Genomic DNA, 122,779 nt, shown 5'->3' with positions numbered 1-122,779 from the left:
CTACGACTTTTTGATGACATAAAATAAAGCGATAAAAGGATGATGCCTTCTTTGACAGTTGTGTTTTGCGCAAACACGTCCTCGACTGGTAAATATTAGTTACCTCCCTTAACTACAATATGATTTAAGCACTATTCATTAATTTATGAAATGAAATGAAAGAAAAATCAAACACTTTTACTTTCTCATTTAATAATTATTAAAATATAACGAACAATAATAAAATAAATACTGTTACAATTTAATTTTCCCGCAAATTAAATTAAAAAAGACCCACGTGAGAGGGGCAAAAGATATAAAACGAGGGAACCAGGGACAAGCTAGGAAGTTCACAACCATTTTTTTAAGCTTTTACGGGTGTCCCAAAAGGGGAGTCAAAGGGGGTTGATTTAGAATGCAGAAGGTGCTGGTGTGGTATCGTGGTCGACAAGGGCTGGCTGGAGCGACGATTCTTCAGGAATTCCAGACCGACGCGCGGACTGCGGAATAGCGGCCCCACCGCGTAAAGCTTGTTTGACACGATGCTAAATTTCGTAGTAAATTTGTTACAAATGAGAGAGACCCTCGACAGGACCAATGAACGATCAGGATCATAGTCTGTCTTTGTCAGATCCTGATCGTTCATTGGTCCTCTCTCATTTACTAGTAAATTTTCTCAAAAATTTAGTATCGTGTCAAACAAGCTTAAGATTCATCAGAACTGAATGCCGAAGAGCGGATCTACATCCACATCGGCGTCTGCTGACCGACGTCGTCGCCGAGGGTCTCCTGGAGGAACCTGGACTTCAGCCATCACCGATCCAGGTCCTGGAGGAACGGTGAAAGTCGATAACATATCATGAAGGGCCGTGGCTTCCAAATTCTTTCATTCCGTATTGTTCTAGTTTTTATTGACTAAGCGACGTTCAAAAAGTTTGAACTCATCGTCACCATCTTATTATTAAATTGCGCGGCTTCTGCCATATCGCTAATCATTGTTGCATCTCAGTTTTCCTTACCGAAAAGTCTCATAGTTTGTTTTATACGTTATTCTTTTATCACATTGTCATCGACCTTGCCTGAAAGTGAGCATCGGCGCTCACCAATTACTTTTTGTGCGAGGTTCTGCTCCGGGTCTCGTAGCGATTAGATTTTTTTTTTGACAGAAGTGAGGAACGAACCCGAGGACCTCCCCGCACATGTGGGGGGCGTAGCGATACTAGCGCCCATCGCGAGGATCCGTTGTCCTTCCTCCTTTCGCGGATTTTTTTTTCATTTTCTTTTACTTCTAATTTACCTTTTTTCGATCGCGGACTCGGAGAAGGACCCTTAATTTGTGTGTTATAGAATTTGTGTAACAATAAACGTAAAGCTTATCTCTGTTTGCAGATAAGTAAGACTGATATTGTTTTAATTAGGAGAAAAGTTAAATATTGTAATTTACGTTGAAGAACTACGTCATATATTTTGGGTTGAAATTTATTCAAAACACTACAACATATTTTACACAATATGTGCCTACTATTTTTTACAAAAAATTGTTTTGACTTAAAAGAAATAGAAATAGTAATATTAATTTATCCATTTACAAACGAGTAATTTTTAGCTATTTGCATCACGCGCTTCTTATGCTTAATGTAATTAATGACTTAATTTTGATACATTTTCTATTAGCTAAATAGCGATTTTCGAAAAGAGATTGAAAATGTAAGTAGTATTCATTAGAGTGAAGTTGCAATCTTGCAGCTGATAATAGTACCTAATCGTTAAAGGCAACATAAAAGTGCTATCTAGATAGCACTAGGTAAATTATACTTAAACACTTACTTTCAAAGTAAAATTTTTCTACTTGTGCACGATCCAGGTGTTAAGTTGGTATGTTTTAGTATGTATTTACCACGATTCCTGTAAACGTTAAAAAAAATGTTCATTAGTGTTAGGGAAAAAAATGAACATTTTTTTTAACGTTTACAGGAGTCGTGGTAAATACTAAAACATACCAACTTAACTCTTGGATCGTGCACAAATAGAAAAGTTGTACAGTGAAAATAAGCGTTTAAGCATCATTTTTACATGGACTTTAGGTGTTTCCGGTGAAAGTAAGGTACAGTGAAGGTGAACATGGCTCAAATACCGAAAAAAACAATTTTCCAAAATGCATCAGGGAGTGAAATTGGGTAGGTTTTAAAATTTTACTTATTATTTTAAACTAAATTAAACAAAGAGAATATTTATTACTACATATTTGGTATAGTGGCAAACAAACATTTTATGTAAAAATGTGATGTGTTAAAAATATGTTTTCTTACAATGTAGTTCTAGAACTAAAAACTAAAAATTATATTTTTCAAAAACGTAAACTGTTAGTTTCAATTCAATTCTGTTCTAACGGGTGATTTAAAATAATTGTGAATAAATATGGCAACTACATATGTATATACGAAAATTTATGTGGCAACTGTGTGGGTGGGATAGAGTTGACATTTGCATGATATTTCATATGCGTGCATTTGATTTTTTTTATACCATTGCAAATTGACTTGACTATTCCATTCACCTGTCATTTGTTAAAAATGGACCAATAAAAACACAATTTTACACATTTGTTACCATGGTTTCAAAAAATTGGACCGAATATTCCTACTCGTGGAAATCGTATCGGTAATACCACTAGTGATAATTTTTAACAAATGAATGCAGCCTTGAGAATTGCTTCCAAATGGACTCACGTGTCTTTTTTGTGTTCTTCCGATTTGCTGCCAAATTGCCAAAGTTGGTTCATGGAATAGTCCTCCGAGTACAACTCGTAGTCCAAATTATGTAGACTATTTTTCAAACTGGTTTCACTCATTCAATTGTGCTTGCGAATCTCACTCGTGCTAACGCACTCGTGGATTCATTCCCAAGCACAATTGATAATTCGTAACCAGTTTGAAAAATAATCGACATAATTTGGACTACTCGTGGTATTATACAGGGTCTATCAGAACTGGCGGACCCAAATAATACGGTGAATTCATCATCTTCTGGGAATAATAGGAAAAATGTTCAAAAAAATCTTAAATAGTGATTAGGAAAGAAGCAATTTAAACTGACCAGTCCTGTTGTTGATGTTAAGTTACCTATAAATTAGTTTTCCTGCTTAATTTGTAACTATGGATGCATTTCAAATGATGCATATGCATTGTTGGGTATCCGCATTGTTTGTGCAATGACGGACGTTTTTAGGTTATAGTATTTTTCAGGTTATAGTATTTCTGCTAGGATGTTCCCTATTGGGAAAACGAACTGCGTTCTCTTGAGTAGCAACCGTGGCACTCTCATCACACTGTCCGTATAAGACAAGCATATCAAAATATTCTGAAGAAGTAATAATTAAGCGTTTTCAATGACTTTTGCAACTGTCAGAAATAATTTATTATGACATAATATTCAATTATTAAGTCTTTGCAACAATCAAATTTATTTCGATAGTTACTATAGTGTGTTTTTTTTAAGAACGAAGTAGGTGGCAGCAGCTTCGGCCGCCCCATTTACACAATACAATTTTTAGAATTGTGTAAAATTGGTTGCCTATAGTAGAGAGGTAATTTTAAAAACGAAGAAAATTTCAATGTTATTTGTTTTTTGGCATTTTGTTATAAATTATTGTCTACAAATTCAATTAAGAACAAGAACAACATTTGATAAATCTTACGTTTACTTGAAAATAAAACAAGAACATAAAAAAGGACTCTTAAATTTTCTTTTGGAATACATAATAAACTAAACAACAACCTAATCCTTTGTTACAAATGCAGTGAAAACTTGCATTCATTAGAAGTGGTCGAAGATAATAATCCACAACTTATTAAGTGGAAAAATACATCAAGTTGAATTACCTACGTAATCAGTAAGGACATCGTTCTCGGTCGAAACATCTCCTGTTTCTAATTCCCACTCAAGATCATCTGATTCGTCACTCGAGCCTGTGTTGACGGTGAATTCCAATTCCATTTCTCCTGCAATATTATCTAATTGATACATCTCCTCTTCTTGACAAAGTATCTACATGACCTATCATGACCTATGCAATTTTGCCACTTTTGGACTGTTACCTACCTCTGCCAGACCTTCATCAAAAAGTATTTTGCGATTCCTTTTCCTTGGTGGCGATTTCACTGCATGAGTTTCTTCCATTTCCTTAATGGTTTGCCAAACTAATGTTAGACCAATTGCCGCTGCTTCAGACACCCTTTTTACCATTTCTGTTTTCGAGAGCGCTTCATACTGCTCTCTAAATTTCGCGTAGATATTATGTATCATTATTTTCTGACCACTACTAACTGGCTTTCCCCTCGATTTTTTTTTACAACAGAACCAGGTTGTTGTTCTGCCATTATGCTACACCAAAATGCTGAAATCGTGCACCAACAAACGACACTTTAACTTTGTGCACGAGAATTTGACGGTGACGCAAAAATTATGACATATTTCAAAAATAATGTCATAGAATAGATATTTTTAAAAATAATTTGGTAATTATAGTTCAATGTAAAAAAGGCTTGTCACGTGGTGCAAAGTAGAGTAATCTGATTTGTCAATTTTCGTCCCTATCTCCCGCAACGCTTCGTTCTTAAAAAAAATAAACTATAATCTGTTTCAAAATCAAAAATCCACCACCTGTTGAATTATGTTGGCACTAAAAAAGAAATCCCTAGAATAAGATTTTTTTTTTTTGGGTTGGCCTAACCTCAAGCCAAAATTTGACATTGAATTGTTGAGTTTATTTACGTAACACAAAATAATTATTATGTACAAAAAGGTGGTAGCTACCATATCATACCTTTTGAGTGAAATAATAAAATGAGAATAAAAAAAACACTATGAACTACGACCAAAACGATTGTCAACAATTTTCTTTCATAACCCCATTTTTTTCTGACACTTGCAGACACACTAAAAACAAAAGTTCGCGACGTTGTCGGTTGTATTTTCGAGGTAGATTGCAGTGTTGGTGGATTTTTGATTTTGAAACAGATTATATAAATTATAATTTTTAAGGTAATTTGATATCTACACGCGATTGGTCTTATTTTAAAATCTAATGAGGATTGATTTTTTTAAATATTTTTCCTATTATTCCCAGAAGATGATGATTTCACCGTATTATTTTGGTCCGCCAGTTCTGATAGATCCTGTATATGATAATTTTAATATTGGACGCCTATGAACTGTCAAAGAAACGTCAACTTTATCCTACCTACAAAGTTGCCACAACCATTTTTAATCACCCAATATTCCTAATCTACGCTTAAAGATGATTGTTATGATGATTGTTATGTTATTATTTTGTAAAGAAATCCAACAAAAAAATTACACGGCACATATTATTTTTTAATAGTTGGGAAAGCCCGGCCAAAATCGGATACCGGGATAATTTCGGAATTTCAGGAATTTATGTTTAAAAAATCATTTCTAATTAAATATTTGTTAGCCGGAAATTACAATGAATATAATCTTCACCAAAATACAGTGCGGAACAAAATGATTGTTATCTAATTAGCTTTGAAATTTGTACACATGTAAATTTTCCTGCACCGCTCTATTGTTTTCGAAGTACCTAATACCTATGTAGTTCTGTCAATAAGTGTCATCAGTCAAATTGACAATTGTTTCCAATTTACTAAATTAAATTAACAAACGATTGAAATGTATACGATGCAAGAAAACACTTTCGTTACTGAGGCTTATTTCCGATCTCGACGCGTAATAAATGGGGAATGGCAATATTCTGAATGCAAAGCACATTTTCCGAACAAAATTGCTGAAGAAACTGCATTGCTCGACATGTCGCCGTCATATGTCTGCTTAAACAAATGTATCCCACACCACCGTTAGAAGGATTTTGACCCGTCGGCGTCGTTCCACATGCATCTATACAAAGTGTCTGGAGTCCAAGAAATCTTTCCGAGAATTGCACCTTTTTAAAAAAAAAAATAAACGACGACGACGTTCTCGATCTAAGTTTCTTTACGGACGAATCTGATTTCCATTTAGGTGGTTATGTCTACAAACAAAATTACCGACAATGGTCTGTTGTCAATCCCCAATTTGCTTGAGGTTCCTTTACATCCTATGCAGATAGGAATATGCTTAGCTGTATCCCGCCGTAAAATCATAGGGCCAATATGCTTCCACGATACAATCAATGGTCAATGTTATAGGGAACAGTTGTTGGTCCCATTTTTAGACCAGGTGCATCCCGATGAATTTGAAAATGGTTACTTTCAGCAAGACGGAGCAACAGTTCATACTGGTCGAGAAAATTTGGGATTTCTTGAAGAGTTTTTCCCTAGTCGAGTTGTAAGCATGGAAACTTGGCCAGCAAGAACACCAGACCTCACCCCGTTAGACCTCTCCATATTTGGCTTTCTTAAAACTGAGGTCTTCAAAGTAAGGATCAACAATTTTCCAGAATTGATGCCACGTATCACACTGAAATGCAACGAGATAACACCGGATATATTGTAGTGCATTTTTACTAATATGAAATGTCGTGTAGTTTTATGTATGCAGCAAAATGGTGGCCACTTTCAACACTTGCTGTGACTTGCTTTTGTTGGCTTCCTTTTCAATTTGAATCTCAACTTTGCATTCATATCATCCCTTCGCAATAAATCACATTTGGAATTTTGATGTATATTTTCAGCTTAGGGTACTGCTTTTTTTCTGTAGAGCGGCACTTCGTATTTTTACAAGGATTATGCAAAGGTAACTAGATGAAAATTATTTTTTCCATTACTAGTTTCAGAAGGCTTCATTATTGACTCTCGAACTGACCCCAAAGTAGAATTTCTCTCTCAAAGTTTTCGTATCCCACCTCCACCCGGCGGCACGGCAATTTTGCCGGAGTACATACACTATTACGGATATTACTATCAAGTAATAGTGCAGTGCTTATCAACATAATTACCGGCGTCTCGCCTCCGTATTTTGACTTTGTTGTGTATTATGTTCTGTGTCAATGTTAAGGAACTTCCTCACGATGTGACATGAGTATAATAACATACCTTTTTGAATTTCAACTACCAATGTGTTATCTAAATCCAGAATTTTTAAATTTTTAAAAAGAGATTGCGGTACTATTCCCGTTGCTGAAATTACAAGTGGTAAAATCGAAATTTTTTCTAAACACCAAAGATTTCTCATAGCAACGGACAGCTCTAAATATTTATTAATTTTTGTGTTATATGTCTGTGTTATATTATGTGAATTTGGAACAGCTATATCTAAAAGATATACTTGCTTTTGTTGTTTATTTAAAATTATAATGTCTGGTCTGTTATGCTTAATATGAATGTCAGTTAAAATTGTTCTATCAAAATATAACTTGTAACTGTCATTTTCCAAACAACTTTCTGGTGTATAACTATAATGTGGTTGTGTATTCTTTAATAAATTGAATTTAACAGCTAAATTCATGTGTATAATTTTAGCGAATATATCATGACGTTTTTTATATTCGCTTTGAGCCAAAACGGTGCAAGAAGAAATGATATGTTCAATGGTTTCCCCTTCAGTTCCGCAAATCCTACATTTATCAATGATCGATTGTAAACCGCATATGTGTTTTTTATAATTTCTTGTATTTATAACACGATCTTGTATTGCAAATATAAAACCCTCCGTCTCAGGGTGAATATTTGATTTCTTAAGCCATGCATGAGAGGCCTGAATATTAACTTCTGGTTGTTCCAGTTCTTTAAAGTATCTCCCATGTAAAGACTTCTGTTTTATATTGGCTATTGTGTCAGGTATATTTGGCTTAACAATGTCTGAAATTATATTATCACTTAAATTTAAAGGTGTGCAGCCTTTATCGGCTGAAACCAAAGCATTGAAAAAGGTGTTATCACGAGCTCTATTGAGGAAATAATTTTTTAGTGAAGCAATTTGATTTTTTAGCAGTATTTCTAGATTTGAAAAACCCCTACCACCGTTTTCGCGTGGTAAATTAAATCTTTCAATAGCAGATTTAGGATGGTGTTTACTAATAATAATTTTCATTATTAACCTAGGTGAATAATCGCGCCTTAGAACCCTCGGCACGCCTCGTGCTCTAATCTTGCCGCTCTGGCTATAATCATGAACTTCTTCACCTTAGTGTATAATATACTATTGTTCCACCCTGTACTTAATTTCCAATTTTTTTCTTACTTTTTATTAATAATCATTCATTACCTTGGATTGATTCTTAGACACGAGGTATGCAAGTCCGGCGATTTTACGCTTACCTCAAAAATTTTTTCTTGATAAAACTACTTCTTCATTTTAAATTTAAATGTTTTCATTAGGATTAGGATTGTCCAACATGACATGACAAGCTGCAGATGTGCACATATTGTAAAAAATAAAAATTTTAATTATACAAATAACAATAAAAGAAGACATACATATCTGTTTCATCACTATTTATTTTTTCTTCATTCTAGTGGCAAAAGTTACCCAAAATGGATGTTTTGGAAAAAACGAAGATATGTCGTTGCCACTATAGCATTCTTTGGTTTCTTTAATGCTTATGCCCTTAGAGCTAACCTCAGCATTGCCATTGTAGCCATGACGGAAAATAAAACAGTTGTATTTGATAACTACACTGTTGTCTATGTGAGTTTTAACAATGTGATAGTTTTTAAATGCTAAATCGAGGTTTAGGGGCCAGAATTTGATTGGGATTCGAAAACCCAAGGCTACGTACTCAGCTCCTTTTTCTACGGATACATCACGACTCAACTCTTCGGGGGTTGGCTGTCGGCTAAAATCGGAGGCAAGAAAGTGTTTGGAGCAGGCGTTGGAGTCACTGCTCTGTTAACACTGATAACACCATGGTGTGCCAAAACAAACGTGTATCTCTTGTTGACAGTTCGAATAATCGAAGGAGTGTTTGAGGGTGTGACGTATCCTTGTATTTATGCGGTGTGGTCACGATGGGCACCACCATTAGAAAGGACGAAGTTGGCAACTTTGGCTTTCTCTGGAAGTTGTGTAGGCACAGTCGTGTCGATGCCAGCTAGTGCCTATCTAGCAACAGCGCTCGGATGGCCCAGTGTTTTTTATTTTTTCGGAGTGGTGGGTTTAATCTGGTTTGTGATTTGGTGGATTCTTGTGGCCGAATCTCCAGCAGAAGATCCAAGAATCTCAAAAGGAGAACTCGAATATATTCAAAAATGTTTGGCAAATGTTGACGCTAAAAGAAATATAACGCATCCTTGGAAGGAGATTTTTACCTCTTTGCCGGTATTGGCAAATGTAGTAACAACATTTACCGACAACTGGGGAGTCTTCACACTCTTGACTCAACTTCCCAAATTTATGAAAGGTTCGAGTAAATTTTATGTTTGCTGTTTTCACACAATTCTTTTTTACAGATATGTTTAACTTTGATTTGGGCAAAAGTGGTTTCCTCTCGGGTTTACCATATTTGGCAATGGCCATTATGATTCAGTTTTCGGGTCATGTAGCAGATTGGCTCCGAGAGAAAAAACATTTTTCAACAACAAAAGTCAGAAAAATGTTCACTTGTGGTGCCTTTGTACTCCGTGCTGCCTTTTTGATAGCGGCAGCATTCTCCACCTCCACTGTTGGATCAATTATTTTTCTAGTCTTAGCTGAAGGATTAGGAGTGTGTTCGTGGTCTGGTTTTGGGTACTAATCCTGCCGCTAATCGTTAAGCTTTAATGAAATCATGTTCCGAATTCTTTCAGAGTTAACTATTTGGATATAGCACCCCAACATGCCAGTGTTATCATGGGTATTAGTAACACTGTGGGCACTTTGGCGGGGATATTTAGCCCTATACTCACCGGCTATATTGTGACCACGCCGGTACATTGTACTGTGGCTTAAGATAAAATTTTTATTCGTTTGTTACTTTGTTGCAGACAGCTGAAGAATGGCGGATCGTTTTTTGTATAGCCAGCGGTATGTTCTTATTTGGTGCAGTTGTATATGGAATATTTGCATCCGGAGAGGTACAACTTTGGGCTGTTGGATGTGAACCGGTACCAACAAGTAATGAAAGTTGTTCTTACGAACCTGGTGTGTAGATTCATTTCTTTTTTATATGTATTATGACATAATTACTTATAAATCAGAAATTCAATAAGCAGATTTAATTGTAATGATGAGAAATTAATACATTTTTCTTGTTAATTTTTACTATTATTTTTAAACCATCTGTAAAAACATTTTTACTTCGATTTCTTGATAGCAATAAAAATGATAAACTCGATTTTGATAAATCCATTTAAAATGTGGTCCAATTTTATCGTCGGTACAACAAAAATTTACTTAATAATAATAATATGATTAATATTATGCAAGAATAGTTCCGCAATCTCTTTTTAAAAATTTAAAAATTCTGGATTTAGGGAACACATTGGTAGTTGAAATTCAAGAAGGTATATTATTATACTCATGTTATTTCGTGAGGAAATTCCTTAACATTGACACAGAACATAATACACAACAAAGTCAAAATGCGGAGGCGAGACGCCGGTAATTATGTTGATAAGCACTGCACTATTACTTCATAGTAATATCCGTAATAGTGTATGTACTCCGGCAAAATTGCCGTGCCGCCGAGTGACGGAGGGACAGTGCAAGATATTACTTTTTTGATGAGGCTTGGTTATATATTTTTTTTCTGGTTTCTTTTATTTCTCAAAATTATAAAATTTGGTCAGCAAGTAATTTTCACAAATTAAAATAATATTATTACAATACCATTGCATCCAATTAAAATTGGTAATTTGGATTGCAATCTCCAAAATCCGAATTACTGGCCCTATTTTCTTTAATGAAATACTCAAAGATACCGTTGACTCTTTCTTTAAACATTTTTAAATAGATTCGACTAGTGTTCACACGACACGACGAATTCAACTTTTTGTTGATTATTATTCATATTTTTGTAACTTTCCTTACACAAAATGTAAACTATAAAGATCTAAATGTGTCAGCAACTTCGACTTCAGCAAATGTATTTTACTCCAAAGAGTTAAACAGAGATATTGGGTTTTAAGAGTATACTTCTTTATTCAGATAAAGAGACTATTTACATCCACAAAACACATAAGTAAATTTGGTCCCTTACTCATTACCAATATCTTGATCGAAGAAGAAAAAACTCGCATTCTTTCTCTTCCAAACTGTCTTCAAAGCCGTCGACAACAGACAACGTGCAAATGACCGCTGAACTAACAAATGCTACCATCGAACAAAATGTCTTTAACTGATTTGCACTTGATCTTCAACGAGCGTTTTATTTCGACTCTCTCACACATCCACACTGCTGCATTAGAAAAATTAAAAAATATATTCAAAATTCCACAAGAATGGGACATCAATATGATGTCAGTTTTCGACACATTTCTTCGTAAAATGCATTTTGGAATATTTGGCCATATGGCACTCAATCGGGTCAGTATCTTCCAGTCTGGTTCCTCTTCTTATTGTTGAAGTCACTGACAAATTGGTAATCACAGTTGTAAACGTCCGGTATTTCCATCTGGACCAGTTCGTTGAAAATCATCCTGACAGTATTCAATCCGAAGAGTTTCTTCTCGTACTCGATGAGTTGCTTGAAAAATCCACAATTCGGCTTGATTTTTGACCTTCTTAATTTGACGTAGTTGTAAGCGTCTAGGAGAGTCAGTCCTTGGTATTTCATCAAGTAGGCCAAGCAGATGATGGCGGATCTACTAACTCCTGCGACGCAGTAGACCAAAGTCTTTCCTCCAGAGTTGGCAACCTGAAGCCAAAATAGAGCTTATTAAAAAGATCTGTATTTTTGGCCGTGCATTAGTCGTCAAAATATTAATATTTGTTTGTAGTAAAAGCTGAGGTTTAACAAGGCCCTTTAAAACATACAATTTGTAACAAGCGTTCACTTAGTCATCCGGTGGTTTGCTTGCCGGGTAGCCTCATACAGGCCTCAGGAACCGTGCCAGTTCGCTATTAAATCAGTGTCAGTTCCTGGAGCCGGTCCTGGCTTAACTTTTCGAAAATGCTTTACGATACAGGAAATTTTTAATTTAAGCGCCACGATGTTTATGCCGTGATCAATCAAAGATTTGAGATTTTTGTGTCGGCTGACTCGGAATTCGGACGGTTTTTGAAAATTCCTTCGAGGTCCGGAAATAGAAACTGAACGATATGAATCACGTTAGGTGTGCTTATGGACTATTTTTACAGTTGCAGCGACACGGGGATCATGTGAGGCCTACAACTTGCACACATCAAAACAAATATGCACTTAAAATTAATAATGGAAAAGTTAACGAGTTGGCAAGTATTTTTGTTTCTGTAGCGAGAAATTTCTTTGATGTTGCATAAACACGAATTTCAGGCCTGTCAATGGTGCTCTGGTATTTTGACGATTGTTTGATGTAAAACATGGGTTCTTAAAATAAAATCCAAAAATTTGGAAATTGCTTGCACAATGTGTGCCCCACTTTGGTTAAGTCCCAATCAACATTTTTCTTTCACAAAAAAAATAATTAAAATCCACAATACAAGACACTAACAGTGTTAGTGGTGTAAATTGTTTATTTACATAAAGGTAAACCAAAGTTAACAAAGGTTTGTTGTGAGACTCTTGAGGGAGTTCGAATTCATCGTATGATCATCATATGAATAATGATTGATTTGTCATTGTGTGCATTCCTTTTATAGCCTGGCTGGGGATGATGCGACTCGCTCCGACGGCGCGCAGCTGATGATGATGGTAGGGGTCCAGCGATTAGATTCTCGCTGGCGACGGCAGCGCTCCGAAAGGGTTAGTACGGGGCGGTCTGGTACTAAATCCGTGATTTATGCTACATCCTTCCCCTCAGGTCTAACAGAATCGGCCCGATTATTGGACCTGATTCTTTCGCGGTGTGCCGTGCTTCTTGATGGGGTGGATCGGTTTGGACGCGGCGTCCTCAGATTCTGGACGGGGTGAGTTGCGAGACGTGGTAGGTACCAAGTGGCTCTGCTGGTTTGTCTCGGGCGCCTAGGTCATAGCTCGTAGGGCCGTTCTGCTGGAGAACGATGTAGGGGCCGTCTCGGCGAGGGGCGATCTTGCTACTGAATCCACGTGCTGCTTTGCTCAGTGCATGGAGCTCGGCATACACGAGGTCACCGGGTTGGAACGGGGTGGTAGGCCGGCGTTTGAAGTCGGCGTACTGCTTACGGCGATCTTGTTCCTTTTCGTGGGTCTCTCGAGCTTCCTTCCAGCTTTCATGGAGTTGTAGAAGTCGGGGTGTGGCTTCAGCAACGAAATTTTCAGACAAGACCACACAGCGGAGGTCGTTGGTGACGTCGTCAATGGAACGAATTTCGCTCCCGAATAATAGAAAGGCAGGGGTCTTCCCGGTGCTTTGGGAACGGGCTGTGTTCATTGCAAATCGAATATGTACTTGATAGTTGTCGAGGCCAGTCGGAGTGGGGCTTGTCTCTGATTTGAATGGCCAATTGGGTCTTCAGATCCCGGTTTCGGCATTCGACTGGATTTGCCTCGGGATGATAGACCGGAGTAAAGGCTTGGGAGATCCCTAAACAGAAGCAGATTGTTTGCATAATGGCGCTTATAAACTGGGTGCCATTGTCCGAGATTAGTTTCCGGGGGATCCCGTAGCGGAGGCAAACCTCGTTGACGAAGGTCCAGGCGCAGCGGTCGGCGGTAGCGTCCACAAGGGTGAATAAATCGATCCAACGGGTGGCGTAGTCCTCAATTATGAGAATCCATCGTTCACCGGTGCTGGCGGGAGGCAGCAGTGGTCCGAACAAATCGATGGCGATGACCTTCATCCGTTGTTGGAGAACGGGTGTCTGTAACAGGTCTGCGGGTTTAAGATTGTGGGGTTTGTATCGCTGACATTTGTGACAAGTTTTGAGGTAGTCGACGATATATCTTTTCATCCCAGGCCAGTAGTAGCGTTGTTGGATACGATGAAGCGCGCGTTCTATGCCGTAATGCCCGGCCGTTGGCAAGTCGTGATATTGTTTCAGGACCCGTGTTCGCTCATGATCGAGAACGAGAAGTTGGGCGGCTTCTTCGTCGTTATCTTGGGAGTAGCGATACAACACATCTATGATCTTCTTCAGATCGGGGTCTTTTAATTACTCGGTGCGGATTTCCAGCTCGTTTCTACAGAGTAACTCGATCTCGAGAGAACGGAGGGCGCTGGATAATTCGACATTCTCTTCTGGCATGGCAGGGCAGGATAGCATGTCGGCCAATGCGTTGGCACGCCCTGGGGTATACTCTATAGAAAGATTGTAGGGCTGTAACTGAAAAGCCCATCGTGCGAGGCGGCCCGTGGGTGATTTCAGAGTCATTAACCAACGTAATGGCTGGTGGTCGGTGATGACGACAACGCTGGTCTCTTCGATGTAACCTCGGAATTTATTGATTCCCCATACAATGGCCAATGCTTCTCTTTTGGTGAGAAGACGACTAGCGTACTCGATGGGGCGCTCTTCGGACGCCTCCTCCTGGAGTAAGGCTGCGCCAAGAGCGTTGGCGCTAGTATCGGTACATAAGATAAATGGCTGGGTAAGATCCGGAGGACAAGGGTACTTGTGAGTTGCTTCTTTAACGTTTGGAAGGCTTCTTGTTGAGCGGGGCCCCAGGTCCAAGACTGGTCCTTCTTTAACAGTGTGCTTAGTGGTCGGGAGGTGGTGGCGAAACGCTCGAGGAATCGTCGGAACCAGGAGCAAGTCTGAAGAAAGGATTGGAGCTCCTTAGGATTCCTTGGGGCCGGCATCTGGGTTACAGCCAGCACCTTGTCGGGGTTGACGGCAATTCCGTTAGGGGTGATCCGATGTCCAAGGGACTTGACTTCTGTGCACCCGAATGCGCATTTGGCGCGGTTCATTCGTAATTGGAACTTGCGCATCTGCGCTAGAACAGAGTGTAGGTCTTCGAGGTGCTTGCTCGGATTCGGGGAGAACACGATGAGGTCATCTAAGTAGGCCAGTAGGATCACGTCGGGTAGTCCGGTCTTGAATCGGTCGATCAACCGTTGAAATGAGGCGGGCGCGTTCCGTAATCCGAAAGGCATACGTAGGGATCGGTACAATCCAAAAGGGCAGACCAGCGCTGTCTTGTCTCGATCTTCGGGTCGTATTTGAATCTGCCAATACCCAGCTTGGAGATCGAGAGTACTGATACAACCTATGGGACCGATGGCATTGAGCAGGTCATCCATTCGGGACAAGGGATACATGTCAGGCTTCGTGACTGCATTGAGCCGTCCGTAGTCTACGCATACTCGGGTGGATCCGTCCGGTTTGGGCACGAGGACAGCTGGTGAGGCCCATGCGCTTTCACACTCCTCGACAATACCGGCTTCCAACATGGCGTCGATTTCTGTGTGGAGAATTTGTCTCTTACCCGGAGTGAGTCCATACGGGGGAGACGCGATCGGAGTGCTGTCACCAGTATCGATTCGGTGCTCTGCGAAGGGGATTGGAGGTCCCGTTTTCGCAAATAACTCGACGTGCTGGTCCAACAGGGTGTTGAGTCGTTCTTTTTCGATCTCTGGGAACGAGGCCCCTTCCACAGGGCGAAGGTGCAAAATGGCTAGGTGGATTCTTATCGGGCTGTCGTACCCGGAACTAGATTCCACCTCGTAATCCATCAGAACGTCGGCTGCGTCCTGCATGGCGTTCTTCAATCGGGGACTGCGACCTTACAAAGGGACGGGCTATTGATGGGGAATGATGGCGTTAGCCTAAGATCGTGTGGACCGCGAGCAGTGCCTTTCAGTGCTTAGCTGTCGTCAGATTTCCGGACTTTCCGGTGGGTATCTTGGGATTGGTAGAGTAAGACCGGGTGGACCGTCTTCAGTGCCTTTCAGTGCTTAAACTCTGTTGGTGGGTCGTGGATTTTTGGTCCGGAGTTGGGTGTCACTTTTATGTGACGTGCCCCACGTTGGAGCGTTACTTTTATGTGGCGGGCCCCACGTTGGGCGCCACTTTTATGTGGCGGTTGTTTGTCACATAAATGTTTATTTGGGAATTTGGTAAATACAGTAAACAAAGGTTGTTGGTATTGTTTTGTTTTGAGACTCTTGTGAGAATTAAATCTTCTCCTGCCAGTCCTCGCTGGGTACATTTCTTTTATAGGCTTGCTGGGGATGATGCGGCTCAAATAGGAGATCGCTCCGATGGCGCGCAGCTGATGGTGATGGTGGGAACGCCTGCGGCTGGGCTCTCCCCCTATTTTTTTTCTTGATTCTGATCAATATCATATCGATCCTTTCGTCATTGGAGCACATTTTAATTAACAAAATTTCAGAATTGTACAAAAAAGAATTGTCAAGTGATTGTCAATAATGCCAGGAGTGTCCAGATTTCATAGTAAATAAAGGTATCAAGTTATCACTGAATAACGTATTACTGGCTGCATTTAACTTTCGTTAGGGTCGGAAAGTTATGCGAATCAGTCTGTATAACTAACGTTACTGTTATGTTAGGTAAGTATTCATTACGGTGAGGTTCAAGATAATGATAATCGTTACAACCAACACAAAAGTGCTATCTACCTAGGTTTAATCTTTTTTCCTAACATTAATAAACATTTTTTACTAAAACATTTGCAGGAGTCGCGGTAAATAGTCAAACATACCAACTTAAGTTTTAGATCGTGCACAAGTAGAAATGTTTTACTTATTATTTTTTTATTAACTTGTCATTTGTGCAGCTACTGCCGTTCGTCACAACTATACTTATATAAAAATAGAAAAAGCGTTTAAGAAGATTTTTTCATGGACTTTAGAAGTTTCCAGTTAAAGTGAGGTGCAGTAAACGTGAACATGGCTCAAATACCGGAAAACACAATTTTCCAAAATGCATCAACGAGTAAAGCCAGGTAGGTTTTTCAAATTTTACTCATATATACAGAGAGAATATTTATTACTACATATTTGGCATAGTAACAAACCAAAATTTTCTGTAAAAATGTGATGGGTACTTCCAACAACACGTCGAAACTAAAAATTATATTTTTCAAAAACGTAAATTGCTTGTTTCAGTTCTGTTAATCTATTACCTACTTAAAGAGGAACAAACTAAGACAATACTGTAGTTTCAATTTGGTTGTAGGTCGTAAAATTTTTACTTTAAGTTAAACATTTTACGGGGCTTATAAATCCTAGTTTACCACTAGCAGGTAATATTTTAAGCAGGGTTGTATTGTACATTTGGTATATTTGCATTGTACGGCAAACGGCACGCGCTGCTTCTCAACCTTTTCAAACCTAACCATTGTGCCCGTTAATCGCTCATAATATCCAATAAAATTTTACGACCTACAACCAAATTGAAACTACAATATTTACTTCGCGCATGACCTTTCCTATCAGTAGAGTAATATTTTAAAATGATGATTGACTACTAATCCAAGAATTTATTTTTTGGGAACCAGGTGTAATTTGAATAAAAAATGATGAAAAGTTATTTTTTTTTTTTTCTCTTATTTCATTATGATTACATGGACTTCATTTATGACGGTTTGCACCGCAGTGCTTAAATATTGGATAAAAATGTGATTCCAATACTTAAGCATTGCTTAACACGACGGTGCAAACGGGTATTAAAGAAATCAGAAAAATTATACGGTACCTAAAGTTACATAAGTTACATAAGTTTTCTAATAGTTAGGAAGACCCGGCCCAAATCGGATACCGGGATAATTTCAGAATCTCAGGAATTTATGTTTAAAAAAATGTATTCCTAATTAAAAACGTGTTATACAGGGTGGTCCACGAGTGATAATGAGTACGACCGAATTAAAAATTCAACCCACAATACATTTTCAAAAAAAGCCGCCTATTTTAATTTCGGTGGCCAGCTTTTTTCGGAAATGTAGTGTAGGTTGCATTTTCAATTCCGTTGGGCTCATTATCACTCGTGGACCACTTGTGAATAATAATAATCATTGGATTGATTTTTAAATACGAAATATGCAAGTTCGGCGATTTTATGCTTCCTTCAAAAATTCTATTGATGAAACTGTATCCTCATTTTAATTAACATGGCTTAAATTTCACATGACAAGCTACAAAAGTACACATATTTAATTATAAAAATAACAATAAAAGAAAACTTATTTTCTTCATCACAATTTATTTTTTCTTCACTTTAGTGGTAAAACTTATCCAAAATGGATGTTTTGGAAAAAACGAAGATATGTCGTTGCCACTATAGCATTCTTTGGTTTCTTCAATATCCATGCTCTTCGAGCAAATCTCAGCATTGCCATTGTAGCCATGACAGAAAATAAAACAGTTGTATTAGATGGCGACACTGTTGTTTATGTGAGTTTTGACAACTTGATAGTTTTTAAACACTAAAACGTGGTTTAGGGGCCTGAATTTGACTGGAATTCCAAAATCCAAGGCTACATACTCAGCTCCTTTTTTTACGGATACATTACGACTCAACTCTTCGGGGGTTGGCTGTCGGCTAAAATCGGAGGAAAGAAAATGTTTGGAATTGGAATTGGAGTCCCAGCTCTGTTAACACTGATAACACCGTGGTGTGCCAAAACAAACGTGTATCTCTTGATGACAGTTCGAATAATGGAAGGAGTTTTTGAGGGTGTGACGTATCCTTGTATTCACGCAGTGTGGTCAAGATGGGCGCCTCCATTTGAAAGAACGAAGTTGGCAACTTTGGCTTTCTCTGGAGGTTATGTAGGGACAGTCGTGTCGATGCCAGCTAGTGCTTATCTAGTAACAACGCTCGGATGGCCCAGTATTTTTTATTTTTTTGGGGTTTTGGGTTTGATCTGGTTTGTGATTTGGTGGATTCTTGTGGCCGAATCTCCAGCAGATGATTCAAGAATCTCAAAAGAAGAACTCGAATATATTCAAAAATGTTTGGGAAATGTTGACGCTAAAAGAAACATAACGAATCCTTGGAAAGAGATTTTTACCTCTTTGCCGGTGTTGGCAATTGTAGTAGCACATTTTGCGGAAAACTGGGGATTCTACACACTCCTGACGCAACTTCCCAAATTTATGAAAGGTTCAATTAAATTTAATTTTTACTCTTTTCCCGCAATTCTTTTTTGCAGATTTGCTTAACTTTGATTTGGGCAAAACAGGTTTTCTCTCAGGTTTACCATATTTGGCAATGGCCATTATGATCCAATTTTCGCGTCACGTAGCAGATTGGCTCCGAGAGAAAAAACATTTTACAACAACTAATGTCAGAAAAATGTTCACTTGTGGTGCCTCTGTAGTCCATGCTGCCTTTATGCTATCGGCAGCGTTCTCCACCTCCACTGTTGGAACAATCATTTACCTAGTCTTAGCTGTAGGACTAGGAGGATGTTCGTGGTCTGGGTTTGGGTATAAATCCAACCACTAACCGTTAAGTTTTAATGAAAATTTTCCGAATACTTTCAGAGTTAACTATTTGGATATAGCACCCCAACATGCTAGCGTTATTATGGGTGTTAGTAACACTGTAGCCACTTTGGCGGGGATGTTTAGTCCTATACTCACCGGATATATTGTGACTACGCCGGTAAATTGTACAGTGGCTTAAGATAGATTTTTTTTAATTCGTTTGTTACTTGTTGCAGACAGCTGAAGAGTGGCGGATCGTTTTTTGTATAGCCAGCGGTATATTCTTATTTGGTGCAGTTGTATATGGAATATTTGCATCCGGGGAGGTACAATTTTGGGCTGTTGGATGTGAACCCAAAAAGGATATTTCATCAGATGAACCGGTACCAACAAGTCATGAAAATAGATCTTACGAACCTAATGTGTAGATTCATTTATTTTTATTATAATGACATAATTTCGTATGAATCAGAAAATCAATAAACAGATTTAATTATTGTAATGATGAGAATATATAACTTTTTTTCAAAAATTAATTTTTACTAAGTACTCTTTATATACCACCTGTAAATACATTTGTACAACTAGTTATGAAAGTCATACTTTTGTGGAACTAACAAATGGTTGTTTGTAACAAAATTCGGCTACTGCTCACACGGCACGACGAATTCAACTTTTTGTTTAAATGATTATTATTCATATTTTTGTAACTTTTTCCTTACTCAAAATGTAAACATAAAGATCTAAATGTAGTCAGCAGCTTTGACTTCAGCAAATGTATTTTACGCCAAAGGACTAAACAGAGAGGTTTTACAAGTATACTTCTTTATTCAGATAAAGAGACTATCTACATCCACAAAACACATAAGTAAATTTGGTCCCTTACTCATTACCAATGTCTTGATCGAAAAAGAAAAAACTCAAATTCTTTCTCTTCCAAATTGTCTTCAAAGCCGTCGACAACAGACAACGTGCAAATGAGCGCTAAACTAACAAATGCTACCATCGAACAAAATGTCTTTAACTGATTTGCACTTGGTCTTCAATGAGCATTTTATTTCGACTCTCTCACACATCCACACTGCTGCATTAGAAAAATTAAAAAATATATTCAAAATTCCACAAGAATGGGACATCAATATGATGTCTGTTTTCGACACATTTCTTCGTAAAATGCATTTTGGAATATTTGGCCAGATGGCACTCAATCGAGTCAGTATCTTCCAGTCTGGTTCCTCTTCTTCTTGTTGAAGTGACTGACAAATTGGTAATCACAGTCGTAAACGTCCGGTATTTCCATCTGGACCAGTTCGTTGAAAATCATCCTGACAGTATTCGATCCGAAGAGTTTCTTCTCGTACTCGATGAGTTGCTTGAAAAATCCACAGTTCGGCTTGATTTTTGACCTTCTTAATTTAACGTAGTTGTAAGCGTCTAGGAGAGTCAGTCCTTGATGCTTCATCAAGTAGGCCAAGCAGATGCTAGCGGATCTGCTGACTCCTGCGACGCAGTAGACCAAAATCTTTCCTCCAGAGTTGGCAACCTGAAGCCAAAATAGAGCTTATTAAAAAGATCTGTATTTTTGGCCGTGCATTAGTCGTCAAAATATTAATATTTGTTTGTAGTAAAAGCTGACGTTTAACAAGGCCCCTTAAAATATACAATTTGTAACAAGCGTTCACTTAGTCATCCGGTCGTTTGACAAAAGATAAATTGCTTGCCGGGGTAGCCTCGTGCAGGTCTCAGGAACCGTGCCAGTTCGCTATTAAATCAGTGTCAGTTCCTGGAGCCGCTCCTGGATTAACTTTTCGAAAATGCTTTACGATACAGGAAATTTTTAATTTAAGCGCCACGATGTTTATGCCGTGATCAATCAAAGATTTGGGATTTTTGTGTCGGCTGACTCGGAATGCGAGACGGTTTTTGAAAATTCCTTCGAGGTCCGGAAATAGAAACTGAACGATATGAATCACGTTAGGTGTGCTTATGGACTATTTTTACAGTTGCAGCGACACGGGGATCATGTGAGGCCTACAACTTGCACACATCAAAACAAATATGCACTTAAAATTAATAATGGAAAAGTTAACGAGTTGGCAAGCATTTTTGTTTCTGTAGCGAGAAATTTCTTTGATGTTGCATAAACACGAATTTCAGGCCTGTCAATGGTGCCCTGGTATTTTGACGATTGTTTGATGTAAAACATGGGTTCTTAAAATAAAATCCAAAAATTTGGAAATTGCTTGCACAATGTGTGCCCCACTTTGATAAGGTCCCAATTACCATTTTTCTTTCACAAAAAAAAAATCTACAATACAAGACAAGAATTGTGTTAATTATTGTGTTAATCATTTCGTCAAACTACGTGTTTAAAGGTTTAGCATTTGAAACCTTAGGCCCTTGGTGCAAAGAAGCCATCGATTTCATTAATGTCATCGGAAACCGACTTATCGCGGAATCAGGCGATTCAAAATCAAAGAAATTCCTTTTCCCTTGCCATTCAACGTGGAAACGCTGCAAGCATTCGGGGCACTTTTCCAGATTCCGCAATATTATCGGAAATTTTTGTATTATAAAACAAAAATGTTATGTAATTATGTTATTAATATAAATTTCGTTTTTAATTATTATTCATCTGCATTTTTTTGATTTAACGTTGCTTACATTTGGAAGCTACCAGTCTCCAAAATATTTCTTGATTTTCCAAAAACCAAATTGTATCAGAAAATTTTAAAAACTGCAAAAACCTTCTTAGTAACCACTAGAGGAAATCTAAATAGGTACTTTGCTTCATCTTCATCAATACTTTTATTTATTGCGAATTTTGACAAATGATACAAAATAATGTTATTTTCTCGTATCCTCCTTATTGTGGATTTCATTACTTATTTCTAAGTGATATGTTTCCTAAATAGTTACATCTTCAGTAATTTTACTTTTAAACACAAAGTGGCCAACTCGTGGACCAGGTTTAAACCTGATTGACTACGTATGAGGGCGTTCGTAGTAACAATAAAGAACACTAAGTGAAATACAAAGGGAGTTGAGACTATTCTATTGCAGATGTTAAAGTGTGCTTTAATTTATTCAAATCAAAAGGTCAAGTAGCATTTTAACCGCAAGGGTAGATAAAGTGCTACTTTAACAGCAAGGGTAGATAAAGTAATTTTGTTAATTACCCTAACAACGCTCATACTCACGAGATTTTAAAACCTGGGACGATTAGTAATGAAAATGATTTAAAAAAAAATGTTTTACATATTAATAAAATACAAATGCTATAGAAAAAATTGAATATTATACACGACGATAAAATTTAATTATCTTCTCGAGCGTAATTAGCTCTCGGAAATAAAAGAGAATTTTATCGTCTTGTGTAATAAATAACTACATAATATTTTACTATCGTTTTTCATACTATTTTTTTTATTTGACATAGTGGCCAATATTTTGGAACAATTTTATCGAGACAAGGTTAATCACTATTTTTTTTTTGCCTAAAGTAAAACAATAATTTGAAGTCTACGATATTTTCGAAAAATTTATATATTTGCAAAAAATTCTTAATGAGGTATTACCGAATGATAACTCCGTATCAGATGTTCGAAAACGGTCAAGTTCATCACAACAATACAAGAGCCAAACTATTTCTATTTTTACCTTTTTTTGACATTTATTGCTGTTTAGCCCACACAAGATGAAGTGATCAAAGTAAGAAAACTGCGGAAATCATCTCCCGCTCTCGTCTATTACAAAATAAAAATTTCGTCAAATTTTTTTTTAGTTGGAATAATAAAGCCAGAAAGAAAATTGATGTCACAAATGTGAATTTTTGTAGAGTTTCCAGTAACAATTACATACATTTTTTTATTAGTCGAGCGAACACGTGTAGAGGTGTTTATTTTTTCCTTTACTTTTCCGCTATCTGTCATACCGGCCTTGAAAAATGTGTTTGTTGCTCATTCTATTGTTGAAACAACGTGTGTTGATAACAATAACTGTTAAAACGTGAAGATAGACATAAATTTTAACGGAAGATAAAAATAATCCAAAAAGTTTTATTGTAATTCGGGTTGATGCGAAACAAAATCTGTTGTTTGATAGTTTTGAGTTTCACTATTTTTTTATTAGGCAAATGTACATTGTACGAGTACATTTGTTTGTTGTCAGGCGGAGTAAGTGAATGCGTTAACAATTTGTAGTAAACAAACAAAATATCATAATTCTAACACTTTTAAATATTATTCAAGTTCAAATCAACATTTTTTCATTAGGTTATACATTTGCACTTTAATACTTTATTAATTACTCGGCGTCGCCTCGTGCCTGAAGCCTAATTTTCGCGTGAAAAATACCCCTACCGTACTCTAATGTAAATAAATATTAAAAAATGATATTAGATTTTATGAAATAGTAATTTATAGCCCTATTTTTTGTTGCATTTTTTATATACTTAATGCAGAAAAAATGAGAATTTGTCAAATGCTGCTCAGTAATTCTTATTCAATTTGTCACTATTTCAGTTTGGCAAAGATTTTTAAATTTGGAAACAGGTGGTGGAAGCATATCTTAACTTAAAATAACACTTTCGGGTTAATAATTGTATAAATGGTAACAAATGTTCTCCTGAAGAGTTTTTATAACTGTAACAATGAATGCCAATTAAAATATCTGAATGGTGGCATTGGCGCGGTATAACATATTATAGCAGCTCAGGTTTTTAGCCTCGCTCTATAAATATCACCGTCAATGATTCGTTACTTTTTTGAGACAGACGTAGCATTTAGAAAAAAATCCATTTATCAAAATTAAGGAATTTTGTCACTAATGAACCATACAAGCTTGTAGTACATACATCCGCATCTCTTAGCAAAATTATATGAAAATAATTAAATGCTAAAAATAAACAAATAGTCATTTGTATAAAAAAGGGGACAACGTAAAGTACCTATTTAATCACTCACAGGGAGGAAATGAGAGTTTTTTTTTTAGAAATTAAGCACGCTTACCATTATCAAAGTTGCATTTTATATTAAAAAAAAAACTATGTTGATTGTCTGGGTTTCCAATGTTTGAAGTAAAGACAAAATATTGTATTTTCCTGAGCGAGGATGGAAATGTCTACTTCCTCTTGGATGGTATTGTAAAAAGAAATTCAAACCAGTACTTTGCTTAATTGTTTTCATTTTTGAGCACTGCTGGTTACGAAAAATCTCCAGAAACTTACTTTCTGTATCAAGTCGGCCGTTTCGTCGAACCAAGGATAAATCCTGGAGTTTCCCGAATCCAGGATTGGAATTTTGTGGTAGACAATATCGCTCCTGTGCAGCGGCGTGTCTGGAAGTTCTGGTGCCACATTGACCACACAAGCGACATTCAAAGCATCAAGGACATTGCTATTGACAGACGACGCTGAACACAGGATCAAGTTGTCTGTCAGTTCCGAGATGGCCCCCGGCAGCAGCACCATCATCGACTGTGATCTTGAACTGGAAAAAAATGTAAAATTCAAACGATCGTTATGAAATATTTCAACTTTCAGCGTCGTGAATTGGTTTGTTTATTTCTGCAGTTAGAAGAGATTTACAGGATAATTTAATGAAACCGACGATTCATCAACATAATAAACTCGCAGTAATTTAAATGTTGGCAAGGTTTCTAGGGCAAATTATTCAGATGCCTTTAGAGGAATTTATCTAGTGCCATATTCTTGCGTCTTTGTCCTCTTCGTTCGCAAAAGATACAGTGTTTTTCGTGCGTGCAAAATTTTTTTCAACCATTTGGACAATACGACTTAAGTTATTTCGATTCGTGACTCATCACAATAAAAATTACAACTTACGATGTTTGCACACAACATTTTTAAAATAGAGATAGATTTATCAGGAGTAGGAGTGGTAAAGAAATGGCCGTGACCGACCTTAATAAATATTGTTTCGCAGTTGGATCATCGTTTAAAGTGACTTTTCAGATAAATCCTCAGTAATTAAAGTAGCGTTATGGCGTGTTAATAGCTACTGTACATTTACGACGGAAAAGTTTTATTGTGTATGTTCACCCACGTCAGATTCTTTTTAGCTTAATATCAATTAAAATTTACATTTGGCTCAAGATTTTACAAAATAAAAATTCCGTAGATATTCATTGGAAAGAACAGAATTTTACGAGGTATTCACAACGAGAAACAAATTATTTAAAAAAAGGTAGACTACGTTAAAATCAGAAAAGAAATCCAATTAGCTTTAAGCTTTTCAAAATTACTCAGGCAATTATTTTCGTATTTCTATTGATAATAAAAAGTAAAAATAGAAAAAAAAAGAAAATAAATTTGATAAATGTTCAGTAACGGTGATTGTTCCATTTTTTTAATAACAAAATTAAATTTAAATGATTTACTGTTTTTATCTTCAAAAATTATTTATATACCGAATCGAACAATAATTGGAGTGGTCGCTGCCCTCTTTCTCCAAACAATTGTCTTTGATCGGTAAAATGTCCTTACCGTTCTTGATACTTAATATACTATTAATAAATCTCATTTATTACTAGAGTAAAAAATATTTATCTATGAAATTTGGTCTTCAAATATACATTATTATATCAAAACAGTTTAATTCGTACTTTTTGGAACACATAATACAAAAAAATATATTTAAATAAATCTTCAGAAACGTTTTGTTTTCTCACTAAAAGAAAATTACATCGAATTAATCAGGCTTTCTGCAAAATAGTGCCACATTATTCTACATCAGGAAGAACATATCTAGATAAGATATTTCCGGATAGATGCATTGTAGTAGCTCTGTTAAAAATAGAATATACAAAACAATCACCAAATCCACAAGATTTTATGGAATCTGTTTTGAGCAAACGCCAAATTTGGAAAGAAAAAAGCGTCTTGTTTGTGCGTCAAGAATTTTTCTTGAACATATTTAAATCTGAAAAATGCTATTTTCAGAAACATAGTTTGCTCTTTGAAAACAACATTTAGTATCCAATCTTGGCTGAAAATGGATGCCAGACACAAAAAAATTTTGATAGAATTCCAACACGTGCTACAGTTGATTTAAATTGAAAATATTGAGTTTTCAGTCGTTTTTTTCTTATTTTGTGCATCAAAGACAAATTTCAATGTATCTAATTGTTTATTGTGTCTGTGGAAAATAAAAAAGTGAAGTAATAGTTAAAAAAAAGAGCCACGAACGCCCAGTTGCCACCACATTTTTCAAAATAAGTAGACACTCGGTGTGTGGACCACAGTTTATTTAAATTCTAGAAAATCTTGTTCACTCCGCATTGCATAAGAATTGAAGAAATAATTTTCACGTTTTAATTGGAAAACTTGTCGACTTACTTGATGTCAACATTGACGCACTCCTTGAAGATTTCCTGGACCGCGTTGTCCTTAAAGTCCTGAAAGGACGCCGGATTCTCGATCAACTCCTCGATTTCCATTCCTCGGCAAAGGTGGCACTTTATCGATAAAGAGCGGCGCTTTTGAATATTTTTCAGTGAAAGTGTTCTATTCGAAACAAGCCAGTGAAACGCTGCCAAACAAACTGAGTCATAGAATCCCGCGATTACCTGAGGTTTTAAACCGAATCAAAATAAAGCGGACATGCGCGCCTGAAAAGCGACATTCCATCGCCAAATATTTGTGTAAACACTACATTCCATCCTTATATTTTCAGCCGGCCCGAAACGACGACGGCGACGTCGACGACGCACAAGTATGTTAAACCTCATGCTCCTTCCAGAGTTATTATAAAGCGACTATATTTAGCATGTAGGAAACGGGGATCGGTTCATTCATAAGTGAAAAACTGTTGTTTTTGACTACTATAATAGATTGATGAATGGGTGTGGATCAGTCACCGGGGATGAGTAGGTTTTCAGGTGATCTCCAGGGGCTCCGTGCGAACTTGAAACTTTTTATTTTCGCTTCAGCTCACTTAAATAAATAAGTACTCGTCATAGGCGCATGGCGGATTTTTGCTAGTTTCTTGGCCAGGTGGTTCGACCATGCTGAAATTATCCTACAGGTATCTCTCCAAAAATAATAGCTTTCGCTGAACTTGCCATCGGGAAATTTTTCAGCTTGTTGATTCAGCTGGTCGAAGTTTAATGAAATTTTTCTTATAACGTAAATATTAGTGTTCACTCTAGGACAACCGTGTCATCACAAAAATCGTTTGTTTTAATTAAAAATAAAAAGATGCCGCGAGACAAACGAAATTCCTGACTGAATCATTGAAAAGTTGCATCTTCATTGAAAAATATTAATAAAGACGCTTAAACAATACTGACATCAACTGATGAAGCAATGAAGTATTGGGGTTAAAACGGAATGGGTTTCCTCCGGCGACCACCCATCCAAACACGTGTCACACTCGACATTGCTTAACTTCACTGATCGAATGATGATAGTGCTTTCACTGTAGTGAAGCTTTCATATGTTATTTTGTATTACATTATTATGTTTTAACCCACCCCGGACCCAGTGACACGGCATTCAGACCGGGTAAATTGATTTTTTATACAATTATAATGTACATATTATAAAAACTGACCCTAAGAAGAATTATCCTAAAATTCATCTCCCCATACCAGGATAAATCCAGCGTAACAGCTCTTGCACTTCCTCTTGCTCGATATTAAAAAAAATCAAACACTATAACAAGAACATATTAATTGCATTTTTTTGAATTTCTGTTAAAATGTTTCGATTAACAGACAAAACTTAAATTTTGTTTTAAGTTTTTGGGTCGCTGAAACAATCATTGTAATCTTAATCTAATTTAAGTCCCACTGATAGTTTATACCTAAAGCAACTTGCATGTATTTTGCGTCTTTAGTATAATTATTGGAGTTTAGTACAGCATTGTATATAAAAAATGTTTGATCATTATCATTATTATTAGTGGTTATCATCCAAATTGAAAATTTTAGAATTGTGGAATTTTAAGTAGGTACTTAGAGCAAACCGACGAAGATATTAATAAAACAGATGCGCGCTAAGAAACATGTAAAGGGTGTTCATTTAATATTCTGGTAGCATCACCTTTCCATAGGTCTGTCTCAAACTTCAATATAAATACATACGTTGTGAATAATTTTTAAAAGTATGCTACTTAAAGAGAATCACACGTGGTACTTGTCAAAGCTGAATTAAATTTGTAATTGTTAGTTCCACAAGCATTCTCTTATGAATAAGGTAGGCTGCTTGATTTGAACAAAAGCTTTTTAAAAACTACTGCCAAAAATGGACATTAATAAAGGGTGTTCATTTAATATTCTGGTAGCATCACCTATGGAAATCTTTTATTTTGAAAAACGGATGTCGCAGCGTTAAAATACGACATAACCTCACTAAAAAATGACAGCATGACACGAATTATGATAAAAAAAAGTAACACAATTACAATTCACGCACAAATTAATCAATTTATTAAATGAGGTGCTGGAAATGTCTACCTTCTTCTTTTCGTAACAATTTGTGGCACGTTCCTGCTTTCCTACATAAGCTTCAGTCTGTTGCGTTGCAATAACTGACGCACTGAAGTGTGGGGAGCATTTTGCATTATTTCTTTTGCAGTTTCAACAACTACACTAACTGCAGCAGTGCGTTTCAGCGGCTGACCTGTGGTTTTTCTTCGGTAAACGCCTCCAGTTTCACGAAACAACTTTACACACCGGCTCAGGTTATCTTCGAAGGTTTTCCGTCAACAATAACATTGGGAAATTCGGCGATAAACTCTTCTAAGCAGTTTTGTACGGAGTAGATCCATTAGCCATTCACTTTCAAACCATTGCGAAAATAACTTTCAATCAAAAACGTTTTCTGCTCTAACGTGAACAGCAGCAAACAGTAAACTTGTCTGAACGCAAATGTCAAAATTGACAGTTCTACTCTAATTTCCATAGGTAATGCTACCAGAATATTAAATGAACACCCGATATTTTAACCTTTTGAAAATTCAAATTTAAAGTTAGTAAAACTGGAGGGCACGAACTCCTAATTAGAAACGAATGCAAAGTTGTGAAAATCAAAATGATTTTCTGGGTTCTGGGTGCACGAAATATTATTAAGGCTGTATGACACGATGCTAAATTTTGTAGAAAATTTGTTAGAAAATGAGAGAGGACCAATGAACGATCAGGATCATAGTCTGTCTTTCTCAGATCCTGATCGAATGAATGAACAGGATCTGAGAAAGACAGACTATGATCCTGATCGTTCATTGGTCCTGATCGAGGGTCTCTCTCATTTTCTAACAAATTTTCTACAAAATTTAGCATCGTGTCAAACAAGCTTTAGAAGTAAACATGTTCAGGAAAAAAAATAGAAATTTTATTTCAAACCTCTTGATTTGGGTTTTTTGGGTTTTTAAATACAGTGGACTGTGAATAACTCTTAGGTACGATTAGATTTGGATGATCATGAAATTTACATGCATTAACGGAACAACTTTGTAGTAAGCAGCAAAATCAAGCATGTTCAAAACTTGTAGATCACGAAGTTACCCATTTTTATTTTCTTGTATGTATAAGAAAAATTGGATGTATTGTGAAACTAGTAAATAAACTAGTGTTTAAAAACTGGCACGTTTGGACTTGGCTGTGAACACGTTTGTTGTTACTTAACCTACCTAATCTAAAATTAAACTTACGAATATGAACAAAACTACGTCTTAAACTAATTCATGTTCAAAAATGTCCAGTTTATGAACGCAGGTCATTATTTTTTATCCTTATTTACTTATTTCAAATTCTAACCCCTTTTTATCAGAAGGAACTTGAAGATAAAAAATATAAAAAAACAAATTTTGAATACATTGAAATTGATTAGATTAGATTGATCAAGTTAGCCCTTTGAAATATATTTTTTATTTTATACAGGGTTACTCACCGTAGAGTTCCGGCGAAAATTTAATGTTATGCAACTCAAAATACAGTTTAAAACACCGCCTTGATTTAATTTTACATAATTTATAATCCACGATGGCATCATTGTCAATCATTTTAGAGTCTGACATAATAAAAAAAATTCGTACGCCAGTTTTTGCACGATTTTATCATGCATTCGAACGATGAAAAAAGAGATATGATTCTGATCTTTGGTGAGTGGCGTAAAAATGCTGTTCAAGCTACACATGTTTACTCGCAAAGATACTCAAATAGACCTACTTCTAATGTTTTTGTCCAACTTTGATTTCTTCCAACATTTTTTCTTATAACCTTACATAGAGGACCAAATGTAATTTTGATTTTTAAATGAAACTACTGTGATTCCTTATTTGTAAAACGTTAAACATGGCATCTATAGTATTGCCGTTATAACTTTTTATCTGCTCTGCGCACTAAAATTGACCAATCAGAATCAAAGCCAGATTCAATCTGTACAACTTTTCATCACATTTGCCACGTAAAAAAGTTAAGGTTAGAATTTTGCTGTCAAGTCCACAATTATTGTTTTAGGTTCTAAAAAATAAAATGTCATTAACACAATTCGAATGTCAGAAATTTTTACTGTGTAAATCAGATCGTCTTAACAACCTATTTGATTGGTAACTAAGAAAATGAAATGGGCGGGGCAGATAAAATGTTACGTTGTCCTTAGTATAGCAATTTGAGCTTTGGGTATTTTGTGTTGCATAACATTAAATTTTCGCGGAGAATAACCGTGTTTTCTGTTTTCGATTTTTGTTTTCATATTTGTAATTGCCATATGTGTGATCTTGATGCAAACAAAAGAAGATTTATGAAAAAATAATTAGGAGATTTTATTTTATATTTTTCTCACAACTTAGGGATATCCGTGTCTACCGTTTTTATCTGAGATTTGCCGGGGAACATTTTACAATTTAGATGATTTTTTTTTTAATTTTCCTTCGATTAAGGTAGCTTTCTCTCTCTCGTATAGTATGTAATTAAGTTTATGATATTTGTCTTATCCGGCAAATAATGTTATTCTGCTACTTATTAGTAGGCAAGAAGTGGTATTTTCCTCAGTCTGACATCGAAATAAATGTGCCTTCCTGTTTTACAGCGATTATTTGCTTCGCCTATCAAATTTGAATTTTTAACCAAATACGAATTAAAAAACTGTTGAAATTCGTATTATTATATTGATAAATACAGGATGATTCACGAGTTATAATGGTCCTAACAACGTCCCGACGCAACCAAACAAACATATTTCTCAAACGAGTATAATATACCAATTGATCTTTTTATTTTTTAATGAATCCAAGACTGCTTTTATTAAAACAATTTCCAGCTGTCGTTACTTGATGTCTATGAAACCTAAAATGTATTTATGTTTAAATAAAATTAACCAAAAAAATGTACATTAATTTAGATGTCAAATTAAAAAAACAACTGAAACTTTTAAACAAATATATTATAAATGATCCACGAAGGCTATGAAAATGTATAACTGGTTGCGTTCCAATGCTTGTAAGGCCGTTATTACTCGTGGATAACCCTGTATTTTAATTTTATCCAATGTAGTCAATATGCCCGACATTACATTATCAAATTTAATCAAAAGCATTATGTGGAATAATTCACATATTAAAAAAACTATGGGGGGCATGTATTGTTGGTTGCATCTACACCTGTTGTAGAAATTTGACTCATCATATTGTCCGCGACAGTTTTATTTCTGAAGATTTTCGTTGAAAACAGAAAAAAAATTCAACTTAAATTTTGAAAATCGTCGAGTCCAAAAACAGTAATCTATTTGTATCACAAATAAAAATCTCTTCGAATGTCACTCAGAAAAAATTAATGCAGCAGGAACTACATCAACGTTAGATATTCTTTAATTTACTCAAGCGTATGACATTTTCAGAGGTTTTGTCAAATTGAAGAGAAACTGGACGTAGATGAGAGTGGTACCCTTGACTTTTACATAGAATTTTGGTCAAGAATATTATAATTTCTCCGTTTTAATTACGAAACCACAATGTGAAAAGTTTCCTAAACAATCTTTTTTTGTTTTTAATTCATATTCTAATTCTACATAACTAAATTTGTCTTCCTTTCCTCAAATTCCTACAACTTTTGGTTTTGTTGACTTCATTTAGAGAGTGATTTTCTATTTTCCACAAAAGTTTCTCATCAAGCTGCTAGAAATCATAACACAGGTCTACACTGATTTCGTTGTTTGCATAAAATTGACAGTTTTTGAACAATTTTGACCCCCTGATTACGAAAATGATTTTGGTTTTGCGCTATCACGTCTAGTTTTTTCACAATTCGTTTTTCCTTAAAATTGGAATGTTCACCTAGAATGAATGAATGAATTCAAAATTTCGATACTGTAATATTCTATGAATGTTGTTGAAAGGAATGCCTGAAAGGCATTTAAGAACGTCATAGAAAAATTTGCTTGGAAATCACAAAGATGAAGACTACAAAATTATTGTAACAATCATGTTGGAAAATTTTCACATCTTGGGATGTAATATGAGTTTGAAAGTGCATTTCTTATTTTCGCACTTAAGTGTTTTTCCTAAAAATCTTGGTGCTATTAGCGAGGAATAAGGGGAACATTTTCACCAAGATATAAAAGAAATGGGCTGGTGATATCAAGGAATATGGAGCGTATCACTGATGGCAGACTTTTGCTGGATGTTACAGCACGATGTACCAAAAAAAAAACATACAGCAGACAAACAATTAAAAGAAGTTTCCTCACAAAGCGTCAAAGATGCCATTCTCATAAGGAATAAAAATTTTTGTTTGATTTTGAATATGTTATTTTCCTAAATAAATTGCTTAATTATTTTTTTGTTAATTGTGAAAAAACCTGACGTGATACACAAAAATGAATGGTATTTTTGTAATCAGAGCTCCAATATTATACAAAATCAGTTATCAAAATCAAAACAACGATTAAAAAGTTTTGTTTTGTTGGCCTGTGATAATTGATTTCTTTTATGCAATTCTTTTTTGAAAATTATTCATCATTTCTACCCACTGGGTGGAGTAAAAAAATGATCTGCTCGCGAGGATTTTTTCCAAAAATAAGCAACATAAATTCAAAGAATGTACTGTATACTGAAATCAGGATTACAGTTTTAGTTCGCGTTGATTTATTTTGATTTATTTTTCAAAAACCTTGCCGATTAAAAATTCTTAAACACCAATAAATTTCAAAATACAAATCGTTATAACAAACCATTCTGAAAACACGTACTACGCTATGCCATTAGCGCAAACCTAACAAACAGTCCAATTGTTTATACTTACACATAAATAGATTTCTATTGTTCCACAACAGCACTAAAATACCAACGATCCATTTTGAAAATCTAAAAAGACACCTGTAGGTAGCACTTTTGACGTACAATGTTTATCTTGGTCTTCTTTCCTGTACCTATTATTGTCCCAATTAGTCATCACTAATGTCAAAAAGTCACCTAACCGATGGGTAAAACAGTAGGTCAAATCTATTTAAAAAAAATGTAAACAAATAAATAGAACACGTTCCAAAAATGATGACGTGAGTTTTATTGCGCACATCGCATTCTAAAACACTTTCAAAACAATTCTTACACCGTTTTTCCAATTTGTAAAAATAAACACCGAAAAAATACTCGGATGGACCAGCGGTTCTAAGAACTGCGGTAAAATAGCTCACCTATGTGGAACGCCAAGTCGAAACGTACTAATATTTGGCGCCTTATTGTGCTTTGTTCAACTGACGGGACAAGGTTTGCCCACAACCAGTTTTTAATTTTATTTAAATGGTCTAATTACGTCACCATCCGATTGTACCGTGAGCAAGGTGTTCCGGAGAGGTGGTTCCGGGCGAAGGTTACAGCAAAGAGTTGTCCAGAATAGGTTTGTTTAGTGGAACAACTAAAAATAAAAATCGAAAAGCTCGCTTAAGCCCTACATTCTTCCAGGATTCTGCGAAATACGCCCGAAAATAATTCGAGCACTTGGCGAAAATGCCTTGAAGGTGATGATTCAGGCCCAAAACTTTTCAAATTTGATGCACCTGCACTTGTATTTTTTATTTCGCATGGTCTGAAGCCAACAACTGAATTTATTGAATCTTACGAGAGTTTAGGTACACGACAGCTGCAACTAGACAATTTGTCGCAATGAAAAACTTGGTTAACGACCTCTGCAATTGTACCATTTGGAGAGACAAATAACGTACTCTGGCGAGTAAATGTTTCGAGAAGACCATCGGAAAAGTGTTTTTCAAGCGTTTTGCAACTTGTAAATCATAAATTTGACGCTTGTTTTTCTCTTTATGTTTACTTGGCAATATTTGCACTTTATCAGAAATATATCTGGCCACCAATACATTTTACAAATGGTGGACCATGAAAAGATATTTATTAAAGTTTCATTTCCTCAAAAATCAATTAATTTTATTTGTGATACGTGTTTGTTGTCTAAGTTTTTTCTCAAGTAATTTTTTAATCTGGATCTAAAGACATTAGATAAATTTTGAAACATAATTTTTAGTCAAAATAAAAACACTAAAAAGAATTTATAGGAGTGTACGTCCTAGGGTTGCCAACTTGACATATGTATATTCCGACCCCACTACAAGAACTAAATTATGTGGTTTGATAATTAAAAATCTCTATAAATACTGATAAACAACTTCCCAAAATAATTCATCAAACAATAAAAACAGTCTTCTAAAATAGCGAATTAGTCATTTTAATGAGCCTAAAGATAATTATAGATTCAATTTACGTTTGAAAAATATGAAAATATTTGGCAATGCTACATGATAAATTAACTATGTACAATGAAATAAAAAAATGTTGTCACAGTAGATTGTGACCAAGTTCGCATGTTTCTCCTAATTTAAATTTTGTTGTCTGTTGTGAAGAGTTACTGAAACATTTTTTCGTCGAAGCAGTCGACCATTTTTATGACGATGTTTACCAAATTGTGAGAAAAACTGTAGAATTATTTAAACAAAAAGATGGTGTTGAAAGGAAAACTGTTTGCGGATGATCAAACAAAAGAACAGCAGAGATAGTAGATAATAGGAAAATTATAGAAGCAACTTCATTTACAGCATAATTAGGCAAATAAAGAAATAAGTTAAGATTCTCACTTTTTTGTTCATAGCCTATTTTGTCTAATTTTTCTTATCTTCTTATGTTTTCTTATCTTATTCTACTTATGTGTATTTTTTTTATAACTTCTGTATCAATCCATAGATTCTTTAGTAGGTATTATTCGTGAGAAAGAAAAACAATGAATCTATCGGGTGTTCATTTAAATCTATCCTCAAATTTGGCGTTGAAGAGTCGATTATGAACGCACCACGGATTACAAATCACGGATCAGCTGTTTAAATCTAACCTCACTTTTTCCATTTGTTTGTTTCTTTACTCCGCAGATCATACCGGGTGTATTATGAAAAACCTTTGGTGCTATAACTTCCTTATTTTTTATCCGATTTTAATAAATGATATGTCAAACAAAATCGTTTTAAATGGGCTACAATTTGAATTGATCCAATATTTGTTCTTGAGTTCTGTTTTTGACAAATGATAGTCAACTTTTTTTTTTTCAAATGGCGCTATTAACTTTTTTTGCTCAGTTTTATAGAGATTTTTATTTTAAACATGAAAATGTAAACAACCATGCTCATGCATAGAAACAAAAAGAAGAAATTAAAAAATGATATATTTTTTTTAAATCAAGCAGTCACATTAAACAGTAATAAAAGTACATTCTAATTTTGCAAAGTAACTAAGACAGCTATGGACATTCAAGACAATGTCTATTTGACTCCGGCCGATAACAAAGATGATTTAATAAAAAGAATCGTAGCAGAATGTGAACAAATACCACCAGAATTTTTATTAAACGCCGCAATGGGCGTCAGTGGAAGGTGTCGAATGTGCCTTAGAGAGAATGGAGGTAATTTCAAACATTTGCTATAGTAAAGTTATGGTTACTTGATTTTTGGAAATTCTATTTTTTTTTTACGTAATAGATTTTTTGGGAAAATGTTGTCATACAAATAATAAACAATAAAAGAAATTTTATGAAAGTTCTTTAAGTATATTATCCTTTTTTTGGTTCTTAATCATCATCTACTTTGAAATATTCGTCCCATTCTTCATCAGTTCATCGTATTTAATGGTAACACTTTTAAAATGGCGTCCAATAGAGTAGATACTGCACAGAAGTTTCTCATTCATTATTAAATTTTCAAAAGGTCCTGGAAAAGTTTCCAAAATTTTCCCAGCAAAGGCCTCTACAGGGTGATTCAAGTTTTACCGCCCGAGCGAAAACACACACTTCTAATCGAATTAAAATTCTCAAAAAATTCAAGAATGATTGTGTGACGCTGTAGAACATTCTGTAAAAATTTCAAATTTTTTAATGAAACGAGTAAATAGTTTTTAAATTTTATGGCTCTGAATGAAGTGATACGGGAAAATTGATAACCCTAAAGTTTCGTAATTTTTACTAATTTTTTAATAGGGTTAATCGTGCGGGCGGTAAAACTTGAATCACCCTGTACTGCAAGATGAACTAACAATTTTCTATTGACATCCCTCTACCCGCTTCATATTGATTTCTAGCTTGAAAATCTTTGCCAAGTCTGTGGTCATCTAGGGAAATCTTTGACAACTTTTCACAAAGCTTTCAAATTTGGATATAATGAGAAGCAAGTTTTTGGCAATTTCTTTTGTCTTTTTTTGTACATATACATATCTGTATATCTTTTTAATGTTCTCATTTCAACAGTATTCCAACACAATAGAGTGACCCTTCAAAATCTTCGAAATAATAAGTATTTAATAAACATATCTTTACAATAATCTCCAATAAATGAGCCTTCACAACCCTCTGGTAGTAGGAACACAAATTTCCATCATTAGAGCTTTACTTTACTGAAGCAAATTTGAATTCTTTTTCTTTTGGAAATTTAGAAAGACATCATGTGTGAAATGAACCAAAAGCAAAACTTAAATTCTATGAGCTCAAAATTCTAAATCTCACTGTCACAAATAATTGTTATTAAGATTTTCTTAAATGATCCACTTCACCACGTCATTACAGCGTGGTAGATTTAACTTTACTACTCTTCAGCTTCCTCACAGTAGGTTGCACTTGTTGTGCATCTGTTTCCTGCGATTGTAAAAGATAATTTTGACGGCGTCAAGCTGCACCAGCTCAAGTTTAAATTTAGATAAATTGCAATTTTACTGCTCCAGTAGTCTTGATTATTTACATTTCTCCAAAAATTCTTTTATTCTCTCTCGAACGATTCACTTCAAAGGAATTCCAGTTTTCGGGGTTAAATTAATTTTAACGGCAAATAAAACTTTCCTAGTTGTAGTTTTTTATTGGGTTAATGAAACCGTCATCGCGGCAAGAGTCGCAACTAAAAAATACGATAAATCAACGAGTTCAGACCAGAAGAATTTCAAAATTGAAAATAAAAGTCGGCAGTCACGGACGTTCAATATTTTATCGGAATTTTCTCCCAGAAATATTCGATGGCGCATTTTTGTACGTTTCACAAGGCGATCGTGTTCCGATCGTGTTTATGTTTACAATTTATAAAGTTACGAATAGCGGAGAGTGTGCCAACATTTATCCAAAAAAACCCGAAAGTAATAAAAATAACAATTAAAAGGAGATACTGCGCAGCTCACGCTGTCCGTTCGAAAGTGTGTTTTAATTCAACAATTTGTACAAAGAAATTCTGATCTTGGCATTGGATGAAGGATTTTTAGTACCACCGTAATTTATAATCGAATACGTTTTCGTCACATCGTTTATTTCTGATGCATTGCCAAAAACTTACTCACACTGTATCTGCAGACCTTAGCCTGGTCTTGAACTACATACGACAATCACTGATAGGGACGTTGTGACAGTCTGAAATAGCAAAATCCTCAACCGGGAAATTTATTGCTATCAACTTCCAACTAATTATGTCGTATCAAGGACGAAAGTGCTCCCGAAATACCGGAGTACTAATCCCACAGGACTACCTGACAAGTCTATTTAAAAGCTGGAATAATTTACACATTTTCTTGGCTCTGACATAAAAATACGTCCGATTATGACGTAACCAAAGCAACATTCTTGGAAGTTACAGAATAACAGCAACGACTCTTGGACGTCATCGTTGTTTTGGTTTTACTTCCTCCGACCACACCATTTCTTCTTGCTTTCCAACTGAACGTTGATTACGCAAGATCTGCACCAAACAAAACAACCAAATTTATTTTTTACACTCAATAAAAGAATCGCTCCTTGCTGTATTTAAAACCTCATAAAAGCTTTTTATATCGTGTAATTGTAGAAGGTATAAGTGGTGGACAAGTCAAAACAAATGTGTCCACGTGTGAAGGACGAGGTGGGCTTTTGAAATTCAAAACACAAAAACATATTTTTTTCATTCGACCAATAACTTACGATTTATTGAGAAATTTTACGAGAACTCTCTATAAATAACACAAATGGGTCAAGAATGCGAGATTGGAAGGAAACATAAATCGCCATAACGCGACTCTTCACTAATTGTTTTTAAATGATCCACTTTTTCACGATCTATTAATATTTTGTTGTATATTTTGAAATTGACAACTGACCCGCCACAGAGGGCGCATGGGTGCTCGTTGCAGCACCATCTTTAACGTCGATAGAACACTACCATTAGTGCCCTGCCAAATTTAAATTTTCTGCACTCGGCGACCCGGGGATAAATGATAATTAAAATCAAAATCTTTATTCGGTGCAGTACTCTTTAACGCATTTTATTAGTGGTGAAAACCGTACGATGTGGTTATTTAAATCAATAATTGTTGCTTGAGGTCGAAATTTGTTTAAACCGTTGATTGAATTGTTGGCCAGTAGGCGGCGTCAAATTGACATAAAATCAACGATCATAAAGCATAAACATTGTTCAAAATTGTGTAAAAAAAGCTGCGAGAATTTGATGTTTTTGTAGTGAAAGGTGAGTAATCACTTCTGTGCACGCCGGACATTTTATTAAAATCCATTTTGTCAAAGTCCGTTTCATTTTTTTACGTGGACAGGTCCGATCAAGTGTCATAACCTCGAATATGAGTTCTCGAAGAAAAACCGCGTATTCGTGGAGAGCCCGCAGGAGTCGCCGCATGCAGTCCGACGAGGACCTGCCTCTATCGTTGTTGGCCTTGCTGGGCCCCAAGAAACCCCGAACGAAAAAGAAGTTAACTCCTCGAAAGAAGTCTGAGCGGGCTCAAGTTCCAACTCGCAGCAGTGAAGTAATCGATTTAGACGAGGTGAGTTAATGTCGCGCGTAACTCGTCAGTGTATGTTGGTGTTTTAGAATCCCGAAAATGCTGAAATACTAAATAATGTTAACGCGAAAATTGGCAATTTTATGCAATCGGGGAGCTTTATTTCCAGTGATGAAGATGAGACAGAGATGATTAAAGCCAAAACAAACAAGAAGCCTTCTCCCAATCAGTTTTTTATTTCAGATGATTCTGATGATGACTCCAAAGTGGTAAGTTGTACAAAACTATGGTGACTATGTGTTGGGATGACTGTTGTAGGACCAGGAATGTCGTTTGGCCATAGGTATTGAAAGATCAGAGCCTAGTACGAGTGCAGGTACAAGTACCAATTCTTCCAAAGACAATAAGCCGTGAGTTAAAGAATTCGTTGAAACAACTCATTCTAATGTGTTACTTTATAGGACAATTCTTGATGATTCCATTATGGAAATTATAGACTCAGTTTTAGATAATACAGGTTCAAGTAAAAGTGAAAATAAAGAGAATTCAATAACAGAGATGAAAAGGTAAATGAAAATATAATTGTTTTATAGCTTGTAAATCAATTTGTGTTACAGCTTAGAAGAATTCAGAAAGGAAACTGAAGAAATGTTGAAGAGTGCATCTTGTTTGTTGGACGAATTTAAAACAGGACGTAAAGCTGAACCTGAAGTGAAAGTAACAGTTTTTGTTAAACTTTATTATTAAATGTAAATCTTTTTTATTTGATTTTTAGGAGCAGGCAAGCCCTGAGAAAGTAACAGTTGGAGCTTGTCCGGTTTGCCTGGAATCCCTAACTAGTCGTCCCGCTTCAGTTACAGTGTGTGGGCACATCTTTTGCAAGGATTGTATAATGAAAACAGCTCAAGCAATGAAGAAATGTCCAACTTGTAGAAAACCTATCAATAGCAAAAAAATTCACCCAATATATTTTTAAATGTGTGCAAATCATTGATTTCTGACGTATTGTAATTTTCTGTCGTCATTAAGTACATAAATTAATTTTGGTTTTTATTGTCATAGTTGAAGTTGATTATGTGGTCTCTTAAGAAATATAATTCTTTGTAACTTGTGTCCTAAAAGTATTTTGATGATTTTTGACGTTTTAAAGATGCGTATAATGAAAATGGCTTTGTGACTGCTTCATACCGTTGATACTTATTGTTACACATTCTAAATAGTTACAGTTTTCATTATTATAAAGTTACTGTGATAAGTGTAGATCATAATTAAGGGATTAATAAAAAATCAACATTCACCGATTTTTCACTAGATACTAGGTATAGGTATGTTTCAAAATGGGAAAAATTACTTCCTACATTTAAAAAGAAAAAAAATCCTAATTGCTGTAATAACACTCTATGGGTAACGTCTTGGAATCGAGGTTTGTTAAACTCGAAACAATTGACAGTCGCCATTTTTATTTTTTACGTAGTCAGCAACTTCCACTTCAGCAAATGTCTTTTACTTCGAAGAGCTAAACAGAGAACGAGTTTTACAAGCATATTTCTTGGGCAATTCGAAACTCCGCACGGATGCAGGTAAAGGGATTAAAGGTGCATGAATCTCCGCACGTTCCAAAAATTTGTCCTTTTTGGGTGCACTAAACTCCGCACGAAGGACAGGTAATGTGAAAATTTTCCGGAAGAGTATATTCTTTCACTTCCTTCACCAACAGTAAGTATAAACGCTTTGCAGGTTTTATTTATACACCTCCAGCGCGATTCACTTAAACCAAGCACATGATGGAAACTAAACATGTAATTTTCACACACAATTTGAGTTTTACCTCGTTGACTAGTGGTTTCAGGTATGGGATACATCTTTTAAAACAAACGGCTCACTTAAAACTAAGGAAGAAGTTTAAAATAGTTCAAAAACGTTTAATAAACTTAAAATCTTATCATTTTTCCAAAAACCCTTCTAAGGATTAGGACCTACCGGGCGCTGCCTGGCCCGTCCAGCTTACCTGTGCCCGAGCGGTGCGGTGTTTCGTTTTGGGATTAGACTATCAACAATAATTTTATGACACCCCGCTGATTAGGGACCTGTGCGGAGTTTCATGCCGCCCTATTTCTTTACTTAGATGAAGAGACATATCTACTCACAGAACACCTAATTATCTATAGTGTAATTGAAAAAGAATTAGGACAATTTGAATTTGGCGCCTAGTGAATAATTTGTCATGTTGGTACTATGGCGGCCAAAAAATTTTGGCCGTCACTTTCTTGACATTCAAGTAAAGTGTGTGTAAATAAACCTTTAGAAATCGTAACCCCACTTTCGATTCTTGTCATTTTGACTATCAATTTAAACTGTTTGAAGCTCAGATATTCCAAAAATCCGACATGAATGAACAAAATTAGAGCAATCGTACATAGATAACCTGAGGTAAACGTTCTGTGTTGTAGCAATGACAAAATAATTTTGAGTTTTGAAATTTATCACCCAAAAAATAACGTTCATAATCAAGACGGTAATCATGATGACAATAAAGTACGGATTACTTTTTTTTTTTTTTAATTGACAGACAATGACGGCCAAAATTTTTTGGCCGGCATAGTAACAAGTATTGACAGCAAAAATAAAGCTTGATATGATCATGGGCGTATCTACTGGGGAATTGCAAATTGGTGGCAATTGACAAACGAAATCAAAACAATGGGTTTGACCCTGGTTTGACGGAAACCTATGGATAAATCTTGACAGCAATGCTCTTCTGAAGCAAAACTGCCACACACAAAACATGAAACGCACTATAATTTATGGCGCCAAATTCAACTTGTCCCCATTCTTTTCCAATCACACTGTACTCTCGTGTCAAAAATAAATTACTCCCTAGAATTCGAACTTTTAGAAATAACATTTTTCATGTTGTGTGCAACTAGAATTTTCAAAATTAATTTTGAATGCTTTAGGTTGGTTACTATGAATTGAGAGATTAAATCCAAATATGTACAGTTGGCTTCAAAAAAAAACAGGAAATGCAATTTGACCTAATGTGAATTGGAAATTTAATTTGTCAATTTGTGTCTGTTTGACAGTAGTATTTCTGACACATAAGTGCAGTTTTTTAACCTAAATTCTAAAAGGCCGTTTCAAACTATAAAAATTTAATAAAATCTGACAGAACTTTTTCTGGCAGTTCCCGTTTTTTTTTTTGAAGCCAACCGTAGCCAAAAACCAAAATTGATTGTGCAACAAAAAACTATCTATCACTTAGCGAGAAACAGAGCCATATGCAACTGTTACAAGGAATTCGCTGCCCTACAGTTACGATATCTTTTGTTGGTCACCAGAAACTACATAGCCTCCAACCTAACCAAATTTATGGCAACCTAGTAACGAATATCCATAAATCATAGGGAGTAATTTATTTTTGACAAGATTATATTTTAAATTTTACCTACCAACCTAAAGGAACAGGTGAAGGTTTTTTGATTTTTGAATGGACTTTATGTCTATTGTCAAACACGAAATTGTCGTCAGAATCAGAATGACCAACATTTGTACGAAAAAACGTGACAATCTTTCATAACTATACTCTATTCTTTCTCTTGGTGAGTGGTCTTAGGGAAATTTTCAGCCGTCAAGTTGAATTTAGGGACTTTTGGAAAGTTACCATGGAAAAGTGCGTTGGTAGTTGTTAAGAAATGTTCAAATATTACAATAATGTACTTACAGAGACGTCGCAAAATCTTTCTATTTATTATTTTCCAGGTTAAATTGCTCATGATTCACACGCACCGAGACATAACCTCAAACGTGTCATCAGGGTGTCATCTTCACATCGCACGTTTTCTAAAATTTTCATAACTTACTTGGGAATTTCAAAATGTTCTAGACCGGCCACACACTTTCCGATCAAATTAGGTCCGGTTTATGATTTAAGAATCCGGTTAATTTTTCAAACCCAAACTTCTTTGCAATATTGCCCGGCACGGGCATAATGTTCGGTCAGATTGACCGACGATGGACGCCGATAATTTTCAGAGCGGGAAGGGTTAAATTTACGAATCGGTGTCTACGGCTTATAATAATACACTTATAAAATTGACTCAAGTTGCAAAAAACCACTTTGCATTTGCAACAGCACTTTTATGGCATTAGTCATTGGAAATTACTTTAAAACTGTACTTGTATGGAAAATATTCGACCCAAACTATGATTTTCTGATCCCTTTGTGCCTTTATTTGGTTCAAAAATATTAAAAAAATGCTGTTGCAAATGATGTGGTTTTTTGCAACTTGAGTCAGCTGTAACTATAACTGAATAAAAATCACATTTTTAGATTCTAGTGTTTTTTGAACTCATATTTATCTAGACCGAGACTATGATATCCATAACTTGTATCCTCGATTTTACACAAATACGAGTTACTTCAGGTATTGAATCCAGTGATTGAAAAAAAGGATGCCACCATCACCGAGCTTCCCCTACCAAAATCATTTACATTTTCATTGTTACCGTTGATTGTTACCAACAGATTCAGTCATTCTTGTTCTTGATCACGCCGTACAAAAAAAAAATATTCTTCGCCAAAATTATAAAACCACCAAGACTGCAATTAACAATCGGCAACGTTGTATAAGTAGGTCCAGTTGCGACCCCTATAAGCTCAGACAATGTGACTAATAAAAAATGTTTGCTGTGTAACATCGTCCTAAAATTGAAGTTTATAAAATGTCACCCAACTGAAAGTCAATGGCGTATAAAATAAGAAATTTCAAAAATGGAAAAATTCAGATAGGTACTATTGGGAGCACGGAATTTCGGGCAGACTTGAAATTTGACTGATATAAAATGTGAAATAGGCTTTAGGTGCTAGACGTATTAATAACCTAATTTTAATATCAACTATTGTCTCATATCATTTTGCAAATTGCATTCATCAATTCTGAAAAGCTGCAAGTGCTTAGATGTGATTTTCTGAGAACTAAACCGTCTATTTTATTAAACTTTGGAAATCAATAACTAAAATGTAAAATAATTGTGCATAATTGTGACAGTTTATTTTGAAGTTCCGTCAAAATTAATGATTATGACATTTATGACAATAAAGCTTAGACTACATTGGGTTTTTTAAATGACATGTAAATTGCCTCCCGAAATTCCATGCTCGCCATAGTACAATAAAGTTAAAATTTTATTGTATCACCGTTAGTATCTATGACCGTTTGGAGTCTCCTCGGCATTGCGTTGTACACAGTCCACAGTTCGTTTAATTGAGGCATTTTAAAAAGTGTGCGCTCTTCTCACTTACAAAAAACTGACACTGACATTGCCATACCGGAAAAAAATCAACTTTAGGCATTACAAATTTTTTGAATTTGACAGAATGTGTTGTGTCTGAGTTTGTAGGAGCCGCACCTGTACATTCGATGTTTGACATGGGGAAAATAAAATGTTAGATTAGGCCTTGTGCTTTTCTTTGCAATTGTGCGATTGAAAGATAAACGAGTTGCACGAAAGTTTATACTAAATTAGTTTACAATATACCTAACCAAAAATAACTATAATCTGTTTTTTAATCAAAGAACCACCGATACACCCAAAATAGAGCTGGCTACATTATACACTTTTGACTTAAGTAGGGTGAAAAATGTCATAAAAGAAAAATTGCGGTTATGTAGAGATGTTAGTAGCGCAGCATGTTAATAAAGTTAATAATTATTATTATCTTCAAGCGGATCACAAAAAAAAATCGGACATTAACTCATTTATTTTCTTTTGCTGCAGTTACAGTAAAAGATTTGAAATATTTCAAAATGTTAGAAAAAAAGTCACTTCAACCGTTTCTATAAAGATATGTACACAAAGGCGATTTTAAACCGCTTGAAGATAAAAGTAATTTACCTTGAAATTTTATAACACGTGGACACAAAGACCGAAATTGCCAATTACGAGTTCTTTCAAATTCAAAATTTGTTCTTTTAAGCAATCACATTAACTTTTACAATATTGATAGAACTTGCTGTTTCTGCTTTTTCCACCACAACTTTGAATGTTTTTGTTACGATCAAACCGATTTTACATAATTCCTTGTTGGATTATAAATTGGAAAGTGAATCTAAATTTCTGAATCTTACAATAATTGTCCAAAAATCTAAGAAATTAAATCATTTACAAATCCTGAAAAGGGCTTAAAATGTTATTTACGTAAGCTCTAAAGAATTTGACTCTTACAGTGCTATTTTTTAAATTTTCTAAATCCAAGAATCGTTCTACTTTTCACTCAGATATTTTGTTTCAACATGTAACTATAGATGATGACACTGTTACATTTTCATGTTTTCCTTCAACCCCCGTTTTACTCTGTTATATTAGTTCTACGACGACGCGATTTGTCTCTAACTTGCAATTCTCGTCCTTTGATTTTACATTTGAGAAAATTTTGAACATGAGAAACAAATCGCTTAATTTGGTGAACATTAATTTGGTATTTCTCTCAATCTGAAATTTCCTTGATTGAACAGAAATTGCCAAAAATGTCCAACACTTGTTTTACTGTAACGTTTTTCTTCATAAGCATTTATTATCCTTCATCTCGTGAAATTTTTCAGGGTTTAAATTTTGAAATTAGAAATTTTCCTTTGAATAATAAATCATCATTATAATAGTATATTAAAGAACGAGTTTTATAAGGGCCAATACCCTTATAAAACCAGTTTTTTATGTTATTTTCTAGAATTTGCACCCTTGTTTTAATAAAAAAAAAAAAAAAAAATTCAAATTCTAGGGAATTTCGTATTAATTGGTAATTCAAGGTAACGGTACATCTGCAACAGATGTTAGTTAAAAAGTAGAGTTTGAACATTAATATTGGAAGTTTTTTGGTGTAATACACTGAAAAATTGATAAAAATTTCATTAAAGTACTTTTATAAAGCCATAAACGACTCCTACTGACACGTTTATAGACGGATTATAAACGCAAATTCTAAAAAAGATTATTAAACCGACAAAATCTTTTGAAAAACATTAAAATTTACAGTTAACAAGAATTCCGCCCTCAATAAATGTCTCGTTTCGTTGAAATTATAAAAAAATTAATAAATTCTTAATTTGACGAACCTATCCTTGACAATATGGTACCTACCTATACTTGGGCCAACCAACAAATATAGTAATAAAACCGCCCCCTAGTGCCCGCGTATTTTAAATAGCAGCTTCCAATTGGCTTATTCAAAACGTGCGCAGATTTTCGAAAGCCTGATTTACATCCACAAAAATTACTTGACGGCATTCGGCGTCTCATTCGTTTTAACCTCGCTTCGGGAGTTTGACCACGTGTTTATGTTTGTTTGTTTTCCATGGCATTTTTTTCAAGACTTTTGGTTCTCTATTTGTTAGAAAGAACCTGCTTCATTGTGAAACAGGCTTCGGCGTACATCGTTCTACGCAACTAGGCCACATCCCCTTTTTTTTATTACTACGAGTACCTATATCTGTTGGTTGGCCCAAGTATAGGGAATCATTTCCTTACAAAACATGGAAGCAAAAAAGATGCACTTCTCAGTACCAACAAGATCTTTAGAATTTCATCTCACTGTTTCCAAATAAAAATTGTCTTCTTAAATTTAGCAGCAGCTGCTGCGATAAACTCTTTATTTTCAGTTAAATTAGCACGTGCTGAAATTTTTTTTTTAATCCATCGTTTAGGTATAAGATTCAGTTTTTTCACAAATAATTTTTTATGATTTTCATCCTTGTTACATTTGAAAGAAGTTTTTTGCAACACCTAAAAACCCTCCAATTCACGGGTTGGACATGTGCAAATGCCCTGTATTTTCGTTGCTTTTCAACTAATATAGGTGGGTTTATGGGAACCTCCCTAACTTTTTGTTAATTTTATTCTACACTAATAAGTTAAAGTACTTAATTCGAAAGCTATTATTTGACAGAAACGCATACGGGTCTGTCAGCCCCAATTCGTTGGATCGTCTAACTTTTATAGGTATAAGTATAATCTGGTTCTTTTCTGCAATCATGCAAATGCAAACAATGAGAACGTGTTTATGGTGATATTTATTTACTTATTCATAAATTTATGTGTAGGTATATGAGATGCGTATTTTTTACGATGAAGCTTCCAAAAATCCGGAATTCACCTGACCGGACTTCCAAGAGGAGCAGAACCCGGATTCAACCTCAAAACATCGAGGCCACTGCATCTAAACATTTTAATTTAAGCATTGTAAAATCGAATATTTTTGTGTAAATTGTATAAAGCTTAGTCGACTTTAGAACACTTTGTGATGTGCTGTGGTGAGTGAATCGAACATTTTTCTCGCTGAACTCTGACCTTCTTCAATTTCTACCCAGGTTTTTATTCATCTTTTAATGGTCTCTAACGATACCTAATGTAATATACAGGGTGATTCATCTTTTACCGCCGGTGACAAAATGACCCTTAAGAATTGAGAAAATTTGTGAAATTTACAGATCTGATTTGTCGAAAATTTTATTTTCGGCCGGTATAATTTATTAGTTTTTATGAGCAGATATTTAAAAAAAAATGTTTAAAAAAAAAATCATGTTTAAATTTTAGTATCACAATGTGGCTAATGGCGTATAAAATCAATATCTGCAATCCGTTTCGAAACAGTTTTTGGATTAAATCAATTTTAATGATAACATTGCTTTTATTGGTAGTCTTAGCTTGTGCTCTTGTAAATCTTCTTTAACAATGACTACCCTGTAAAACTGACCTGCTTAGGCGAATTTGTTCCATTTTACGAATAGAGTTGTAAAGGACCCACTGCTGTGGCAATAAAGATCCCCTAATAGATTTTATTGTTAAGATATTGGGACATTAGGTATGTCGTAAATCATGAAGCAAATACAAATTTGAATATCAAAATGCGTTTATTTCAATAATACCATATGCTAAAATTAATTTAACATGATAAAATTATGTGAAAATACCTGAATTGTTTTATTATCTTCAACCATACTATGTATTTCTGAACAGTGAATTTTAAAAAAATTGACAAATTTATTAAAATTTAACATAAAATAACATTTTTAATTTACAATGCGAAAATTTCCGATAATAATGCGGAATCTGGAAAAGTGCCCCGAATGCTTGCAGCGTTTCCACGTTGAAATGGCAAGGGAAATCCTCTCAAAAAGGAATTTCTTAGATTTTGAATCCCCTGATTCCGCGATAAGACGGTCTCCGATGACATTAATAAAATCTATTGTTTCTTTGCACCAAGGGCCTAAGGTTTCAAAGGCTAAACCTTTAAATATGTTTAATTGTTTCAATTAATTATTAAATAACTCATTGTAATTTAATTATATGCATTCCTACATTTTGTATTTTTATAATTGCTCTAATACTAATATGTAGATAGTATTATCTCATACCACTTAACATTATTAAATTATAATTCGTTATTAATTTACTTGTGAAATGAAGGTATTGTAACTTTTTGTAATTTATTACAGGAAATATTGACAATTGGTTATATTATAGAATTAAATTTCAACTAAAGATACTTTTCAATACCTAATTATAGGTATCTAAATAACACTCATCATATTATTAAAGTGGCACTTTCACCATATGTTAAATTTTCTTTCTTAATATGTTAGTTAGTTAATCTTATTTAACTGTAATTGTGAAATATATGAAAATCTAATTAATTTTCTAAATTAATATCTAGGAAGCGTCTGGTCATGTGACCCATATTCTGGGTGCAAACCATCCATCTGTCAGCCACCCTTCCAGAGTCGCGATAATTCTCGCACAAAAATAATTCCGTATGGCCTCCATAACCCCTTGTAACTATTATTTGATATAAAACCGTGCATAGGCGGTCTGCATACTTCTTTAAATACCCACCAGCTATTGGCTCCCAAATATCCTGTTCGCGCCGCCATTGGTCAATATCCCAGGAATGTTATAATCATGCCAATAGGGCGTAACACCGTGGTGGGGATAAATGGGCGGAGCGTCTCGATACAGGGGGTAAGGAATTTTTATTCCGGATAGTGAGTTAGTCCCAATACCGGTTCTGTACGAGGTGTATGTCGTGTTTCCAACCGTGACGTAACGTGTTTTCGCCGACGAAACTGTCACAAATCGCAGTATGCACCCTTAAACTGACCACCATGACCAGTGGCAAGATGTGATAATCGGCCACGGTGATGTGGTGACTCGAATGGTCGCAGTGCCCTTTGCCGACGGTTTCGGCGATTTTGTTTCGTCCGCGAGTCGATTGTTCGCCCTTTACAAACAAGCTGGGGGAGTGGTGCAATAATATAGTGTTGCGTCTGGATCGTTTTGCAATGTGTATATGTATATAATGAGTTGTTCTGAAGTTATGTACCAAGCGTATTATCCATACTTGTACCAAAGGGCCGGAGCAGCGCCGCCAGTGTCGGCTCATCCAGTGCCAAGGACTGGGCCCTTCAGTTCTCCCTTCGGTGCCGCGCACCAGTATGACAGGGTAAGTCGACTCGACTTAAGCCGGACATGGTCAAAGGTCGTCAAAGCTAATTAGCGATTTGGAAACGTTACAGGTCCAACAGTAATTAAAGCTAATTCAAATTTGTAACGACTTTAGCATATTAATCCCATCAGAATCGACCTAAACCGAAAGTAGTGTGGCCATAAATTACAAAATTTGGCAACAAACTGGTTTGGGAACATGTGATTATCAGTTTAGTCCATTAATAGACTTCTCCACTCGGTTAAATCAAATCCGAAGGAAACACTAAATGGAATATAAATAAAAATTATTATTGAAGTTACCTTAATTTATAGTGTGTTTTTAAATCGGCTGAAAAAATCAAGGACATCAGATACGTCGTTTAACTTTGTCGGAAAATTTAAATGTAAAGTGCAAAATTAATTAATTGATGTTTAAATTTTTTTAATGTCAAGACTAGGTATACAAATTTTAAAAAATTGAGAGTTCTAATTTTGCAAAATTAATTTAAATGAGTAGTTTTGTTTCATGTTATGTTAATTCGTAGGTACAGAATGAAATAGGGCTTCTGTCGTGGCCCGAAAATGTTGCACCAAATTGTACCCATTTGTTTTGTCGGAAATAAAGATAACCGAAGACAGGAAATAGCCCAAAAATGCCAAAAATTGTACATAAAAAGGCGATTTATAGATGGCGCCTGGATTTTTTGGCTTCTTTCTGTCTCCCAGAAAGAATCTTGGTTGATTTATGACGGACAAATAATGTCAGACGAATATTATTCGCCATTAATAACAGGAAATTTATAACTAGAAATACCAATCAATGCTGGCCAATAGGTATAATGTCGCTTATTACGCAACTAGTATTAATTCAGAGCAATTTTTCTTACAGTTTTTGGCGCAAAATTTTGAGTACTTTATGCAAACATATTTTTTTGGTTTTAGTGGGATCACGATAATTTTCCTGCCGAAGAGTCTACCGCATACCACTGTTAAGTGGTGTGGCTAGGAGAATAAATTTTCTTTTTTTATTTCATCATTGATAATCTTTTATAAATCAATGTGTAAAAAATACGCTGACAGGACATTTTCAACAAATGCTTGGAACGCTCTGTTATTTATTTTATTGTTGATGTATTGTCATTTTGATTTTTGTTTATTTTCTTGCGGGGAGATAAGTTATTGGAAGAGTATGGCGAATGTCAATGGACAAGATCTCAAACAATTAATTCACGAACATTATTTTTCTAGGTGGTTTTATCTAAAAATCTCGATATGTTGTTAATGGCGTGCTTCGGTCGAGATCACAATGATTAACACTCGAATACATTCCATAAGTCTCTTTTATTAATCTTCTATTTAAATTAGGCAAAAACCTCTCGTACCGGATTTAGAAGCGGATGTGAATGCTAAGAAGAAAGCAACGACAAGTGCCAAGCACTTTTGTTGTTAGTAACAATTTGTTGTCGATTAAAGAAAAATGTAACATTCTGGAAATAATACAAAAACAATAAAAATCACTCTGAAGAAAAAGACAAAAAAGAATAAACTGTAAAATAGATAGGTACTGACAAAAATGTTTCTAAAGTTTTTTTTTTTTTAAGTTAAGGTTTATGTTAAACCAAAAGATATTTAATTAACTTGGCGACAGTAATTAGCTGTTAAGGTACCTGTAAGTATAAGTATGCAAAAATTTTAATTGAGCCAATGATGTGGTTTCCGCATTTTACGTTATCAGAAATGAACCAGTTGCTTTAATAATTTGCTGTTGCTTAGGGAAAAGACTTGGTTGTTACATAATAATTGGAGTTTGTAGTCAGTTTCTCAAAATCTGCCCCAAAACAAGACAAAAAAAGTAAATCTTCTAAACAACACTTACATGAAACAAAATTTTAGTTCTATGTAGGTAGTAATCTTAATCAAACATTTTGTGGAAGTCGATATCTCTTCAGCTGAACCGCAGGAAAACTTACCTTTTTCTATAAATACTAAACCGTATTAAACTGATTAAAATGATTTACAAGAAATTCTCCATGTTTTCAATCTTGTTGCAAAAGAAAATCTTTCAAGAGTAATGTTACACAAGAAATCAATGAATTTAAGTCTGATTTTGCTCTATTTATTGGTGTTGCATGATGAGGGATAGCACAATCTTGTTGTCATGTGTCGTAAACCGCGGTCAACATTAATCAAGATTAACGAAATGGCTGGGACATCAAACTAACAACAGCAATATATAGAAACTGTCACTGTGATAAATGTTTGTCAAAAGAAATTTTCTCTTTTTTGTCAGCATATTGTTTAAAGAAGACTAGCTAAAAATGTTATTAATGAAATTTTTTAAATAATTGCCTTGAGATGGGTTTCCATGTGTCTAAATGTTTTTGAAAATTTTAAGTAGTCAAGCGTATTGACAAAATCCTGTCAAGGTTTAAACATTTCTAATTAATTTTGTAATATGGAGTTTCAAGTATAAAGTAATAAATCAAGTTTTTGAAGGAACACTTTCAAGTCTTTGGATCTCTGGGAGTGTAGAATATGAAAGCCCCATTGAAAAATCATATTAGGTATGGAAGAAATCGATGAATTATACTCAGTTGTACCATGAGAGATAGCAGAATCTTGTCATCTAAATGGACAAAACATATAGGTATTTTAAAATTAATTTTCGCATAAAATTTCTCTAATTCTGACTGAGGACAATTTATATTTAGTAATTATTTGTTTTTATTAAAATATTCTCAACTATATCTACCTAAATAGACAAAAATATATTAAAATTTAAATGTCTCCTCAAAGTAGGCGTTGAAGAATCGATTGTGAATGCACCACGGATTACAGATCACGGATCAGCTACTTAAATCTAACCTCACTTTTTGCGTTTGTTATTACTCTGCAGACTACGGTGGTGCGTTCACAATCGACTCATCAACGCCAACATTGAGCATAAATTTAAATGAACACACCCGATACAGTCTATAAAATAATACGTCATAATTTCAAAAAGTTTGACATTTTATTGGATTTAAATCAAAACTTGAATTATCACAAATAATGCAAAATCCAAGACGTAATAATTTGTCACGCTGAATGTGATATCCTAGTTGAGAATATAATTTATGTTCTATCTGTGGATAATAAAAGTGTATCTCAGCAATAATATAAAACAAGATATGTATCAATATATCACCAAAAATACAATTATCAAGAAGCAAATCTAGTGGCGTGTATTTATGGATTTAAACGTTCCTCATTTATTAATTCATTATATTCTCTTATCAAATATAAACTCGTGATATGATTAATAGTACAGTGTGCCCATTTTATCGGTTCCCGCCTTAAAACTACAAAATAGGCAACACAATTTACTTTTCGGTGATTGCTATGTTTAAAAAAAAATGTTTTTGAAAATTTTCAAAAGGTTGCATTGAATATTACCGTTATAAATGACATCAGTCATAAAACACTTCAAAAATTTGGAAATAGAGGAACTCTAGTTTAAAGTATTAGGTTAGGCGTTATGTCACTTTGTGGCATATTAAATGTTTCACTTTGGCTAACTATCTTTCTTATTAAAAAAAAAAAAAAATTGCCGCCAAGATATCTGTGCAATGTATTATGTGTTGCCTATGGCTAAACCGTAAGGCGGGAAGAGATAAAATGGGCACCCTGTAGATGATACGACTCGTGAAACCGGAGCAGCCCCTTGAGCTCATCCCTGGGATCCTCGAAACTACAGTTCGGTTTCACTCGTAGATATGTTCCATGATAATTACACCACTTGTTATGTTATATCTGATAGTGCCGTAAAAACTCGGTTAAGCCATAACTACTGTATATCTTCGTATGTATGTACTATACATAGCAGTATCTCCCACAAGATGAGATGCAGCCAGATATTATTAATATTAACCCACCTAATTTTACAGCTAGGCTTAAACAATTTTTTTTTAAATTTATTCAACATTAAATACTTGCGTGTTGACAAATTATTAATAAATGTGGTTTAAACATTCAAGAATCAATTTGTTTATCACGTTTATCCCCAATTAAGAATGTTTTCAGTTTTAATTGCTTTGCTGAATGCAGAATGTTAGCGAAGAAAGTGTAAATATGATTTTTTAAGCTTGAAAAGTGCTCCAAAATAGTGGATCCATTAGAACTGTCACATTCTAAATCTGCATTAAATGACCAAATACGGCAAAGGTGTGCCGATATGAAACGTCATTTGACGGCGTCGAATAACTAATAATATCTATTAATAACAACTTATGTTTCTTTTATGAGACATTATACATTACAACCAGTTAAGCATAAAGCTAATACCGTGTACTTTAAATGTTTCGCCGTTAATTATAATACGAATTAGTGTAAAATTTTGTAGATGACATGAAGGGTGTGTTCGATTTTTTCCGGTTCACGTGAGAGTCCTTTCTCTGCAAAAAGTGTAGAAAAACCGCCATAAATTAGTTTTGGAGCGATCAACAAACAAGTAGAACGAAATTACATAAACAGTCGTTGAGGTAAACACCAAGTATCCACTTTCCCAGTATGCGATTTCCAGAACGATTAATCTTGAGGTTTATCTTCAATAGCTTCTATACCAGGTAAATGAGTGTTCTGGTATTCGCGCATTTATTATTTACCTATCGCCAAAAGAATTACCAACAGCCGTTCCAGCGAGGAGCGATAATTCATTTCTGGAAAGCCTGGCCCACTCGGAATTCATGACGAACTCGTCATTACAACCGTCTTCATAAACAAAAATTCAAGTAACGGCTCAATTCGACCCTTAATTAGCGTTTCGTTAATTAAGGAAATTTTTTCGGGCGATAGAATGCGCGCCGGTAAATTTGCAATTTGTGATTTTGGCGAAAAAATCTGACGGGCGTCTTTGATTATAGCCGCTTAATTGACCCGTATGTCTGCAATTAAATCGCCAAGCAAAAAGTATATGGTCAGGTGGCCAACATCAAACGGATTAAGTGGGTAATGAATCTGGGAGATTTACGGAGAAAATGTTATTCGAAAGTGTGCTTGTCCGGTGAGGCGACGAATATTTGCGAGATAATTTATTAGAGGAGTCGATGAATCGGATTAAGGCTTAAATTGGAAATAGCCGCAGCATATTATGCGGAACGGGTTGGGCCGAAGGTGGCATGTGTGCGCTTTGCGCCGAAAATTTGCCGGTTTACCGTTAGAGTTGCCGACGGTAAGCGAAAGCGGCGGCGGAAGGCTTCTGGTCGGCAGTAGTACAGGTGGCCAAGATCGTTGGCTCGAGTTTCAACACAAGGTTTCCTATATCAAAACTGTAAACATATTTTATAAAAATTAATATCTACAAAAAATTTGCACTAAATCATATTTCCAGGATCAAGAGTTTTTCCTACAAAATGTTGACGAACCGTACCTAATTGAGTAATCGTAATTATTTTAGATAATGAATCTTTAATTTTGTTCTTCCTTTACAAGCTTCAGAGATTCAGAGATTTTTGTTCAATATTGTCAAAGATCTAGTGATTTATCATTTTTAATACAGCTTTATATATCTATTCTTCTTTTTAAGTTTTAAGGGTACAACTCATGATATACATATAAAATTATTCACCAACCCTATCTAGTTTGGGAAAAAATTATCAAAACATTTTTTGTACTAGGTACTTCAATAGAAGGCATTTCTTTCTTTGTTTTAGGATCGTCTCTTTTAACCAAATTTCAATTCTCCGTGTGACAAACCAATATTTATAGTCAAAAACTGTTCATAGTGAATTTTTTTTCATATTTGAATAATATTCCCCATCATAATTTTAACAATTAAGAGGATTTTTGGAAAAAAAAGTAATCGCTGAAGAATTTTCTCCATCATTATTTTAACAATTTGAGGATTTTTGGAAATTATTTTCACATGAAAAAAAAAACGATTGCGATTTGTTACAAATTTGGTTTTGCGACCTATTTATGCATGTTCTTTGGACTGTAACTTGACAAACATCTACTCGTAGCTGGTGCCTAAAGTGCATAGGAAAAGCTCTTGGTATTTTTATTTTATTTGTTAAATTACACAAAGAATGTAACTGACCCACTCATGCCAAAAACAGCCCAATTTACACACGAACTCGTTAAATAAACTATGTACTATTTTGTTCGTTTCATTTTTGTATTTCTGGTTTCGTTCATTTGTTTCTTGGTTTAGTTCACGTAAACAAAACAAGGTTTAATTTCTAATTAAATAAAATTGTCGAAATTTTTCACACTTCCCTGGATATTAGTAAGGTACATTTCACAATTTTTTGAAAATTTTTCACTTACAAACATCCAAATAAAAAATAAAAAGTAAATTTTAGCAAAAAGTCAAATTCTGATTTTTATACTGACCTACTCAGATTCACTTCCTATAATTATTTACGAAATCAACGGAAAAACACCAATTAAGTAGATTTTGAATTAAAGGCAATTTTACATTTTAACTTTGAAAATACATAATTTTTATTTATGACCTGCTACTTGTGCTGTTGTAAATTTAGGTGACAATGGGAATTGTCAATTTCATGGCAAAACTGTAAATAAGAGGCTCAAAACGGTCGGCTAGTAGTGAATGATCCTTTTGTTGGCAAATTATACCATTTGGGCCATAAATCACGCGTCTGGTTTGCGTTTAAATAAAAAAGCGAATTATTTAGCTAATCAAGTCAAAATTTGTAATTGTGCCACCAGGGTTTGATGCGCTAGCAGGAACAGATTAATTTAGTGCAAAAACTTCATAGGTAAATTAACAGTTAATATCAGTAAACTAACAAAACTGTTAAGGCCTTATTTATTAACAAAAATTTTTTTTTTAAATTCTCAAATATACCTTATTATGTAATAATAATTAGTTAGGTATATAAAATTTCAACAATTTTATTTAATTAGAACAGCGATTTCTCGCGTGCGCGTATACGACGCCCGACCTGTACATATACAGGGTTATTCACGTAAGATGACGAGCCTGACCAGGTAAAAATACAACCCAAAATACACTTTACAAAGCATTCATTGTGTTTTGGTATTTAAAAATTAAATCAGGAATCGAAGTAGGTGTTCTATTAATTTCAAACTTTCAAAGTTATATCTCACTGCATTTTTCGTTCATAGGTTCATATTTAATATTTGAAAAGGTTTTCGAACGATGACAGAACCGATATGATCCTACTTACTCATTACTTTTGTGATTTTAATTGCTTATTATTGTTATTAAATCATATTTTGCTGAGAGAGGTATTTTTCTGTCAGAACTTGACATTCATTAGGCTGACGTTAAAAGCTGTCTATGTTTTATGCGCATTGTGATAATGACGGATAATGTAATAGGGATCGAGATTGCTTTGTGAATTGTCTTTTGGGTTGCATTTTTGATCTTTTGCATTAAATCATTGTTTAAGAAATTACTGTAGAAAATAAAAAACTTTATGATTTTTAGAAACAGTAAATTTGTAGTGCCTAACTAACAAAATAAGTAGATTGGAAAGAAATATGGTATAACCACATGTGGGAAACTTTGAAATTCAGGCATCATATAAAATGTCTAGACATTCTATGTACAAAAGGTCTAGATTTTGACACAGAGAAATTATAAAATGACTCACAGTCAGATGTAATATTTAATATAAAAGTCTGAAGTACAACAGCATTTTTAATTATAAATACAGCAAACAGATGAGTGGTCGCGAGCGCTGTGGTGCACACTTGTACCAATTTTAACGTCACTCCTCCTCTCCACTTTGGCACAGACAAAAATAGCTGTCTCAGTGGCGTGCACTTGTGTGACATATTCGGAGGGATACCTAATTGTTTTTTTATATTTAAAAAATACCAACCACTAATAACGGTGAACTGGTTATCCATGGCCAGGAACGTCAGATTCTTTCTAAAGTATTCAAATATTTTTTAAATTCAAAAATAGACGATAGGCGTCAGAAACTTCAGGTATGATAATCGTATTGTATTATTGCTTGTGGTAGTTGAGTTGACAGCCTGAATTTAAATATTGCTGTATTTGACAACATTCAAGTTTTCACATTTTAAGTTAGATGTCTTAAATATTGAATGTCTCAAATTTATGTGGCAACTGTATGGGTGGGGTAGAGTTGACATTTGTATGACATTCCATAAGCGTGGATTTGATAGATATATTTTAAACCATTATTGCACATTGATTTGACAATTTTCAAAATTGCCCAACTATGAACTGTCAAAGAAATGTCAACTCAATTCTACCCACACACTTGCCACATACATTTTCGTACATACATAGTTACCATACTTATCCACAATCATTTTGAATCATCCAATATGTCTCTTTGACAACAATAATATTTAAATTAGCGTAGCCAACTGAACCGTGATAGTCACGGATTATAATACTCGATTTATTATTATTTTTTCGATCGTGCGATTTTATGGAATAGGTACAGTAAGAATTTTAAATTACAAAAAATAATGTTTTTGAGAAAATTAAGTTCAGTTCAGTAACATTTTCAGTTGGAAGCAATGTTATCTTAACATTCCAGGTACTATTGGTTAGAAAAATAATTACAGGTAAAGAAAGAGTACAAATATAGATACAAGAGTATCTTCAATTCTGACTTAAAAAAACTTGCTCAGTACTAAATTATAAAATGATTTCCTGGGACTCAGCCGATCATTACTTGTCACAATTTTTATAACAGTTGCATTGTCGCAACCTTTATCAAACCGGGGGTAGGAACATGAAGTTTTTTTTACGGAGAGGAACCATATGTACAATCTGGACAAATCTTACGCCACTAGCTGATTTGAAGCAGACACAATGAAATAAGTATTGTTCTTCTGATTTCTAAGTCAATGTTGAAGCATTGTCCACAGTGTTCTTTCTGCCTGCTAAGAAGTTACATCAAGTAGGTAGGTAATTCCTGCTCGCATCCATCAGTCTTTTTGAACGAAATGCTAGATCTTCTCCGTGTTTTATGTGGGAACTAATTTCTATAGTTACAGGCTGTTTATACGAACATTTTTTGGTTCCTGATTTTTATTAATTGGATAATATTTTCATATTTTCCGTCTTAACAATTTGACGATTTTTGGAAATTATTTTGACATGAAAACAACGTTTATGTCCACTGAAATATAGAAGCAACAAAAATGAAGTGAAAATAATTTTGAAGTCACTCAGTATACAAATAATAAGAGAACTGTTAAAGTTTTGTATATGTGGATGGAAGGTGTTCTTTGAACTGCTGTTAACTTCACAAACATTTTACTGGCGTCTAAAATGCATAGGAAAAGGAAAGCTCCTGTTTTTTAAATTGCGCAAGGAGTGTCATTTTTTGATGGATGTAACAGATTTGGTCAACGTTGGAAACTTTTTTAAACGTTTTTATTTCTCGAGAATTTTACTAGGACATTATGCAAGCCTTGGTTCTTTCCATTTCCGCATTTCTGGTTCAAAATAAAAATTCCTGTTATGAAGATAAGCGTTGTCAGAAAATACGACTCAAAAAATCTTGTCTATACAGGTGATTCTGAAATAAGTTTGGAAAAGAAATGTGGAGTATCCTCGACACGAAATAATTCTGCCTAAATGATTTTTGGGATTGAAATCAAAAGGATGGAACCATCCTTGTATTTTCGAAGCCAATGAATAGGGAAAATTTGTCCGAATGTGTTCACTTTATTAGCAACCATTGTTACATCAACTCCAGAATAAAGTTGTAGTTGCAAACACACTGCTTTGTAAATGTTTCTATGGAAATGATCGAACGGAGTACCTAATGTCACGTTTGTAACTGACGAGCACCTTTTATCTTTGATATATTGTTGCTAAACGACCAGGATAATTAATTAATCAATTTTAACTCAGCAGCGTACTAGCAATTTTGACCAACTTGTATAAGAAATTTTTGTTGTCTATGACTTCTTTTCATCATCACCAATTACCGAATTTTTTCCAAACTTATTTCAGAATCACGCTGTATGTTCTAAATAAAAATGTATTAGTTTATTGATTTGTTGATTTCGCTCACCTAAACAATATAAAGTTTAAAATATTTATCATGTTATGGAACACCTACTCTTCTAAAATGAATTAATTAATTGAGACTGTGATTTGTTCAATTTTCTTCTCATTTTTTAAAAAGATATTCCAATCCCAAGTCGTAATTCCATTATAAACAATAAAAAAAAATCCGAATTTATTATTATTAATTATATGTTATACATATAATTATAAAACTGTTATTTAATGAGTAGGAACATTTATTTTATTTTATTTCTATTTAGCAATTTACAAAACAAAGAATTTCTTAAATCTAGCATTTTTTTAAAATCGCGACATTCTGGTTTACATTTTGTTGAATCAGGAAATTAATTTGAAATTTATTGATTCAAGGAATGCTTTATAAAAACATATTTAGAAGAAGACAAGTTAATAAAACCTCAGTGTCAAAGCACAATCTTTAATTTAACAAATTTTACAAAGCAATAACTTTTTAAAATTTTTCTTGATTTTGTATTTACGTATTTTAGTTTGTCTGCAAGTCCAATTTAACGAATTGTATCCTAACAGAATTTCATACAGTACTTATACTGTACATTGTTTAGAGGCTTAAATTTTCAAATTTACCAAATTTAATTGTTACCAACAGACTCAGTCATTCTTGATCACACTGTACAATCTAACACTTCATTATCTTTTAAAAAAATTGAATTTGTATTTATAATAAATCGCGGTAATTAATCTTTTCCTTTCCAGGACAGCAGTAACAAATAAAAGACTCTTCTTGGACCGACACATAATTACGGAACAGCCTATAGATTAATTAAGAAAAGCTGAAATCTCGTCCGAGCGATGTTCGTTCAATCCTTTTAATAACAGTTTCTTTGGAAAGACATGAATAAGGCAAAATATCGAGGAAGTGAACTTGTATATGTCATCGTGCAGTGCATCGCCTTTAATTATACCTTATAGAAAGGAGAGAATGGACGCTGGTTTTAATTAAATACATCATTTAGTTGCGCTTGTTTTATGCTTCTTCTTCGCTAATTTCAATCATGGTTTTTAATTCTGCTGACCGAGCGTTGCCAACATACTAATTGTCAGTGGATTTCTTTACTAAATAAATTATGCAGAGGAGACTCGTTCGTTTGGGGCCTTTTTTCACATGACTAGTACGCAATTTGACAGAGAGTAGACAGCTTGTTAAGCACCAAAATGAAGATTTTTTAACTCCATTTATTCTTATTCCTTGTAGTCGTGATAGGAATATACTGATTTTATAACTTTTTAATTACTATGATTATTTTGTTCTTTATACTATGGATTACGGGCAATAATGAAATCAAGTAATCAAGCTATGAAGTAGTGAAGAACTGTTTCCGCGCGGCTACCCATCCAAATGCTGACCCCGCCTGGTGTTGCTTAGATTCACTGAACGAACGATAATAGTGGTTTCACCGTAATTTCAACAAACAACAACAAAACTAAATTAACATTAAAATATTATCAATAAATAAATACATATAAGAAATTTTATTAAAAAATGTTTTGCCGTAGATGTGAAGACAATAAATTTGCAATATTTTTCTTCATAATCAAATTTTTATAAAAAATTAAATATACATATGCAAATAAAGAAAATCTAGTAACTTTTAAGGTTATAACCTTATAACCTTAGGGGGGGATTCACGAAACTCGGTAAGGCTCGATAAGGCATTGCAAATTTAAAACCATGACAACTGACATTGTTGAAGCATTGTATTTGCCGCTTCGTTAACGATTTGCAAATTTGCAAAGTTTCGTGAATCTACCCTTAGAAATTATTATTCGAGAATTTTTTCAAAATAGGACTTACGAGTACCTATACTTCAAATAAAAGAAATCTCGATATGGTATTTTTTCTTCTCTCTTCTATTAAATACCTACATAATAACAAAGAGAAGAACTAATAAATATTAGAATAATAAATAAAGAAGTAACTACTACCTTTATACATAATTATATTTTTTTACTTTGCGTTCGTACTGATGCTATTACGATACTGTTTTGCGTATCGTAATAGGAAAAGGCGTGATATAATAATATGTAATACTAAAAATAGTGAAATTTAATTTTTTTATTTTGACAGATACTGTGGTGTCGCGGCAGACCGCAGACGTGACCTTGGGTGGAATCCTTCAACTTTAACGGTTTTAAATTTTAAATTATTTTTTTTTTCATTGAAAAAGTGGCAAAGTAGAAAAAATACTGTATGACATCTCGTTTATAAGGCATTTTATCGCACTTACTCCTTTAGAGCACTCCTCGCTACGCTCGTCGTGCTCTAAAACCGTGCGTGCGATAAAATGCTTCTTATAAGACTCGTATCATAATATACTATTTTGGTGTCATTATTAATTACCACAATACCACAAAACATTTTAAATAATGAAGCCATTTTCGCAGCGAATCTTTTTCAGTGTTTCCTCTTGAATTTATACATCTACTTAATTCCCAGATGAGAATTTTAGCTCTTCTAACTAACGCATCTAACATGTTTAAATGAGTCGAACCAATTTAGTTCTTGAAACATGCATGCTGGTATCCACTTATTTATTTATATTTCAACGCCATAATAATCCACTTAAGCAACCGTGAATTCTGGACTTCTCTCAATTTCTAGAATGCCAAGAATATTGCAAATATGTCTCACTTCCCACCAACAATTAATTTATCTGCATTTTATCAACACCGCAAACGCATCTGGAATGAACTGTAATAAATCGCCCTCATTTTATCACTTGAAGGTCAGATCAATTTTCTTTCAAGACTTTTCCGCAAATTTGTTAATCCTTTTTATATTTCGCCATAAATCAACAAAACGGTATCCGTTTCTTGATAGTTTTGGCACGTGCAAGTAACGTGTTCACTGACACTAACCTATATGGTTGTTGGCCTCTCCGTAAAGAAAAATCTCAGCTATAAATCTGAAATTATTTATCGCAGGTTTATACGGGAGGAGGCTCTCATTAGAAGAACTGTTTGACCAAATCGGTGATTATTAATTAGTTAATTTGGAGTTTGGTCAAAACTGAGTGTTATGGGAAGTCATAAATATTTTGCCCAAAGGGTACTGTCTGTGTAAAATTGATGATGTTATGAAACTGATAATTATTTTTGAGTAATTTGGGTAAAGTACGGCACGCAATGTCCACCTGACCGTTACAAAATATAAATCATTTCTGAAGCCATTAGTAGATTTTAGACACTTTAATATAACATTTTCTTTAATTTAGTTTCATGATGTTTTGTCACGTGTGTATGTACGGGTGTGAATTTTAAGTAGGCGATTTCATGATCAAGTCCAGTATTTTGCAAGAAAAAATCGTATATTTTACTGTTAACAATTTTTTGTGGTTATAAAAAGTTAACCATAATTTTAGAGAATAAAGGGTTTTTTGAGTACCGATGATTAAAAGTAATGAAAATGCGGATTTCGTGCTGATATCCTCACTTTTATTATGATCTGTTGATATGAGTTACAACGTAACGTGATATGACTCAATAAAAAGTTTTTATTTGGCCAACCATTTAGATCGAATAAAAATGGGGTGTGATGAATGAAGACACACAGTGGTAAATTACGTTTTTGCCAGTAAAAGAAGAAAATGTTTAGGAATCATCTGTTTTATACTGATTTGTTATCGGAGAAAGAACAATAAAACAGTACACTCGTGTCAGTGCTTGAAGAAAAGGAATGTAAAAAAGCAATTGAATTAAGAAAAGAGAAATATGTAATGGAATAAGAGAAAACCACAATTTTTTTTGTGTACACAGGATCTAAGGGGGTAAGTTAAGGACAATGACAACACAGAGCTCGCTTCACTCCAGAAGTTTAAAAAAAAAGATTCGCTAATGTTATTCATTTTATCAAGACATTTTATTTTTATGGAATGATTTATCTTACTTAACTGAATAAAAAGAATAATTTATTTTGAATGCGAAAGAATAAAATTCTTAAAATCTCCCAAAAGAAAATCCAGTGGAGTATTTTTAGCTTTTTGTCAATAACGAAAACTTACTAAACTTGCCTCATTAATTGAAGTATGTGATATCCAATTTATAAAAAAATTACCCAAAAATACCAATCGCAAATTATTGTTAAAAGATGTTAAATTAAAACAAATGAAAAATGAAAAATCTTGAAATACGTTCCAAAGAGATACCTGTAGTGAAACAGAAAGAAGCCTGAAAAAAAATTATTTTTTTTACTGTGACCATAAAGTTTGCAAAGTAAGTATATTTGGAGCAACCTATGGAAATTCAATTGTTTGCAACATTTTTCCAGCGTAGAAAATGACACGAGAAACGTCTGACATTTTAACGAAATAAAATTAGATTAGAAAATATTTTCAATTTTTGTAGTGTATTCTCCCTATTCCCCCTCCACGGAATTTGACAATATGAAATTGGTAAAAAGCTTACTATATAACCTGTGTAACTCCGGGCAATAATTGGTTACCTACAAAAATTACTTTACACTGTTAACAGAATTAGAATATCGTCTACGCCTACTCTAAATATATATTTATTTGAAGGCCCGATATTTTAGTACTATTGGAGCCTGTTGACAGCTAACCTAAAATTTAGAGCCAAACAAATCTTGATTTTTTCTTTCTTTGCAATGTTTTACATTAAAAATAGAATATCTTAACGATTCCCATTCTCGAAGCAAATATCTAAGGGCACCCTTTGCTGAAAACAAACATGTTCAATTATGTCCCGATTAAACATAAACAAATGTCATTCGTGTCAAACGGCGGGAAATTCAAATTTTACACTGTTCTAAACGATTTCATTTTTCCAACGCCTACTCAGCCGAGGATTTCATTTGAACGCACGATATTTGCCAACCAATTTTGAAACATATTCGTCCATACACTGATTTCATCAAAACATAAATATTATTTTATAATCTTCAAGGCGTATTGTAGACGTCCCTGCTGCGAATATGAATTTAAGTACCTTTACTTGATTAACGACATAAAAATCCTTGAATAAACGAGTACTCATCATGTCCAACTGAGAACATTATTTATATATTTAACAGGCTAGTTTCTGATCTCAACAATATTTGTTAAAGATCTCCATATGACTTACACTTAAATTAAGTAATGACGTTTGGTACTTCTGAATTATATACAGGTGTAGGTATCTGAAATTCACATGTCAATTTTAATCAGTGTAAAAAGTCGCCAATTGATGAAACTCATCTCTATAACATTTTGCAAAATACGCAAAAGTTTTCCAAACGAGTCGCTTTGTGTCTATTTTATGTAAGCATGAGAATTTTAATTTTAATTATAGAATTTTTTCTATAACAATGTAATTTTTTGAGAAGGGTCTGTTTCTATAACAAGAAAACATTTTCGCTCTTACCAATAGGCGGGTATACATTTTCATGGCTAATTGATTCCAAATTTTAAATCAATTTGTGACGCGTTTTCGTAAAAAATTCAAATAGATAAAACGTTTCATTTAACAAGCTCTGCCACGCGTTAAAATTAAGGCACACATTTTGGATACATCCTGTATATTCAAGTTGTCAAGGGCCATACATGTGATATAAATGTCGATTTTCCTTGTCCATCATTCACAAAGATCGATTCGGAACAAAATTTTATTTCATTCCGGCAAGAGCCGAATTGAGAACTGGACTTATATCTTCTACGTTTCTTCATTAACACATCACCAAAGGTTCGGGAAGCTCAGAAAACCAAGGTACAGATAATTTTAAAAAATCCTACTTATGCAAGAGACTTATTTAGAAGAGCTTTTTTATGAAATGAAATGTGATACGTGTGTGATATGAGATAGAGCTGATAGATACAAGAAAATTTTTATATGGTGCACCTTATGATTCTCCATGATAGACAAATCACAGCGACAGTTGTAAGAGAGTTTGACTTTGCAGCACTTAACTTACTTAAAAATCATTTTTGGTACTTACCAATAACTAAAAAATTTAAGATTAGAGCTCATTCGACATTCTCTGAGGGAAATTGAGCTGCCAGCATCTTAAGGTATTTCTCGAAAGCTTTGTTATTGTGGATAAAACTTGATCTAGAGTTAAAAGACTAAGGCACCGACCTGAGATACAAAAGTTTGCTATCTCCTCATTTTTTGGACGACCAAACTGTATTGATGGAGAGGTAAACAAGAGAACTTTGTTCTTCATCATCGTCGCCCCACATTTTTTCCCTGGTCTTTTGCATCTATGGAAATGAAAGCTAAGCTTCGTATCTGATGCATCTATTTTTAGCAATTTGCAATTTTTTGCAGAGCCCACCCCCATCAAGCCAAGTTTTCTCTCGACACGTAAAAATTTGTACGTTACACTTTCACAACCATAAATATGAGCTTCCAACGGATGTTTTTCGACACACGGAACCGTTTGCCGCCCAACCGAAACGGGTTCTCCTTTAAGCTCGTCTCGCCGAATTGTAAAAAAAATGTTTCAAATTAATTAGAACTAATATATCTGATAGAAAAAATCGATCGCGCATAAATAACGACCGATTATAAAACACACTGGACATGTTAAAACGAAAACGTTGTCAAGACCTCCGGAAAATATGTGAAAATAACGCGTCCGCCTTCACCGAAGACGGAAAAAAAAGACGGGAGTTGGAACAATCTATTAAAGAATTACGCAAACGAAATACGGATTTCTCACGTTCAGTATGTAAATTTTCGTTTAATGTGGATGGTTTTATATCAAAGGTTGACCGCGACTACATGGCTGTTCGATTTTTATTTGTGTGTGATGTGGACATCAAAAGTAAAAGCCGAACGGTGTTAGACAACACCGAAACCGGATAGAAAATAATTTTAAACGCATCTGAAAGAATATACTTTTTTATTTGGGTACAACTTACACGAAATTAATTCTGATGATGGCGCTGCAGCGGGACAGGTATACAGGGACTTCTGGATTGGTGTTTTTTTCGCTTTTTTACCAACGGAGTTCAGATGGAAAAACACTATTTCAGGTTTTTTCATTGCCTCTCAACGAAATTACTTCCAAACACTGAATCTCAACAAGTAAATATTTCTACAGACAAGTTAGAAGCTTATTTGTGACACATCAGTAGAGATTGATTTCTTGTACAAATATTTACATACTTGCTGAGGTATGCTCGATCGGAGATGAAACGAGTAATCGAGATGGCTAGGAAGATGCGATCGAATTTTTGTACTTCTAACAAACACCCTATAAATTCTGTCACTTAAATGAATATAAAAATAATTCTTACGTGTTGAAAAATTTAGCAATATTACGACAGCATCTGGATAAATAAATTTGTTTTTGTTATAAATTATTATAAAATAGTTTTTTATAAAAATCCAATCAAGTAATAAAATTTCTTAACTTTATTAATGTAATGTAAAGAGTTAATTGCCACATTTTTAGCTTTTGCAGTAATTTATGATTGAATTTTTTAAATAAAATTAATGAAAAACGAAATAAAGAACAAACAGTTACAATTGTAACAAGATTGTGAAATTGTATTAATTTTATTCACATTTAAGGAACCAACTAAAAATGTTTAATTATTGTCAATCCGATAATTAACTTGTTTGATTGTTAAAAATAATCTTGGCATTTAATTGTAACGAAGTTTTACCCAACACACAGTAATTAGCTTAATTACTAAATAAATAAAAACGTTGTAAATATTAGATATTGTTGAAGCCGATTGTTAATTTTTATCCAAACGGCTTAATTTAAATTTTAAATGTACAGTAGATATATCCTGAGGCTTAGGTCAGTTTGCTGACTAGAGTTGAGAAAAAAATACATACTTGAAGACAGTGAAAACTTGTTATTGCTTATTTTTTTATTAAAAATTTAAAGTTGACGTCATCGCCGGTAAAACATTAGAGTAAATTCAATTATTAAATGTTGGTCTCATCGGAAATGAATGTTTTTCTGGAAGAAGGATACAACTAGTTGTATATAAAATGCAAATGAAATGAAAAAAGAATTATTTTAAATTTTGTACGTCATGAGCTTTTTGTAAGGGTAGTTTCATTTTTTCTTTGTCATTTCTGTAGGTAAGAAGATGAAAGAGATAACACCGATTTCTGTCTTTTTCTGGAATTTGTTGCTTATTAAAAAATACAAAAATATAAAAAATACATTAACAACAATTTTAACTTTCTAAATAAGAAATAAAGTCATAAAAATTGCATTGAATGTTAATGTACTATAAATGTGAGATTGTTGTTAATTTTTTTTATCTAAATCAAGTTAAGTGTTTAGTTAGATGTTTACATTTCCTTAAAATTTTATATACTTTCATTTTAAAGGATTTCGATTAATTTCACGCGGCACTACTTTTTTGCTATTTGCTGAAATAAACTGACCTACATTTATTAATGAAAGTTGCGATAAGTGACATTTTACCGCCAGAAAGAAATGCTTCTATAGAGAAAATTTAGCAAAAATTTAAAAATTTTGTTATAGTAGAAAAAATATATTTTGTTTTTTATTTTATCAAAACTAACTGAAAAACAACAGCAATGCTTTCGTTATTTTTACAAATACACAGTTCCAACACAGAATATGTGTAAGGTACAAAATTTTTCGAAGAAAGGACTGTTAACAAATATCACTCATAAGTTCATAACATTTTGAGGAAAGACAGGTTTGCAGGAAGGGACAGGTCTGAGTGTTCAGTGCTTGCAGTAATTTAAATAATTGAAAGAAATTATTGGAGCAGTTTGACAGGAAAGATTCTGTTAATTAGTGTAAAGCAATAACTGTACTAAATGTTTCTAAGAATGTAGGAGTCAATAAGACGTTGAAAAACTTAATACCTTTTAAAGTACAAAATGGCAAAAAACATCATCGTATACAGAAGTAAAAATTTTGGGTAAACTTCAACTCTAGGGAAGTTCTGAAGGGGTTTTGAGGGTAAACATTTATTTTGGAAAATTCCCTTCGTAAAGGAAATTCTAGATCTTTGAAAGACCAATACTAATTAATTTCAAGACTACAAACTCTTAAATAAAGAGAATGCGGTATTGTGTGATCTATAATACAGGGTGATCCAAATTTTTTTTAAAATGCTCTAGCAACTTTATTTCTTGTCCGATTTTAACAAGCGATATATCAAATGAAAAGGCGTTTAAGGGACCATGAACTGCCATATAATATTTATTTCTTAAAGAAACAGTTTAAGTGGGGTGATATTTAACTTTCTTATTTTAAATAGTAACATGTTTTTCATTACTTATTTTTAAAGTCACTATTTTTTTAAACATTGCTGTACAAAAATATTATTTGTTTTTAAAAAAAAAAAATAAGAAATAAAAATGACATTTTAATGAAAAAGCGATTAAAATCAAGTTGCTTTGTGAGACCTGTCAGCTAGAGCATTTGTTACACAAAGAATTTGACAATTCAGCGGCCTGTGCACATTTTTCACACTCAAAATACGCTTGTAGCATGTCGGTCATTTCTTCAAAGGTATTCATTTTTACTCACGATTACGAGGAAATACAATTTTAACAACTTGTCAAATTCTTTCCGTAACAAATGCTGTAGAAAGCAACTTGATTTTATTCGCTTTTTCATTAAAATGTCTCAATTATTATTTATTAAACATTTTTATTTCTTCATAACTTTTCAAAAAACAAATAATATTTTTATACAGCAATGTTTAGAATAATAGTGACTTTAAAAATAAGTAATGAAAAACATATGTCACAATTTAAAATAAGAAAGTTAAATATCACCCCACTTAAACAGCTTCTTTAAAAAATCAATTTTATATGGCAGTTCATAGTCCCTTAAACGCCTTTTCATTTGATATATCGCTTATTGAAATCGGACAAGAAATAAAGTTGCTAGAGCATTTTAAAAAAAATTTGGATCACCCAGTATAACCCAGTCTTTGTGATTGTGAGCTACTATTTTTTTTTTAACTCAAATGATGATTAAGTGATTAGTTTGTGTCCAATTTTTTAGTTATCACCAGTATTTGTATTTAAATTTGACTATTCTTTGTAAAATTATTTTTTTTATTATGTATAAGTAATTAAAAATTTTGTTTGATCAATACGATCCGTCTAAAGTCTGCATTTTTTTTATTATGTTAAATAATATAATAATATGTGACAAGGGACTAAAGTGCATCTTTTTATCCCGAGTGTAAATTATTCCACGAATGCAATAATTACACGAGTGATGAAAAGTACATAAGTCACGTGGTATATAGGTACTGTATGCTGCATTTTGCACAACCTACCGCATTTAATCATTTAATCGTCAAGAAATTTGTGCAAAAAGACACAGCAAAACAGAATAACTTAATTTTTTTTTCTTGCTCATAACATTGGTGAATGGCGTATATTTGTCAACGACATTATTCAATATAAGTGGGAGTGATTTTAACACAAATGTAAATATTAAAATGAAATAAATATAGATATTCACTTTGGTCTTCTGAACAACTTTATTGTAAGTGCTACTTTACTTCGTCTTTTGATAAACCAAAATAACACTTCGTGCAAAAGTCATGCAAAAAATACTTAATTTTACAGTTTAACGAATTTCATTTTACCCTCTAGTGCACTTGTACTTAACCAAGTTTTGCTTAATTTGCTATAGAAATGAAGAATCTACAAATGAAATTTCTGGTGGAATATTTGGCAATGCTTCATTTTCGCTTTCACAGCCGTATTCATTCAATTTATGGCAATATGTAATTGTAAAGCTATTCTAAATGTGCCCACTTCAAGCAGGTTACAGTTTTTTTACATTCAGCTGGTCATCTAAGTTGTTCAGCAACAATTTGTTAATTATTTTTGTCGTGATAATTTCATTACAGATAAAAATTATTTATACGTAGAATTACAGCACTCGCTGCGGTGGTGTGTGTAAACTTCCCACTTGTTAAAAAGGTGGCCGGTGCTTTATATACGTGTTGCCCAAATAATCATTTTACATTTTTCTTTCCCCCTTCCATTCTTGGATAATGCTTATAACATGTTTTTTCCGAATATAGTAACTAGTAACTGCATTCATTAATGTACTGGTTCTATTGACATTACCAACAGATCCTGTTCCAATTTTCATAATTTTTGGTTTGACGTCATTGATAAATATATTTCTGGGCAAAAAAGGCAGTGGACTACCGACAAAAAGAACAGCTGAAAATATTGAAGAGGTTGAATAAAGAATTACAGAAATCCGAAATAAATCAATCCGGAGGTTAACCCAAGAAACTAACCTATCATTTGGTACAGTTCAGCTTATCCTTAAAAAAGATTTGCACTTTTTTCCCTATGGTGTGTCTGTTGTGCATGAAATTAAACCCCTTGACAATAAGAGCCCCCACAACTTAACCTCTCTGAATATTGATCGTAGGATCGATTTATAAACAAGCGGCGTGCTCACCGTTGAATAAAAGCGCGGGAGTTTTAAATCTCACTGTTTCATTGCACGAGCTGAGGAAATTCTTTTTGGAGCTCCTCATGATTCTTTTACAACCGACAGGTCACACATAATTTACACCTTTATGAAAATCAAGATTTCAACGTTCTCAAAATCACTAACCTAACTTTTAAGACTGACATCTGATACATAATTGAAATCTTAACGAATTGCCAACTGAAATTTTTGGTCACAGCCAACTCTAATTTTTTTTTTTCGATCTCACTGTATTTAAAATCATAAAAACTTTTGTCTTAATAACAACAAAAAGTTTTGTAGTCCTTTAAGCCCGATTTAAATTGAATTTTACAGAATTACTGCTGTTCAAAGCTTCTTGCATCTTTGAAATCTGCATTAAAAAAGTTTTGTTGTTGTTAAATATTGTTTTGTACAATTTGAGAAAACCAAATACGTCAATATCTTTTTATCTAGATAAAAATCAAAAAGTGTGCATTGTTTTTAAGTGTTGGGGAAAAATTAATATTCATCAGAACAACTACAAACATCTACACACACGACTAAGTGATGGATGCGACCGTCCAGCACAAGACATGACAACGCAGAATTTTTGCTTTCACTCTTTTATATCCACATGATTGCCCCGATTATGATTTGAGCAGTAGTTGATTTAAATATTTATCATCCAATCGAAAACTTAATGATTTGTTTATTTGTTAGTGAAGTGTTCATTCATGCTAAATCTTTTATGTTTAGCAATATCTAATGACAAACAGTAGAATTAGAATGTCCTTATATGATTTCAATGCTGCTAGACTAAAAATATATGTAGTTATTGTCGAGTTAAATATAATTTACAAGCTATTCTTAAGTAGTAACATGCAAAAAGAATTAACAAAATTGTTTTTACTTAAGTGATTGCATATTAAAAACGCAAAGTACAGCGGAACAAAAAGCTAATGTCGTTCTGAAAAATTCAGTTGACGCAAAGGTCGAAGCAAACCATCTGCGCCGTTTCTGTTTTTACTAAATTTACTTTTAGAATAGCAAGTCTTGTCCAAAACCACCCATTGGTGGGAAAGTCTTCGACTGCGATCCGCCGACATTCCTGCGGGATCCTGATGTGGGAAAACGGCGATTCGATAATCCACACATTTCATTCGACCTTAGATGAAATTCCAGGGGTGAGCCAGAGCCCGATCGGCGATTGTTTTCGAGAGACAGGGCCGGTCCAGCTGTTTGCGTCGTGATGAATAGACTGGGAACAAAAACAAGTCACTTGTTGAAATTAGAAGTCCGGGAAGCGAGTTCTGTCCGGCGCCGCGGAATGCTTTGACAAGGCCGACTCCATCATACCGCGCGGACAGCACTCAGACTTCGATTGGACTGGATACGAACACGACCGGAGGGTCACCGCGCAAGAAGTCAATTTCGCATATCGAGACGGAATTCGAGTTGACCGTCTAGCGGCGATTACGACAGCGGCGCGGCGTGCTCCGGAATTGACAGAAACTTGCATTTTTTTGCCAGCAATGTGCTGTGTCAGATTTTGAATGTAGCGCGTGGTAGCTGTGACGTGGAGAGTACTGGCGAGTATCATCTATTTATGGGCATGATTTAGAAAAAACAATCTAAAAGGAAAAGTATCATGAGCAATATAAAATTGAAAGGTTACAGACATGGTTACTTAAACTTAAAAAAAAATAATACAAGTTTGTACCACCTTGCACTGACATCAATACTTTTCAAATGTAAATAAAAAGAATCAAATGATAAACAGTTGTACCCAGAAGACGAAGAATTATATGATAATTGGTTATTTTGCCGTTGATTACATTGAAGTAGAAAATGACCAGATAATAAATGAACATAAAATAAATGACATTAATAAGAAAATGAAAAAAAAAAATAAAAATAATACGTGCTACCAAACCTTTTTATTAACAACAAAGATGAATAAATAATAATAATAATAATAATGAATAAAAAGAACCAAACAGTATAAACACACAGTGTTAAATGGATTTAAAAAAATTGTACCCAGAAGATGAAAAAATATTTGTTAATGGCTTACTTTGCTTTTGAAATAATTCTAATAATAGAAAATAAACGAATGATCAATGGGCATATAATAAATAACAATAGAAAATAAAAATAAAAAATAATACATATTTGCTACCAAATTATATTATGATTATGAACAACCAAGATTACAGATTACAGATGTTCAATTTTAAAAATTTTAATCTTATGAGGGCCACATAAGGGAAGAGTTTTTAACTGTGTTAGAAAAGGCACAAATTTTTCCTAAATCACTTAACTTACATTTTGTTTTCTACCAAAAAAGCAGCCACTTGTAACTACAACGCACAGAACTCTAGAACTAAGCGGCTACAATTTTTCTTTTTGACTTGAAGAAATAACAAAGAATGCTCGTCGAATAAATTATTTCCTAACAAGTATTCCAACGAAGATCATATTGGAAAACAAATTTTTTTTTTGTTCGACACTGTCAGAATTTGAGAATTTTCTCCTGTGTGAACGGATTTTGATAAATGTTACAACTTGTCAAAACGAAACGTCAAGCTAATTTTAAACATTTTAAGCGATTTGGAGCCTTTAAGGCGCTCGTCGAAAAAAAGAAAAGTTTCTCTCGCGTTTTAAATTGGCCCACTCATACCAAAAAAGCCCAATTTACACACGAACTCGTTAAATACTCTACTATTACAAGAGGAATTGATCCAAATCCAAGAATTATGTACCATCAGATCAGGTCAGAAATATTCTTCTTAAAAATGATTTTATGAAGTCCTAAAGAATATCTTCTCATCGCAATATATGTTGACTCCTGAATTCGTAGTATTTTTTAACTTAAGTAGGGATTAAAATTAATTAACTGTAGATTAGTAAAAAAGTTGTACTGAGATTTTTTTTTTTATTTATAGAATTAGAAAAACAAAGTCGGTGTCATTCTTTTTGATAATTCAAATTTTTTGCGTAGCTTCTCTTTTCCAATTGTGACGAAGAAGATTCATTTATCGTAGTTTGATTTCTTCATGGGATAACCCTATTAAAAGAAAATCTAAAAAATTAATCTTTTTTTCTATCATCTTTGAAAATGTAATTTATTTCTAATCTACCAAATAAAGACGTCAACGAAAAATTGACTTTTTAATTTTTAGTAAACATAAAAAAAAATGGAAAAACATATTTTCCAAAAGAGCTCAGCTGTAGAACACTTATAATAACAAACATTTTATTTTGAAATTGGGCTGGGAAGGCGTTGGAAACCGTCAGTTGTTGTGCTTTTTTAAAGCGTAGATTAATTGGAGCATCTTGACAGCTAATCTAAAATTTAGAACCAAAAAATCTTTGTTTTCTTCTTTCTTTGCAATGTTTTACATTAAAAATAGAATAACTTAACGATTCCTATTCTCGAAGCAAATATCTAAGGGCACCCTTTGCTGAAACAAACATATTCAATTATGTCCCGATTAAATATAAAATGGCGTTCGTGTCAAACGGCGGGAAATTCAAACTTTACACTCTTCTAACGGTTTAATCTTTCCAAAAATAAAAGATATTTTTTGGTGCATAAGTCCAGTTAGAGTTCAATCTTTGTACAAGTTTTGCAAGAATGTGGTGTTTTACACAGTGAACATTAATCTACAGAGAAACTTTAACGGTAATTCATTCTAGAAAAAAATTAAATAATAATCTACGATTCATTACTTAAAATAAAATACATTATTTTTTAATTTTCCACTTACAAAATATTGACACTTCATTAATAATTTGATTCCAGGTAAACAACATTTTATGTAGTGACAGCTGTGATTTAATCTAAGCAATTTCTCGGCTGTCGGCACCGAATTTTTAACATTTCAAGTGTTTTTAGCAAAATCGTAAAAAAATTTATCTACTTTATTTGTGATTCTCATTGAAGTAAATTATTTGAAATTTATTATTAAGATCATCACAGGTGGGGTCTGATTAAGTAAGTCAGGTTTGGGTAATTTATATTTTTCACTTTTTTTTTTTTAATTTTCAATACTAAAAATGAATGAATGAATTAGATTGGGTTAGGTTAAGTCAAGTTTAGATCAGCCCACTCTTTTTCTAATTTTTAAAAGGCAAATTAGGTAAATCATTAAGGATTTTTTTGGAAATTTGTTTCAAGTAGAATTTAAAAAGTTTTTGGTCAGGTTAGAATAGGTCAACTTCAGTTTCTCATAATTGTTATTAAATTTCAAATGTGACAAAAGGCACTACTACACTGATACTGTAATTATACTCTTAACCAGAATTTAGACAGCCGGTATGTGCAAAATTTGCATATTTTCTAAAGAACTGATTGAACTTATACCAAAATTGATTGACATTAAGTTGCGAGTTAAGTCGTTGCTAAAACAAATGTTTTCCATAAAGAAATATTTCAATTGGTATATTTTTGCAGAAGTTATCGCGAATCAAAAAATTCCATAAAACTATGAATATTTACAAAACCACTGGTCCAATTGCCACCAAACATAATGGGCCTGGGAACCCTTGCAGAGACAAATATATAAAAATTAACTAAATTAATATTTTTTATTTAATTGAGCTTGGAAAAAAAATTTAGAAGAAAAATGATTTTTAAAATAGAACAAATTTTCCTGGATCTGATTTATTATGATCGTGAGAATTTATTCTGGTCCAATTGCACTGAATTTTATAAATTAGACGAAAGTTGCCTAACAATTTTTTAAGAAGAATTAATTCTACTGTAAATGGAAATGCTAAATTGTAGATAGTTACAGATGTCTGCGAATGGTAAAAATTAAGAAAAAGACTTGGTAACGTTAACAGGAACGATTAAATAGTCGATTAAAATTCATTTCATGGTGTTCATCACTGGGACCTTGGGGCTACACCATTATGAATTTAAAACGTATTAAATAAAAATTTGTAATAGGTAAAAATACCATTAATTACTATTAGGCATATTAGGAAAGGTTTATCAATGAGCAGATGCTGAAGTAGGTACGCAATTATGTAAATGACAGTTTATTATAATTTATTCAATCGTTTATGGATATTTACAATTTTACAAAATGCAAAGACGGCTACACGTTAATTGGAATATTATCCCAATCACGAACTAGGCCTATAAAACATGGGATGAGACTAAAATAGCTATAAACAGAAAAATATACGGAGTTTTTCATTCATCCAAAAAAATTTCGAGACAGTCAAGTACAAAAATGAGATGTGTCGAATATTTTCTAAAAAAATCGTTATAGGTATCTCACCCCCTAGAATTCCAATTTTCTGGATAATTAAATATTAAAGTTAAAAATTCAATTGAAAAATGCTTCAAAATATTTTCAAACTTTTCTTGCCTGACTATTTATAATTTTTTTCACTACTAGTCTTAGAAGGCGTCATTATTGACTCTCGAACTGAACCCAGAAGTAGAATTTCTCTCCTACTAGTTAATAATTGTTCTTTATTAACCAGTGGTTAATAATGAACAGCCATCACCTAGCAACGAAAGATTTTCTGTGATTTTCATTGGTTAACGTAGACAGACGATTTTCAATTTTCATAGCAACCGTTGAAAAATGAGAACTCGGATCGTCGCATCGGACAAAATAATTTAATTAATAATTATTATTAGAAAGGGTTTTAACGTACTTATCTAGTAGTGAAAAAAATAATATATACACCACGGTAGAGAAGACAATTTTAAGCTTCGCTTCTCGGGGAATAAACTACCTCGGCTTAAAAAAATGTCTTCTCTACCTTGGTGTATAATTACTATAACAGAATAGAAAATAAAACTATGAAAATATTCTAGCAGTTCTAGCATTTTTACATATTTTTAAATTACATTGTCTCATCTTGTAAATTATATCTTTTATTATGAAATGTGCACAAGCCGTAGAATTAATTTTAATTTTGTTTTACTGAGCAAGTGATAAATAGCTGTGGAAGTATAGTATGTTCCTTTTAAAAATGGGGATGGCAGAAACAGTGTCTAGTCAGTAAACCAAAGAAGTAAAAATCCTTGTAATAAAACTGTTCTCTTTTACATAGAAGAGTGAAAAATGTGGGAAAATTTTTACAGTAAAGAGAATGTATGTATTAAAAATCTCTTAATTTTTTTTTTATTGTCCAATAATTGGTAAACGAAGAAACTCCTGAACTTGAAATTGCTAAAAGCAACCGTTTTGACATAAATAATTGCGGTGGAGATATTTTTCCTGTAGGTAATTTCACAGCAACGCAAATGCTTAGTCTTCAGAACGAAAGCGCTATGCCAGACTTGCGATGGTCTGGCCGAGATAATGTTGGAACTTATTACTCTCATTTAAATAAATAAGAAAATCTAATTATGGCAAATTAATTACAAATTGCAATAACAATTAGCTGCTAGGAACTAGTTATTAGCGATGTACACATTCTTTCCGCACAATAACGGCCACATATTTATTATTGGTGGTGATTGAAATACCGACGTACGCACGATTATTATTACAATAACAGCTCACACGGAAAAAATTATTTTACACGCTACCGCTCATAAAATTATACACGACATTAACTGATAATTATCGTAATTTTATTGTTACTATAATTCACTCTTGTCTAGGCTCGCGAATCGAACGGCGCGACAGTGCGTACCTGCCTGCAACGTGTGCTCGCGCCTTTAGCAACCTCTTCAAACAGTGAATGCTTTATTATGAATTAATTTATACAGCAAACGGTGAGTTAATAGAATTAACCGGTTGTCGCGTTGAAAACGCTCAAAACCGGTAAAAATTATTTATTCTTCTCTGCTTTAATTGGAATCTTAGTGCGGCAAGTTTGTCAAAATTTTTTAATTGAATCGCGTGAAATATGTTTCAGAGCGACTGATCCGGACGCACGTTATTAATGTACAGTGTCCGACAGAATTGATGGCGCACTGAAAACGAACAACTTTGGAGCGATTTAGTTAATATCTTGCACAACACGCAATGTCAGTCTCACCGTTATCTCATCTAAATCATCTAATGGTAACAGAGGTGTTCAAACATCTCAATAAGTCTTTTCGAGACGAACATATTTTCGATATACAGTGTGGTCCGAAAGAATAAATTCTGAAAATGTGGGGGACAGTTGCGACATTAATGGACCTCCTGGGACCAGTTTCGCCAAAGATGCGGAAAGCGGATGTCCATAGATTAATTTAATAGGTGCCGACAAAGTGCCAGTCAAAATAAAAACGAAACGTTCGCGCAAAAATCCATTAAAATATTTAACGTCTGACATTTAATTTCAACAATTTTCATTAAAATTAAGCTGGTAGCCTTGTTTGAAATTCATTAAATTAGTTACATTGCCACCTATCATTCAGTACGTTCGATCGCAAACTTCACACTAAATTATGGGTTGATGACAGCATCATTTCGTCATCCTGTATGTTAAGAGTAAGGTAACAGGATTGCGCAACTTACCTGTTGCTGGGACGAATTTACCAGAATTTTTTCTTTATCTCAATTATTTTGATACGGAATTGTTTATCTGTTAATTATGAAGAAAAGTACAAAGAGTGAACTACCTGGAACAATTCGATTAGTTTGACTTATCTTGAATAAGTCAGGACTTAGTCAGGTGGTGGTTAATCATAGTGGTAAACGGTTGTTAGATTCTGGCTAATTAAATGTGTATGAGATGACCGCAAATTAATATTTCCCAATGCTTGCAAAATTTTACGAAATGTAGTTTGCAGGCATTTCCAGTTACACAGTGACACATTTATTTTAGACAATTTGATTAGTCCGGATTTTCTTCTAATGGTAAAATTTTCAAATAACGTATATGTTAATAGAGTAAAAATAAAAAAAACATATTAGGATATATTTTTTAATTTACCGCTTCGGAATTTATTTATTATTTTTTGTTTATTTTTCCAGTTTAATGTACAGAGGCTTCAGGACGCCCACTCCCTATCCCAGCCCAGTTCTAGTGGGACAGTTAGTGCTAGTGTCGGAGGGTTGGGGGACTCACACCCGGTTTCGGGGCACAGTCTCTACCTCCAAGGTTCTGCACACAGTTCGGGGGGTTCCGTCAGTTCGACGGGAGGCGCCTCCCCAACCAGTCCCCTCAGACCAGGTAAAGAAGAAGATTGCAGTTTGCACGGCAGGAGTAGCACGGAAGGTAAATTATTCTAAAATCAGCACAGAGCTCACGAAAGATTTTTCTATAGTTTACTAGTGGACCTAATTAACGGATCGGATACGATAATAATATTATATTATAGCAAATATAAAACAGAAGTCTTTACATGGTAGATACTTTAAAGAACTGGAACAATCAGAAATTAATATTCAGGCTTCTCATGCATGGCTTAAGAAATCAAATATTCACCCTGAGACTGAGGGTTTTATATTTGCAATACAAGATCGTGTTATCAATACAAGAAATTATAAAAAACACATATGTATGCGGTTTGCAATCGATCATTGATAAATGTAGGATTTGCGGAACTGAACATCATTTCTTCTTGCACCGTTTTGGCTCAAAGCGAATATAAGAAACGTCATGATCATGATATATTCGCTAAAATTGTACACATGAATTTAGCTGTTAAATTCAATTTATTAAAGGACACACAACCACATTATTGTTATAAACCAGAAAGTTGTTTGGAAAATGACAATTACAAATTATATATCGATTTTGCCACTTATAATTTCAGCAACGGGAATAGTACCGCAATCTCTTTTTAGTTAGTAGTTGAAATTCAAAAAGGTATGTTATTATACTCATGTCATATCGTGAGGAAGTTCCTTAACATTTACACAGAACATAATATAAAAACACAACAAAGTCAAAATGTGGAGGCGAGACGCCGGTAATTATGTTGATAAGCACTGTACTATTACTTGATAGTATTATTCGTAATAGTGTATGTACTCCGGCAAAATTGCCGTGCCGCCGGGTGGTGGAGGGAAATTTTAATAATAATAAGTGAAGTAATGTAATGACAAATAAGTGTTCTTTATAAAAGAAAGCAAGTAAATGATATTTTTTTTGGTATAGATTTATCAGTAAAATAAATTTAAATTCCTCAAAATACGCTAGCCAAATTTAAGAAATCTTAAAATATTGGGTACTATTAGAAAAGATTAAAAATAATAATAAATCTTTTAGATTTGAAAATACGGGGGCTCAAAAGGTGCAGCTTTTATCACATTTATTTTAAATATTAAAAAAGATTTTGACTATTTGTCATCTTTTACTAGTCAGTGCTAAATATAATAAATCTGAATGATTGTGATCAGGTTTGCAATTATTTTTTTTCATAATTTCCAGAATTTCTAAGAGGCGATTTTATGTCGCTTTACGTCAAATAACGTGTGGGACCATGTCTTTGACTTTTCTTTCTTATTTCCCTGGAAATATTTATTTGCAAACTATTTATTGGGATACATAGAATGTTTTAAATGTTGTTATATTTTTGCAAATGGTGCCTGTAATCGGACGTGTGTGGCTGTGTTATTTTTGGGTAATTTTGGTGAGTTTGCTTTTGATTTTAATTACAAAATTGCAATAATCTGATACCTCATTTCGTTTCCTGAATATCTATCATATTCATTTAAAATTAAGTTTTCTATATAAAGAGAAATTTGAAGAAATTGTTTCTCAACGGTAATCGAAACAACTCTTTGTTGACTGATAACGCTACCTTATCGCGCCTCCTGCGAGGCGGGTGTCGGCTATTGGAGATATCCCTCATCGCTTCGCTTCTACGTCTTTTATCATCTTCTTGTTGTTTCACTTTTTTGAAATACTTTTGCTAATTTTACTAATTCAATTCCTGAAGAGGAAGGGTGTAAATATTTAGCATCTAGTTTTGACATAGATGCAAAATGATTTGTCCTCGAGCATGTCTAAATTCTTTTCTTGAGGAAAAACACTCAGAAATCCTTGAAAATTTAAATACGATTTTCCTGACTTTAAAAACTGACTTTATCCAAATAAAAGAAGAAAAATTAAAACCACTTCAGTTGCTTGCGGCGACTCCGGCGACCTTGGCGCCCCCAGCCTAATCAAGATGTATCTGTTGTAAAATCTGATATTAATTCGAAGATCAATCCGATCGAATCCCAACTGAATGTAACTGAACTAAAAACTGTCAACGAAGTTGGATTGCTTATAGGTTCTTCCTCAAAGGAAGACAATGCTCGTTTTAAAAGGATGGCTGTAGAAAAGCATGGTGCAAATTATGACATACATGAGGTGAGGGGTATCTTGCCGAGAATAAATGTTGTTGGTATGACTAAAATGTATAAATGCACCCAGAGGGGCATAATAAACTGTTTCATGACCCATGACAAATAATAATTTCCACCAGTGGCGGTGCAAAGAGGGGAATTCAAAATGCTTAAATTGCAACAGGTGTTAAAGGTTATATTTTTTGGAACGATTTCTTAAATCGGTCGATAAAGCAATACAGAATATTAATTACATATCAATCTCAATGACATCGAGGACTTACAGTGTTTTTCTTTTGGTTTTCCTCTTTTGTCAATTGTATTTCACGATTTCTCAAAACTATTTCATATTTACGTTACTTTGACATTCAATAGAGATAGGAAATGGTTTTGAGAAATAGCGAAATACAATTGACAAAAGAGGAAAACCAAAAGAAAAACAGTGTAAAGATAAAGTGCCCCACAGGTTAGTCGTAATGTTTAAAAAAATTAAATATCGTTATCAGGAAGTTGAGAATTTTGAGAATTTAATTTGGAAAAACTTTTTCAGTTATACCTATCTACTTAAATTTACTACTATTGAAAATGTTTGAGTTTCTTTCTCCGTGGTTGAACAAGAAAAATGTCAATCTATGTCAAAAGATGACAGTTTACAAATATAAACTGACCTGTTCCAAGATCTTTGCCAAAAATGTTATTTCTAACTTTACACTCGCACTGTATATGTAATAGACATAAAATAGACATATCAGGTAAAAATATGGGAACAAAATTAACAAGGATGTTTAAGTCCTTGTTAATTTTGTTCCCATATTTTGAATGAAATTCGCTCGTACTTTCTAGCTGTTCAACATGGCATACCTAAATAAAGACAAAGAAAACAAATATGTAACAGAGTGTTATTTAGGAATACTATGAGAATCACAGGAGTACAAAATCATGTGGAATAAGGAATAGTGCTATAATATGGGTAAAGACATCGGTATACAAAACCATACATGACTTCCATGTTCCATGTTCTAAAATCAATTTTCAAAACAATAATTATTATAATAAGAAAAGTTTTAGTAGAATTTGTCAGAAAGCTCTTATACTCGTACTTGGACGATTATAGATTATAGATATATTTTTTATTTAGACACCCAATTTGTACAAAACTGCGAATAATTTCAAAATAACTAACCGAATTGTCATCAAAATTAATAGACCTTGAATTCTTACTAAAGTAAAAAACATTCAATCGGTAGTTTTTTGCAGAAGTTATGGCAAGCAAAAAAAAATAGAAAAGATATTTAATGCTTGTAGAGATACGGAATATCCATATTTTTAGAAATAATGTGGAAAAATTAATGGAATGACAAGGTGAAAGAGAAGAGTTTAAAAATAGGGAGGGAACAATTTTTAAAAGTTAAACATAAATTGATAAATAAGTTGTTTACAAATTTGAAAAGTGTTCAAGATGAAAGTTCCCAACAATCGTCAACAGTCGACGACGCAACTCATCTCGTTAGTAGTAGTTCTGGTGGAACAATAAAACGACTTCTCTTGATGGACTTACCGAAAAACACGTCGCTTTGACTTCTTCGTTGGAAGAGCATAAATCTCAATCGCCGCAGTAGTTATATTTTTATTCGGACACGCCGTGTATCTGATTTCCCGTGGCGGACCTCCGAATTTCTGTCTTACCAGTGGAAATATTTAAACGTCTGGCGTATAATTTGTCACTACTAGTATGGCCCCTTCAGCACACAACACTTTTTCTTACCCTGTTTTTAAAGATATATTTCAAAAAGCAAATATCTCAAGAATTTTGCCCTGTTGTTAAGGTATATTAAAAAAGTTAAAATTTCCCTTCAGCTCATGAGGCTATGCTGAATGTCAAGGCACTTCAGCCTGTTTTAAGGTATTTGTAAAAAGTTTGTTTTTGGGTTATGAAGCTGTGCTGCATTTCGAGACAAATCAAAAAATTTCAAAGCATTGCGGCCTGTTATTCGAGAATTTAGGATAAAGTTAATTGGTTAATTAGATACAGTGACGGCTCGTGTTTCGCGAATATGGGTCGGCCGAACATGGGTAGATCGGTAAAGCTCTAATTAGTCAATTTAACTTTTTGATAGGCATCCGCGTGACAAATGTAGGTTCATAATTAAAAAAATGTTACATAGTAAAACTAACAAGTGCAAGTGCACTTGGCTGCCCGTTAACCATATATTTTTCTGGTACAGAGTTTTAGAAAACGCGCGATTATGACCACTTTTCGATTGTATTAAATCAACCATTGAGGGTTATGGAACTGGCAATTTCTTCACAAATATTTTGTCATCATAAGACAATGTATGAAATTTATTTACCAATAAATAGTTAATCAAATCGGCATTGGTATCTTTTACATTTGCCATTGTCGGTGTGTTTACCTACTTACCACTTACACTCACAATTTAAATAATACTATAATAATTAATAACAGATTAAACACACAAAACAGAAACAAAAGACGATACGTTAAACGGTTAGGAGCAGACGTGAATTTGAAATTAAGGAATTAAACTACGCAAACGCAAACTCTAAGGTTCTCGATGATAAATAAGGTAGCGACAACTCATTGTTTTACGGGATGTTTGTATCGTGTCACGGGATGTTTGTATCGTGTCGATTAACTTGCATAGACTCCAAATTAAGTGAGATGGAAATATTGGCGCAACCGTTGTCGTTACCTTAGCAAACTCAGTTTAGCAGCGCCACAGCGCTGCAACAGCTATCGGCCAAATTAACTTTTGCCGGGGTTGTGTGAAACGAGCTAAGCTATCCGTTACAAGTTACAGCAACATAACTTAAGATTGGTGAGACGAGACAGCTGGACGTACTTCTGAACGTATTCATCGTTTCAAAATCGCAGTGCAAAGATTAGTCTGTGTGCACTCGGCAAATACGTCACTGGCCGACCCTTCCCCTTCCTTGGCCGAATGTATTTATTACCTATTTAATAAACACTTGCCGCAGGAGCCTAGGAACGGCTTTGTCAATTATTGTCGTAGTTTTGTAAATATTCGTATGCATTTAATTTTTGTAATGGTGAAAAAATAACTTTAACTTCAATATCTAATTTAAATTGGTCTTAACTGAGGCAATTAAAAAAAAACGATGAAGGCGAACAGACATCATAATTTATGTTTAGTAGAATTTTGCGTTTATTAAGTGGATTTTTATTTACACACACTTTTTTTTTTAAAACTATCCTGGATGCGTTTAGGTATTTATACTACATAATATGTGTATTTACAGCACATACGGTACACAGTACAATGTAATTAGGTACGAGACAGAAATGTAAATTGTAATTTAAGTTGTTATTTGTGTTTGAAGAAAAATAACGTAAACATTTTTTTATCAGAAAGTATGAAAATAAAATTCGTAATTATGTGTGGTACGGCCCGGCCGACTCTGCCGCCCCTAACGAGCCGTCACTGATTAGATAAAATATATATTAAAATTGCTTCACTCGAAATCTTCATACAGGGTGTATCCGAATTCGACCGACAAACTTTCAGGGCAGATTCTATGATCAAAAATAAGCATAAAACTCTTAATACATATGGGGTCAAAAATGCTTAGTTTGCGAGATAATTGACTACAAAGTTCTACCAGCAGCAAAAGGAATCGGGTGGAATTTTTTGATGAAACGTACAAAAATAAAAACGAGCTATATACAATTTACAAAAATTGTCAAAATTTCGCCCCCATGTTCAATGCACAGATAACCCCATAAAATCCAAGGAATTCAGATCGTAATTGTTTTTACGTTTTTGTTTGTTATCTCGCAAACTAAGCGTTTTTGACCCCATATGTATTAAGATTTTTTGCTTATTTTTGATCGCAGAATCTGTCCTGAAAATTTGTCGGTCGAATTCAGATACACCCTGTATACATATTTGTAATCAATGCCATATGCATTTTCACCATCCGGGTAAACTATTTATCATTTCTTATATAAAATTTAAAAGTATAATAACATTCGGGAAGGCCAAAGTATAAACGATGTTCTGTCCAACCATCACATCCTTTAATGTTTCTAACCTTTTTAGAAAATGATTAAAAACTTCTGCCCTGTTTTTAAAGATATATTCAAAAAGCAAATATTTCAATGATTTTGTCCTGTTTTTAAGGTAGTTTTTAAATGGAAATAAATAAATGCTTTTTATTTATTGATTTCTAAATATTTGGCCGATCTTTTGCGCTACTAGTGATATTTTTTTTGTTTCATACGCCTACTGCAATTTTTCAAAATTGATAAGAAAAAAATGTCGGAAACCTCATTTTTTCAAATGGCAACTACTTTTTTGTAAAAACTCTTTCATCGTTTGCTAAATGCCCTTGAGCGTTATATTCGAAAATATAAAATGTCAAACCATTGAATGATCGAACTCTACTTGCTGCGACGTACAATTGTCAATTGACCACGTGTAAAAACTGGCTGTCTCAATAAAATTGCAATTTTTTCTAATGTTTGTTTTTGAGACTTATTTGTTGACATCGCAAATGCAGGTATAATTTAAAATTGAGTTCTTTGAAAGTTAAATGGTAAAATAGGAATATGTTAAATTTATACGTGGAATCAAAATTCTCTTATTGCCTGCGGTTCCAGTTAAAACTTCGCAATCGATAGCATTACGATGCATAAATTTGATGCGCATTCTTGTTCCATTGACTAATGCTTCCTTTGTATTTAAGTTTCTGATCGATAAAAGGATGCAATTAACTTTCAATACTAACTATTTCCAGCAAAGAGTAAGTATTGCTATCCAAAGAGGAAATGCTGCTAGTGTTTTGGGAACTGTGGCCAAAAGCTCAGGACTAGAAGAAGTTTTTTATTTGTTTAAAATTTAGTTTACATATCATATAAATATTATACATTATTATCAATAAAAGTTTATATAAACTAGTTTGTTAATGAAGGCCATTAATAACCGAAGCTGTGTAAAGCACGAACGAGTGTAGCGAGTGAGTGCCTTTAATAGTTGAGATTGATCAATCGCCCATTAACAAACGAGTTAATTACAAAATCAATACTAACTTATGTGGTGGCAAACCACTAATACGAGTAGTTAAAGAATTTTGTGTCTCACTCCGAAGATTTTTTTTATAAATAATCTAAATAAACTCCCTCTTGGAGTGGCTTTCACTGAGGGGCGATTAAACATAGACGATAGTAGCGTTTTTTAAACTTTTTTTGGTGTTTTTGGTATGTAAGTGCATACTTGTGATACATTGTTCTTTTCACAATAAAATCTCTATCAGAATTGGTAAAAAGAATTGTGTTGTGTTCGCATTTGAAAAAAATTTTTTTTGACAGTTTAGCCTTGAAGCCCTTGGGGCTATATGTGAATTTATTAGGGCCTTTTGTAGCCTATTCACAACCATTTAATTTGGTGTATAAATAATTAAAATCCTCGGATAAATAAGGGAGTTATGGACTCGTCTTCTTTTTTGGGCACACCTTTGTATTAGACATACATTAAATTAAATCAAATAAAACATTCATTGTTTACGTTCATACACTGTAAAAAATTAGCGGAGTAAATGCGGAGTGAATTTGGGGCGAATGCGGAGTGGATGATTTGTAATTGATTTAAACTGCGCTCTGCGCAATCTCATTTAGTGCGATTCTGTTTCAAAATTTAGCAATATTGTTATTGAACAACATTGATTTTGCATAGATCAAACCAATCAACAGCTTCATATCATAGCAACTACAACCTTATTATATAGCAATATTGGTAAATTTTAAAACAGAATCGCACCAAATATGTTATTACTTATTATTACATATTTGTCATTTGTTTTTCCAGCCAACTTAATTTGGTTATTACATTGTAACGCAATGAATTTTAATAGCTTCTCGCTTGGCGCTCGTCATTTGTTTCAAAATGTAGTGTTATTTTTTTTATTTTTTTTTATTTGAGGTTATACATGTCAGACATTGTTGTTTTCAGAATAAAAATCTCTATCAGAATTACCTACTAAAAAAGGTAGCATTTGAAAAAAAAAAAATTTTGACAGTTTAACCTTGAAGCCCTTGGGGCTTTACGTGAATTTAGTACGCCATTTTGTAGCCTATTCACAACCATTTAATTTGGTGTACCTTTAAAAACAGGGCAGAATTCTTGAAATATTTGGTTTTTTAAATATACCTTTAAAAACAGGGTAAAATATTTAAAAAATGTTGTGTGCTGCAGGGACCATACTACCTAGTAGTTTTGTCATCGGCGTATTACGGCATATCTCAAAACCGTAATTTACGAGTCTCTAATAGAGATAACCGCGGGAGTGTGTGTTGTGTTGTCTATAAAAAAACAGTTAACAGCATCTGAATTTTACGCCTGTCAGTTTATTGTGAAACCGAAACCTTCCGACAGGGCGGTCGTAATTTAGATTGTTTATTGGGGATTTAAAAATAAGCTTGTGACCAGTTTTAATTAATCAGAACCGTGTAAAAGTCAAGAAGCTATAAAACTGTTATTATAAAATACTAATATTTTTATTGAGCTATAAAAATCCAATTTTTTTTTTCGGTGTGGACCCGTCGTAACTTTTCGTTTTGATGTTTATAATCTGTTTTCGGTAATTGAATTTGCTTACCACTGACGGTTCAGGTATTATGTGGGGCCGTTTTTTCAAGGAGGTGGATGACGTGATGTTATTTATTTTATTTTCCGCGTTAGTTACGATGAGCTATTAAAAACTGGCTTCCTCCTGCAGGGCTTTAATGCCGGGATATACTACTCGTCAGATCCAATGCAACACCTTTCATTAACGAGTCAATTAGATTGTTTTCGCCCAACAAGTCAAAAACCTTTAAAATGTTTAGCTTTTTTTTCCTAATCCGACTTTTCAATTGCTAAAATATTTAGGCAACTTGTTTATGAGGATTGAGGAACAATTCCCACTGGTGACGAAATTGGACCTTTTTTTGGAAACATATTCAAGAACAAATAGTGCGTTGTATTCTTTGCGAAGTGGGTTTCAAACGAGGTGTCACTTGGCATACCCTTCCATTTAAAAAAAAAACTTAGGGGTGGTTGCGAGCTTGCGGGAGCAGATATGCAAAAACCATATGCGCCAAATGTGGGCAGGGAAAAACAAAAATCGACCTATTTCGGGATTTTTTTCAAAAATCACCAATGTCCAAGTTATTTTATTCCAGTTAAAGTTTCCACAATGTATATTCCAGAGCACAAGTTTAAAAATCAAACACCTTGAAAAACTTTTTGTAAAGTACTACATAGATTGTACGGTGACTTTACTAAACAATTTGCTTTATTCCAAAGATCATGGCCATAGTTTTCTGGTTCTCTTTTAAATCATCCCCAATGAAGGAAAACTTGTAGACATTTAAAAATTAAGCAACTGAATCGTCCATCATACAGCACGGATTTAGCTCCAAGTAATTATCGTTTGCAAAAGAATAAAATTAAGATCGTCTAAGGAACAGAAATAGGTAAAAAGCGTTCAAAATTTTTTTAACTGAGTATCAGTTTCTCGCATTCAATTAGGACAATAACAATAACGGTCCAGTTGTGGCGATTAAATTTACCATGTGAGAGTATTTTTGTCTGACGAAGGTTCATCATTTGCTCGCAAAATTGGATTTTGGCAGTCCGGGTCTCTGGTCATCCTCTGCTAGTTCTTCGGCCATCTGCATCTTGTAAGGATGCCGCTTTGTAAATTCTCCTGATATATTCTTAAAACAGTAGTTGATATCGTAGTCAAAATGTGGACAAGGAAAAACAATAATTGACCTGTTTCGGGATTTTTTACAAAAATCGTCTATGTCCAAGTTACGAATTTTATTCCACTTAAGGTTTTCACGCTGTATACCTAAGAGGACTTGGTCAAAAACTAATACAAACTTACTTATTGGGTAAAAAGCAGATTGTATGTGTCCCAAACAAGGGTGCTGTTACTGAATCGTATTTTATAAATTCTAGTAAAAAAGTTCCATTAGGACTCGTTTTGGGACACTTGCTATTTATCATTTTTACCAGTTGTCTGTCTAGGTCATTGGGTTCCTCTATCAGTATGTAGATGAAACTGTCATTTTAGCAGAAGGAGAAGACACAAGCTAGCTAAATCTTCATCTGAAATCTATTAAAAATGCTAAATTAGCTCTCTGAAAATAAACTAAAAATAAATATTGATAAAACTGGATTCCTGCTGTTTAGCAGTTCTAAATGTGATGAATCTTTGTATGTTCGCAATAGAAATAGAAGTCATACAAGGCCATGAAAGAATATAAAACAATATAAATAATTGTTAATGAAAATTTAAAAGTTGAAATCGTTAACAATACAACTAAAACTGAAAGATATTTTTCAAGTTGCGTTAATCAACACAAAAACAGTGTGATAAAAGTAATTTGTTATTAAATATGACCTTGTTGAATTTATTCATTACATTCTACGATAAGTTGATTAAGTATTGTGGTATTTGTTATCTCTCACATTAAATTTATAGTAATTATTATTAGTATTGTTGTTAACTAATACAAAGTTGCTGTTAACTAATGAATAATACAAAGGCCAAAGATCTAATTGTATTATACATAAGCTGTAATGGACAGGTTGTGTAGAAGAGGAAATTTCTTCTTTTTTTTTTATTTGCTTATATTTGTTCAAGTTACTTTACTTTAAAATATACAGGTCTCCCAAAAAAAAATAAAAAAAATACGAGTCCATAGCTCCCTTATCTATCGGAGGATTTTAATACACCAAATTAAATGGTTGTGAATAAGCTACAAAATGGCCTACTAAATTTACGTAAAGCCCCAACGACTTCAAGGTTAAACTGTTAAAATATTTTTTTTCAAATGAGAACACATAGGTACTTTTTTTAGTAATTGTGATAGAGAATTTTATTCTGAAGACAACAGTGTATCACAAGTATAATTTCATTTGAAAAAAAAAATATTTTGACAGTTTAGCCTTGAAGCCCTTGGGGGCTATACGTAAATTTATTAGGCCTTTTTGTAGCCTATTCACAACCATTTAATTTGGTGTATAAATAATTACAATGTATACATATCCTACAATTGAATTATGTAGAAATTGAAATTGAAAAACACCTTTCCATTCAAAGATTCCCATATCTTCAAGTTACATTTCTTTAATTTTTATTTAACTGCAGGAAGAAGATAGTAAGGCCAAGATAAGAGAGAAGAGTGAATAATTCTCTTTTTTTGTGGCGTCTCGAAGAGTGATATTTCCCAGAGTGAAAGTCTTCAACACAAAAGTTAGCTCTTTTTTAAACATCGTACCTACTTTAATTTTCTTGAAAAGTGGTAATACACAAAAATTAAATACCGTTGTACTACAAGGAACTATTAATTCATTTATACCTTTCGTGTGGCCAGGAAAACGAAATGAAGAGCTTATCGACAATCCCACTTGCTGTTACTTCTGAGCTGTTGCTGTTGAAACAAGTCTCACCTCTGACCTTGTGCAGGAATTATTCAAATCAAGTTATACGTGTGGAATCTGCGTTCTTCAGTTAGTTGATCTCCAAGACTCCTTTCTTCAAAACATTAATGATTATTTCCGTCGTAATTCCATAGAAGGACTGTCTTCAACGACACGAGTGCTCTTTGGAAGCAAAATTGTTTGCTTCAATCTGCTATGGTAGAATATAGAATCAAAAAGTCTTCACTAAAAGAATATAGATACTGTCTATTGTCAAAGAGATTTTCTCCCTTTCTGTTGACAGCTTGCTCACGTCCAAGCATCTCCTTTCAGTCTGCTCGATAACATCTCACTTTAATCGAATCGATAAAGAATTACCAACTAATGAGCTAAATTAAACGCCCTCCACCAGATCGGAAACATTTGAAACTCCATAAAGTCACAAGAAAAAAATTAAATCAGTTGAGTAAACATTTACCTGAAACCGAAAACCGTATTTTGACAAGACTGACAAAACGTTTGTAGTGAAATATTTACGGAATTTGAAAAAGAACCACCACAACAAACGCATCCGTCGATTGCTCAAGCCTAGACCTGTGCCGGTCTCAAGTTTCCATCGCATCATTTTAATTATTTCCTAATTTCGTCTTAAGCTAATAATTGATGGGAAACGCGGCACCTTTTCTCAGCCATAACGGTAAAAACCTGCCGACACAGGATGGACAACACCGCACAATAAACATGCCCGAATTGTTCCAGTCTCCCCTACTACGTCTAAATTAGGTTTGTTTATAACGGAAAATTTACGAAACAACTCCTACAGCTTTTTGTGAAATATGTGGCCTTCTGCAACATTTATATGGAGTTCCTTCTATTTTTAACAAAATGGTCTCAAGATCAAATAGATAAAAACGAATATATAAAGACACTTAATTCGGAGCCACAAAAATACCGCTAAGAGGTATCTTCTTCTCTTATCTTCTTTAACAGGTCACTAATCTTTAACATTTTAAATCAAATAAAATTTCTTGTTGTTCAGATCATCGCCGAGCTCATCACCGCGGCGATATTTCTTCAGTTTTTTCTCATTCCTAATTTGAATAATGACGTTTTAAAATCCTGTTTTTGAGCATCACTTATGGAAACTCGCGTAAGAAGGACGATCCACTCGTCGGTTCTGTATTCCGACGAAATTTTCTCGAATTTGGACCAATTCCGTTGAGATTATACCAGGCGCATTCTTCGACATTAATTAGTTAAGAAGAAAATGTTGAGCAAAAACCGTCGCTCCGAGTTGGCCAACCTTGAACACATAACCAGAACAATGGCGGTACGGTTTTTATCTTGGCGACTTTACTCGAAACCATCATTGGTCGCGATTCCAGGTACAATATTAAAGAACCATCGCGACGGGCGCAAATTATTGCATTATTGATAAGAAATTTGAACGCCGACCCAATTTGGATCATTAGACACCGGCAAAAAAACAAGAATGTGACAGAAATTTTGATGCTTTTGTTCGTTTTGTGTAACGAACTGTAACAGCCATTAAAATTATGTTGTTTTTGCTTTGGACCATGCTCTGGAAAAATACCAGAACTGTGTTGTTTAAATGGAGCTTTGGCAAAAAACGGTTGGAAAGGTAAACTTTCAAGCGAAGAAAACAAATCGTTGCAGCTTTTTTCAAATTCTGTTATTTGGATTGAGACCCTTTCTCTTTACCTGAATATGGGTTATATAGAAAATTTTATTTAGTCTAGTCTTTCTATGTAGCTGAAGAGTACTAGTTTTCCTCGCATTACTACCATTTAGTGAAGAAACATCGTTTAATTTCTTACAGCACACTAGAGCTGGTCTTCATTTTTTATCTTATAAGCAATAAAGAATTTTTAAACAAAATCCACTACATACTCGTACTGCTTTTAATCTTACTATAAATCACCTCTTACTTTCAGTGGCACTGATTTTATCTCTTGATGATTCTTCATCTTTTTACCTGTGGTACTTAGTTCCACGTTTCAATGTTAACGTTCTTGTTGTTTTCTTCTTTTGGGGGAAGATACCATCGTGGGTGACCAAAGATTCTCAATACTTGCGTGGACTACCTACCGCGTAATTGCGCACCTTAATTAAAATTCTCTTGGTAATGTTTCCATGATTTAAACCACCACAGTATACGAAAGAGACATAAAAACCCGCAGACCGCAGAGAATGTTTTAAGCATTTATAATGATAAGAATGAAAGTGCGACTCACCATAGTGTACGTCAGATATTTAGTTGGCTATAAAAGTGGCATAGAAGAATTTGTTTATATTGTAGTTTAATAATTGTTTAGCAAAATTAGACTTTTCTTGATTTTATTTTTCTGCTTGCAGATCCTCAGCATGGGGTTGATGACGATGACTCCCAAGATGCTGGAAGCTCACGTGCTCAGTACGTTTCTGCAAACTGTGTTGTCTTCACGCATTACCAAGGCGATGCTGCTTCTGTAGTTGATGAACATTTTTCGAGAGCTTTGGATAAAACATCAACGCATACAAAAGGTTAGTTTAAAGCGTGTCTCGACATCTAATCATTAGATCTTTCACACTTTGATTATTTATCTCTTTTATTGAAATCTAGATTTTGGGAAAATTTTGAGTAAAATCACTTCACAGCTTCAACCAGAGTCCTTTTGTGTTATGTCTTTGGTAGTAATTTGTTTACTTGTCCAGAAAAAGTATTGATATTATATTTTGAAAATTTCTGATGGTGCTATAAATAGGTTGTGCCATTAACTCACCATATTACCCAATTAGGTACATGTCGGCTAACGACATAAAATGATCTGAACCGCAGGTGCCTTCGGAGCCCAATAAAACACAAATTGCACCTGTTCGTTTACATAACAGAACTTACCGAAAAATCCTGGCCCATGTCCTGGTCAGTTAAGTGCGAAAAAATGTAACCTCGATGACATAACACGCTCCAAACGGCGTCATTATGATTTTAATGGTCCTGTCGGTGGAATTGCTGGAGAATGCGCTATGTCAAAATCTGAGACATTTTAAGGCGACCATTAATAACGGGCGTTTTCGAGGGGCAACCGCATGTCCAAACAAGAAAAGAGGTCCGTTCGTTAATAAATCATCCGTAATTTATGTCATTTCACTACCGTAATTACTTTCATAAATCCATCAGAAAGAAAAAATATTCGGTCGCAGCCACCGGAGATGGCTATCGAGGATCCCGGTGCAGGGTGTATCGTTTAGACACCGTCACCGGCGAGTCTCTCCTCCTTGTCCCGACCACATTTCTCAATAATAAATTAAGAGTTCTAAGAATTTTAACTAGCCACAAAATTGTTATGTCATTCGGATGTTTCAAAACGCACCGACTGCTAAATGGCATCGCTCCGGCTTACCGATTAGTTTTAATGTGATCACTAATTGAATACAAATGTATATTATGAATTTTCACATTTTTGGGGATTTTTGACTGAGACTGGATGCCGCCCAACAATAAAAAACACTCCTGACGCTCAAACGTGTGTTTACAAGGTGTTAGGATCAAATTACTTTCTTCGCCTCATCGCATCGTCTTAAAATGTGATAACAAATGTGAAGGAAAAAAAACTAATGTCGGCTGTATGTATTCATGGCCGGTGACCACGAAGACCGAGCAATGGTTTTAATTAGAATCTTTCAGTAAATCCTAAATGTTCAAAGCCTACGCATAAAGTTAAGCATTAAGTTAATTAGAACTGTTCTCATGCGGGTCTTAACAATTCAGTGGGTGGGTCTGGACTCTGGAGTTAGTCTAGGTTGCGAAATTTACTTCCGCAAAGAGCACATGCGCATGCGCAAATGTTTCCAACTTACTTGATAATTTTAATTGAGTTTGCTGCAATTACATTGGGTATTAAACAATCAAAAACTTAAACAAAATGGGATATAAAACTATGTATTAAAAACAGAACAACTACGTACTCGTACATCTGGGTGAAAGACAAACTACGAAATAATTCTTTTTGATAACTTACAAAGAAGGTTACATTACTCGTACTGTACCTTTGCAGTTCAGAAAAGTTGTTGAAATAGTAGTTTATTTGACGAGTTTGTGTGTAAATTGGATCTTTTTTGGCACGCGTGGACCATTTTAAAACGCGAGTGAAACGAGCGTTTTAAAGGCCCACGAGTGCCAAAAAAGGCCCAATTTACGCACGAAAAAGTTGAATACAACGTTTTTTTGATCGAAAAGCCCCTTAAAGGCTCCAAATCGCTTAAATTCTTTAAAATTAGCTTGACGTTTCGTTTTGACAAGTTGTGACATTTATCAAAATCCGTTCACATAGGAGAAAATTCTCAAATTCTGACAGTGTCGAACAAAAAAATGTATTAAAATATGCCGCCAACGTGACAATCCAGCCTTTTAAAGCAATAAAATTAAAATCATAGTTTGAGGTGGTTATAAAATATGTATACTCGGTAACTTGGAAATTCATAATCATGGGTAGCCATATTTAAAGTTCAGAAGTAATACCATCAAAATGAAGAAAGGTATATGAACAAGAATTATACAGGGCAAGTCACATAAGGTTTATTTCTGAATTTATTTTGTACGCAACCAAGAATACTAATTACGCTGACCACTTGATACCATTTATAATGTGATTTTATTTAGTAATCCACGTAGGTATATAATTTGGCTAAAAATGTCAAAATGACAGTTAATGAATTTAATTTTTGATTTCATTAATCAGAACAGGAAAACGTCATTGTGACATTTTTAGCCAAATTACATACCTACGTTGATTACTAAATTAAATCACATTATAAATGGTATCAAGTAGTCAGCGTCATTGGTATTTTTGGTTGCGTACAAAATAAATTCGGAAATAACCCTTATGTGACTTGCCCTGTATGAATTTGTGAAAAAAAACGTTCTAGGTGTACCTACAGAATGTTTTTGTCGACAATGACAATGGCTTTCAGTCTTCTACCGCTGCTGGTTCTTCTTCATTTATTATTTACTAAAACTAATCATTTCTTTAACAGTTTAGTTGGCAGTTTAGTTCATTATGAAAATGTAAATGTACGAGCATGTATACAGTGTGGAAACTTTAACTGGAATAAAATTCTTGGACATAGGCGGTTTTTGTAAAAAATCCCGTAACAGGTTGATTTTTGATTTTCCTTGTCCACATTTTGGCGCATATAGTTTTTGCATTTCTGCTCTCGGAAGCTCGCAACCACCACTAACTTTTTTTTTCAAATGGAAGGGTATGCCAAGTGACACCTCGTTTGAAAGCCCACTTCGGAAGGAATACAACGCACTATTTATTTCCTGAATATTTTCAAAGCCTAAGTGCTAAAAAAATAAATCCAATTTTATAAGTTGAATTCTATTTAATGCAACAAATGCTCAAAATGGGCAAATCACACCGGAAATGTTATTATAAAACGTAAGGGATGCATGTTACTATCGATCTGCAATTGGCCAAGAAACAAACTATGCCCATTTTGAACATTTGTTGCATAATTCTTTTTATTTTTTAGCACGTAGGATTTGAAAATACAAATAGTGCGTTGTAATCTTTGCGAAGTGGGCTTTCAAACGAGGTATCACTTGGCATACCTTTCCATTTGGAAAAAAAAGTTAGGGGTGGTTGCGAGCTACTGGGAGCAGATTTGCAAAAACTAAATACGCCAAAATGTGGGCAAGGAAAAACAAAAATCGACCTGTTTTGGGATTTTGTACAAATATCACCTATGTCCAAGTTATGAATTTTATTCCAATTAAAGTTTCCACACTGTATTTGTATATGTATGTATAATGATTTTAAGACTAAATTACCTTAGGGATAACAGCGTAATTTTTTTGGAAAGTTCGTATTTATAAAAAAGTTTATTAATGCGAAATAAATTTCAAAAAGTAGTTACCTTGAGAACATTTGCTTTGGCACTTTTGAAAATATTTAATTCCTGCATTAAAACTAGAATTTATTCGGTCCTGAAACAATGGAATTAAATTAGTACCTACCTTTACTCCTGGAATTGCAAAAAATACTTTTTAGACATTCAACAAAATCAGACATTTTATAAAGTGCTCAGTGATTTTGCAAACAGGCGGCATAAGGAATGCACTATGATACATTGGCCTAGGCCCTTGGATGAACTAGTCAAAACACCAAACAGTGCTACACAAGGAAATGTGCATGCTTTAAAAGTTAAAATTTATCGTTTTCTATACCATAGAAGCTGCACATGAAAGGATAAGCAAGTGCAAATGTTGCACTCATTTTATTTTTTGAAAATTATGTTTTGTTTTGGCCAAGGCCATCTGAATCAAAAAGCTACGCTTATAAGGCCGTTTCATTATCCATGATAATTGTTTCTGCAGAGTGGCCATGAAACAAAAGAAGACAGAACCTTATTGCGCGCCCTCAGTGGCCGATTAACGAATCAAAGCTACAATATTGGCGGCAATTTGCCCTTCTATTTTACATAAAATGGTAAAAGCGTATTTCATTTGTGGGGCAAAAGATGTTCGCTTATTTGAAATTCCTAGTAATATGAAACAAAGATAAAAATTGTTCGAAGGTTTTGAAACGTTTTGCGGGAAGCAAATTTATGCAGACAATGATAAGGACAACCTTTTAATTTGTATTTGTAATATAAGGCTACAAAAATTACGGATTACTCAGAAATTTGTGAGAGGGATTTTCAACAAGACTATAATTACAACCCCCAAAAGACGACACTTATGTAAAGATGCTGTTCCTTGTCCTTCTATTTTTGTAAGTACATATCTATAATTAAAAAAGACTTGTGGTGTTTATTGATACATGAAATATACATAGAAGCGAAGTCAACCACGAAATATGAGAAAAAAAAAAGAGCTTCCTCTTCTCATTTTTCGATCAATTACTTAGGTATTAGTTTTCACAGTCATAATCAGAGACCTCCAGTTATTAATTACTGTCATCTTATTAATGTTTTTGTTTTTTAGACTTTTCCCACTGAAACTCCGGTCGAAATTCCTGTACCCCAAAATCCTGTAGTCTTTCGTCATTCCAACCGTTCCAATCACATCCAAATTAATTCAAGTAAATAGTATTTCTGCGGAGTATATGCCACCAAATGGTCGAGATAATGGGCCCTCATTTGCTAGAACATCCAATACTTTCATCTTGTCTTGTGTTATGATTTCATGTTTTTTTGCAATTCTAATTTATTAGTATTTTGCTAGTCCAGAATGTATCCAAAATAAGCTCGGATCTTGGATATTTTATGGCATTCATGTTTTAATTGATGTTTTAAGTACTTAACCTCAAAGTAAAAAGTGGAAAAAGTTTCAATCGACTGCGTTCGAAATCGGTAGATGGAGCGCAAAAAGGTTCTGCCGCCCGAAATGTCACAGAAACAAAGTTTATATGGATAAATCGAAAATTGAAACGACCTTATAAGCGTAGTTTTTTGATTCAGATGGCCTTGGTTTTGGCATTTATCGTTTTTATCTGGACTTTTATTTTTGTGTTTTTATATATTTTTAACGATATTTATTATTCTTCATGTGTATTTGTCATGTATTTTTTTTATTTTTATATTGCATGTACTCGCACATAAAGATATAGAGAATCATTATAAATTATTGTAGTCCAAGTTGGCGTAAAAACTGAATGTAAAATTTATGATTACCGCTCCATATGAAAATTATCAAAATTATGTGAATAAGTGAATACACACAGTTCACACAATTGACACTATTGACAGTCCATACCACATTAGACGTATGTTTGTATAGAGCGGCAAAAATTTCATAGGCTTGCTTCGACTACAATCATTTATAATGAGTAATGACCCTGTATAACATTTCTTTAAACAAAATAACAAAACTTTTGACTATTTGGTTGTTTATTATAAACATTAACATTTATGTTTTGATAGTTCATATTAGGCAAATTATAAAATGCTTTTCGACAGACTTCATTGCTAAAGAAATTTCCAGTGGAACTTGATTTTGTGCGTAAGTGTTTTCTAATCATATTGCTTACGCGTAATTTATAAAGTATATTTTCCAACTACCAATTTTCCAAAGTTTTATAACCCTTGAAGAGATAAAAGCAAATATCGAATCTAACCTAAAGAGGGACATAAACGTTTAGTAACGTCGCCGCTCTTAATTTTTTCAAAAGCATTTTCAAAAAAGTATAAATATGAACGAAAAATACAACGATAGATACACCTTTCAAACTAACAGAATACCTGAATACCTACTTTGATTCCTGATTTAATTTTTAAATACCAAAACACAATGAATGCTTGTAAAATGTATTTTGGGTTACATTTTTACCTGGTCAGGCTCGTCATCTTTCGTGAATAACCCTGCTACCCTGCAGATATTATGTTGTTGCACATAGAAATTTTTTTCTTCAAATCAGATTATTACATATTTTTGCTCTTCTTTGTCGCTTCTAATGAAAGTATCTAGTATTTTTGGTGTTCAAATTTGGTAGCACTTCACGCCTCCGCTGGTAACATTTTCGAAACGACTACACACCACATGGAGTCGCCAAATGATAACATCGCTCACTGGAGATACACGAGAAACATTGTTTCATCTTTTTAAGGACCACCCGTAGATATCATCTGTGTCGAGCCGGGTGTAATTGTGTGTAATTGTACACATTCCTCGTAAATTACATTCTTATCCATCATCTTTATCCGTTTACTTGACCATTTCGGTCGGTTACAACACAAAACTTGTAAGTTTGTTTACGAGGCCGATACATTTTTATGTTTTTTTTTTTTCGGGGCGCTTTTTATAGAAGCACGAAATGTTCGTGCGACATAATCTCTAAATCAAATTCGTATTTAAAAATACAGGGTGAGTAAAAATAATATTTGGATTTATGGAGGCTATAAAAGTCACTGGTTGTTATTAATAAGGTCGACGTGGGGGCAAGCACTTAACATATTAATACAAGAAAAAAAAACAACAAAAAGGTTACGCATTTTATACGACAAAATTTTATTAGAAAAAATAAATCAAAATAAGAAAATGTTGAATTTGCATTCAAAACATTTTCTCCTGTAATTTTTTTTTTTTTTTAAGGTAGCCTTTTATTCTACCTGATTATATCCAATTTTTTCTAAATGAATTAATTTTTTTTTTAGACCTATTGTAGATTGCTTTACTAGGTTTCTTTGCATTGTTATTTTTATTTTAAGAGCACTAACACAAGGTGTTTGTATTAGATTTATGTCTTCAAGAGCTTCGTACAAAAGCAGATCGAGTAGGTATTTTGGACAACCTAAATTGTCGCCGTCCTGAAAAAATTTGCATTTTCTCGACAGAGGGACTAGACATCTAGACACCCATTTATTTAAGGCCATTTCCCTGACTGGGCTATTTATAAATTCGGTGGTTCAACAAAGACAAACAAACCCAAACACGCCGTCTTAAAGTAAAAGTCGGATAATTCATGATGCAACAGATTTATGTTTACAGCTTCTATAATATCCGAGAGAATTTTTTTAACGGCTTATCGTGCACAAGAATTCTTGTGCTTTCGCCGATCTATTGCGACGAGTCATTGTTAGGTTATTATTTATTTTAGCCATTTACATTGCTATCAAATTGCACGTGTAATCACGGCATTAAATCTGTTCCGTTCGTGGCTAACGCACGAGAATTCTGATCCACCTTAATTGAGGAAACCGAACAGGAACAAAGCTCTCCGAGATGATGGAGCTTGTGAATGAAACGGATCGTCATCAATCACTGCAAGGGTCTATTCATATTTGTAATTCGTGGAAAATATTCAGCTTCCTGAAATGAAACCCCAGCTTGAAATTCAGTGACATTAATTTATTCAGAATTTCAGTTGGCAACATTGATTTTTGTATGTTCTTGGCCCGGCATACTAGTACTTGAAAAGTAGAAAAAAAAACAAAATCTGAGCGTTTTGCTCTTCCGGGTACGGCAAGTTAAGAAGATAATTTATTTTTTTTTACAATTTCTTGTTATTAAATAAAGCTATAATTAAAAAAAAAAACTAATTTTAGACCACTCTCAACATTTATTTAGGAAATTAAAAAATAAAAAATATTTTTAAATAAAGCCTACTCTTGCATAACAAAATCAAAAATTGTTTTTTTAGACACCCTTAATGAAAACGGAAATTTACGTATTTACAAGCAGACGAAAAGTAACTCTTTTTCGGATTCACTTTTTCGGACGCTGACTGTGGCACCATCTGTTGGTCTGTTTAGTAAGTTAACAACGAGACCGACAAAACCGATAATTGTCCTGTCACCATAAATTATGTAAATAAGTAATTTGTTGCAAGCTGATAAAGAAATACCTACTATAAAAAATTGCTAATACGTATTAATAAATGTATGTATTTGAAAAAGGTAAATACAAAGTAAATTTGTAATGTCTTTTGTTTTGTAGTTCGTGCGGTCGGTTAAAAAGTTCAATGTGCACCTCTGCCAAAAAGTGCCTTTTGTCCTCGCCTGTTTTCAAGCCTCGGCTACGCCTCGGCTAGAAAACTCAGACTCGGACGAAAAAGAAGCACTTTTTGGCCTTGATACACAAATAACTACATATTACATATTTGTGAATTGGACAATTATTGAACGGTCGTAAATTCTGCGACAATGGGATTTGTCGGGAGAGAGTAGTGGGGACTCTGGAATCGGGCTGGCTCGGTTCACATTTTTTTATTATATATTATATTTTATTATAAATATATTATATTTAACAAACTAATTCAGTTTCAGTCATTTTGATTGATAAATCAAATTCTTCACTACATCAAGATTCACCTTGGTTAAAATGTAATAAATAAATTAACAGATTCTACATGAAAAATTACAAAAACTGCTATCGCCATGTGCATCAACGTTAAGTTACCAATTTTTGAAATAGGGGCGGCAGTAAAACTTGCTGCACCCCGTACATATTCATTGGCAATTATCTTTTTGGAAAACGTTTCCTTTTTATCATTTAATCGTTTTTCCATTGTTCGACTTATCTGTAAGATAAACTCAAAATTGCAGTAGCTATAACGAGGCCAAGAAATATCTCAAAAATGGAATTTTGCAACCGTTTCGAATTCCTTGTGGTAAATAAGCATTAAGTGAATGCAAGAAATCTAAAATATGCTTATCGTTCTATTATTTTTCCTACGGACAGATAAAATATTTGAACGAATTGTTTTTACAAAAATTTTAACTTTATCTTTAATGATATGCAACTGTTACGATTGTTGTTGGAGTGAAAAAATTTATTGGCACTTACTTGCCATTACGTCATTTGCAATCAACAAACTTTCATTTTTTTTTTCTTAGCTGCAGGTACGTAGGTTCGTAGGTACTACATTTTTAAAGTCTTATAGGAAGCAATACTTTATGTGAATACCACGTTTTAAAATAAGACAATTCCCCGACAATAACATGATTTAAGAAAAAAAACAGAAGTTTTAATTTATGTAGAGCAGCGTTGCTTTGCTTGCACCTCATAAAACTTTATTAGTAATTATGAGCTTCTAATGACTTTCAGTAAAACGATTATCCGAGAGTTGTTTGGGTATTTTTATTTCACTATCTTTAAAGATTTTTCTAAATAAGACTGCTTAAAATGCAAATGATACCTCAACCAAACAAGTTAATTGATCAAAAATGGTCAAATCTTAAATTCTCACTGATGCTTACCAAAATTACAGTGCCAGTGTCTGGGTTCAAGTTATAAAAAAAAAGTTTGTAGGTACGACCAAAATAAGAATAGAGTTACTGCTTCACACAGCTGCTTCACACAGGTGTTTGTTCATCCCTCGTGTAATTATTACCCTCGCTACACTCGTGCAATCTCCAGATTTCTTTTTTTTTGTAATTCTAAATTATCCTCTTATTTTAAGCCCATCCGCAAATCACACTGTTGACGACAATATTGATTGTGTTCGTTGCGTTTGGTTCAGCGTCGGTGAGGTGGCAGGTCTGGCTGCCATATTGGCACCGTCGGAATCCCGAAAATGCGCCAACATTTTATGACATTATTGATACGTAAGTCTGTCTGGAATCGCCCTCTCAAAGAGTCCGCAAGCTGCGACTGTTCGGCCTGTTTGAAAACGCAACAAATTTGGCCCAATTAAGGCCACTGTCACCGAATTCCTCCGGAGCGGTAAAGTTAGCCATCGATAAAGATCCTTTTATCGGCATCACATTATTCGTCGATCGGAGCCTTCGGTGAGACAAACCTGTCCCCCAGTGGTAGAAGGAGGATAGAAAAAGCAAAAAGAACCGAGCCAGAATGTTGACTCTCTTCGCCGCCGTGATTTATATAAAATGGTATCTGATTATTTTTTATTTCTGAATGTTAACTTTAGTTTTATATTGTCGATTATCCTTTGAATTCGCCGGTCGGACTCCCGATTCCCACACTCGGACAAGTTCTGGTGATAAATGTCGCCGCCGCTCGGTCTCTCGCTGACGAAATAGCTCAACTGTTCCACCTATTAATTACGGGTGCCCCCGTGGCCCCTCGAATTCCCGCCCGACCGGAGAAACGACGCCCTCGACGCTGTCACAACAATGACAAAGGCTCCCCTTCTGTTTGTTCTCTTCTTTTTCTATTTTTATTAATTTTTTTCTTTAATTAGACACCTACCCGGCGTGAACCGAATTATGATAATGGCACTACTATGTGTTTACAAAAATGTTAATTATTGTTTTGTTTTTTTCATATTTCGGCTAGGACTTTGTTTTAATTGGGAAAGGTGTGGATTCGTTCTTTGCCAGTTAATTAAAACTAATAGCACGGAAAAGAACAATAAAGATAAAATATTTCGTAACAACAAAGGCTTTATGCAAATAGAGCAATTATACTTAAGCGCATTTTAAAACGGATAACTGTCATAATATTTTGACATTTTTTTCCTCGCTAGCACTTATCAATCCCAACAGACTACTTACTCGTATTTCCGAGCAGAGAAGTGAAATTAATTAAAAACAGATAAAACAGAAACTTTTCATTTATTCAAAATAATCTCCTTTTAACTTTGTACACTGCACACATCATAAAGTAATTATACAGGGTGAGTCGGGAGGAACGGCCGAAACTTCATGAGTATTCACACGTGAAATAAACTCATATGTTCTTATCCGATTTTCATTTGTTTTCAAGTTATAGCGTAATAAGAAATACACAAAATTGCAAACATTAACATTGTCTCAATAAGCACGTTCTTTTCTTAAATGTTAAAAAATACAGCCGTTGACCTCTAAACACTTTCTGCTTCGCCTACGAAGGGCGCTAATTGCTTGATGTTTTTCTTGGCTGCAGTATTTCTAATACGTGGAATTAGTCCTTCACTTGTACTTTATACACTTCATTTTTCAACCAGCCAAATGCATTTTAGTCTCAAACATGGCATACTCTGATTACAAAATATTTTCAATGTGAAAACAAGGAAAATTTGGATACAAGTAGAACGCTAGATAAAATTTTTAATTACGCTACAATTTGAAAACAAATGAAAATCGGATAAGAACATATGAGTTTATTTTACATTATTTTCACGTGTGAATATACTCGTGGAGTTTCGGCCGTTTCTCCCGACTCACCCTGTAGATCTAATAAGAAATTTATGGTGATTTGCAAAACACCTAACAGCATATTCCACTTCTACAGGGTCATTATAAATGATTGTCCCATCTCAGTTGGCTTTGGTGACAGGGTATAATGTGCCGCAAGCCTTATAAAATGAGTGACACTATTATTGCCGATAGGTGGCGCTTCTGGTGGTAGTGGAAATCAAGTTTACTAACTAGTTTGGCTAACGTCGTGAGGCTGCGGCACATCTAAAATTTGTGTGGGTTTTCAACGCCAACTGCGATGGGACAATCATTTATAATGACCCTGTACTACTACTACTACTACTACCACTACTATGTACTACATACTTTTAAAATATTTTTTAAGTTTTGCTAATGCAGCTGAAAATCATACGCCCGCAATAAACATCGAATAGAAAGCTTGCACTTTTCACTTTTTATTATTGCTCAGAAACAAGGCACAAGTCTGCTATTCGTGCTTATTTCCACAATAAAACAATAATTATGTGAGCTCGGAAACATTTTCGGAAATAATTCATGCCCTAGGGAGATTACAACTGATAATCCGAAGGTAAAAACCATAAAATTTATAACATTTGTAGAAAAACAACCATAACGGAAAATTTTTGAAATGTTAAAATTCAAATCAAGCGAAGAGATTTATTAAGGAACTAATTTTTAAATCGTGACTTGAAATTTTTTTAATGTCAATCTTCAGCAATTTGTTAAAGCTTTCTGTTGTAATCTAAATGTAAACAGCTCTAGTGCAATTTGCGTGCATAAATAAAATTAGTCTTTTAATGTCACTTCAAGTTCAGTTTTCTGATTGGATACAAACCTAGTTCACTTTTTTAAAATTAATTGAAAATTGTATAATATCTTGCAAAAATGTATTTGTTATTGCTGTGTTACGTTGCATTGACAATCTGAAAATAGACGAAGGCATTCTCAAGCGTGTATCAAAAATCATTGTTCGACAAATTAATTTTTATATTTTCATTTTTTCTAAAGATCTTACATTTCAGCGATGTTTCGTTCTTGATATTTCTTGGAATTTTGTTTTACGGTCGCAAGATCCTCGATTGTAATCTTGATAATTATTTAACGGTGAACAGTGAAATTTGTAATAATTAACCTCAGATTAGTAAAAGGTGAGAGTCAAATCTGTAAAAGGCAAAGACTAACTACATAAAGCCTTCTTTTATTTTGTTGGTTAAGAATTTGATGATGTCATGCTTACACAACTTGCCACTTTTAAATTTTTGTGAACGGTACAAATATTGCAAATTTGTTATGTCGATGGACAATTAATGCCGATTTCCAAAACTTTTCTCAATTTAAAACAACTCGGTAAATTTAATTAACAAGCTTCCACTTTTATTTTTAAGTGACATTTATTAAATCAATGAAGCTTGTTTTCCGAAACGGTTCGAGCGTCATTTACTAGGATTAAACACTAAAATGGAATTAGTCTAGATTTTATTTTACTCTCACATTCTTTCTTAATTTTCACACTACTAATTTGTACCTAACTAATCTTCAAGAGCAAAAATTTGCATCAAATTTGCAAGCGCCCTAATTATCTAAAGTGCCATAAAAATATTAATCAGCTACTGTAATTACCTTTCTTACTAAATCCTATTTGCATGTTTGAAATATTAAAAAACCTAAATAGAGGGTAATGCTTCTGACTATGCGGCCATCTGTGGCTACTGAAACACATATTTTATTTTTATGAATTAAATTATATTTTTATGGCAACATTTATTAGGGCATATAAAATGCAAAGATTATGCTCAGATTAGGAAAATCGTAAGGAAAGGTAAAAAACGTTCACCGTTGCTATATTAAAATGTGTAAAATATTGAGATGCATTTACAAAACCACTTAACTAATTTAGAATTGAATAACTAAACCCATTATCAGGATGGTGGTGGGTTAAGATTATTTTGCAACCTATGGTTATATAGTTTTGACTTACCTTGATTAATCCGACGGTATAGCTTAATTATTAAAAATAAAATAAATATATTTTATTCGTAATAAATAAGGGGCGTACCTACCGTTACGAAAAAATTAAATTACCTTTTACACTTTAAAAACATGTTAATTTAAAGATACGAGTAGGTATCTTCCCAATTTGTTTAATTAAAGTGAAAGAAAATGACTCACACAAAAGTAATCAAATAATTAAAAACGTATAGTTCTATTATCGCCATCAAATTTGTGCTTATTTAAGCTTAATAACCAAAGCTCTAATACGTTCTCCCCCATTAAGTTATAAACATTAATTATAAAAATTTTGTTGACGGAACTGAGCCTACCAGCGGGTGAAATTTCGGGAATTCTGTAAAAAATTCAAGTATAGCCAACCCCCTAATTGCCGTCGCCACGAATAAGTTAATATTCGCGTGACCAGTCATATATCATGACCTCCATATCAGCGGTGACATAATATGGTCATAAATCACCAACACAGGAACAACGAATTTTATTAATAATTTCGTTGATAGTGTTAGTTACTGCCTCTACATCATGTTTTAATGGCAGAATTGTGTAAATCGAGAAAATGAGTGTTAGGCAGTGGCGTCCCGAAGGACAAATAAAACATAAAATATGTAATTTTCCATTTTTTAATCTGCTTTTGGTCGTCATTACCTTTATAAATTTCTAATCATAACATGAAATGGAGAATTTCTTCTGGTAATAACAATTATTCTTCTTTCATCATCACAGCCTTCTAATTCTAATTCGTACTCTTTATTATCTTATTATAGGACAATTATTTTAAAAACTGTCAGTGATTCGTGTATTCTGTACCTATCTCAAATTTCCAATTTTCTTAAGTATTTTCTACATTCTATTTTTCTTTGTTCTTATTACTGAAATAATTTCTTAATTAGATTTCTTTTCTTTAGATTTTTCTACTTTCTTTGATCATCTTTTATTTAATTTTTAAAATCTCTTTTTTAATAAACTGGTGCAAAATTTGTACCCTAACAGCATTAAATTTTGTCATCCATAGCCTATTTATTAAAAAAATATATCTACAGAGTATCTTGAATGGAGTACCTCAAGAGTTCACTTTAGATCCTAAGTTTTTTCTACTCGAAAATAAGTTTTGAAGAGATGAGATATCATTGAATACTCTATAAATGTAAACTTTTCGTTTTGTTGCAGAAAGCTCGCCTATGTCTGCCCGTAATTTCCCGCCCTCTTTCTGGAGCCAGCACTACACCGGCGCCAGCGGCGGCGGCCCCGGCCACCACGGGGCCTCCGCCGCCGACCTCTACTCCGAGCACTACCACCCCGGCGATGCCTGGTACCAGTACAGTCAGCACCACAGGGCCGTGCACGACTACCACCATCACAATATGGCCGCCCAATATGGCGGGTTGCTACTTCCGGGATCCAGGCTACACATGGGATCGCATGCGCCCTGTAAAGCGATGGATTGGCAACATCCGTCTATAGATTCGCCGTACTCATCGTACCCTACCATGTCAGGTGTGTATTATTAATTGGGTTTTTATTGGTTATTCTTAGCACGAGGTAGAGGAGGCAAAAACACGTCGATCTGGTGCATGTCCGGTCGGCCGTAGTCATCAATGGCACCGGCTAATTCTGGGTACGACATGAAGAAAAACTTCTGTGAAGTTTGGGTCTTGGTACAATCTGGGTCCATTCTGTTTTTTATCTGGTTCATACATATTTTTTTACTTTCATCTAATCGTTTCGGTTTAGTACCGTCATGGTACTACAAATACATACTTCTTTTTTTTTGGATATTTATGAAAAAGAAAGAATAAAAGTTCGACTGGTTTTGAACACACCCTTCATGTTTCTGTGTCTTGTCCTGTTGACTTTAATGTCGGTTCTTACGTCAGTCCAATTTACCTGGACAAGGCCATTAAAAAGACTTAAGCTGACAGCATTTCCGGCAAAACCAGCAGCTCTAATTAAATATAATTTGACTGATGCAAAGCGAACGCACCGCCGCTAAAACGTATTTAAAAAGCGTCTCGACAAAGCTCGCCCTTCAAGCGGCGCGTCCCACTTTTCCTGCAAAAGCGGGAGCAAAGCTCCCAGCAGGACAATCCGGCGCCCTCGCTCCTGCTGGCAGTGCTCGGCTGTGTCTGAGCAGAAGAGCCGTCGGTTCGCCGGCCAGAAGAGATCAATAACTCGTTTGACCAACGGTGGCCAATCCAGAGCAGCCACTGACCAACCCATCGTCCTTCCCCCCTGGCGCGGCTCCCTCGCCGCCCCTCGGGTGGATTCCGCCGACGCCTCTAATTGCCATTCTCCGCATCGCCGCTTCAATATGGCAGCACAACGATTAAACACATACGCATAGCAGACATGGAGATAGAGTACGAGATAAGGGCGGATTCGAGGAAATCGCAATGGGGTACGTTATTGGGGTCGCGTGATCGACGGACGTCACGTGTTTAGGGAAACGTTCGCGCTTTTTGTGGCCTAATGGTTGTTAATTATGTGAGGGTGGCAGGGGGTTGGGGAGCGGTGGAGTGTACACGTGGGGCGCCTCGCGTAGATTGAAACGTTGTTCAAGGAGTGGTGTTTATCTTAAGGGAGCTGGTCTAATTTAAAACGATTTTTTCACATAAGTTGTTTCCTAGCTCATTATCCACCTAACACCAAAATAATATGTATGTTTCCGAACCAAAATTTTTAAAAATATGATCTTGCGTAACAATTTTAACTACTTTGCCTTTTTTATTATCAGTTGTTTTAAAAGTGATTTGTCAGTCAGGACCTCAAAAAAAAAACAACAGTTTTAAACATGTTTTAGAAAACCGTTTACTTGCAGTTTTGATTTTGATTATTTTTAAGAACTTACAATTTTTTAAATTCTAGGAATATGAAATTATACTAGTTTCAATTTGGTTGTAGGTCGTAAAATTTTATGGTACTTTAAGTTAAAGATCTTGCGGGGCTTATAAATCCTAGTTTACCACTAGCAGGTAATATTTTAAGCAGGGTTGTATTGTACATTTGGTATATTTGCATTGTACGGCAAACGGCACGCGCCGCTTTCCAAGCTTTTCAAACCCAACCATTGTGCCCGTTAATCGCTCATAATATCCAATAAAATTTTACGACCTACAACCAAATTGAAATTACAATAGTTTATTCTACTCTTAATAATATAATCTACTATTGTTTTGCGACGTTGAAAGTAGCTGCCTCAAATTTGAACCGAGCAAGTACTAAGTTACAAGAATTATTTTCCTTGCGTTATAAAAAAAATGTACTGTTATTTACAAATTTCAAAGACCATCACCATTTTGTTGAATGTTGTTTAACTTCACCTTAGATTTCAATTTCCATTAGCGTTACAAATAGTGAACTAAATTCTTGTGAAATCTGTGCCGTCGGTACTTTGTCCTGGCCCACAAGCCGCAAAATACACGTTATTCCATTTAATCGTGAAAAATGTGGGGAATTTTTTAATGAAAATTTAATAACCGTTTGCTAATAAATTTGAAGAAAGTACTGGAAATACTTTGGGGTCTTAATTAATAGATACATTTTTTGGTAGCAACCGCAAATATTTCCACAAATATTTAGAATCCGTTTAAAGCCGAGATAATTATAATGCTGAAATTTTTATTACGTTTTTACGTTATTAACGGTGCATCCGCGAAGGGGGAATTTCATTTGGCTCTAGTGGCGCCATCGCGAACCTCAAGGTGACAGTTTTGTCGGAAGCGGCGTTAACTTTGTTTTTTACTGGATTGAGTGAGGTTTGTAAGATGTTCGTTTTTGGTTTCAGGTCTTGAAGCGCAAGTCCAGGACTCCTCCAAGGATCTGTACTGGTTCTGAAAGTGAAGGACAATCAACCCTAGTTAAGTGAGACGTGATTCTAAGTGTAATATAAAAAGTACAAACTCTGTTATTTAAAACTAAGTTCCCCTCACAGACGATTGCATATTTTAAACGTTTATTTTAAATAAATGTTCCTTATTAAATCAGATTCTTGTGTAACGCAAATCTGACGTTAAGTATTAAATTTATTCAATATAATTTATGACTTTTATTCGACCGAACAGTCTAGCCTGAAAAACCTCTAAATTGCAACAAGTGCAATTATATTTGAGTATGGGATATGGCAAGTGTAATTTTGCTGACCGGAATGGTAGGTATGATAACCGGTATTATTATTTATTGTTTACAGTTCGGAAATTATTGCTCTATCTAGGCACGCATGAATATTCAGCGGAATAATAGCCTTATCCTTATTCCGATTCCTGTATTTTACTATTTCGTGTTACAAACATTAATCATAAACTGGTATGTTAGAAATTTTGCCTTATTATTCAATAATTAGCCGATAGGATCGTGGCAATAAATTATAATTGGCAGTATCAACAAACTGCTGCTTCTGGTGCAACCAAATTTGCATTTAGACAATGTCAAATCAGTGATTGTTTTTTGACTAAAGAAAATGTTTTTTTTTTATTGTGAACGTCTCAATATATTGAAATTGATAATACCAAATGTGTTCGAATAGAAATTTTTTCTCAAATTATAAAGTAAACTTAAATGTACCTACTACCTACATATAAATTAAAACAATAAAAAAATATAGGAACATCAAGGGATTTTTTTTGTGCTTGATTGAAAGTGTTTTAATTTTGCGAATAAATAATAATAAACACTGGAGGGCAGATCTGGCCAATAGAGTGGTTGCTCCATTGCTTGAAACCAGTCATGCTTCACTTGTGCAAAGTGTGTTCTGATGATTAAGCACATATTGGGTCCTCTGGAAATTAATTTAGCGTAATGCTCCCCTATTATCCTTTGTCTAGCACTCCGTTAGAATCGTAAGAGTTTCATGAATCGTAGAATACATATTTAGTCACCTTTAGACACTTTTTGTACCAATGGAGCAGCCAGCTGTCTCGAGCTTAATTAATTATGCGAAATTTTTTCTACTCTATCTGCAGAAAAACTTCAGTCTTTGCTATAAATTTTCTTATAAAATATAAAATATAAGTGATCCATCGTAAGGACTATATCGTGGTTCAAATCTATATAAATAAAAATTAAATGCTGTTAGTTGGTAAGCGCATTACTTGAGAACGGCTGGACCGATTGGGGTAATTAAAAAAAATGTTTGTAATAGTCCGAATAAGGTTTTTAGGGAAAGAAAAATTTGAAAAGTTGCCCGGAAAATTGGAAAATTCGGAAAAAACTGAAAGTGTCTTTTTCTATGGGATTTTTGTATGAATTCAAGACCATAACTCAGGATTCGAACGATGGATGTGCGTAATTCTTTTTTGTTATAGGAATAAAGTACCTAGTCATGGTCACTTCCCTCCACTAGATACGATGCGTGTTGACATGTAGGTACATGTTTATTGATTCTAAGTGAAAGATATTGCAGTACCTACTCATTTTTTCATCAGGCAAATCTTCATATCCGACTCTCTTAATTCATAATTCTATAACGAAATCTAAATAATCTAACAACGGACCAATCTAGACCAATTTTTTATGCTTCATTATTTATGTAACTACTCCTATATGTATTTTTGGCGGCAATTAAAAAAAATACACTAAAGCACCAAGTAGCAGTACTTGAAGAGATGTAGAAAGTGTCTCTAAAAGAACGTATATCAAGAGTCCTGTGGATTCGAATAATTTTGATTTTTGCCGCTTTGTACCATATTGAAAAACAAAGGTTATGTAAGTCTATTAATGACAGGTTTTTAATGAAGAGTGTTGTAAGATGAAAAGTAATTAGAATATAAAAAATCACAAGCAAAACAACTAAGACATCGAACTCACAACTGACGCTAAGATTTAATAATTTCACACAAAAAATATCTAGAAATTTGTAAACACAAATATATTTTTTTAAATAATGAAAATGTTTCTTAATGCTCTATTTATGGATATATTGGACATAACGTGCGTTCATTTAAATTTATACTCAAAGTTGGCGATGAAGACTGTATTGTGAAGCCACTACGGAGTGATACGTTCACAATCGACTCTTTCAGGACTTTCAGGATAAATTTAAATGAGCGCACGATACAATATTCGACTAAAGTAGAGGTGTTGGATTTTCTCATGGGCTGTGACCTTGGAAATATCTGGACAAAGGCAGAGTGATAAACCAATGAAAAATCTGTAAATGAAAATTGAAAACATCGACTACTTTCAAATTCAATTCATCGAACATTCAATTCATCGAACGATATCCATCTCTCGGGCTAAAGCCCTCGAGCTGGATGCATCGTTCTCCGGGCGTAATCATCGTTGTAACGCCCTTGGTGCATAAATAGCTATTTTTAATTTTAGCAACAATATTCATTGATGCAAATTAATAAATGTAATTTAAATAACAAGAAAAAACAGAAGCATGTGTGTTGGTGTTCGACCCATTTGGAAAATGGTTGAACGTGACAGCACTGTAACACTTTACATAGTTTGGCAGCTATGTAAAGAAACGTTGTAACACTTTACATAGGTTGGCAGCTATGTAAAGAAACGTCATCTACAGTTTAAAAACTGTGTTTAAAAAATGCCGCACTACAGTGTTCAGAAGCATTTAGTAGGTAAGGGAAAAATATTTAAAAAATTCTTGGTCCTCATTTCTCTGCACAATGGAGTTTTGTGTGTTGTAATTCAGTAATTATTATTAAGTATTATATTAAGATTAATAATTTTTAATGCAATCTCTATTAAATGCGATAATTACATATTATCGAAAATTATGCAAAAGTCGATTAAACTATTTTTTAAAGGTAGATACTGGTAAGTGCACGCAGTTGCCAAATTTACCATAAATTTACCACCAAGAATTTTTAAAATATTTTTCCCTCAATTACCAAATACTTCTGAACACTGTACTATAGCTTTAGTGCGGCATTTTTTAAACACCCTGTATATATCATGCATTTAAATAAAAACCTGGGCTGAGTAGGCGTTGAAAAAAGGAAACCATTTGGAACAGTGTAAAGTTTGCATTTCCTGCCGTTTGACATGTTTAATCGGCACATAATTGAACATGTTTGTTTTTAGCAAAGGGGCACATTTCGAGAATAGGAATCGTTAGTTATTTTATTTTTAATGTAAAACATTGCAAAGAAAGAAAAAAAAACAGAAAGATTTTTTGTTTATAAATTTTAGGTTGGGTATCAACATGCTCTAATTACAACTGTCAATTTACACTTTAAAAAGCAAAACAATTGACGGTTTCCAACGCCTTCTCAGCCCAGGATTTCATTTGAACGCGCACTAGTTTGAGGTTAGTTGTGACCAACTGACCACGTTAGGTTGTTATGAATCTCCTACATTATTCATTTTCACTTGCTATTTCTAAATGAGAACAACGAAAATAAAGAGGTCTTGCAACATGACTGTTCTGTACAATATTTCGGCTATTGGTTCATTTCACTTGTTCAGCTGATTTCAACTTTTGCCTCACTTCAATTTTTGCAAATATTTTCAGTAATTCTAAAATTATGATCGTTTTTTCTGAATTTTTTTTGCTATTATGTTCAGCAGTATCGTGTTTTGCATAAGAACACCATATAAAATTAAAATTGTGATAATAATTTTAACTCAATAACGCTTTAATGAATTAATTACAAACTTTTGTTTGCAATATGAAAACGATAAACAAAACAACCTCACCAATTTTTATCAAATGTATATCATTTATAAAAGTCCCATTCATTCTTAGAGTTGGTGTAATTTGTATAATTAGTTTCTCTTTATTATTTCTTCATAACATTCTATAATTTTTATAATCTATTTTTACCAATTTTTCTACCCCTTTTTTTCTACTTCATTTATCGTTCGAACAAACCTTAGGTACTTAATTCACTCATCCCACAGATTCCTATTTATTTGTTTTCTTAGCGATCTCTCTGTTATCTGTTACATTACCTATATCTTTTTCTCCTTTCAATAATACACTGATCGGCACAAAAAACGACTCATTATGATTTTTTAATTTAAATAATCTTGAAATTATATTTGTGCTTATTTTTTTTCAAATAATAGTTAAATTGGGATATTTTCAATGATCGGGATTGCTATGGTCACCATAGCAACCGAATTGTTTTGTTTAAATAAATTATTGAAAAGTTTGTTATGTTTTTGTCGGTTGTCTTACGTGTTAAAAGATTTAACTTGACAGTACGAGATACTAATTCAAAATACTGTTCAAATTTTGACAATTTTTCATAACATACAATTTTTTTCTAAAAAATATATTATCGCATATTACATATTACATCGTGATGTGGTTCATTTTCATTATGTTCTTTTAACCCATCACTCTAAAGTTCTGTAATGTAGTGTTGTTTCTTGTTAAAAATATGGTAGTGCTCGATTTCACTTTAAAATTCTCTGCTTTTCCTTAATAAAAAAACATAATTATTACACTTCCAAAATTATTACATTTACCGATCGTAAAATGTGTGAAAGTATTAATTAATTTAATCTCACTCGAACGATAGAAGCTAACTAAATATGGAGTCCACTTATTTTTTTTCAAAATGATTCATACTGTAGCTAAGACCCATTAGAATTGTTGCAGAGATAGGTTATCATCATGAAGAAATACCTTTCTCGGTAAGTTCCTGATACAACCTTATTGGTTTATTTAAAAGTTCCTTATCCAAGGAAGTCTTAGATTGTCCTCCAGCAAATTCATTCGACAATACACGTACAATACTATTTAGACTGCCTCACCTCAAATTTTTTCAAGATATCGTTAATAGATTTTCAACATTTTATAAAGTTCATTTCAACTTGACATTATTATTTAAGAATAATTCTTTCTAATTGCTGCTGTAGTGAAACTGTTGAGGCTAAATCTTGTACCTTCAGGACCAGTAAGACACGGCACTATTACGACACACTAGAACTTTTACTTAACGAAAAATGTCGGCCTTATATCCATCAAGGAATTGCTTTTTAATTGGCCAAACCATAATAGAATTCCAATAATCCACCTCGTGGACTATAAGTTTAAACTAATTAATATAAATTTATGTTATATTTAAAAGCCGCTTAAAAGTCTATTAAAAAATCAATTAGAAAAATTTCCTGGGTGCCGTTGATAATGTACCAATAAATCAAATCGATTTTAGAAAGGCGCAAACTAAGCCACTTTTATTAAAATCGACATGTTCTCCACGCACCACTGATCAAAACCGACTCAAGTTTATTAATTTGAACTTGCTCACTTGCAATATTAATGGCTTGATATTGGTACACGTGTACCGTGATATGGGGTGATTTATTACAGGTGAAATATCACAGAAGGTAATTTAAGAGTTGAAAAAATCAGGGCCGACGAAATGAAAGAAACGCTGATTGCATTATTTAGGTCAGCTGATAAGAATGATAAATGTACTGGCAAAGCATCAAACATTTTTTTAATTAGCGAGCTCTACTAATTTTCTGTAGTAGGAACGAGATAAAAAGTGGCTTACAAGCTTTACCGAAAAAGTTTTTCCAAATGTACTGATTTTCATTAAAATCCTAACACCGTGAGCTGTAATCCGATTTTATTCAAATTTTCCCAAAACGTGCATTTCAATAAAAGAAAAATATTGTTAAATCTTGAAAGATATAATCGTGAAAATAAAAAAAAAATCGGGCATGAGTTCGATTGGGGACAAATCGGGAAACCAGGGCATGGAAGAATGTCAACGTTAGTCTCGTGCAGGATCTGTATTGTAGCTCTTGCCGTATGAGGGCGCGCATTATCATGCTGAAAAAAGAAGAACAATAGGTTGCAGCACAACGGGACTCGTCACTCAGCACCATTGATGCCATTCTTATCTCTAATTAACTAGTTCTTGACACCAATTTACTCCGGGAGTACGATGGATTGAAGTGAGGGGACAGTACCAAAATGGACGATAGGAACGCAGTCCAGAAGACCTTATTGGGTGATATACGGATGACATAGTGATCTTCCGTCCACTCATTTGCAATAGCGCGTCTTGTGGATAATCTCTTAGAGCCGAAGTTCTGAGACGGGGTTCTGAAGGTCTACGTTGAGCTCCAGATCCACGGCGATGATTATGAACCCTTCTGGACCACGGTCTGTACACCTTCTTGCTGGTGAGGTCTTGGTAAAGTAGATTTCTTATAAAGTGCAACGAGCAGCAACGAGAAAAGAAAGGGGAAACGTTCAAATATTTAAATTAAAAATTCTGCAAAACTTTCAGTATTACTCTCTGGAGCAAGTTGAGAACTTCTGCCTTCAGTCACAATAACATTTCCATAACAATCCGGTTGAACTCCGGTCACAATTAATCGAATTAGGTTTTTATGGAGAGTGCAGCTAAAAGGGTGCATTCTATGTGGTCTTTGCTTGTAAAACTATTACATCGACAAGTTTTTCTTCACCCTGAACGACGGCTCTTAAAATAGTTTTTAGTCGCTTTAATTGTGTGTAAATTCGAACAGCCTCCGCATCTCCAAAAATAGATATTGCACCTAATCTCTTCAGGATCTCTCCCACAAGAACAAATCCCGAATTGTTTTTTACCTAAAACAACGTGGATCCCATCGCCACAGATTACTCCGTATCTGTTCGATCTCCGTTTTTCGGACCGATTCGGATGCTGAAAAAATGGAAGTGATTGTGCTTACGATTAACACAAAGGTGCATCGATGGGACAGAGAGAGAAATAAGGATCAAATGAGGCGGCGACTTAAACGAACTAATAAAGATAAAAACAAACACCGACACCTGCTGAATTTTAACAGTCGCTTTAAGAGCGAACTACTTTTTCCGTTCCGTTGGTAAAGATAATGTCCACCTCGACGTTGTTACAATTACTAATTGATTCCGATTGGGATTCTGTAAAACGGTTCTACTGGGAAAAATCGACAACACGCGCCATCTTATCTGATTGAAGGAGTTTACTGTTTGGTGCGCCAGTGCAACTGCAACAAAAAGAATGGTGCGTGGTTTGCAATTACCAACGGTGCAAAAAATTCGGGATTTAACTTGAACTGATAAAATTCTTCGCTAATGGAAGAGGTGAAGATGGTTTAGGAAAACATTTCTTCGGCTAAAATCTTAGATCTCTGGAAATGGCTTGTGACCCGTCACCTGTACGATTCGTGCATAATTAAATGAAAAAAATGTAAACCGGTTATAAATAAAATAAAATGCGACTTCAATCTTGGCGGCGTTTTAAGCTTTCATTTTCATTATTATTTTTTTGATTTGTAAATAATATTTCAAACTACTTTTTTTATACTAAATAAAAACATATCTTCTTGGTTCATCTGTCTATACTAATGTATAATATTTTTAGATGTTCATTCCAACATTTATTGGTTTAATTCTAACAAATAAAATAAATATTGTTTTTGAACTCACTACCTTCAAAATGACATTTCGCGACCGCATAATAGTGCGCAAAATCGATGTTCGCGCACTACTATGCGGTCGCAGGCCATTTTGACGCACTAGTGCGCGAAATCGACGTTTGTGCATTAGTGCGAATGCTTTTTGGATGATTTCTGAAGCACTAGTGCGCGAACGTCGATTTCGCACACTAGTGCTTCAAAATCATCCAAAAAGCATTCGCCTTTTTGAGCATTCTGAAAATAATTTGACTTGATAATAATAAAGTCTGCTTTACAAAACCCCATTTCTCCAATTTGGATGATGAAAATTTAGAAAGACTGAAAATAACTCGCTTTTAATTCGATTGACACTTTGGCAATCGCATGGACAAACGCCATCCTATTCACAAAGGCTATAGGACAAAAAATATTGTAGGAACTTCAATGCGAGAAGACGTATTCGGCACATTCACGCAAATGAATTACTCGCTCCTTCGTCGCTCGTGCCTCAAATAATGCGCTCATGCGCGAAAAATGTCTTCTCGCACTCAGGTCATAAATAACTATTTCTTATCTCTAATAACGTAAAACATTGAGTAAAATCAAAATTGATTTTCATATTTGATTTAATTTTCCTTTGTTCTAACAATCTTGATCTGGATTTGTTTCTTCTTTATATAGCTTTATATAACTAGAAAATTTCTGTCCAGTTAGAAAAATTTTCAGTCCTTGGAAAATGGGGTGCACGTGGAAACCTGGAAACACACAAAAAATACATCCCACGATTTTGTCGACAGATGAAACTTTTTCTTCTGTAAAGCGCTCTTTAACATTTTGATACTCCTTTTTCTTCGATAATTGGTAGATCCATGCTTCAGTAAAAGTTCAAAGAAGTTAGTTAAAACTCCAAATTCTCTCTTGCAGGAAGGAACAAACATGTTTCTGTTTTTAGTGGAGCGGGAGCTCGAATAAAAGACGCTTAGTTTTGGAGTAACCCAATCTTGGCGTAGAACTAAATGAGTGATACCTCAAAATGTTCGTCTTGAAGTGCTTAATATATATCCAAAGTTACGACATCGGCCATTGGTCCTGACAAAAGTTATTGGTAGTAAACGAAAAAAAAAAATTTTTTTTCTAAAAAGTTTAATTAATTACCTACCTCGCTCTCGCTACAGTTATTGAGATGTTTTTAACACTATTATTTAGTATAGAATGTCTACTTTCCAACAATATACAAAAATGTATGTTAATTCAATTCTAACCGACTCTAATTAATTATAATAAAGACAGGGAGTATGTCGCATAAAATCGATTCAGTTAAAGTGCATCGTTTTTGTTTAATAACTTTTTTATAAGATCGAAATCTGCAAATCGGTACACGTGACAAGAAGCAGAATTTTATAAGGAATATTTCATTCGCTTATGTTATCTACTTATTTTGATAAATAAAGACAGGGGAGCGAAAAAACGGAAGCAACTACACTGGACTCCGCATGTATACCCCTCACCGCACTACCCGCGTTGAAGCCCACATTGTTTAGGAATTACTTGTAGGGCGTGGGTTCAATTGTGCTTGGGAATGAATCCACGAGTGCGTCAGCACGAGTGAGATTCGCAAAAACAATTGAATGAGTGAAACCAGTTTGAAAAATAGTCTACATAATTTGGACTACGAGTTGTATTCGGAAGACTAGTCCTTGAACCAATTTGGCAGCAAATCGGAAGAAGAAATTAACGCAGAAATCGATGAAAATGTTTCCAACAACACAAAAAAGACACGTGAGTCCATTTGGAAGCAATTCTCAAGGCTGCATTCATTTGTTAAAAATTATCGCTGGGATCACTAGTGGTATTACCGATACAATTTCCACGAGTGGGAATATTCGGTTCAATTTTTTGAAACCATGGTAACAAATGTGTAAAATTGTGTTTTTATTGGTCCATTTTTAACAAATGACAGGTGAATGGAATAGTCAGAAAAATGTAACTTATCTGAGTTTGGAAAATGTTCTGTTGATGATTCTTTACAACTGGTGAGAAAATTCATAAATAAATTATATGATTGCGAAAACAAAAGATTCAATTGACAAAAGTAGAATAAAATTAACTATGAATACCAAAAAACCAGCTAGTGAATTGCATTTTATCAACATATTTTAAGGTATTATCAGTAGTAATATAACGAGTGACATGGACATTGTCGATTATATTTCGACTGAATTTTACGAGTTGCTATGATTTTGGAAATATAACGAGTGCGAAGCGAAGCGTAGCACGAGTTGTATTTCCAAATATCATAGCAACGAGTTAAAATTCAGGAGAAATATAATCCGCACATGTCCATGTCAAGAGTTGTATTTTACATGAGAATTTAACAAACCAGAACCACAGACATTTACGAAACGGTATTTATTAACATTAACATATACAGTGCATTTTTTTTTAACTGTTGCCATAGGGAATTGCATGGTAAAACTTATACCCCCTGTTAACTTTTGTTCTGATGAAAATATTCAAACCATTTTTGGAACAAAGTTTGAAGATTTTTTAAACTATCGGATAGATTACAATTCAATATCCTAAACTGTCGAAAAAGTTGTGAAAAAAATATTTTCTAGCGCGCCGGAATGATAGTACGTCGAGCGGCCGCAAGAATAGCGTTCCTGTCGGCTCAACCAGCACCTGGCCATCTCCACTTTTGACTTTTGTCACTTTCATTTAAAAAATAGCGAGATCTCCTCGAGGCTATGATTAAATTAGCTTTTGGATGGCAGAACATCTAAACATTTATTTGTTAAAAAAAAACAAAATGTAAAAACGTTAACGCACAAGTAACTCAAGAAATTAACAGAAATTGTCAAAGGAATTGTTCAAAGTGTTTTCCTTCGACTGCTGGACAATGTCCCAAGCGATCTTGAAAATTTCTTCGCGTGTTTTGTAAATGTCGCACTGTAATGGAATTACAAGCTTCAGTTATTCTTGCCCTTAATTTCTCCACAGTTTCTGGTTGACCTCTTATGCGTTTTTTTACTGTTGTTATAGGGAATTACATAATTGAATAGTAAAAATAATATCATCTGTTAACTTATGATCCACTGCAGGTTTGGTGCTAATTTCTATTTTTGTAATAGATCATTAATAAGACTACGTAATGCATATTGTTTGAACAACGACAAGCAGTTTTATTTTACTAATTTTACTCTTCAAAATTGAAATTAATGAACGTAAATAATTTGACAAAAACGTAGTCGACGATATGGGACCAAAAATTAGATTTTATATTTTATTTTGTTATTTATTTTAATCATAGCCTCGAGGAGATCTCGCTATTTATTTTTTAAATGAAAGTAACAAAAGTCAAAAGTGGAGATGGTCAGGTGCTGGCTGATTGAGCCGACAGGGACGCTATTCTGGCGACCGCTCGACGTACCATCATTCGGACGCGCTAGAAAATATTTTTTTCACAACTTTTTCGACAGTTTAGGATATTGAATTGTATTCTGTCCGATAGTTTAAAAAATCTTCAAACCTTGTTCCAAAAATGGTTTGAATATTTTCATCAGAACAAAAGTTAACAGGGGGTATAAATTTTACCATGCAATTCCCTATGGCAACAGTTAAAAAAAATGCACTGTATAGGTATTTATAACATTACGTATTAGCAGTACCATCTATTTGCTTCCATTTTTGCAATTTTTATAATGACAAATTTAAACTGTCAAAAGCGAATTTGTTGATTCGGTGACAATTGAAGAGTTAGATGCAGAATAATCGCCTATTTATTTTGTACCTACAGAATAATCAAAAAAGCTCGCTCGTAATTGGCTGTTATTCAGTCCAGTTCTTAACGTTCATTGGTTCTTGACACGTGCGTTGAATTCTCTATTAGATTTTCTAAAGTATTCTTACAATTTATATTTTTTTATGTAGATCTTATTACCAGTGTTACCTATGGATCAACAGTCACGTTTTTATGGTCGACAAATTAGATGTTTTTCAATATGGATGGGACATTAAAAACGGAATACTTTCACCGATTATTGCGACTCAAGCACCATTTCCCTATGGTTTGAGAGAACTCCTAGATTTGCCCTGCACTGAAAAAAAATGCGATTCTTCAAAATGTCTGTGTGTCAAAGAAGGCATTTACTGTTCTTCAGCATGTAAATAAATGTTCCCAATTATGTCAGAATATTTGCAACCAAAGTGTGTCCGATGAAAGTGGTGATGAAGACGGTGCTGATTTTTAAATGGATGTTGCACAAACTAAACAAAAAAAAAACTATAGGTATATTACAAGTTTCATCAAATGCTAAAATTGAAAAATAAAATGTCTTTTCAAAAGAATAATAAAAGAATCCACGCCCTACAAGTAATTCCTAAACAATGTGGGCTTCAACGCGGGTAGTGCGGTGAGGGGTATACATGCGGAGTCCAGTGTAGTTGCTTCCGTTTTTTCGCTCCCCTGTCTTTATTTATCAAAATAAGTAGATAACATAAGCGAATGAAATATTCCTTATAAAATTCTGCTTCTTGTCACGTGTACCGATTTGCAGATTTCGATCTTATAAAAAAGTTATTAAACAAAAA

The 122,779-nt window shown here is 34.0% G+C and overlaps 5 protein-coding genes across 10 annotated transcripts; 4 read left to right on the top strand and 1 right to left on the bottom strand.

Annotated features, from left to right (window-relative positions):
• The first annotated feature begins 1,842 nt into the window (after nucleotides 1-1,842).
• Nucleotides 1,843-19,862, top strand: LOC138130784 (vesicular glutamate transporter 1-like). Of its 2 annotated transcripts, none has more exons than XM_069047428.1 (6): nucleotides 1,843-2,156; nucleotides 8,454-8,625; nucleotides 8,674-9,337; nucleotides 9,387-9,663; nucleotides 9,723-9,843; nucleotides 19,601-19,862. In XM_069047428.1, exons 1-6 carry the CDS (start codon nucleotides 2,101-2,103, stop codon nucleotides 19,790-19,792), a joined length of 1,482 nt encoding a protein of 493 aa, XP_068903529.1. In that variant the 5' UTR covers nucleotides 1,843-2,100; the 3' UTR covers nucleotides 19,793-19,862. The 2 variants fall into 2 exon arrangements, with proteins under 2 accessions (XP_068903529.1, XP_068903530.1); XM_069047429.1 differs by lacking the exon at nucleotides 19,601-19,862 and adding an exon at nucleotides 9,900-10,163.
• On the bottom strand, nucleotides 11,078-34,068 carry LOC138130785 (dual specificity protein phosphatase 21). 3 transcript variants are annotated; one of them, XM_069047432.1, is made up of 4 exons: nucleotides 34,015-34,068; nucleotides 33,624-33,823; nucleotides 24,592-24,853; nucleotides 20,173-20,907 (listed from the first exon to the last, which is right to left on the bottom strand). In XM_069047432.1, exons 3-4 carry the CDS (start codon nucleotides 24,835-24,837, stop codon nucleotides 20,578-20,580), a joined length of 576 nt encoding a protein of 191 aa, XP_068903533.1. In that variant the 5' UTR covers nucleotides 24,838-24,853; nucleotides 33,624-33,823; nucleotides 34,015-34,068; the 3' UTR covers nucleotides 20,173-20,577. The 3 variants fall into 3 exon arrangements, with proteins under 3 accessions (XP_068903532.1, XP_068903533.1, XP_068903531.1); XM_069047431.1 differs by lacking the exons at nucleotides 20,173-20,907; nucleotides 33,624-33,823; nucleotides 34,015-34,068 and adding exons at nucleotides 11,078-11,770; nucleotides 26,719-27,542; XM_069047430.1 differs by lacking the exons at nucleotides 33,624-33,823; nucleotides 34,015-34,068 and adding an exon at nucleotides 26,719-27,098.
• On the top strand, nucleotides 16,824-19,563 carry LOC138130197 (vesicular glutamate transporter 3-like). The gene is made up of 5 exons (XM_069046604.1): nucleotides 16,824-16,879; nucleotides 18,155-18,326; nucleotides 18,375-19,038; nucleotides 19,088-19,364; nucleotides 19,422-19,563. Exons 1-5 carry the CDS (start codon nucleotides 16,824-16,826, stop codon nucleotides 19,561-19,563), a joined length of 1,311 nt encoding a protein of 436 aa, XP_068902705.1.
• A 5,044-nt stretch (nucleotides 34,069-39,112) lies between the features above and the next one.
• On the top strand, nucleotides 39,113-40,904 carry LOC138131260 (uncharacterized). Of its 2 annotated transcripts, none has more exons than XM_069048179.1 (7): nucleotides 39,113-39,339; nucleotides 39,396-39,649; nucleotides 39,697-39,876; nucleotides 39,926-40,017; nucleotides 40,069-40,173; nucleotides 40,225-40,324; nucleotides 40,383-40,904. In XM_069048179.1, exons 2-7 carry the CDS (start codon nucleotides 39,449-39,451, stop codon nucleotides 40,581-40,583), a joined length of 879 nt encoding a protein of 292 aa, XP_068904280.1. In that variant the 5' UTR covers nucleotides 39,113-39,339; nucleotides 39,396-39,448; the 3' UTR covers nucleotides 40,584-40,904. The 2 variants fall into 2 exon arrangements, with proteins under 2 accessions (XP_068904280.1, XP_068904279.1); XM_069048178.1 differs by having other exon boundaries at nucleotides 39,115-39,339; nucleotides 39,422-39,649.
• Nucleotides 40,905-49,633: 8,729 nt separating this feature from the next.
• On the top strand, nucleotides 49,634-110,878 carry vg (vestigial). 2 transcript variants are annotated; one of them, XM_069048329.1, is made up of 5 exons: nucleotides 49,634-50,102; nucleotides 79,476-79,674; nucleotides 93,608-93,775; nucleotides 108,014-108,340; nucleotides 110,628-110,878. In XM_069048329.1, the coding sequence occupies exons 1-5, from the start codon at nucleotides 49,950-49,952 to the stop codon at nucleotides 110,675-110,677; spliced, it is 897 nt and encodes a 298-aa protein (XP_068904430.1). In that variant the 5' UTR covers nucleotides 49,634-49,949; the 3' UTR covers nucleotides 110,678-110,878. The 2 variants fall into 2 exon arrangements, with proteins under 2 accessions (XP_068904430.1, XP_068904429.1); XM_069048328.1 differs by having other exon boundaries at nucleotides 79,476-79,719.
• Nucleotides 110,879-122,779: the final 11,901 nt, after the last annotated feature.

Source organism: Tenebrio molitor, chromosome 5, assembly GCF_963966145.1.
Source record: "Tenebrio molitor chromosome 5, icTenMoli1.1, whole genome shotgun sequence".
NCBI classification, from domain to species: Eukaryota; Metazoa; Arthropoda; class Insecta; order Coleoptera; family Tenebrionidae; genus Tenebrio; species Tenebrio molitor.
The sequence above is the reverse complement of the archived record's forward strand: the minus strand, read 5'-3'. Positions and strand labels throughout refer to the sequence as shown.

Coding starts and splice junctions, on each gene's coding strand:
- LOC138130784 (XM_069047428.1), top strand. CDS start 2,101: ATGGCTCAAATACCGAAAAAAACAATTTTCCAAAATGCATCAGGGAGT. Junction 8,626..8,673: donor ATAACTACACTGTTGTCTAT/GTGAGTTTTAAC, acceptor ATCGAGGTTTAG/GGGCCAGAATTTGATTGGGA. Junction 9,664..9,722: donor TGTTCGTGGTCTGGTTTTGG/GTACTAATCCTG, acceptor GAATTCTTTCAG/AGTTAACTATTTGGATATAG.
- LOC138130197 (XM_069046604.1), top strand. CDS start 16,824: ATGGCTCAAATACCGGAAAACACAATTTTCCAAAATGCATCAACGAGT. Junction 18,327..18,374: donor ATGGCGACACTGTTGTTTAT/GTGAGTTTTGAC, acceptor AACGTGGTTTAG/GGGCCTGAATTTGACTGGAA. Junction 19,039..19,087: donor ACTTCCCAAATTTATGAAAG/GTTCAATTAAAT, acceptor TCTTTTTTGCAG/ATTTGCTTAACTTTGATTTG.
- LOC138130785 (XM_069047431.1), bottom strand. CDS start 26,819: ATGGAAATCGAGGAGTTGATCGAGAATCCGGCGTCCTTTCAGGACTTT. Junction 24,854..26,718: donor TGCGTCAATGTTGACATCAA/GTAAGTCGACAA, acceptor ATTTTTTTCCAG/TTCAAGATCACAGTCGATGA. Junction 11,771..24,591: donor CGGCCGACTTGATACAGAAA/GTAAGTTTCTGG, acceptor TTTTGGCTTCAG/GTTGCCAACTCTGGAGGAAA.
- LOC138131260 (XM_069048179.1), top strand. CDS start 39,449: ATGAGTTCTCGAAGAAAAACCGCGTATTCGTGGAGAGCCCGCAGGAGT. Junction 39,650..39,696: donor AAGTAATCGATTTAGACGAG/GTGAGTTAATGT, acceptor TTGGTGTTTTAG/AATCCCGAAAATGCTGAAAT. Junction 40,018..40,068: donor TCTTCCAAAGACAATAAGCC/GTGAGTTAAAGA, acceptor GTTACTTTATAG/GACAATTCTTGATGATTCCA.
- vg (XM_069048328.1), top strand. CDS start 49,950: ATGTATATAATGAGTTGTTCTGAAGTTATGTACCAAGCGTATTATCCA. Junction 79,720..93,607: donor CGGCAGGAGTAGCACGGAAG/GTAAATTATTCT, acceptor TTCTGCTTGCAG/ATCCTCAGCATGGGGTTGAT. Junction 108,341..110,627: donor ATCGTACCCTACCATGTCAG/GTGTGTATTATT, acceptor TTTTGGTTTCAG/GTCTTGAAGCGCAAGTCCAG.